General features: G+C 47.0%; 2 protein-coding genes across 2 annotated transcripts; one reads left to right on the top strand and one right to left on the bottom strand.

Moving 5' to 3' along the window:
- Window positions 1-262: 262 nt before the first annotated feature.
- Window positions 263-74,697, bottom strand: LOC103125499 (myosin-16-like). The gene is given in 41 exon segments (XM_060172311.1): window positions 263-416; window positions 2,527-2,688; window positions 2,690-2,757; window positions 4,019-4,046; window positions 4,048-4,217; window positions 4,955-5,122; window positions 5,668-5,811; window positions 7,645-7,848; window positions 14,924-15,116; window positions 20,587-20,824; window positions 24,902-24,934; window positions 24,937-25,114; window positions 26,809-26,941; window positions 28,884-29,067; window positions 32,749-32,866; window positions 34,875-34,924; window positions 34,927-35,119; window positions 36,618-36,704; window positions 37,601-37,657; window positions 38,061-38,198; window positions 46,053-46,106; window positions 46,198-46,302; window positions 47,704-47,896; window positions 47,898-47,920; window positions 50,899-51,072; window positions 57,771-57,852; window positions 59,193-59,220; window positions 59,223-59,322; window positions 63,811-63,931; window positions 65,014-65,131; window positions 65,526-65,567; window positions 65,570-65,612; window positions 67,006-67,064; window positions 67,745-67,871; window positions 69,081-69,105; window positions 69,254-69,304; window positions 69,306-69,445; window positions 72,658-72,926; window positions 73,284-73,375; window positions 73,377-73,420; window positions 74,638-74,697. Coding segments are annotated over 40 exon segments (4,455 nt in total). The 5' UTR covers window positions 74,683-74,697; the 3' UTR covers window positions 263-416; window positions 2,527-2,552.
- Window positions 74,698-80,686: 5,989 nt separating this feature from the next.
- On the top strand, window positions 80,687-81,013 carry LOC103125488 (reactive oxygen species modulator 1-like). The gene has a single exon (XM_060172295.1). It carries the CDS (start codon window positions 80,709-80,711, stop codon window positions 80,946-80,948), a length of 240 nt encoding a protein of 79 aa, XP_060028278.1. The 5' UTR covers window positions 80,687-80,708; the 3' UTR covers window positions 80,949-81,013.
- Window positions 81,014-101,284: the final 20,271 nt, after the last annotated feature.

Genomic DNA, 101,284 nt, shown 5'->3' with positions numbered 1-101,284 from the left:
AATTTCCCATCAGTAAGTCCTCAAGTTCTTTTTATTTAAGCTGCATTTTGGGACAAGGCTTAAAATTGTCCACACGAGGCCTCATCTTAGAGAAAGTATTCAGGCCACACAGACATTACATGTTCTGTCTTTGACATGAACATGTAGGACCCCAACTAAAGCAGACTGTCATCGTCATTTAGTGCTTATACAGCTTGATGCAGTCTTAGAGAACCCACACTAATTTTAACTCCTCTAGTGGCTGAGTGTTTACATCCCCAAAGCCGCTCTTCCCCCACAGTCATGCTTATTCTTCAGCACCTGTCTCTTTCTAACTTGCACATTGCTTTGCATAGTAAACATTGTCAGGATAGGCTCAGAGTTCCATTCCTACATATTTTCCTTCTCAATGGTCTGCTGTTGAGATCTGTATCAGCCTGAAAGAAATGAGAGAAAAATCCATGTGGCCCAGGATTGCAAGTTCTGACATCTTTGTCCTTGCTAGGAAGACAGTGCTCCAAGATGTCCGAGTTGTTTCTGCACAAACTTTCTTCACTAAGAGATACCACTGAGCCATCCGCAACTCATTCTGTGTGACTTTCTAAGAGAACCTGAGTGTGATCCCTTAGCATGTGAGTATGTCTGCCTGTGGTTTCTCCTGAGGCTACGAAGTGTGTTCTGTTTTTGTCTTCAGGGAATAAAATCACTTAAGACATCTTGTGTCCACTGATGATATGTCAACTCAACCATAGACTGATCAACAAGGGGAAATGGAATAAAAGAGCAAGGATGGGTCAAAATGAGGCCAGTCGACGCTGAGGTCTCAGCTTCACCAACTCCTGGTGCCACTGACAGTGAGGCAGGATCCATTGACAAAGCAATGGACTTGGGCCAGTAGACACCAGGAATAAATAGCCAGCAGGCAGGGGATCTGCTTTACGAGGAGTTTAACTCCCAGAGGCTAAGCCTGGGTGGGTGCTCAGGGAAGCCTTCGGAATAACGCTGCCAACAGAAGAGACCCCTATCTGGTTTTTACCTGAAAGGAGATGATTCCACTTTAATCACAGGACTCACCCAGATAGAGGTATGCCTCTGACTTATTTAGCTTTCTGAATTAATCTTTTTTTTTTTTAAAGGAAAGAGTCTGTGTCACCTTTTTTTGTTTCCTCCCTAAACAAATGGTAAAGTCTCAACTTGAATCCAAAGGTCAATGGCGTTGTCATTTTTGGCTAAAAACCAAGTGGACCCTGAGATGAGTCCTGAGATGAGCTACAAGTGATCAGCCCACCTACTCCCACCAAGGGCTGATTCAGCCAGATGTTTGAACACCTTACCAGGGTCTCCAGAATCTGTGGGTGTCAGACACTGACTTAGAGGCTGCAGCTCCCTGACCCTTGAAGTCTCACTAAGTCTTCGATCTTGAGTTGTCTCAGTCCTAGAGAATAGCCTTCCTCATCTCTACAGTAATCAGGACAAACACCTGCCTTTCCATAGCAGGAGCCTTGAATGACAAGTTGCAAACTCTGAGCTCATTCTTTTCACCTGACAAACAGATACACTTACCCCCATAGGATGAATATAGGAGTAAAAAATATTTCCCATGTGAATGGCTCTCAAGCAAAACCTCTGTTCTCTGGTTCTGTGTTTAAGAGGCAGTTTCTGTTACAGTGTTGGTTATCAAATTTGATCATACACCTGAATCATCTGAGGGCTGTTTAATTACAGATACTGGTGCCACCTACCTCCTTCTGATTCAACAGACCTGGAGCCAGGCCTATTTGCACTTCAAACAGCCTCCCAGATGGCACCAGTAATTCTGCTGGCACAGGGAACAACATTTTGGAAACTGCTCTAGAAAAATGTCCCCTGTCCCCTCTTCGTCTTTCTCTGGTTGCCCAGCATGGGAAGAGGAGTGGTTTATCCTGTGTTGGCATGAAGGCCCTGATGAACCCATGTGTCTTTTGGGTCTCCCTGCAGGGTCAGTGAATTCTGGGCCTTCCTATCCAGGCCTGTAGCCACTTTTACTTCTGGGGTAAAGTTGAGGGTTCCCATTACAGACCCCCCCATAAGTCTGCCATCTAGAAGCATAGCCTAATAAAAAGAGCATTTTGACTTTTGTGAATTTGTCTTCTTGTTATTACCCCCAGTTGGTTCTGAACCTACCGTCGACTGGTATTGATGAATTCCAGGAGGAAAGATATTGTGGGGGTGTGAGAGGCGAGGCCACCCTTCCTATAAACTTGCATATGTACCTGTGGTTTTCCAATGAGCACAAGCATGTCCTTAGCACTTAACTGTGGATCTAGTGTCAGTGGCACCAGGCATGGAGCATGCTTTCAGATGGCAGGGCATCAGAACCACCAGCATCTGTGATACAGGTGTGCGGTACCTTGCCCAAGGTCTTTGAGAATCTAGAAGGGACTGTTGCTACTAGTGGGACGGGGAGTTTGGGACTTCCTGCTGCACGAGATCAGGTGGCAGCCAGAAAGGAGCAGGGAAGGGGAGTGTGGAGCTGTCACAGGCACGGAGAGTGACAGTCACACTTACCAGGTGTGGCCAGGAGCCCAGAGGCCTCACTCCTCAGACAGGGTTTTGGCAGAGCCTGTCTTGGACACCTGGATGATCTCCAGGTGATGCCTGGCGGAGGTGATGCCTTTGCCAGCCACGCAGTGCCTAGTGCGCAGCTTGTTGAGCGCAGTCTCTGCCATGCTCCTCAGCATCATCCAGCTCATGCACCGTCTTCCTGTAGCGAGCCAGCATCTGATTGGCCTGCTCTTCCTGTAACAGAGGCATAGCAGGGACAGGCAGCAAGCCCGGCTTGTCCTGGTTAAATGTGCCCTATTAGTGGTTGTACACGAACATCTAAGAGAGTCTGATTTTTTCTGTGAGGCAGAACAGTATCCAGGTAGGGAAGGCCCTCCAGCTCACTGGGGATAGCTGCTCTCAACACATTGAGCTGAATCTTTTGGCCTTTCATGCCCCTATTACTTTTTTTTTTTTTTTTACATTTTATTTGTTTTTATTTATTATTGAATAGAGACAGAGAGAAGTTGAGAGGGGAGGGGGAGATAGAAAGGGAGAGAGACAGATACTTGCAGCCCTGCTTTACCACTCATGAAGCTTTCCCCCTGCAGATGGGGACCAGAAGCTTGAACCCAGGTCCTTGAACACTGCTTAACCAGGTATGCCACTGTCTGGCTGCCAGGCCCTTATTTCTAAATGCACTTCTTGTAATTTGTGGCTTTAGTGTGTGTGTGTGTGTGTGTCCCTGTTCTGCACTGGAAGATGTGGATTCAGCATTTTCTCAACCCTGACACACATTTTCCAGTCCCTCATTTTCCCAGTTGGAATCACACTGTCATTTTGGTTAGAACCATGTTTACTGTAAGCTTGGCCTTTAGGGGAAGACACTGGGTTCATGGGTAGATGGATTCAATCTTAGGAGAGAGTTATGAAAAGACTATCCCCCCCCCCCTTTTGGGTTTGTTTCCTCCAGAAACAAATGAATAAACAGAAAATGAGCAGGAGAGTCTCAGTATCAGAACTGGCAACAGGAACTGACCTGTAGTGTTAAATATCTTGAGTCTTTGGGGTGGAGGGGTGAGGTTGTGGGGCACCAGACTTGAAGCCACTAATGCAACATGAACACCCCTCTCTGTCCTGCTTCCTCACCTGTGAACTGAACCAGCAATATCATTGAGAGACTCAAAGAAGGGAAGGTCCCAGTGACAGGATGGATGGGTCATCCCGCCATAGCCCCTCAAGGGCTGAGGGAGCAGGCAAGGCGGCCAAGTCCTGCCCTGGTATTACCCCACACAGCCTTGAGCTCTCTAGGTGATCCCAGGGGATATCTTCATTTATTCTTATTTCTGGTGTATAGCATCCACTCAACTCCCCCCTCCACAGCAGCAAGGGCAGAATGCCCTGGACACGAGGCCCATGGGAGTGGTCTTTTGGACAACACTCAATTCCTCCCCTGAAGTTGGTTCTGGTCAAGGTACTGGGGAGGGAGGATTGGGCCTACAGCAGGAGCATTCACCGCCTCCTTGATCTGCCGCTTGTACACTGAGCTTTTTCTGCAGCTTTTCCACCAGCTCCTGCATGCGCTGGTTGGTCTTGTGGTCCTCCTCCGTCTGGAAGACTAGCTCTTTGAGGTGGTGCTCGTTCTTACGCAGCATCTTCACCGTCTCCATGTGCTGTTTCTGCTCACCGTCTAGCTCTGTCTCAAGCTCCTTGATCTGGGAGTGGAGGAGAGGGTGGGGGTTGTGTTTGAACCTCAGAGCTCAGTGGCCTCGTGGCTACAATGTCTGCTTCCTGCCCACCAGGGAACAGGGGAGCCCAGGACAGGAGGACAGGTGGGCTCTGCTTCCCACAGGTCATGCTGTCCTTGCTAGGGGGTGACTTTCCCTGAACCTCAAGTTATCTCCTCTGGGAAGTGGGGGAAGCAGAGGTGGGACAAGGTGACTGAACTCCCTTCCAGCCATAACATTCCATGAGAAAAAGACTATCTTATTTTCTCTAGAACCCTTGTATTTCTGTCTTAGATGTAACTATGTGTCCTCCCCCCCCCCCCCCCAGTGCTGCTCAGCTCTGACTGATGGTGGTGCTGGGGATTGAACCTGGGACTTTGGAGCCTCAGGCATGAGAGTGTTTGTGTCACCATTGTGCTGTCTACCCCAACCTGTTGTTTTTAGTACACAAGAAGAAGGGAATAATGTTGGGAAGAGGAATACAGAAGGAATATTAAGGATTGAGAACATTCTGGTGGGAAAGGGGACAGGAGAAATGAGGAAGCAAAGAGGAGACCTTTGTATAAATTGGTCAGACTTGCTGTCTCCAGCGCCTCTCTCCTAGCACCTACCTGCATAACCTGGTTCCTCATCACACTCTAGGCATGTTCTTGGCGCCAGGCACACAGCCCCTCCCGCCCACACCTCCCAGTCTGCCTCCTGGCTCAGCTCCGCTTCGCCTTCACCCTGGCTTCCAGCTTCATGATCATGCGTTTCCCTCCTTTGAGAACCAGCTGTTTGGCCTCTTCCATCTTGGCCTGCAAGTCTTTGATGGTGATCTCATAGTTCTTGATCTTCTCCAGGTGCATGCAGTGGTCCTGCTCCTGCCTGAGCTCTTCTGCCATGCAGGCGGCCTATGGGAGAGGGGAAGGGCATGAGCTGGGCAGGGACCATCCAGCCTTGTAGCAGTTTTGACCATGGAGGGCCCTTCTGAGGTAACTGGGGAGCCAGCAGCCAACAGGAAGCTTCTGTTGCTGCCAGGCCTCGGTGGATGGAGGACCCCGCACTCCTGTGTCCCCCACGTGGAAAGTTGGGAGAGGCTCACACACTCATGGTCAGGTCTCCTGGCCCCAGGGCTCTGCTGTTTGTTGCCCCCCTGTGAGGGGAGAGCATAGGACCTGGGGCTTGGAGACATAGATCTGCATCCAGTCCCGATGCCATATCATCTGACAACCCTGCCCCCCCACATCTACCTTCATCTACCGACACTCATGTGCACCAGGCACAGAGCCACACTCCGCGGGCACGGCACCAAGTAAGACCTGGAGGTTCCCAAGCTCCTTACCTTTCAGTAAGCACTTGCTTCCCACTTGAGTTTCCCACCTAGGGTAGCCTTGAGGTGTGACTTGGGGAGCACAGACACCCCAACTTCCCCGCAGCAGGCAGTCCGTGCATTTACATCTGTCATGGCCTTCTTGGCCCACTTGTCAGCAGAGCAGAACTCACTAATGAGCTCTTCATGCTCATTGGAGATATGCTGAACATCGGACTTCAGCTTCCACTTGACCACGAGGAAGCTTTGGTTCAAGGAGGGATCAAGGACCTTGCCATGAGCCAGAGGTCTGCACAGTCTGGGGAAGAAGATGGCCCTCTCCTGGACACACTTGTCAGAACCCTCAACTGGAAATTGTGCTGAGCCCCAGCTTGGGGTGAGGGCCTCCCACAGCATTCTCCCTCTGGTCTTAGAGCAGAATCTGCATCACGAGGACCCGGGAATGACACCATTTAGAGCTGGACACAGTGGCAGCTCTGGAGCAATCTTGGTCACAGAGCTGGAGAAACCCAGGTTCATGTCCTGGTACTACATGAATAAATTCCTTATCTCCAGGCTTTAGTTTTCCTATCTTTGACAAGGGGTTGTAGTGTTTATATGTCTCAGGAAATCGTTTTCTTTGGGTGAGTTCTCATGAGACATGAGTAAGGACTAGCCAGTACTGGACAGCACTGAACAAGAAGTGCTAGTGTTACCACTGGCAGTGGGGCGGGGGAAGGCACCTGTTGATGTGAATAAGCCACCCATCTCTCTGGATGGCAGTTTTTTCTGTTATAAAATTAATGTATGTCAGATGGTGGGATATTCTAGGTCCCTTCCAGTTGTGAAGTTCTATCCTCAGCCATACTTTTGGGTGACAGAGGTCCTTAGAAAGGTCTAAACTAGAATCTCCCAGGGAGTTTTTGAAAGTTCACATTTCTGAGATTCCAGCATCAGCCGGATCAGAATCTGCAGAGCAGAGTCTACGAGTTTATCTTTGAAACCCCTGCACAGCAATGTGGATGTAGTGAGCACAACTGTGCTGTCCCTGAGAAGGGGCTGAGATAGAGCAGTTTGTGTTACAGGTTTTTACACAGTGATAATGGTGGCACTGTGGGCAAAGTGTTGGACTCTCAAACATGAGGTCCCAGGTTCAATCCCTAGCATCACATGTGTGAGTGATGTTCTAGTTCTCTCTTTCTCTCTCTCTCTCTCTCTTTTTTTTTTTTTTTTTTTGGCCTCCAGGCTTATTGCTGGGGCTTGGTGCCTGCACCATGAAGCCACTGCTTCTGGAGGCCATTTTTCCCATTTTGTTGCCCTTGTTGCTGTTATTGTTGCCATTGCTGTTGTTGTTGTTGGATAGGACAGAGAGAAATAGAGGAGGGGAAGACAGAGAGAGGAGAGAAAAATAGACATCTGCAGACCTGCTTCACTGCTTATAAAGTGACCCTCCTACAGGTAGGGAACCAGGGGCTCGAACCAGGATACTTACTCTGGTCCTTGCGCTATGCACCATGTGTACTTAACCCACTGCACTACCAACCAGCTCTCCCCCTCTCTCATAAGTAAATACATCTTATTATTTTTTAATTCACTTATTTGGTTGATAGGACAGAGAAATTGAGAGGGAAGGGGGATAGACAGGGAGAGACAGGGCTAGGTAGTGGCACACCTGGCTGAGTGTGTATGAACAATGTGCAAGAATCCGGGTTCAAGCCCCCAGTATCCACCTGCAGAGGGGAAGCGTCACTAGTGGTGAAGCAGGTCTGTAGGTGTTTCTTTCTTTCTCCCTATCTCCCTCTCCTCTTTCAATTTCCCTCTGTCCTACCAAATAAACAAGTATTAAAAGAGAGAAAAAGAGACACCTGCTGCCCTGCTTTACCATTCATAAAACTTTCACTCTGCAAGTGGGGACCAGGGGCTTGAACTTGGGCCCTCATATGCATTGTAACATGCATGTAACCAGGTGCACCACACCATGGTCCCAGTAACTACATCTTTAATAATAATAATAAGGCTTGTAGACGAGCTCCGAGGATACCCTAGCAGGGCCACTGCCCACGCGAGTGTTGAGGCACCACACTGGTGAATGTCTGGTTCCACATGAGCACGCACGGTGCCCACCTGGATGTTGATCTCATTGTGCTGCTCCGTGATCTCCACCACCTCTTGCTCCAGCAGGTTGTGGGAGCGCTCGATGCCCTCACGGGCAGAGTACACCTCCTCCAGCTCCGTCTGCAGCAGGCTCAGGCGCCGCTGCTGCAGTTTGTACTGCTCCCGCAGCTCTTCATGCTGCTGGGCATCCTCATCCATCTGGACTTGCAGGTCCTGGGGGGCAGAAGAGAGGCAAGAGGATCTGGCCTGAGCCTGTCTCCTGAACCCTGGCAGGCCTGAGAGCACTGTGACCTTCATGGGCAAGGCTTAGGAAGGAGCTGTGGAGGATGAGAACAAGGCATAGATCTGCCCTCTGGGAATTGTTCATAATCTACTGAAGGCCATGGGACCAGGGGCCCGGTAGAGACTTGTCTCTGGGCAGTCAGCATGAGGTCAGGCAGGCATTTCCTGATGATGGGGCAGCTGGTGTCTTCTGCAGGGCCTCCTGAAGGAGGTTTTCTCCAATGATCTTTAACAGTTTCAAGCCCTGCTCCTGTCTAATCCCCATCTCCCTTCTCCTCTCTCCTTATTTATCCATAGCATCTCTAATACTGCAATATAAAAAAAAATATTTATTTATTTATTTCCTTTTGTTGCCCTTGTTTTTTATTGTTGTCGTCGTTGTTGGATAGGACAGAGAGAAATGGAGAGAGGAGGGGAAGACGGAAAGGAGGAGAGAAAGATAGACACCTACAGACCTGCTTCACCGCTTGTGAAGTGACTCCCCTGAAGGTAGGGAGCCGGGGCTCAAACCAGGATCCTTACAATGGTCCTTGCGCTTTGCACCACCTATGCTTAACCCACTGCGCTGCTGCGCTACTGCCCGACTCCCCCAATAATGCAGTTTTATTTGTGTGTTGCTTGTTATCTATTTGCTGGGATGTTTGCCCATTGTCACATTTCGAGGAATTCATCTGGAGCCCAGATAGAGCAGGCATCCATAAACAAGTTGAAAATATACTTCAGGACCAGCTTTTTGATAGAGGACAATAGCAGGCGTGTTAGCTCTATTTGTGATTACTCCTTATTATGACTGGTGGTGATGGATGTTTGCTATGCTATTTTCTTTTTCTTTTTCTTTTTCTTTTTTTTTTAATAATTTATTTCTTTATTGGGGAATTAATGCTTTACATTCAACAGTAAATACAATAGTTTGTACATGCATAACATTCCCCAGATTCCCATTTAACAATACAACCCCCACTATGTCATTCATCATCTTTCATGGGCCTGTATTCTCCCCACCCACCCCAGAGTCTTTTACTTTGGTGTAATACTCCAATTCCATTTCAGGTTCGACTTGTGTTTTCTTTTCTAATCTTGTTTTTCAACTTCAGCCTGAGAGTGAGATCATCCCATATTCATCCTTCTGTTTCTGACTTATTTCACTCAACATGATTTTTTCAAGGTCCATCCAAGATCGGCTGAAAATGGTGAAGTCACCATTTTTTACAGCTGAGTAGTATTCCATTGTGTATATATACCACAACTTGCTTAGCCACTCATCTGTTGTTGGACACCTGGGTTGCTTCCAGGTTTTGGCTATTACAAATTGTGCTGCCAAGAACATATGTGTACACAGATCTTTTTGGATGGATGTGTTGTGTTCCTTAGGATATATCCCCAGGAGGGGAATTGCAGGGTCATAGGGTAGATCCATTTCTAGCCTTTTGAGAGTTCTCCAGACTGTTCTCCACAGAGGTTGGACCAATTTACAATCCCACCAGCAGTGCCAGAGGGTTCCTTTGACCCCACACCCTCTCCAGCATTTGCTGCTGTTACCTTTTCTGATGTATGACATTCTCACAGGAGTGAAGTGATATCTAACTGTTGTCTTGATTTGCATTTCTCTGACAATCAGAGACTTGGAGCATTTTTTCATGTGTTTCTCTGCCTTTTGGATCTCTTCTGTGGTGAATATTCTGTCCAAGTCCTCCCCCCATTTTTGGATGGGGTTATTTGTTGTCTTGTTGTTGAGTCTGGCAAGCTCTTTATATATGTTGGTTATTAAACTCTTATCTGATGTATGGCATGTAAAGATCTTCTCCCATTCTGTGAGGGGTCTCTTGGTTTGGGTAGTGGTTTCTTTTGCTGTGCAGAAGCTTTTTAATTTGATGTAGTCCCACAGGTTTATACTTGCCTTAGTCTTCCTTGTAATTGGATTCGTTTCATTGAAAATGTCTTTAAAATTTATGTGGAAAAAAGTTCTTCCAATATTTTCCTCTAAGTATCTGATAGTTTCTGGTCTAACATCCAAGTCCTTGATCCACTTGGAATTTACTTTTGTATTTGGTGAAATACAGTGATTCAGTTTCATTCTTCTGCATGTTTCAACCCATTGTTTCCAACACCATTTGTTGAAGAGACTCTGCTTTCCCCATGTAATAGTCTGGGCCCCTTTGTCAAAGATTCAATTGTGGGGCCTCATTTCTGGGCTCTCAATTCTATTCCACTGGTCAGTGTGTCTGTTCATGTTCCAGTACCAAGCAGTTTTGATGACAATGGCCCTATAATACAGTTTGAGATCTGGGAGTGTGATGCCTCTGGTTCTGTTCTTTTTTTCTCAAGATTGTTTTGGCAATTCTAGGTCTTTTCTGGTTCCAGATAAAGATTTGTAGCATTTTTTCTATTCTCCTAAAAAATGTGCTTGGGATCTTGATGGGGATAGCATTAAATTTGTAGATGGCTCTGGGTAATGTATTCATTTTGATGATGTTAATTCTTCCAACCCATGAACATGGAATATCTTTCCACTTCTTTGTGTCTTTTTCAATTTCTTTGAGTAGTGACTCATAATTTTCAGTATACAAGTCTTTCACTTCTTTGGTTAGGTTTACTCCTAGATATTTTATTGTTTTTGTTGCTATAGAAAAAGGAACTGATTTCTGGATTTCAATTTCTTCTAACTTAGTGTTTGCATAGAGGAATGCCACTGACTTTTGGATGTTAATTTTATAGCCTGACACCTTACTGTATTGCCTGATGATTTCCAAAAGCTTCTTGCTGGATTCCTTAGGTTTTTCCATGTATACTATCATGTCATCTGCAAATAAGGAGAGTTTGACTTCTTCTCTTCCAATCTGTATCCCTTTAATTCCTTGCTCCTGCCTGATTGCTATGGCAAGAACTTCCAACACTATGTTGAATAGTAATGGTGATAGTGGGCAGCCCTGTCTAGTACCTGATCTGAGTGGAAATGCTTCCAGTTTTTCACCATTGAGTATGATGTTGGCTGTAGGTTTGCTATATATAGACTCCACTATCTTCAGGAATTTTCCATCTATTCCCATGTTTTGTAGTGTTTTGATCATAAAGGGATGTTGTAGTTTGTCAAAGGCTTTCTCTGCATCTATTGATATGGCCATGTGGTTTTTGGTCTTGCTTTTGTTGATGTGGTGGATCACATTGATTGATTTACGTATATTAAACCAATCTTGCATGCCTGGGATAAACCCCACTTGGTCATGATGAACAATCTTCTTAATATACTGCTGTATCCGGTTGGCTAGAATTTTGTTCAATATTTTTGCATCTATGTTCATCAGAGATATGGGTCTGTAGTTTTCTTTTTTGGTTGTGTCCCTGTCTGCTTTTTGGTATCAGGGTGATGTTGGCTTCATAGAAGCTGGCAGGGAGTATTCCAGTGTCTTCAATCTTCTGGAAGACTTTTAAAAGTAGAGGTATTAGTTCTTCTTTGAAAGTTTTGTAGAATTCATTTGTAAAACCATCTGGTCCATGACTTTTATTTTTGGGAAGATTTTTTTATAACTGTTTCAATTTCATTAGCTGTGATGGGCCTGTTCATGTTATCCACTTCCTGTTTACTTAGTTTTGGAAGTTGGTAGGTATCTAGGAAATCATTCATTTCTTCCAGGTTCTCTAGCTTGGTGGCATATAGTTGTTCATAGAAGCCTTGCATGATATGTTGAATTTCTGCAGTGTCTGTTGTGATATCTCCTCTTTTATTTACTATCCGATTTATTTGGGTCTTCTTCCTTTTTTGTTTTATGAGTCTGGCTAAAGGTTTGTCGATTTTGTTTACTCTTTCGAAGAACCAACATTTACTTTCATTGATTTTTTGTATGGTTTTCCTATTCTCAATGTTATTTATTTCTGCCCTAACTTTAGTGATTTCTGTCCTTCTGGTTGCTTTAGGATTCCTTTGTTGTTCTTCTTCTAGGTCTTTAAGATGTGCAATCAGGCTGTTTATTTGTGCTTTTTCTTGTTTCCTAATGTGTGCTTGTATAGCTATGAACTTCCCTCTTAGGACTGCTTTAGCTGTGTCCCAAATATTTTGATAGCTTGTGTCTTTATTTTCATTGAACTCTTGAAACATTTTGATTTCTTCCTTGATTTCCTCTTTGACCCAGAAGTTGTTAAGAAGTGTACTGTTGAGCTTCCACATTTTGGCACTGTTACTAATCTTCTGTTGATTGTTAAGTGTTAGTTTAATTCCACTGTGGTCTGAGAAGATGCTTGGGATGATTTCAGTGCTCTTGAATTGGCTGATGCTGTCTTTGTGGCCTAACATATGGTCTATCCTTGAGAATGATCCCTGTGGATTTGAGTAAAATGTGTATTCCAGTTTCTTGGGATGAATGACTCTGAAAATGTCCAATAGTTGTAGTTTATCTATCTCTTCATTTAGCTCCCTTATGTCTTTACTGATTTTCTTCCTGGATGATCTGTCAAGTTGAGATAGTGGGGTGTTGAAGTCCCCTACTATGATTGTGTTACTGTTAATATATTGCTATAGCTCTTTCAGTAGAAGTTTGATGTATTTAGATGGCTTCTCATTGGGTGCATAGATGTTAATAATTGTTAAGTCCTCTTGATTGACTGATCCTCTGAGCATTAAGTAGTGTCCATTCCTATCTTTTTTAATCTTATCTATTTTCAAGTCTATCATGTCAGATATGAGAATAGCTGTTCCTGCCCTTTTTTGTGGGCCATTGGCTTGTATGATAGTTTTCCATCCTTTCACTTTAAGTCTGTGTTTGTCTTGTTGAGTTAGGTGAGTTTCCTGTAGACAACATATTGTTGGGTTGTGTTTTCTGATCCATCTTCCTACTCTGTGTCTTTTAATAGGTGAATTCAGGCCATTGACATTTATTGATATCAAAGAGTGAAGATATTTTAACGCCATTCTTGTAGAGTTTTAGAGTGTTTCGATGTATGTCCTATTTGTGGTGGTCTGGTTGTTTATAGGAGACCTTTCAGAACTTCTTTCAGGGCAGGCTTGGTGATGGTTGCTTCCTTCAACTGTTGCTTGTCTGAGAAGGTTTTGATGCTTCCATCTAGTCTGAATGACAGTCTAGCAGGATATAGTATTCTTGGCTGAAAGCCTTTCTCATTGAGCACTCGATAGATATCTTGCCATTCTCTTCTGGCCTGTAGTGTTTGTATGGAGAAGTCTGCTGCTAATCTTACGGGTTTTCCTTTGTAGGTGACTCTTTGTTTTTCTCTTGCAGCCTTGAGGATCCTTTCTTTATCCTTATTCCTTTCCATTCTAAGTATGACATGTCTTGGTGTCTTTAGGTCTTGGTTAATTCTGTTTGGGACCCTCTGGGCTTCTTGAATCTTTATGTCTTTGGTGTTGTCTAGACTAGAGAAATTTTCAGCTATTATGGCCTGGAGAATGCTTTCTTCCTCTCCTTCTCTTTCTTCCTCTGGCAAGCCAATAATGCGTATATTGTTTCTTTTGAAGTCATCCCATAGGACTCTGTTGTTGTTTTCAGCATCTCTTAATCTCTTTTTGAGATCTCTTACTTCTTTTTTAGTTGTCTCTAATTCATCCTCAATCTTGCTAATTCTGTCTTCAGCCTCATAGATTCTATTCTCTCTGCCCTCTACTGCTTTCTGGAGTTCATCTATTTTGTTGCCCTGCTCTGATACTGTTTTAGCTTGTTCAGCTAGTTGCCTTCTTAGCTCAGCGATTTCAGCTTTCAGCTCTCTAATAACCATGAGGTAATTAGTATTTTCTTCCATATTCTCATTTGTTGTTCCTGCATTTCTGATTACAATTTTTTCAAATTCTTTACTCCTGTTATTATTTCCTTAGCTAATGTTTGGATGTTGAACTCGTTGTTTTGTGCTTCACCCTCTGGAGGACTTTTAGCTGGACTCTTGTCCTGGTTCGAGTCTCCAATATTTTTTCTTGTTGTTTTAACCATTTTATATATTATGTTATGAGTTCCCTTTATCAGTACTTTTCAAATTATTGATCACTATTGCCTGGATTGACTTGTGTCTAAGTAATTTAATTAAAGGGTTTACCGTGGTGGAAGTTAACAGTTTTTTCAATCCCTGAGTTGGAGCTCAGTGGTGTAAAAGCCTCTTTTTTTTTCTTCCCTGTAGGCTAGGGAGCCTGAGGGATTTTAAACTATCAATAGGCTTCTTAGCTTAATCACTGACTCCTGACCAAGAGATAAAGCAGGGTGTGGCAGAGATAATCCAGTGGTTATGCAAAGAGACTTTCACAGCCCCTCAGCTATGCCACCGAGGTATAGGTCTTCTCCTGAGTTTCCTGGTTAGATCTCTGTCCCCTGGTGTCCCTCCCTGTTGCTGCTCCAGATTCTGAGGGTAGTAGCAATGGAGACTCAGAGTTGCACTTGGTGAGTCTCTGGGGAGTCCTCTCCTCCCTTCAGCTGTCCCCTTGTTGGTGGAGCAGACTGGAGGTGGTGTCTCAACTGATAAACTGTTTAACTGTTAGCAGTCACTTAATCTCTCCTTAGGCCCCTCTCTCCTGTCACCAGCCACACGTGTTTGTACTCATGGGTGATTTACTGGGTTCCTGTGGTCATTCTAGTCCTATCTTGTTTTGGTCCGGGTGGTCTCCTTTGGTATTCCTAGTTGATCCGGGAGAGGAGAGGAGAGGAGAGGAGAGGAGAGGAGAGGAGAGGAGAGAAAGCGATCTGCTGCTCGTAGCTCCGCCTCCAGAAGTCTCCTTTCGCTATGCTATTTTCTATGCCTGAGATTATTTAAAAGTAAAAAAATGAGTTTTGGAAAAAAAAAATCAAGACAGGCTCTACTTCCTGTTTCATCCTTTCTTCTCTCTTTCCAGTGGTTCAGGATTTGAACTTAGTTCATTAGGGCCTCTCATCTGTACAGTTCCCAGGTCTCCTGCTCCTCGGGCTGCAGCCACCCATGTTTTTGCTCTCATGCATTTATCCTGGCTACATGAAGTTAGCTCTCTGTAATGTAATCCTGCTTGCTTTGTAATTAGTTCTTCCTCTTCCCAAGTGATTACCTTGATTTGCTGCTGCAGACTTTTCAGTGTCTTCACAAGCTCTCTGTTGTTCTTGTTGGCGTGATCCAGCTGGATTTCCATCTCATTCAGGTCTGTCTCCATTTCCTTCTTGAGCCGAAGTGCCTCTGCCCGGCCCTTGGCCTCTGCCTTCAGGCTGGCCTGCAAGGACTCGATAGCCTGCTGGTGGTTCTTCCTGCAAGACCAAGCAGAAAAGGCCTTGGTCCACTGAGCTCACTGTTCAGTCTATGCTGACCCTCCCTAGATAAGGTGTCTCTGAGCATCAGGGTGAGTATGCCGTCTTGTGACGTTAAATAAAATGCCTCCATTTAAAGCATTTGTCTGAGAGCATGATGGTTTGGGAAAAGGAATGGAGGACCAGTGTTTCACATGTGCTTTAGTGACCTTGTTTCATTTAATATGCAAAAGAAAATTTGTAAGAAAACTGAGACTCCATGATGATCCAAAATCCATGTGCATAGCCCACCATGGAGTCAGGCTTCAAACCCAGATGCTAAGGTTCCTGGTGTTTACAACATAACACATAACCTTTTGCTGTACAGGTAGGCTTTATATCTCTCTTCAAGATTAATTTCAAGAGTCATTAATTTACTACATTTAATAGATATTAATTACCCTGTAGTCAGCACAGTAAACATTCCATACAGCCCTTTTATAAGCTGTACTAATCTCCTTTTAAAGTATTAACTTATTTATTGGACAGAGACAAAAATCATAGCTCCACTGGTGCAGTGCTTATCAGAGACAGAAGAATCAAGAGGGAAGGGGAAGACAGAGAGAGAAAGAGAGAGAGAGAGAGCCCCATAACCTGCAACACTGCTTCACCATTTTTGATTTTTTAAATATTTATTTATTTATTCCCTTTTGTTGTCCTTGTTTTTTATTGTTGTAGTTATTATTGATGTTGTTGTTGTTGGATAGGACAGAGAGAAATGGAGAGAGTAGGGGAAGACAGAGAGGGGGAGAGAAAGATAGACACCTGCAGACCTGCTTCACCGCCTGTGAAGGGATTTCCCCTACAGGTGGGGAGCCGGGGCCTCGAACTGGGATCCTTACGCACTTTGCACCACCTGCACTTAACCCGCTGCGCTACTGCCCGACTCCCTGCTTCACCATTTTTGAAGCCTCCCCCTACAGGTAGGGACCGGGGGCTTGAACCTGGGTCCTTGTGCATTGTAACATGCACTCAATCTGTGCCTCACTGCTCAGCCCTGTATTAATCTTTTATAGGAAGATAAGATAAGATATCATCAAGACACATACATGCGACCCCAAATGTGTTTGTTCACCCCTGCTCCACCTCTGAGAACATACTGTGTGCAGGCACATAGCTAGATTTGCAGAATGTTGAACTGTATTCAGAGTGATGGTGCAGTGACATACTAGAAGCAAATAAAATCATGATTCATTTTGATTTAAGAGAAAAATAAAAGAAGATCTAAAAACTGGCAATACATTCCTGTTTGTGGATCAGAGCCCTTAGTATTGTTGAGGGGAAGTTGAGTGCAGTTCCCAAATCCTGGCTGACCTCTGCAGAAATTGACAGCCTAATCCTACAATGTGTATGGAGCTTCAAGACCCAGCATTTGACTTCTCCTGTGGTTCTGCTTACAAGCCTCTCAGGAGGGGCTGTGCAGGTAGTATAAACTTTCCACTTGGCAGCGTGTGAGGATTTCAGGCAGCCTGATGAGGGAGAGAGCCAGCGTGGACAGTCCCAAATATGTTGATCTTTTCAGAATCACAACAAACCATTACTCTGTAAACTAGAACCTAGTAACAAGTCCAGACATTTCTCACAACACTGGACACTGAATAAATAAATTCCGGGAGTCGGGTGGTAGCACGGCAGGTTAAGCGCACGTGGTGCATAGCGCAAGGACTGGCATGAGGATCCCAGTTCAAGCCCCTGGCTCCCCACCTGCAAGGGAATCACTTCACAGACGGTGAAGCAGGTCTTTAGGTGTCTATGTTTCTCTCCCCCTCTCTGTCTCCCCCTTTTCTCTCTGTCCTATCCAACAACGACGACATAAATAACAACAACAATAAAACAACAAGGGCAACAAAAGGAAATAAATAAATAATAAAAAACTCTAAAATAAATAAATAAATTCCTACATCCATCGCTCCTTGGAACTCTCAACAAATCAGTTCTCTCCTGTAACAATTGTTTACATGAATGTAAACAGGAATGAATCAGTGTGACTTTGAAGGTTATACCATGCCCCCGTATATATAATTGCACTCAACCATCACCACATTCTAGGGAAGTGATGAACATGCTCTTGTCATCCTCATCTATTAGATGAAATAATTGTTCTTACTGCATTTTTCATGAGAGGAGATACACATAACATAAAAACCACCATTTTATTTTATTTTATTTTTTTCCTCCAGGGTTATTGCTTGGGCTCAGTGCCTGCACCATGAATCCACTGCTCCTGGAGGCCATTTTTTCCCCCTTTTGTTGCCCTTGTTGTTGTAGCCTTGTTGTGGTTATTATTGTTGTTGTTGAATAGGACAGAGAGAACTCGAGAGAGGAGGGGAAGACAGAGAGGGGGAGAGAAAGACAGACCTGCTTCACCACCTGTGAAGCGACTCCCCTGCAGGTGGGGAGCTGGGGGCTTGAACCGGGATCCTTACGCTGGTCCTTGTGCTTTGTGCCATGTGGGCTTAACCCACTGCACTACCGCCCAACCCCCTAGGCCCCACCATTTTAGCCATCTTTAAGTAGATGGTTCAATGATGCCAAAATATTTTTATAATGCTGTGCTACCAATACCACTGACCTGGTATCTTCAAGGACTCCAGTTAACTGAAACCATATATCCATTAAGTAGTGACTCCCCATTTTTTCCTTTCCTTGACCCCTATTTACTACCATTCTACTTTTTGCTTTATTTATTTATTTACTTATTTTTGCCTCCAGGGTTATCCCTGGGGCTCAGTACCTGCAGTATAAATCCACTGCTCCCAGTGGCCATTATTTTTTGTCATTTTTTTTCTTTCAATTTTATGTGACAGGATAGAGAAAAGTTGAGAGGAGAGGGGAGATAGGGAGGAGTGGAGAAAGATGAATACCTACAGACATGCTTCACTGCTCATGAAACATTCCACCTGCAGGTGGGGTGCGGGGGCTTGAACTGGGTCCTTGCATGTGGTAATACGTGTGGTTAACCAGGCACACCCCCCACCCAGGTTATCACTTGGGCTCGGTGCCTGCACTACGAATCCACTGCTCCTGGCGACAATTTTTTTATTCTGTTTTTATTGGATAGGATGGAAAGAAATTGAGAGGGAAGGGGAGATAGAGAGGTAGAGAGAAACAGACACTGTAGACCTGCTTCACTGCCGGGATAGCCTGAGGGTACTTCTTCCCGAGCTAGTGCTCTCTGGGTTGGAGAGAACTCAACTGGAGCCGATCTAGGCTGCTGCGTGGGAGAGGGATCAGGAACTCTTGCCGTACCAACTTTGCAGGAGATACACTCTGGAACTCTCGGAGCTGGAAAGCAATTTCCAAGTGTCTTTAATCAGAAGAGCAGCTGTTTTTATACTCTCCAAGTAGGGTGGAAACATTATGTGATATAGAGAGGGTGGAGAGAAAAGTGACTGGTGAAAATCAGAGTGTGACAAGGAGGGGGCGGAACAGGCGAGAATCCTATCACTGAACCACCAATGCCCTGGAGGGAGTGCTTTATGTAAATGTAAAAGTGATTTATGTAAATAGACCAAAGCTTTGAATGGGTTCAGTAAATCCCTATATAGGCATATGGTTAAGCAGAAGCCAGGGGGAGGTGGCATACTACCCAACACTTCACTGCTTGTGAAGTGACCCCCCTGCAGGTGGAGAGCTGGGGGCTGGAACAGGGATCCTTGCACAGGTCCTTCCTTGCACATTGTACTATGTGTACTTAACCCAGTGTACCACTGTGCACCTTCCCTTCTACTTTTTGTATTGACAATTCTTACTATTATAAACACTTCATATGTGGTTTGGTCTATATGTATCTCTGTGGAATCATTAGTACAATAAAAGCTAAAAGAACAACTGCTTCATGTACATACTGAATTATATAATATTTGTCTTTTTACTAATATACTTATTTGTTTAGTATAGAGTTAAAAAAACTGAGAGGGAAGTGAGGGAGAGACACCTGTAGCACTATTTCACTGTTTGTGAAACTTCCCCCCAGCAGGTGGGCACCAGGGGCTTGTACCCTTGTGTATTATAATGCGTGCACTCTACCAGGTGTGCATCACCTCCTGGACCCAGTACTTGTCTTTTTTTTTTTTTTTGTGACCAACTTACTTTACTTAGCATAATGTTATACCATGTGTCAGGATGTCCTTCCTTTAAAAAGACCAAATGTATTCCATTGTATATGTACCATACTTTGTTTGCTCACTCATGTATCATTGGACTTCAGGTGGTTTCCACATCTTAGCTGTAAACATTGAGCTGTTGTGAATGTGGCTGTACAAATACCTCTTTGAGACCCTTCTTTCAGTTCTCTTGGGAGTATGTGCAGAATTGGAGTTGCTAGATCATATGATAGTTCTCCTCTGCAGCTTTAGAGGAACCTCTACACTGGTCTACATAACAACTGTACCATTTTATCTTCCCATCAACAGTGTACAAGGGCCCCTGATTTCTTTTTTTTACTAGAATTTAAATTTATTACATAAAATGTAAATTACATACATGACATGCCATGGTACAAAATACAGATAAGTGTATGAACAGGAAAGTCACATAATGCAAATCCTGGACAATGATTTGACTTCAAACAGTTTAATACAAAACAGAATTTAGTGATATCTAATAAACTATTAAAGTCTGAGAGATTTAGATAAATACACCAAACACTAAGCATTTTATAGATTTCACTATAAAAATAGTGTAAGGTCAATGAAAATACTACAAGTGACATAATTTATTCAGCAGACAATTTAAAGGAAGGAAATGCAGAGCTCTAGTCCCTTGGCTGTGGAACGCTCTAGATTTCCATCAGAGGTGTGGAGTGGAGAGAAGGTAAACCTTCAGCCTCCATTTCTAAGAGGGAGTAAAAATGCTTGCAGTCACAAGTGTGAGGAATTCATGGGCATGGATGTCCAACAACCTGCTTTTGTTTGATCTCCTGATATGCTGTACCTGCTTGCTGCCACTTTCAAAGTCACCACACAAAAGCATCAACTTGGTGCCCTGGTAGCCGAACTCCTCATCATGAGTCCAAATTTATTTTCTTCCTGAGACCACCCTCAAGTCTCTTATTGTGTCACAGGCCTGTGGGTCTTCTGAGTGAGGAACAGCAGGCTGGCTTGTGCTCCCAGAGTTGAATGCCATAGTGCTGTAGAGGGGGATCTATTGTGTGCCATCTTCTGCAAGCCCTGGCACCTCAGCTTCAAGGTTCTGGGGTGGGGGGCAGTTCTCTTCTAGACCAGGAGAGCTTGCTTGGAGGTCCTAGCAGGCAAGCACAGGTACTCATAGACAGTCAAAGGAAGGCAGATCTGCTTCCAGTTGGAAAAGTTTATCCTCTTTGAATGAACAAGCTGCTTCACATGGAGTAGTGAGGGGGATGGGGACCTGCCTAGCCAGCCAGAGCAGCCAAATGAACACTGGTCAGCAACAGTGTTTGAGATGTCATGACCTGGTTGCCCTCACATCCTTGGAACTCTTCTCAGAGAGCTGCTGCTCTCCTCTGCCATCCAGGATGGGCTCTGCTGAACAGGCCACAGGCAGGAGCCAGCCCTCTGCAGGGATGGCATAGGCTGCCTGGGAGGCCATGGCATAGCAGCTGTGCACTGGGGTCCACAGGGGAGCCTGCAGCTGGGCCAGCATGCCCTGACCCTCCCAAGGCAACTGTGTCAGTATCTCATAGGTGGCTTCTGACATGAATCACAGTGAAGACACCAGGCTTTTTCTCAGGGGAGGTGGCTGGGAGGCTTCAGGCCTGAGGGTTTGGGACTTCTGCCTGTGTCCAGTCAACCTTCTCTTGGGTTTGCAGAGGTCTCATCTGGTATATTTGTGGCTCTCATGGTCACCATCTGGAGTCTTTCTTTTCCTGGTATTTGAGGTGTGTTCATTGTGTCCTTCTGCTGGAGAGGTCCCTGTTGTTTTGGGGGTGCAATTCCAGGAGCGGTTTCTCCACTTTTTGGGACTCTGTTCATCACAGCTGCTTTCTGAATCTGACAGCCAAGTCAAACTGTCTGTGCCTTTCTGCTCCTTTTCTGGAGAATTCTCCTTCTCTGTCTTGGTTTCAGACCATTTTTCATCCTTTGCTTTCTCCTCCACATCTGAGCATTTTTCCTCACAGGAGGCACAGATACTTCTCAGAGGGGGTTTGGTTGTTTGGACTCTTGGAGTGCCGGTCTTGAGTTCTGGATTCCATCCTGAAGGCCTGAAAAGACTCTCTGTGGCTGAATTAGGTGAATAGTCGGGCCCCTGATTTCTCAACATTCTTGGTACTACTTTTTAAAAATGGTAGCCTAATGGGAAATCTCATTGCCAGTTGTATTTGATTTCCCTGGATGTCTGGTGATACTGAGAATCTTTGCTTGTGCTTATTGGCCATTCGTACATTTTTTTTTTTGTCATCATTGGGGCTTCATTGCTGCAGGTCAACTTTTTAAGAAAGGAGATAGACAGACAGACAGACTGACAGATACCATAATGCCAAAGCTTTCTCCAACATAGTGGGGCTTGAACCTGGGTTTTATGTATGGCAAAGCAGTTGCACTATCTAGGTTTTGCTGGCTCTTATCCATTTTTAAAAGAAATATCTATTCAGGTTGTTGGTCCATTTAAAAAAAATTAAAATTTTTATTTTTTTAATATTTATTTTTCCCTTTTGTTGCCCTTGTTGTTTTTTATTGTTGTTATTATTAATGTCATCGTTGTTAGATAGGACAGAGAGAAATGGAGAGAGGAGGGGAAGACAGAGGGGGAGAGAAAGATAGACACCTGCAGACCTGCTTCACTGCTTGTGAAGTGACTCCCCTATAGGTGGGGAGTCGGGGCTTGAACTGGGATCCTTATGCTGGTCCTTGCACTTTGTGCCACCTGTGCTTAACCTGCTGTGCAAAGTGCAAGGACCGGAATAAAGAAATAGTAAAAAATTAAATAAATAAATATAAAAATTAAATAAATACTTAAAAAATTTTTAAAAACCTTATATATTTATTTATTGTCCCTTTTGTTGCCCTTGTTTTTTATTGTTGTTGTAGTTATTGCTGTTGTTATTGATGTCATCGTTGTTGGATAGGACAGAGAGAAGTGGAGAGAGGAGGGGAAGACAGAGAAGAGGAGAGAAAGAGAGACACCTGTAGACCTGCTTCACCGCCTGTGAAGCGACCCCCCTGCAGGTGGGGGAGCCGGGGAATTGAACTGGGATCCTTATGCTGGTCCTTGCACTTTGTGCCACCTGTGCTTAACCTGCTGCGCTACCGCCCAGCTCCCAAGCTCCTCTTTTTAAAGATGACAGGCTGAGGCCCAGAGAAGAATGAACAAGCACAGAGAGGCTTTGGAGCCTTTGGGCTGTCAGTCCCATGGCAACGGACCCCTCACTACATCTCAAAGTCAAGTGCATGTGGACACCAGTGGGACAATTAGAGCCCTTCTGGTCTTCCTCAGGCAGCAGTCATCTCTGTTGCCCACCCCGAGGGACTCCTGAGGACCCACCGTAAGTCTCAGCTTGCAGTCGTGTTGATTTTCCCCTTTCCATCTCCATTTTTCTTGAGTTTAGAGGAGTCTCTAAAGGTCCCCCCTGCCTGGGTCTGTAAGTATAAAGGGTATTCGGAGAGTACTGCGACACCATCTGAGTCCCAGCTGTTGGTGTCTGTTGTGCTGCCATCATACCTGTGGCCCTTGTGGCTTCTCTTCATCTGTCCCTGCACACAGTGACTATTTTGGGGACATTCTGTCTTTTTGTTTGTTTGGTTTTTAATTTTTTAAAATTATCTTTATTTATTTGATAGAGACAGCCTGAAATCAAGAGGAAGGGGGATATAGAGAGGGAGAGAGACAGAGAGACACCTGCAGCACTACTTTACCACTTGTGAAGCTTTCCTCCTGCAGATGGGGACTAGGGGCTTGAACCCAGGTCCTTATATATTACAACATGTGCAATCAATCAGGTGTGCCACCACCCAGCCCCCTTCTGGGACGTTCTGCACTGATGTTGCCTCACGGCTACTTCATAAGATTTCTTCCCACCTGGGCCTCCCCTGCCAGAGGAGGTGCATATTCCTCCACTCTGACTCCAAGTTACCTGGGAGTTGCCCCTGTACTAGAACCTGGGTGGGAAGAGCAGGAGCCTTCAGCAGCGCCTCATCATCATCCCACCCTCCCTGCCTCCTCACCCCAACTTCCCTTCCTCTCAGAAACTCCAGAAACTCAGAAACTTCAGCTGCTTCAGCTTTATGACCACATCCATCAATATTTATTATTTTAGATTAGCAAAGCAGAACCCTCACACCTCTAATGCTTAGCTCTAAAGATGATCTCTTCTAAGCCGACAGCTCCCTTGGGGGATTTTAGGACTTGGGTGGGTCTGGAACAACCAGGACCACCTGCTCTAGTCTCGTGACCCTACATGAGCCACTAGGACAATGCTAGAGGGAGAGCAGAGTGGGGTGACCCAGATTATTGAGGAAGCACTGTGTGGAGTGAGATTTACTTTCTGCCACTCAGCAGAACAGAGAGCCTAAAACAATTCTTCAAAATTAAAAAAAAAATCTCTTGCACAACAGAGCTTGTGGTTAGAACTGTGTGCCTACCACAAAAACAATATAGCCGGACTTCTCTATGTCAAAGTTATCTTCAACAGACTGCCAACATTCTTCTTCTTTTTTAAATATAGAGTGAGGGAGGAGGGGAGAGAGATCACCACTGAAGCTTCCTTCAATGTTGTGTGAGGGCCAGGCAGGAACCTGAGTTGAGTACATGGCAAAGCAGTACACTACTCAAGTTAGCTATTTTGCCATCTCCAGATGGCCAACCTTTTTCAAGTAATGCCCAGCAGAATAAAATTTGAGCCTATAGTTAAGAAACACATACAGAGCCAGGAAGATGGTACAGTGAATATAGCACTGAACTTGGAAGCATGAAGTCCCAGGTTTTATCCCTGATATTCCATGTGCCAGAATGACACTGTGGTTTTCTCTCTCCCTTTTTCTCCTCTTAACAAATTATATAAGGCGCCGGGTGGTGGTGCACCCGGTTGAGTGCACATGTTACAGTGTGCAAGGACTCAGGTTTGAGCCCCAGTCTCCACCTGTGGGGGAAAGCTTCATGAGTGGTGAAGCAGTGCTGCAGGTGTCTCTCTGTCTCTCTCCCTCTCTAACACCCCCTTCCCTCTCAATTTCTAGTTGCGGCTATCCAATAAGTAAATAAAGATAATAAAAATAAATTAAAAAGGTAAAATACATTTTTTTTGGTGTGAGAGGTGGTGCAGTGGATAAAGCATTGGTATCTCAAGCTTAATGTCCAGAGTTCAGTCCCCAGCACCATGTGTACCAGTGTGATGTCTGTTTCTTTCTCTTTCTCCTCCTATCTTTCTCATGAATACATAAATAAAAAACCTTGAAAAAAATAAATTATATTTAATAAAGAAACCTATATTTAAAACATATGTTTATTGGTTTATATTTGATAGCTGCAAGGACTTAATTCATAAAATCTAATGGTGTTCATTTGTGCCAGAAACTCTCCTGAGTGACTTGATATATTTTGTTATTTATTGTCCTTAGACCATGACAAAGACCAGGAATCAGCTCACAGAAAGGTGAAGTAGCCCACCTGTCTGAATTACATAGCCGAGTGCCCAAGTGCTCACCAGCTAGGCAGCAAAGATTTACTGAGCGCCTACTGTCTGTTTACTGTGTGCTCAATGCCATAGTTTGTCCAGGAGGGAGAAAGGGAAGAGCCTTCTAGTTGTGCCTCCCCCAGACTGGCCGCAGACTCACCCTGCAGGGTCTTGTTCTCCTTCACGGATTCCGGTGCTCCAGGGACTCCTCGCAGGCGGTCTTTATCTTGAAGCTCTTGGTCATGTACATGCAACACTCCTTCAGCGAGCTGTCCACCTCCACCTGCAGCTCCTTGCACTTCTGCTGCCATTTGGCCAGCATCTTGTCAAAGACCTGCTGCTTTTTGTCCAGGGCGGCTGCTGCAGCATTGGCCTAGGACAAGGGGCATGGCCTCTGGGGGGGGGGGGGCTTCTGTCTTTCCTGCCCCCTCCTGCTGTCCCCTCCCCAGTAGCTGGTGATCACAGGTGTCTTGAGAATTGGGATTCGATTCAACACTTATAGTACACACACGGAACAGGGCATCAGGAAAGTCCCATATTCCAGTTCTAAACCTTCTCCCACTAAAGTGTGACTTTGGACTGTCCCCCTTATCTTTCCAGGCTAGGATTTTATTCAGGTGTAAAATGAGTGGTCTGGGCACCCCATTCTGTTCCTTGATACTTAATCAGTACTGTTGGTTAAAATAGCATTGTCCGGTTCAGAGGTGACTCAACACTGATTATTTTTAGATATTTCTCATAGAACTTTCTTTCTTTTACACTCTTTTTCTTTTTTTCTTTTTTTTTTTTGCCTCCAGGATTATCACTGGGGTTTGGTGCCTGCACTACAAATCCACTGCTCCTGGAGGCTATTTTTTCCCCTTTTGTTGCCCTTGTTGTTTATCATTGCTGTTGTTATTTGTTGTTTTCGACAGGTTATGTTGTTTTCAATGGGCTGGCTTCATGGGCGGGTAACAGACGACCAGGGACTCATGGTTGAGCTGTAGGCAGTATCTCTTTATTCATGCAGGACGCAGCGCAATCTAAGCCGAGCTGAGCTAAACTAAAGGTACTGTAAAACTCACAATGCTGTCTTTATATATACTTGCGAAGTAGGGTGGAAACAGGATGTGACATAGAGAGGGTGGAGAGAAAAGTGACTGGTGAAAATCAGAGTGTGACAAAGAGGGGGCAGAGCAGGCGAGAATCCTATCACTGAACCACAAATGCCCTGGAGGGAGGGTGGAACTTGTTAACAGTGGTTATGTAAATAGAATGAAGTGGTTATGTAAATAGAATAGTGTTAAGCAGGGGGGATTTAAACCAAATGAAACAGAAGGGGTCTCATGCATACCAACAGTTATTATTATTGTTGTCATTGTTTGATAGGACGGAGAGAAATTAAGAGAGGAGGAGGAGAGAAAGATAGACACCTGCAAGACCTGCTTCACTGCCTGTGGTAGCTACCTCACTGCAGGTGGGGAGCTGGGGACTTGAACTGGGATTCTTACACCAGCCCTTGTGCTTCATGCTGTGTGCGCTTAACCCATTGTGCCACTGCCTGGTGCCCACCTTTCATCTTTTGTACAGCTCCCCAGTCACTGTGTCTTTGCTGTTATGTTTTGTTAGATTTGTTAGATTCAAGTTCCTGAATTTGGGGAAAGCAAAACCTTCTATTTTGAAGCCTCTCACATCACTGTGACCTTCTGCCTTAGGAGGTATATGCCAGAGGGACTCTTACCTGCATGAGGTATGCAAATGAGGACGTTTAGCCACACACAAAAAATGAAGGGGTGTGGTGTCACATGGTACAGTTTCTTGGAACTAAATTTTATCCTCATCCTCAACTTAAGCATCTTGTTAAATAGGCTTATCACCCACTTAAATAGTGCAACAATAGCTTGTTGAGTATTCATTTTCAAGCTGGAGGCTTGCGTCCTGCAGACCTAAATATGTTCTCTGTCTTCTAACCTCTCACACCACCTGTTTCTTCTTGCTTACCCCACACAAGTGCTCTCTCACACTCAGCTCCTTGGAGCCAGCCCTTTGAGCCCTACCAGGCGGCCTTTGAGCATTTGCCCCTCTGACCTTCTCCAAGTCAATGGCGAGATCCTTCACTTCTGCCTGGAGTCTCTGTTTATTTTTCTCAAGAGTGGTGGCCCGGGTCTGGGCAGCTTCAGCTGCCTCTTCTGCTTCCTGAAGCCTGGTGGCCAATTTCTTCCTAGGGACAAGGGAGGAAGTAGCATCAGGAACATTTCAGGGCCGTGGCAGGAGAGGGCATGTACTCTGAGCTCTGCTGCCGTATGGGAAAGAGGCAGAAAAATGGAGAGCAGCCACTGTCCACACACTCATCCAGCAACTGTTTAGAGTTTCTCCTTTCTGCTGAGTGTTCCAGGTGCTAGGCAGACAGCAGACTAAGACCCCTGCTGTTAGGACACTTCTGTTTTACTGAGGGTAGACACAGCACTGGGGGAAGGCCTGAGTGTGTGGTTTCAGCTAGAGAGCTGAGGGATTGACATTTAGGTTTAGCCTCGAAGTGGGGCAGGGCAGCTCCCAGAAGCCCCTCCATAGAACAGGAAAGAGCTGGGGCAGGGGGTAGTCAGAGGTGGATGCTTCTGAAATGTGAGTTTAGACTTAACCTATGAAGAATTTTAATATTAAAGTTGTGTCAGAGCTGGGAAGAGAGCTGAGCCTGCTCTTATAGCACAAGACTTGCATGTCTGAGGCACAGAGATCCCAGGTTCAATCCCTGGCATCACTGTATGACAGAGCTGAGCAGTGCTCTGGTCTCTAGCACATTCTCCCATTAAAAAAAAAAACAACAAAAAACAGGGAGCTGGGCAGTAGTGCAGCAGGTTAAGTGCACATGGTGCAAAGTACAAGGATGGGTTTAAGGATCCCAGTTCAAGCCCCCAGCTCCCCACCTGCAGGAGGTTGCTTCACAAGCGGTGAAGCAGGTCTGCATCTATCTTTCTCTTCCCCCTCTGTCTTTCTCTCCTCTCTTGATTTCTCTCTGTCCTATTCAACAACAACAACAGCTATGACAATAATAACAACTACAACAAGGGCAAAAAAATGGGGAAAATGGCCTCCAGGAGCAGTGCATTGGTAGTGCAGGCATGGAGCCCCAGTGATAACCCTGGAGGCAAAAAAAAAAAAGAAAGAAAAAAATCCCAAATATTTTTAATATTTATTTATTTATTCCCTTTTGTTGCCCCTTGTTATTTTATTGTTGTAGGTATTACTATTGCTGTTGATGTCGTCATTGTTGGATAAGACAGAGAGAAATGGAGAGAGGAGGGGAAGACAGAGGGGGAGAGAAAGACACCTGCAGACCTGCTTCACTGCCTGTGAAGCAACTCCCTTGCAGGTGGGGAGCCGGGGGCTTGAACCAGGATCCTTATTCCAGTCCTTTGCTTTGCGCTGCCTCCAAAACCACCCGACTCCATATATATATATTTAAAATCCAAAATCTTAAAGGAAGAGTGTGTCAGCTGAAAAGCACTGTGCATATTGCTCTCTTGTCACCACAAATGCCAGTGGGTAGAAGTCACCAGAGAGCTGGCTGTGGTCCCTTCTTCCCTGCCTTGCATAGGGTAGCTCCTACACAGGGTGTCCCTGGGTACAAGGACCCACTGAAATGCACATCAGCCTTTTGTTATGTGACAAGGTGACTCAGAGTCACAGTCATGTGTTCACTCTTATTTCCCCAGGCCTGTCAAGCAGACCATCCACTTTTCTGGTTTGTGAAAAAGGGTGAAAGCTCTGAGACATCGAGGGCATCTACACCACAGCTGGGGAACAGTCAGTGAGACCTTTGCCACTGAGAGTGGTCTGTGCCCTCCCAGCTTTGCCAAGGCTCGCCAGTCCAGGCCCACAGACCCCTGGAAGCCACCTAAAGGTGAGCCAGCTCCTGACTTTCTACAGGGAGTCCCCAGCACTTGAGGGCAAAGGAGGTGGGCCAGAGGGTCCTTGAAGATGGAGGCTGATGAATCTCCTGCTCGGCTCAGGTAGCAGATACCCCTGCCTGGATGCCTGTCCTCTAAGAGTCACAGCGTGCCTTCTCCTGGCTATGGCCCTAACCTTGGCAGTGGCTGACCCTGGCAGACTCCACCCCCTGCCCCACTGTATCCCCAGCTCTCCCTGCACAGAGCAGCTGTCACTTGGTCTCCTCCAGCTCCTTGGTCCTCTGGATGGTACCTGTCTGGTACTTGGCCCTCCAGGTGGTCACTTCTGTGTTGAGTTTGGACACAAGGTGCTGCAGCTCTGACTTGCCTCCCTGCTCCTCCTCCAGCTGCTCCTTCAGCAGGTCCAGGTCATGCTTAGTGTTGGCAAGACCCACCACTGCTGTGCTGTGAGACTGGGGAGACTGAACAGGCCTATCAGAGGCCTCCAGATCTCTCCAGCACCCCAGACCACCTCTTTGATTGGCAGAAGATTGGACCGACACATCAGATCAAACAAGCAGCAAGTAAAGTGTGTGTGTGTGTGTGTGTGTGTGTGTGTGTGTATGGGGTGGCATGCACAGGTTGACTATCTTGTTTCTCTCTAATTATTGTCCATGAGAATATGTAATATTCATTTCTTTCTTTCTCTCTCTCTCTCTCTGTCTCCTTGCTTCCAGGTTTTATTGCTGTGACACAGTGCCGGCACTACAAATGCACTGCTCCTGGCGCCATTTTTTACATTTTATTTTATTTTATTGGGTAGGGCAGAGAGAAATTGAGAGAGGATGGGGAGACAGAGAGGGAGAGAGAAATAGAAACACCTACAGGCCTGCTTCACCACTTGTGAAGTTTCCCCCCTGCAGGTGGGGAGCAGGGGCTCAAACCTGGATCTTGTGTTCTTGCAATTAGTATTATGTGCATTTAGCTGGGTGCGCTACCTCATAATACTCACTTCACTTAACTACACATATAGTATACTATATCTCTTGGTTAACTTTTTTTTAGTTTATTTTCCTTTTTGTTACCCTTGTTTTTATCGTTGTTATGGTTATTGTTGTTGTTGTTATTGATGTAATTGTTGCCAGATAGGACAGAGAGAAATGGAGAGAGGAGGGGAAGACAGAGATGGGGAGAGAAAGATAGACATTTGCAGACCTGCTTGTGAAGCGACCCCCCCCCCCCCCTGCAGGTGGGGAGCCAGGAGTTTAAACCGGGATCCTTTTGCTTTGCACCATGTGCGCTTAACCTGCTGCACTATCGCCCTACCCAACCCCCTTGGTTAACTTTTTTTTTTTTTATACTTGTTATTATTAAATCAAAATAAAATGTTCCTTTACATCTTCATAACTCATAATTGTCTCAGGGAGGTGTTTCTGTCATGCACTCCATTTCACCCTGAAGCAAACCTTGGACTGTTCTTCATCCAGCTGCCTCTTGTAGTCATCCACCTGCCATGTCAGAGATGTCTTTATCTGCAGGATTTGGTTGAGCTGGCTCTGGGACTCTTCATGTTCCCAACTCAGTTCACTATTTTCTTTCTTTCTTTCTTTCTTTTTTTTTTTTGAAAAGCGAGTAGGCCTGTTTTAGGTATATTCATTTTATTTTATTTTATTTTATTTTATTTTTTTACCAGAGCACTGCTCAGCTCTGGTTTATGGTGGTGCAGGGGATTGAACCTGGGACTTTAGAGCCTCAGGCATGGGAGTCTGTTTGCATAACCATTATGCTATCTACCCCTGCCCTTCAGTTCACTATTTTCAGCTGGGTGAGAAGGGGGTGGAAGAAATTAGAGATGAGAAGCTGGCTCTCAAGACAGATGCTAGGCTTCCTCAGGGCATAACTTGCAAAGTTCCTGACAAATACAGCAGTTGGACCACCTGAGCCAAAAGGAGAGCACAGAACCACCACACCAGCCAACCACAAAGTCAGCATGGTTTGTTAGCCTTTACTAAGAACAAGGCTGAACCCTAGACGAACACAGAAAAAAAAAAAAAAGAGAGAGAGTCGGGTGGTAGCACAGCAGGTTAAGCGCACGTGGCGCAAAGCACAAGGACCGGTGTAAGGATCCCAGTACGAGCCCCCGGCTCCCCACCTGCAGGGGAGTCCCTTCACAAGTGGTGAAGCAGGTCTGCAGGTGTCTGTCTTTCTCTGCCCGCTCTGTCTTCCCCTCCTCTCTCCATTTCTCGCTGTCCTATCCAACAACGATGTCATCAATAACAATAATAATTACAACAATAAAACAAGGGCAACAAAAAGGTATAAATGAATAAATAAATGAATGAATATTAAAAAATTAATTCCAGTTGAGAGGCATTCCAAAACGCAGGACCGGAAATAATTTCAAGATAGCACAAGAATGGTGAACTTGATTTCTTTGACTGCAGTGAGTTTAAGAAAAAAAATCAGGGAGTCCAGCAGTAGCGCAGCAGGTTAAGCACATGTGGCGCAAAGCGCAAGGACCAGCATAAGGATCCTGGTTTGAGCCCCTGGCTCCCCATCTATAGGGAAGTCGATTCACAGGCAGTAAAGCAGGTCTACAGGAGTCTATCTTTCTCTCCCCTCTCTGTCTTCCCCTCCTCTCTCCATTTTTCTCTGTCCTATCCAAAAACAATGACATCAATAAGAACTACAACAATAAAATAAAAAGGGCAACAAAAGGGAATAAATAAATAAATATTAAAAAAAGAAAAAATCAAAAAGTCTACATTTTGCTCTAGGGGAGCTAGATGTCCTTCTGAGCCACCAGCTACCTGTGAGGTTAGTAACAGTTTTGTTTTTAAATGTAAGTGTAGCATCAAAGTACCTGGGGGTCACCAAGATCCAGGTGACTCGCAGGGATGAGGGGCTTCAGATAAGGAAGCCTCAGCTGCTGGTAGGAAATACAGCAAAGGAGTTCAGAGTCTTTGCTATGGTTACTGCATTTGTCATGGTTGCAGAACCTACACACCTGTCCTGCATGGTGACTGCAGGGGCCAGAGGCCAGGAAGAGGCTCAGGAGTTAGAGGGAGGACCTACAAAGGCTCTGGGTCTGCTCTGTAGTCATTTGTCACCCCAGTGGGGTGGTGACTTTACACTCATGGGGAGTATGGCCAGAGGATGCCTGCAGGTTCTCTGTGTCACACTGGAGCATTGTCTGACTGCCTTCTTCTCTGAGGAAGTGCACCTTTGTTTGACTCACTATCTGCCCTGCTAAGCTAGATGCTCACTTTTTTTTTGTCTCCAGGGTTATTGCTGGGGCTTGGTGCCTGCACCACGAATCCACTGCTTCTTGAGGCTATTTCCCCCCCCCCCTTTTTTGCTGTCCTTGTTTAATGTTGTTGTGGTTATTATTGTTGTTGTTATTGATGTCATTGTTGTTTGATAGGACAGAGACATGGAGAGAGGAGGACTGAGAGGGGGAGAGAAAGATAGACACCTGCAGACCTGCTTCACCACTTGTGAAACACCCCCCCTGCAGGTGGGGGGCCAGGGGCTTGAACCAGGATCCTTATGCTGTTCCTTGCACTTCACACCATGTGCACTTAACCCATTGTGCTGCTGTCCGACCCCCTACATGCTCAATTCTATACTGATAAGTTGCAAGTTCTTTTATCTTAGAAATGTAAAGGAGTGCATTTGGTAGAAACAAAACAAAGTAAGCTCAGGATCTGTGTCCTCCCATATTATTGTCCCACAGGACACTGACCAGTCTGGCACCTAATGTGGCAGAGTCCCGGAAGCCATCCTGTCCTGACTGACTTGTGTGGCGCCCTGCCCCTCACATGCTTTTCCAAAGTAGCTTGGCCTTTTTTCTGGTTCCCTCATCAGTGGCACATATTTGCTTTATGCAGGTCACATACCTAACTGTTTGGAAATTGTATTTTGTGGGTAATACTATTCCTCCCACTGATAGCACAGGGTGGGCAAGAGAGCATAGTGCTCCCTGTTATGTACTGTGAAAAAATAAAATGCTCAGCTGGTAAAATAAAATCTCCTCTTCTGATCATGGGGGCAGAGGGGGGGGATTTTCCAAAGCTAGCTGAGACAGTTACGAGAAGAGGACCCCACTGGCTCTCCTCAAGCACAGGAGGACTGAACTCACCCTGGAGGCAGGTCCTGATGGCATTGATCTCTGCCTTGTTCCGCTCCAGCTCAGCCACTTTGGCGTTGGCTTCTGCTAAACTGTCTTCCAACTTCCGCACCTGGGCCTCGGCATTCAGCTGTTGCAGAAGAATGAAGCCAGTGTGGAAATGGAGGCCTGGACCAGACCCTCCTTGCCCCCCACCTGGATTGCCCTATTGCAGCTTCCAACCTACTTGCTTAGTTCTTTTAGAAGGTCTCAATCTCCTAACCCCTGTGTGGCTCCTCCACCTAACAGCATAAGCCCAGAGCCTCGGGGATGGTACACAGCCCCTTGCTCTCCTTTCACTTCTCTTTTGTAATCTCTCAAACACCTGCAGACCTTACCCAACAAGAAGATGCAGTGTGCCGAGCTAAGGAAAATACTAGCATTCCCCAGGGGTCTGCCTGTATAGCAGGAAACAGGAAGATGCATCCTGGGTATCTGAAGCTTGCAGACACCAGCCGATTGGGACAGGGCCCCTGAAGTGCCATTACTGCTTAGTTTTGACCTCCAGCCCTCTCTAGTGCCATGATTTAGCTCTTCCCATGCCAGGCATCTGGTAAATGCATATTTAATGACCTTTTCTTTAATGATTTAAATAAAATATTTTCTTTCATTTTTGAAAGACAGCTCCTTAAAAAAATTATTTTACTATTTTATTATAATGAAAGAGATATAGAGAAGCCAGAACACTGCTCAGCTCTGGCTTATAGTGGTGCAGAGGATTGAACCTGGGACTTTGGAGCCTCAGTCATGAAAGTTATTTTTTTTTTCCAAATGAAAGTCTTTTATTTTTATTTATTTATTTTCCCTTTTTATTATTGTTGTAGTTATTATTATTGTTGTTATTGATGTTGTTATTGTTGGATAGGACAGAGAGGAATGAAGAGAGGACGGGAAGACAGAGAGGGGGAGAGAAAGACACTTCGCGCCACATGCACTTAACCCACTGCACTACTGCCTGACTCCCCAAATGAAAGTCTTTTTAATGAATGAGTGAATGAATGATTTTGTTTATTGCCACCAAGGTTATCGCTGGGGCTCCACTGCTCCTGGTGGTCATTCCTTTCCTTCTTTCTTCCTTTCCTTCTTTCTTTCTTTCCTTCCTCCTTCCTTCCTTCCTTCCTTCCTTCCTTCCTTTCTTTCTTCCTTTCTTTTTTTAAATTTTATTTGACAGGACAGAAATTGAGAAGGGAGGGAGAGATAGTGAGAGAGAAAGACAGACACTTACAGACTTGCTTCACCATTTGTGAAATGTCCCCCCACCCTGCAGGTAGGGAGTGGGGGCTTGAACTTGGGTCCTTGCACTTGGTGATATGCACACTTGACCAGATGCACCACTGCCGGGACCCCAGAAAGTCTTTTTATATAACCATGATGTTATCTCTCCTGCCCAGAAAGGATTTACTTATTTTATGAGATAGAATGAGAGAAACCAGAACACGGCTCCGGCGTATGCAGGCTCTCATGCATGCCACTCCTGCAGTTTATTGCAGTTTCCTCACCTGAACCACCTTCCTGACCACCTACTCAGTTCTCTCTCATCATATATCATTTCCCCCTCGTGGCAGTGTGTACCATTATCTTGTGCTTCTCTTAGTCTCCACCCTCCTGAGGCTAAACCAAAGGAATAGTCATTGTCGTATTGTGTGCCAGCAACTTCTGTGCCCAGGATTGTAGTAGCCCTAACAGCAGTGCTGTGGAGTGGGGATTATTGTTACCTTGTTTTATTTTTATTAGATATGTATTTAATAAATTTATTTACTTATCCTCTGGACAGAAACAGAGAAATTGAGAGGTGAGAGGGAGAAAGAGACCTGCAGCACTATTTCACTATTTCACCTCTCATGAAGCTTCCCCCCTGCAGGTGGGGGCTGGAGGTTTGAACCCAGGTCCTTGCACATGGTAACATCTGCACTTAGGCAGGTGCACCACTGCCTGGGCCCTTTTTACCTCATTTTACAAGCAGGGAAATTGGGGCACAGTTGGATTGTATAGCCTGGCCAAGGTATATACCTCCAGTGGGGTTTGTGATGGACAGAGCAAGCTCCAGATTGCTGGGGGCTGGGGCTGACTGCCTGGGAAGTGGCTGGCTCCCTCTCTGCAGACCCCCTCATCTTGGACTTCTGCACGGTCTCCATGCTGGCATTGAGGCCTTCATAACCTGCTTGTCCTTCTCCAGCTTGGACTTGACCCTCTGCAGGCTCTCTATGTGCTCCATCAGCTCAGCCATGGAGTCTGTGTGCTTCTTGCACAACATGGAGGCTGTGGCCTCACTCTGCAGGGCCGACTCCTCCAGCTCCCGCTGCAGCTTCAGCAGCTTGGCCTCCCGCTTGCGGGTCTGCTCAATCTGGGACAGAGGAGAGGCAAGGCTCTGGCTGAGCTGGCTGGTTCAGCCTCCTCGAGTGGACCCTGCCCACTTTCCCAGTAGTTCCCTGATATTCCTGCACCTTGCTAACAGGCTGTCAGATGGAAATACCAGTACACAGCTGTGGGGAGGGGTGCACACGTCATCTGTGTAGATAGCATGTTGAATGATCCCTATCCATCCCCCAATATGTGCATGTTTTAACCAGACACTTGTGAGTGTGACTTTACTTGGAGCCAGGTCTCTGCGGAGGTGAACAAGCTAAAACACCATCTTGGACTGGGGTAGGGCTCTGTCTGTGACTAGTATCCTTATATGAAGAGGGTACATCCAGAGAGATGTATAAGAAGGTACTACGGAGGCAGGGATTGGAACAGTGATGAAATGACAAGCCAGGAACACAGAGATGCTGGCAGACCACCAGAAGTTGTGAGAGAAACAGTGTTAGCAGACTGTCGCTCAGAGCCTCCAGAAGGAACGGATTCTGTCCACACCTTGGCTTCAGACTTCTGGCCTCCCAACTGTGAGAGGCTAAACCTAGATTGTTCATGTTTCTGTTTTAATGTGTTGCGATCTGGGACTCTGCTGTTCCTGGAAGGACAGCCCCTCCTAGGAACAGCTGAGGACTCAGTTTCAAATGTAAACTTGTCAGTCTAAAGCCCACCCTGCACCGCTGTGGGGTTGCTACCCTCTGGACTGCTGCTCACCAGTCCTCATCACTCCAGGGCCCTGATGTCCAAAACTGGCAGAGGTGACCCAAACCACCCAACCCTAAGCCTGTTGATTCTGCCTCTTACAGAAACCATGCTACAAGCTTTTGCTGACGGCTCCCTGTCCTCTGCATCATGACCAACCCAGTGCTTCTGATGTGGCCCGGCTTGCTGTATCCTTTTGGAAATTGTAGCAAATTATCCTTTCCTTGATTCTTTCTTTTCTTTCCTTTTCCTCTTTTCTTTATTCTTGTGGTTACTGGGGCTTCAGTGCTCCAGTGCTCCAGATGGACTTTTTCAGGTAGAAATAGAGACAGAGAGACAAAGGGAGTGAGAGAAAGACACAGCACTGAAGCTTCCTCCAGTGTTCTGGGGGCCAGTCTCGAACATGAGCCACACACAGCAAGGCAAGTACACTTTCTAGGGGAGCTACACGCTGGCCCCAAACTACCCTTTCAAGGGCATCTCTCTCCTCATAGACTAACCTTACCCCACCTTTTGGTTTCATTAATACACTGTCTTAGAATGTCAACTGTGCGTGCAATCCTAATGCTACTTCTACCACCGCCCGTGAGCTAAGGAGCCCCAGGAAGGGGTGCAAGCCAGGCCCTCTCACGCCTGCTCCTGATAAGCAGTCATTTTCTCCTCATGTGAATCCCAGGGATTCAGCAAGACCTAACTGGTCTTTGCCCCATTCCTGACAGTCCAGCTTTGTCTGCTCTCCACAGATAAGGAGGAACTGGGGTTCCTGGGTCCTCTGAAGTGGGTACCTGAGCAGACGTTTCTCCCCCAGCTTCCTCCAGTCGGTCACTGAGGTCTTCAAGGTTCCGGGACAGGTCACTATGATGCTTCTCCACCTGCGGTGAGGCTGACTTGGAGATGTCTGTGGGTCTTTTTTTTAAAATATTTATTTATTTATTTATTTTCCCTTTTGTTGCCCTTGTGGTTTTTTATTATTGTTGTAGTTATTATTGTTGTTCTTATTGATGTTGTCATTGTTAGATAGAACAGAGATAGATGGAGACAGGAGGGGAAGACCGAGAGGGGGAGAGAAAGACACCTGCAGACCTTCTTCACTGCCAGTGAAGAGACTCCCTTGCAGATGGGGAGCCAGGGGCTCGAACTGGGATCCTTACGCCGGTCCTTGTGCTTTGCACCATGTGCGCTTAACCCGCTGTGCTACTGCCGGACTCCCGGTCTTTCTTTCTTTATAAAGACTGCTGACTACTTCCTGTCTGGGAGCCTTATGATCAGGGGAGATGCTGTCCATCCTTCTATATTGGGTGGCCTTAGTGCCATCCTACCCTTGCCCATTTTGGCTGACTTAGGAATTGGGAAAACAAGAATTCATTTCCCAGTAGCCTTCTAGTCTGAGTCCACCTTAGGACCACATTCAAGACTCTCTCCACTCGGAATCCATGCACTCTACCTTTATGCCTTTGCACCTGTGCAGGTGGGGGTGATTTTATTCCCTTTACCAGCCTATTGACTTCTTCAAGTCCTCATGTTAAGGTTGCCCACTCTGCCAACTTCCTCCCCATGGCCTCACACCACCTAGTACCCTTGCACCTTGCTTATAGTGGATGTGCACATGGAGTAGGGTGCCTGGCACACAGTAGGTGCTCAGGAATCAAACAAGTCATTTCAGCTGGAGGCCAAACCTCCTCTCTGCAGGTGGGGATTTCTGCTCATGGCTGGGCTGTGGCTGGCAGTGGGTGCCCTGCCTCAGGAAAGGTGGCAGCAGTCCATTTACCTTGGCTCTCATCGCCCTTTCTGCTTCCAGTTCTTCCTCCAGCTCCTCTATCTGGGTCTGGCAGAGAGAGAAGCAGAGAAGTCATGTAAAAAACTCACCTTCTTGAGTTACCATCTTTTTTTTTTTTTTCTTCTCTAGGGTTATTGCTGGGGCTTGGTGCCTGCACTACGAATCCACTGCTCCTGGAGTTTTTTAAATTTATCCCATTTTGTTGCCCTTGTTGTTGCTATTGTTATTGTTGCCATTGATGTTGTTGTTGTTAGACAGGACAGAGAGAGATCAAGAGAGGAGGGGAAGGTGGGGGGTGGGGGAGAGAAAGACACTTGTGTACCTGCTTCACTGCTTGTGAAGCAACTCTCCTGAAGGTTGGGCCAGTCCCCAAGGAATCTGTGAGTGGCTGCCAGCCACGTGAATGAGGCTAGGGTGTGGAGAGAGCCCTGTCTTCTCCAACCTCACATACCTGGTGTTCCTTCAGTTTCCGCTGCAGCGTGAAATTCAGAGACTTCTCATCCTTGATTTCCATATCCCTTCTGAAGAGAAGGTTTGATCTGATGAATAGCGCTGAGAGGAGATGAGTGTTCTGGCCAGGGAGTGGCATCTGGGTTGCAGAGGGGCCCTGGGTCTAGCCAGTGTTCACTCCCTGCTGCCTAGGGTGACAGCCTGGGGTGACAGCCTGGGTAGAAGGTTTCACATACACACCCCTCCCCCCAGAGAGGTCAGGGCCTGGAATCCGCTCCACAGGGTCCTCTTTCACTTTTTCATTCACCTATGCATGTATCAACTCAATACGTGTTTAACTGAGTGCCTACTGAGTGCCAAAGTTCTGGGATTCACATCAGTGAACAAACTAGACAGAAATCACCACTTTGTTTATTTTTATTTTTATTTTTTTTACCCATTGTACTACCTCCCAGACCCACTACTTCTTTTTCTTAAGTGGAAGAATGAAAACAACTACCTTACAAGTATTTTTAACTGCTCCTGGAGGCCATTTCCCCCCCCTTTTTTTTTTTTGGTTGCCCTTGTTGTTGTAGCCTTGTTGTGGTTATTATTATTGCCATTGTTGATGTTGTTCATTGTTGGATAGGACAGAGAGAAATGGAGAGAGGAGGGGAAGACAGAGAGGGGAGAGAAAGACACCTGCAGACCTGCTTCACCGCCTGTGAAACGACTCCCCTGCAGGTGGGGAGCTGGGGGCTCGAACCGGGATCCTTACGCTGGTCCCTGCGCTTTGCACCACATGCGCTTAACCCACTGCTCCACTGCCAGACTCCCCTATTTTTAATCTTCTTAGAAGAAACAAGTGTTCTATATTATTGTTATTGTTGTTGTTGATTTTTTAAAAAATAATTTATTTCTTTAATGGGGAATTAATGTTTTACATTCAATAGTAAATACAATAGTTTGTACATGCATAACATTCCTCAGTTTCCCATTTAACAATACAACCCCCACTATGTCATTTATCATCCTTCATGGACCTGTATTCTCCCCACCCAACCACCCCAGAGTCCTTTACTTTGGTGTAATACTCCAATTCCATTTCAGGTTCTACTTGTGTTTTCTTTTCTGATCTTGTTTTTCAACTTCTGCCTGAGAGTGAGATCATCCCATATTCATCCTTCTGTTTCTGACTTATTTCACTCAACATGATTTTTTCAAGGTCCATCCAAGATCGGCTGAAAACAGTGAAGTCACCATTTTTTACAGCTGAGTAGTATTCCACTGTGTATATATACCACAACTTGCTCAGCCACTCATCTGTTGTTGGACACCTGGGTTGATTCCAGGTTTTGGCTATTACAAATTGTGCTGCCAAGAACATATGTGCACACAGATCTTTTTGGATGGATGTGTTGTGTTCCTTAGGATATATCCCCAGGAGGGGAATTGCAGGGTCATAGGGTAGGTCCATTTCTAGCCTTCTGAGAGTTCTCCAGACTGTTCTCCACAGAGGTTGGACCAATTGACATTCCCACCAGCAGTGCCAGAGGGTTCCTTTGACCTCACACCCTCTCCAGCATTTGCTGCTGTTACCTTTTCTGATGTATGACATTCTCACAGGAGTGAAGTGATATTTCATTGTTGTCTTGATTTGCATTTCTCTGACAATCAGAGACTTGGAGCATTTTTTCATGTGTTTCTCTGCCTTTTGGATCTCTTCTGTGGTGAATATTCTGTCCAAGTCCTCCCCCCATTTTTGGATGGGGTTATTTGTTGTCTTGTTGTTGAGTCTGGCAAGCTCTTTATATATGTTGGTTATTAAACTCTTATCTGATGTATGACATATAAAGATCTTCTCCCATTCTGTGAGGGGTCTCTTGGTTTAGGTAATGGTTTCTTTTGCTGTGAAGAAGCTTTTTAATTTGATGGATTCCCATAGGTTTATATTTGCCTTAGTCTTCTTTGTAATTGGATTTGTTTCAAATTTATGCGGAAAATTTATGCGGAAAAGAGTTCTGCCAATATTTTCCTCTAAGTATTTGATAGTTTGTGGTCTAACATCCAAGTCCTTGATCCACTTGAAATTTACTTTTGTATTCGGTGAAGTACAGTGATTCAGTTTCATTCTTCTGCATGTTTCAACCCATTGTTTCCAACACCATTTGTTGAAGAGACTCTGCTTCCCCCATATAATAGTCTGGGACCCTTTGTCAAAGATTAGATGTCCATAGGTGTGGGGCCTCATTTCTGGGCTCTCAATTCTATTCCACTGGTCAGTGTGTCTGTTCATGTTCCAGTACCAAGCAGTTTTGATGACAATGGCCCTATAATACAGTTTGAAATCTGGCAGTGTGATGCCTCCGGTTCTGTTCTTTTTTCTCAAGATTGTTTTGGCAATTCTAGGTCTTTTCTGGTTCCAGATAAAGATTTGTAGCATTTGTTCTATTCTCCTAAAAAATGTGCTTGGGATCTTGATGGGGATAGCATTAAATTTGTAGATGGCTCTGGGTAATATATTCATTTTGATGATGTTAATTCTTCCAACCCATGAACATGGAATATCTTTCCACTTCTTTGTGTCTTTTTCAATTTCTTTGAGTAGTGACTCATAATTTTCAGTATACAAGTCTTTCACTTCTTTGGTTAGGTTTATTCCTAGATATTTTATTGTTTTTGTTGCTATAGAAAAAGGAACTGATTTCTGGATTTCAATTTCTTCTTAGTGTTTGCATAGAGGAATGCCACTGACTTTTAGATGTTAATTTTATAGCCTGACACCTTACTGTATTGCCTGATGATTTCCAAAAGCTTCTTGCTGGATTCCTTAGGTTTTTCCATGTATACTATGATGTCATCTGTAAATAAGGAGAGTTTGACTTCTTCTCTTCCAATCTGTATGCCTTTAATTCCTTGCTCCTGCCTGATTGCTATGGCAAGAACTTCCAACACTATGTTGAATAGTAATGGTGATAGTGGGCAGCCCTGTCTAGTACCTGATCTGAGGGGAAATGCTTCCAGTTTTTCACCATTGAGTATGATGTTGGCTGTAGGTTTGCTATATATAGACTCCACTATCTTCAGGAATTTTCCATCTATTCCTATTTTTTGTAGTGTTTTGATCATAAAAGGATGTTGTATTTTGTCAAAGGCTTTCTCTGCATCTATTGATATGATCATGTGGTTTTTGGTCTTGCTTTTGTTGATGTGGTGGATCACATTGATTGATTTACGTATATTAAACCAACCTTGCATGCCTGGGATAAACCCCACTTGGTCATGATGAACAATTTTTTTGATATACTGCTGTATCCGGTTGGCTAGAATTTTGTTCAATATTTTTGCATCTATGTTCATCAGAGATATTGGTCTGTAGTTTTCTTTTTTGGTTGTGTCCCTGTCTGCTTTTGGTATCAGGGTGATGTTGGCTCCATAGAAGCTGGCAGGGAGTATTCCAGTGTCTTCAATCTTCTGGAAGACTTTTAAAAGTAGAGGTATTAGTTCTTCTTTGAAAGTTTTGTAGAATTCATTTGTAAAACCATCTGGTCCAGGACTTTTATTTTTGGGAAGATTTTTGATAACTGTTTCAATTTCATTAGCTGTGATGGGCCTGTTCATGTTATCCACTTCCTCTTTACTTAGTTTTGGAAGTTGGTAGGTATCTAGGAAATCATTCATTTCTTCCAGGTTCTCTAGCTTGGTGGCATATAGTTGTTCATAGAAGCCTCGCATGATATGTTGAATTTCTGCAGTGTCTGTTGTGATTTCTCCTCTTTCATTTACTATCCGATTTATTTGGGTCTTCTCCCTTTTTTGTTTTGTGAGTCTGGCTAAAGGTTTGTCGATTTTGTTTACTCTTTCGAAGAACCAACATTTACTTTCATTGATCTTTTGTGTGGTTTTCCTATTCTCAATGTTATTTATTTCTGCCCTAACTTTAGTGATTTCTGTCCTTCTGGTTGCTTTAGGATTCCTTTGTTGTTCTTCTTCTAGGTCTTTAAGATGTGCAATCAGGCTGTTTATTTGTGCTTTTTCTTGTTTCCTAATGTGTGCTTGTATAGCTATGAACTTCCCTCTTAGGACTGCTTTAGCTGTGTCCCAAATATTTTGATAGCTTGTGTCTTCATTTTCATTGAACTCTCGAAACATTTTGATTTCTTCCTTGATTTCCTCTTTGACCCAGAAGTTGTTAAGAAGTGTACTGTTGAGCTTCCACATTTTGGCACTGTTACTAATCTTTTGTTGATTGTTAAGTGTTAGTTTAATTCCACTGTGGTCTGAGAAGATGCTTGGGATGATTTCAGTGCTCTTGAATAGGCTGATGCTGTCTTTGTGGCCTAACATATGGTCTATCCTTGAGAATGATCCCTGTGGAGTTGAGTAAAATGTGTATTCCAGTTTCTTGGGATGAATGACTCTGAAAATGTCCAATAGTTGTAGTTTATCTATCTCTTCATTTAGCTCCCTTATGTCTTTACTGATTTTCTTCCTGGATGATCTGTCAAGTTGAGATAGTGGGGTGTTGAAGTCCCCTACTATGATTGTGTTACTGTTAATATATTGCTGTAGCTCTTTCACTAGAAGTTTGATGTATTTAGATGGCTTCTCATTGGGTGCATAGATGTTAATAATTGTTAAGTCCTCTTGATTGACTGATCCTCTGAGCATTAAGTAGTGTCTATTCCTATCTTTTTTAATCTTATCTATTTTAAAGTCTATCATGTCAGATATGAGAATAGCTGTTCCTGCCCTTTTTTGTGGGCCATTGGCTTGAATGATAGTTTTCCATCCTTTCACTTTAAGTCTGTGTTTGTCTTGTTGCGTTAGGTGAGTTTCCTGTAGACAACATATTGTTGGGTTGTGTTTTCTGATCCATCTTCCTACTCTGTGTCTTTTAATAGGTGAATTCAGGCCATTCACATTTATTGATATCAAAGAGTGAAGATATTTTAACGCCATTCTTGTAGAGTTTTAGAGTGTTTTGATATATGTCCTATTTGTGGTGGTCTGGTTGTTTATAGGAGACCTTTCAGAACTTCTTTCAGGGCAGGCTTGGTGATGGTTGCTTCCTTCAACTGTTGCTTGTCTGAGAAGGTTTTGATGCTTCCATCTAGTCTGAATGACAATCTAGCAGGATATAGTATTCTTGGCTGAAAGCCTTTCTCATTGAGCACTCGATAGATATCTTGCCATTCTCTTCTGGCCTGTAGTGTTTGTATGGAGAAGTCTGCTGCTAATCTTATGGGTTTTCCTTTGTAGGTGACTCTTTGTTTTTCTCTTGCAGCCTTGAGGATCCTTTCTTTATCCTTATTCCTTTCCAATCTAAGTATGACGTGTCTTGGTGTCTTTAGGTCTGGGTTAATTCTGTTTGGGACCCTCTGGGCTTCTTGAATCTTTATGTCTTTGGTGTTGTCTAGACTACAGAAATTTTCAGCAATTATGGCCTGGAGAATGCTTTCTTCCTCTCCTTCTCTTTCTTCCTCTGGCAAGCCAATAATGCGTATATTGTTTCTTTTGAAGTCATCCCATAGGACTCTGTTGTTGTTTTCAGCATCTCTTAATCTCTTTTTGAGATCTCTTACTTCTTTTTTAGTTGTCTCTAATTCATCCTCAATCTTGCTAATTCTGTCTTCAGCCTCATAGATTCTATTCTCTCTGCCCTCTACTGCTTTCTGGAGTTCATCTATTTTGTTGCCCTGCTCTGATACTGTTTTAGCTTGTTCAGCTAGTTGCCTTCTTAGCTCAGCGATTTCAGCTTTCAGCTCTCTAATAACCATGAGGTAATTAGTATTTTCTTCCATATTCTCATTTGTTGTTCCTGCATTTCTGATTACAATTTTTTCAAATTCTTTACTCACTCCTGTTATTATTTCCTTAGCTAATGTTTGGATGTTGAACTCGTTGTTTTGTGCTTCACCCTCTGGAGGACTTTTAGCTGGACTCTTGTCCTGGTTCGAGTCTCCAATATTTTTTCTTGTTGTTTTAACCATTTTATATAAGTTAACAGTTTTTTTAATCCCTGAGTTGGAGTTCAGTGGTGTAAAAGCCTTTTTTTTTTTTTTTCCCCTGTAGGCTATGGGAGCCTGAGGGTTTTTAAACTATCAATAGGCTTCTTAGCTTAATCACTGACTCTTGACCAAGAGATAAAGCAGGGTGTGGCAGAGATAATCCAGTGGTTATGCAAAGAGACTTTCACAGCCCCTCAGCTATGCCACCGAGGTATAGGTCTTCTCCTGAGTTTCCCGGTTAGATCTCTGTACCCTGGTGTCCCTCCCTGTTGCTGCTCCAGATTCTGAGGGTAGTAGCAATGGAGACTCAGAGTTGCACTTGGTGAGTCTCTGGGGAGTCCTTTCCTCCCTTCAGCTGTCCCCTTGTTGGTGGAGCAGACTGGAGGTGGTTTCTCCACTGACAGACTGTCGAACTGTTAGCAGTCACTTAATCTCTCCCTAGGCCCCTCTCTCCTCTCTGTCACCAGCCACGCGTGTTTGTACTCACGGGTGATTTACTGGGTTTCTGTGGTCATTCTAGTCCTGTCTTGTTTCGGTCCGGGTGGTCTCCTTTGGTATTCCTAGTTGATCTGGGAGAGGAGAGGAGAGGAGAGAAAGCGATCTGCTGCTCGTAGCTCCGCCTCCGGAAGTCGAATCCTAAACTTTATTTTTTTGCCTCCAGGGTTATTGCTTGGACTTGGTGCCTACACTACAAATCCACTGCTCCTGGAGGCTGTTTTTTTCCTTTTGTTGCCCTTTTGTTTATCATTGTTGTTGTTGTTATTAATGTTGTTACTGCTGTCATTGTTGGATAGGACAGAGAGAAATGGAGAGAGGAGGGGAAGACAGAAAGGGGGAGAGAAAGATAGACACCTGCAGACTTGCTTCACTATCTGTGAAGCAACCCCCCAATGGAGGTGGGGAGCTGGGGGCTCGAACCAGGGTCCTTAAGCCAGTCCCTACACTTCGTGTCTTATGCAGTTAACCTGCTGTGCCACTGCCCAGCCCTTGCTAAACTTTATTTGTAACCCCCAGCTCAGTGTGCAAGCTGTTTTGTACTAAGCCGTAGGCAGGCAGAGTGTAGAGAAAGGTCAGTCTCTGCCTTCTTTTTTAAATTTATTTATTTTTTTTAGAGTTTCTGCCTTCTTATTTCAACTCTGTTGCAAATAAGTGTCCTTTTTACAGCCTATTTCATGCCATATTTTCTGCACTTTTGTGCTTTTCATTGGTAAGTTTTCTGTTTTACCACCCTCCTCCACCACCACTCCCCCCCCCCCCCCCAGGCAAAGTGCTGGAGTGCTGTCATAGTGTTTTTAGGTGCAAGGCAGTTATGCTGAGCCTCACGGGAAAACTTGAGTATTAGCTATGCTTTGTCTACACTTGAGAGGCAGCACTGTTGCCTGAGAGTCTAATGTGAACAAATCTTGTGTATGTACAGAATAAGGGGTCTTTAAACAGAAACATTCATAAGCAAAGTACCATGTTGCTTGTGATCCTGTGTATTAAAATGTGTCAACAGAGAAATCAGAGGATGGCAGGAATAGAACTATTTCCCCTAGGAGCAGAGGTTTAGTATTTGCCCTTTGAAGTGTTTGTGATTTTACAGAACATGACGCATATGAATACCAAGCATCTATGGTGTTTGCAGAAGGGGCTCCAGGCTCCATATGGCTGAAAGTCACAGTGTAAGGGGTCCACTGCCAGGGACAGCTGGGGAGGCTGCAGATTCATGGGGTCAGCAAGAAGGACCAAAGGATCATTGTTCTGTTCAGGGATTCAGCCCTCTCTCTCTCTCTCTCTCTCTGCACCTGTGTGTTACAGCCAGCCCAGGTGGGTCTCCCCCTGATCCCAAGAGGCTGTGTCTGTGTTATCCTGATGTGTTAAGGCTCAGTGGTGCTTTCAGGCTGACAGAGCACTTCAGTACTTCTCATTCATCCTTATGACTCTGGGGCCATACTTCCCATCATGCCTGGGACTTTCCTGGTTCATGCCCAGGCGCTGAGATGTGGCCATGTCCACCTCACCAGGGCAGGATGTGGGGTTTGGGGAGACTTCATGTCCTCCCTGAAGGCTCTCGGCTGTGGGCCACAGGTCTGGGGTTTGGAGCTGGGTCCTCAGCCCCTGAGCAGCACTCCTGTCCCGTGGAGAGAAGAAACCAGTGTTTCCTACCTTGTGCAGTTCCTCCAAGGCCCTTTTCTCCTTCTGGAGTTTGGCGATGGAGTCTTCACGCAGTGAGAGGTCCCCAGACAGGGTACAGACCTTGTGATCTAGGGCCTGGAAATGGGAATGGGAGAAAAAGAGAACCATAGGCGAGGGATGGAGAGGAGGGGTGCACATGCTTTGGGAGAGGGTCCTTAGCTTGGCAGCTCTCTCAGTCACCTGGGGAACTGCAGCACCCAGGACACACCCACTCAGCCAGGTCAGAATCCTGCAGATGCCAAGGAGCAGTGAGACACACCTGTCCAGGCCTTTGCTGGCACCAGCAGTGGTTTGTGGGCGTGAGTGCTGGGAAGGCAGGGGCTTAGCCAGTGCCCACCTCCCCTTGCTCATGGCCCCCACCTGTCTGCAGAGACAGGAAGGGATCAGGGCCCAGGGGCAGTCAGATACCAGCTCCCTGGGAGCCACCTGAATGGGTGCTAGTATGGGCAGACATCCCCCATCTGCTGGAGCTGCCTCTTCTGGGAGGGGGGTGATGATGAACTGTGTGAGGGGCCCCAGGGACTCTGAGTCTGAGTGAACAGCAAGTGGCTGGATGTCTGGGAACCCTAGGCACGCTGAGGTCCACACCTGGGTGTCACCGTGGTGGAGACAGTCCCTTTCATTAGCTGCCCACTTCAGTCTGGCTATTCATTCATTCATTTTTTTTATAAGGTAAATTAAATTAAAAATCCACTATCACATAGAGTGACGTTTTAAGAAAGAAAAATCAAAGTTTTATGGAGTGACAAAACAAAAATGCAAAAATAGGAGCACAGTGCAGCTAGGAATTAAATGGAGTACAATTTTTTAGTGTTCTCAGCAAACCATTTGCAGTTAAGTACATTGGAAATGAAAAAGAAAACTTACTATCTTAAGTACAGACTTTGAAAAAAAAAATATATCCAAGAAAAGTCAAGATGTTTTGACTCTATAATTTGACTATAATTCAAAAGGCTCCAACTAATGATAAAGAAATATTTTTATAGCTTGGTCCAGGAAACCCTTCCTTCCTTCCTTCCTTAACTTTCTTTCTTTTTTCTTTCTTCCTTTCCTCCTTTCTCCTGCCCTCCCTCCTTCCTTCCTTTTCTTTCTTTTTTAAAGAGCCGTGACTTCACACGTGTGATTTCACTGCTACTGGGCCAACTTTTTTATTCTTATTTCAGGTAGAGAGACATACAGAGGGAGAGAGACCACAGCACCAGAGCTTCCTGGGTGCCACCCCACTCCCCTGTGGTGCAGAGATGTCTCATCAAACCTGGACTGTGCACATGGCAAGGTTTGTGCCCTGGTGGGTGAGCTATGTCTGGCACCAGCACAGCTTTCTGCAGCTATAGACGTGCTCTCTGCCTTACATGCACATGTGGACACTGAGCCCTGAAATGTACCCACCCCTTCACATACACACATATTTTAAATGGAGTGAAATTCACTTCAGTAGTTTCCATGTCAGTGTCTAGGGGCCTGGGGCCTCCCCACCTGCTTCTCTTTCTCTGTCTTGGTCAGCGTGGTCTCCAGGCCCTCCAGGTCACACTTTAAGTCACTCATCTCCCCCTGTAGCCGGCGCTTGGTGGCGCTCATTGAGGCAGATGTGCCCTCCCCCTCCAGCCGCTCCCGCATGTCCGAGATCTGGCTCTCCAGCTCTTTCTTGGTCTTCATCATCTGGGTCATCTGCATCGCTCAGGTTCCCTTGTTCCTGGTGAAAGAAAAGGCACCTGCAGGGCACCGAGTTCACCCATAAGACTGTGGGGAGCCTGGAACTCAGGTATGTCAGGGCTTTTGGGCCATCTCTGCACAACTTGGGAAGTCCAGATTTTTAACTGCCTTTGGATGTTCCTGGATGCCCAGTTCTTTTTGCTGCTGTTGTAAATGGGACTGACTTCTGGATTTTGTTTTTTTAGTTTGTGTAAAGGAATGGCACTAATATATATATATATTATTACATACATAATATACTCATACATATATTAATACACACACACACACACACACACACACACACACACACACACACACACACACACACACACACACATATATATATATTGCCTCCAAAGTTGTTGCTGAGGCTCACAGCTAGCACTACAAATCCACCACTCCCAGTACCACTCCCAGTGGGATTCTTTCTCTCCTTTTCTTTCTTTCTTTTTATATTTTATTTGCCAGGACAGAGAGAAATAGAGAGGGGAGGGAAAAATAGAGAGGGAGAGAGGAAGATAGACACCTGTAGCCCTGCTTCACTCCTCGTGAAGTATCCCCCCTGCAGGTGGGGAGCAGGGGCTCAAACCCAGGTCCTTGAGCATAGTACTATGTGCACCACTGCCCAGCCTGATTTATTTATTTATTGCTTCCAGGGTTATTGCTGGGGTTCGGTGCCTGCACCAGGAATCTACTGCTCCTGGAGACTATTTTTCCCCCTTTTGTTGCCCTTGTTTTATTGTTGTTGTGGTTATTATTATTGTTGTTATTGATGTCATTGTTGTTGGATAGGGCAGAGAGAAATCGAGAGAGGAGAGACAGAGGGGGAGAGAAAGACACCTGCAGACCTGTTTCATTGCTTGTGAGGTGATCCCCTTGCAGGTGGGGAGCCCCGGGGCTCGAACTGGGATCCTTAAGCTGGTCTTTGCACTTAGCACCATGTGTGCTTAGCCTGCTGCACTACCGCCCGACCCCCAGCCCTGATTTTTGTATATTAATGTTGTAACCTGCCACCTTCCTATATGAGCTAATAATTTCCAGGAGTTTTCTACTGGATTCTTTTTGGGCTTTCTACATGTGTGTTGGTATGCATGAGACCCTTTCTGTTTCATTTGGTTTAAATCCCCCCCTGCTTAACACTATTCTATTTACATAACCACTTCATTCTATTTACATAACCACTGTTAACAAGTTCCACCCTCCCTCCAGGGCATTTGTGGTTCAGTGATAGGATTCTTGCCTGCTCTGCCCCCTCTTTGTCACACTCTGATTTTCACCAGTCACTTTTCTCTCCACCCTCTCTATGTCACATCCTGTTTCCACCCTACTTCGCAAGTATATATAAAGACAGCATTGTGAGTTTTACAGTACCTTTAGTTTAGCTTAGCTTGGCTTAGATTGCGCTGTGTCCTGCATGAATAAAGAGATACTGCCTACAGCTCAACCATGAATCCCTGGTCATCTGTTACCCGCCCGTGAAGCCAGCCCATTGAAAACAACATAACCTGTCGAAAACAACACATGTGCTGTCATATTCTCTGCAAATAGCAGTAGTTTTACTTCTCTTCCAATGTGGAGTATGATCCCTGGGCCAGTGCTGCTGTATCACCTTTGAGCTGGTCAGGATGTCACTCTCAGGCCCCAGCCCAACCTGCCTTGTGTGAATCTGCACGTTCAGGGGAGCCGGGGTGGTCAGGCACACCCTAAGGCTTTAGCAGCAGCGGTCTGAAAGAAGTCAAGGGCACTCAGGCAGGGCACCCCTGTCAACCCCGACTCTGTCATCTCCTCTGACCTTGGGCATGTGTTCATCTGTCAGTGGCAAGTGGGTTCCCACCCCATAATTCTTGGCACAGACTCAATACTGTTGTGTCAGCAAACCACTTCCCTGCCCATGTTCATTCTTAGAATAACCCCAGAAATAAGCAGCTGTGACTGGCCACAGAGTCAGGAGATGAGGCAAGCCACGTGACTTTTGCTACAGGACATGACCTGACTAGAATTTTGTTCTTGGTCAGCAAAATAAGGGCAGTCATCTCTGACATGTAGGGAGATGGTGCACATAAAGGGGCTTTTCTAAGATTTTCTTACTTATGTTCATGAGAGATATCAGGTGAGAGAGACCAGAGTGATGTTTAGCACGGCAGTGCTAGGGATTGAACTGGGTGCTTGGGGGCCTCAGGCATCCGAACCTGGTGACATAGTGCTGTGCCGTCTCCCTGGCCCAACAGCACTTTTGTAAATGAAAAATTCCACCAGTGTAGTCTCACTTAGCCTTGGCCTCTCCGAACATGGAGGGGAGGTATGGGGAATGATGTGAGAGGCCTACTGAGGACAGAGGGACAGTGCTGACACTGTGATGGTCTCAGAGACACTCAACCCCTGCCCCTCCCAGTGGTGGACTTTTTGTTGTTGTTGTTGCTAGTGGACTGGGGACCTTCAGTGGACCTCTTCACATCTGTCAGACTGAGTTTACGACACACATGGAAACTGGGTGTCTTATTTATGGGTGACTGTGGGGGTCCTATCAGAGAAGGAAACCAGAAAGGTCACAGCAGCTACTGTAGTGCTGAGAGTAGAGTGCAGGGGCTCCTGGGAGAATGAGGCCAGCCCTAACCCTCCCCTGGTACGTTAGCACCCGAGAGGCTAGCAAAAGGAAAAGAGGGCCAGTTGGGGGTGTATGGACAGCTGGGTTCACCCCAGAGGCTCCTCCACCATTAATTGTGGCATCAAGTCTGGAATGTCCCTACAGGCCTGGCAACTGTCTGTGTCTGCTGTGGGCCAGTAAGGATGGGAACTGGGTCAAGGGCAAGCGGCATGACACTGACAAAAACCAAGGGCCAGGAATCCCCGGGATCAGGAAGGACACAGCCCCTCAGGAATCCCCTCTCCTTTCTCTGGGGCTGAGTGTTCATGACCCTGGGGATCAGGCAGTTGCCAGAGCCTCCAGCACCCCTCTGTCCCTGGGACCCCATGTACGGCCCGCAGTTGGATGGTAAGGTCGTTCTTCTCCTGGCTAAGTGTGGCTGTCTTCTCCTCCAGCTCCTTGACCTTGTCAATCAGCTCCAGAGCCTTAGACATGGCATTCCACAGCTCTTCCTCCTTTGCCTTCATTTCCTCCTCTTGCCGAGCAACATTCAAGAGCGGCTTGACCTGGGTGGTGTGCAGCACCAGAGAGTGTTAAGAGGGTGGACTTTGCCAGGGGGCCAGTGGTAGGCCCGTGGGGGGGGGCTGCCTCAGCGGGATCTCCCGCCCAGTGGGCATGGGAAGCAGCTATGTGGGGAAGCCTCTCTCCACAGACCACAGGCACCTCTAGTCTTCATCGGGCACGGCTTGGTCCACACCCAGATGTGCCCAGTGCACTTGTCTGTGAGTTGTGTGCACTGGGCGCTTTGGTTAAAATGCACTGCTCCACTTCCCTGAGCCCTCCTCTCTTTCTCTTGTCTGTCTGCTTCTCTCTTTCTCTTTTTTTAATGCAGTGTCAGAGTCTCATACACATGTGAACATTCCGCTCCTGGATTATACAGATATTTTTTCCTGAGGGGATATATATAGAAAGATCACAGCACCAGTTCATTATGGAGTTGGGGAACCAGTGCTTTGGGTTTCCCATGTGGGGCCTGGGAATGAATCCAGGGCCTCTACTTTGGGAAGACATGTGCTTAGCTGGGTGAATCATCTCTCTCTCTTTTCTCACTGCCTATCTGTTCCTCTGTCTCTTTTTCTTTTAAATTTCTTTATTGGGGAATTAATGTTTTACCTTCCACAGTAGATACAATCATTTGTACATGCCTAACATTTCCCACTTTCCCATTTAACAATACAACCCCCACTAGGTCCTCTGCCATCCTTCTTGGACCTGTACTCTCCCCACCCCCCCTCCCCAGAGTCTTTTACTTTGTGTCTGTCTCTTTTTCTCTCCTGCTCTCATCTCTGTATTTCTCTCAGTTCCCCTATCTTCTCTCCTTGTGACCCCCTAGCCTCTGGAGGCCAGACCTGTTTTGCCTTCCAGGCCTGCACCCATAGCACTTTTTAAGCTCTCCTTCTGTCAGGCCCCACTGCTGCTTCTCTGTCCAGTTGGGCCAGAGCCTCTCAAAGTCTTCCCTCTGGCCTCTGTGTCCTTACAGCACTGCAGGGCAGCAGGGCAAGCCCTCAGGTACATCTCCTGAGTTGGTGGGTTCACTTCCCTGGAGGGCAAAAACCTGGAAGTAGATTTGGGAGAAGTTATTGCCTCTTCTTAGAAAGGACAAGTAAGGGAGTCCGGCGGTAGCACAGCGAGTTAAGTGCACATGGCATAAAGCATACAGACTGGCTTAAAGATCCCAGTTTGAGCCCCTGGCTCCCCACCAGCAGGGGGGGGTCATTTCACAGGTGGTGAAGCAGGTCTGTAGGTGTCTATCTTTTTCTCCCCTCTCTGTCTTCCCCTCCTCTCTCCATTTCTTTCTGTCCTATCCAACAACAACAACATCAATAACAACAACAATAATAAGTACAACAATAAAAAAATAAAGGCAACAAAAGAGAATAAATAAATTAAAAAAAAAAAAGAACAAGTAAACCTTCTGACTGTACTCTGCCCTGTGGGGACCTGGATCACATGGTGAGCACCACAGCTGGTGTTGATACAACACCTTTCTCCTCTGAAAGCTGCTGTAGTGTTTGTCTCTAAAAGAAAAGTCATTTAGGGGGACTGGGCGGTAGTGCAGTGGATTAAGCGCACGTAGTGCAAAGTGTACAGACTGGCTTAAGGATCCCAGTTTGAACCCCCAGCTCCCCACCTGCAGGGTGGTCGCCTCACAGGCAGTAAAACAGGTCTGCAGGTGTTTATTTTTCTCTCCCCTTCCCCTTCCTTTTTCGATTTCTCTCTGTCTTATCCAACAGCAATAACAACAACAAGGGCAACAAAATGGAAAAAATAATGGCCTCCAGGAGCAGTAGATTTGTAGTGAACACACCAAGCCCCAGTGATAACACTGGAAGCAAAAAAAAAAATCATTTAGGGGATGGGTGGTAGGCACACCTGCTTGAACACACACATTACAGTTCACAAGGACCCAGGTTCAAGCCCCCTGGTCCCACCTGCATGGGAAAGCTTTGCGAGTGGTGAAGTAGGGCTATAGGTGTCTGTCTCTCCCTCTCTATCTCCCCTCCCTCTCAATTTCTGGCTGTCTCTATCCAATAAATAGATAGAGATAATAATGATTTTAAAAAATATTTTCCCCTCAGTATATTTATTTATTTACTTTTGCCTCCAAGGTTATTGCTGGGGTTTGATGCCTACACAACAGATCTACTGCTCTTGGAGGCCTTTTTTCCCCGCTTTGTTGCCCTTGTTGTAGTTGTTATAGGTGTTGTTGTTGTTGGATAGGACAGAGAGAAAGTGAAAGAGGAGGGTAAGACACAGAGGGGGGAGAAAGACAGACACCTACAGACCTGCTTCACTGCTTGTGAAGCGACCCCCCTGCAGGTGATCCTTACACTGGTCCTTATGCTTTGTGCCATGTGTGCTTAACCCACTGTGCTACTGCTCAGACCCCCAAAACGTTTTTTATAAAATCATTTAGATCATATAAGAGTGGCCCTGGAAGTGGCACAGTAGGGAAAGTGTTGGAGTCACAAGCACGAGGTCCTGAGCACTGCACATACCGGAGTGATGCTCTGATTCTCCCTGGCACTGCACATACCGGAGTGATGCTCTGATTCTCTCCCCTTCTCCTCCTCCCCCCCTCTTCTTTCTTTCTCATAACTAAATACATCATCATCATCATCATCATCATCATCATCATCATCATCATCATCATAATTTTTAAACAAAGGTTTTTTTTTTCCTCCAGTGTTATTGCTGGAGTTTGGTGCCTACACTACGAATCCTCGGCTTCTGGAGGCCATTTTTTCCCATTTTGTTGCCCTTGTTGTTGCCACTGATGTTGTTGTTGTTGGATAGGACAGAGAGAAATGGAGAGAGGAGGGGAAGACAGAGAGGGGGAGAGAAAGATAGACACCTGCAGACCTGCTTCACCGCCTGGGAAGTGACTCCCCTGCAGGTGGGGAGCCGGAGGCTCAAACCAAGATCCTTACACTGGTTCTTGCGCTTCGTGCCATGTGTGCTTAACCCGCTGTGCTACCGCCCGACCCCCAATAAATAAATTTTTTTAAGTTTTTTTCTTTTTCATCTTTGTTTTATTTGATAGAACAGAGAGAAATTGAGAGGGGAGGGAAAGAGAAACAGGGAGAGAGACAGAAACACCTGCAGTCCTGCTTCACCACTTGTGGCACTTCCTCCCTGCAGGTGGGGAGTAGGAGCTTGAACCTGGGTCCTTGCACATGGTAATATGTGCACTTAAACAGGTGTGGCACCACCTGGCCACTGTAAATAATTATTCTTCAAAAAATAAAAAATAAATCTTATGAGAGAGAGAAGCCAGAGCTCTGAGCCTGGAGCATCAGATATGCAAGCCCTGTGCTCTCTACCAGCTGAGTTACTTCCCCAGCTACAAGTAAATATATACTTTAAAGACTTAACGGGGGTGGGGGTGGGGCAGTGGCAGACACAGGTTTGAGCTTAGTGAAGCAGGTTTGCAGATATTCCTCTCTCTTTCCCCATCTCTAGCTCCTTTTCTATCTCCCTTTCCTCTGAATACCAGAGATCAAACCCAAAATCTTATGCTTGAGGGCCAGACATTTTATCCAGCACACCACCTCCCAGACCACACACAAATACTTTTTAAAATACTTATTTGTTTGTGTTTATGAGGGAGATCAGAACACTGCTCAGCTCTGGCATGTGGCAGTGTCAGGGGTCAAAGCTGGGCCCTCAGGTGTGCAGCTCTGTGCCCTAATGCAGAGTCCTCTCTCTGGTCCTCTCTCTGTTCCTATTGTCTCATCCCATCTGCTTTAATTAAATAGGCTTAGTGCTTAGCAGACTGAGAGTAAAGGCTTTTTATCTTAGTTGTTCACTGGAACAGGACCTTACTTTGCCATGTTTAATTAGTAAGGTTTGCTTATTTTGTGTGTGCCTCATAGGGCTTTGTGTGCCTGTTTGATTCTACTGCTCCCAGTGTGCCCTCCCCCCAATGGATGAGAGCCAGAGCCAGAAGGGGAGACATAACAGCACTGCTCCATCACTCCTGGGGTTTCCCCTTGGCATGGTGCACCCCAGTAGTGGGTAGGGGCTCTCGCCAGCATCCTTGCTCGTGGTAAAGTATGTGCTGTACTGACTGAGCCCTTTCCTGGCCCCAGTTTTACTTTCAGTGGAGGGTGGGGAGGCTTCCAGGTTCTGCCTCATCAATTTCTATGTCCTGTTTGGAAGGGATCTTAGAGGCTTCCCAAAGGGTCATATGCAGACCAGCCGGGCAAGTGAAGTGGAAGCAAACATCAAAGAGCAACCTCTAATTGTTTCAAAAACAACTGTAGAAGAAACAGCGGCTTGGGAGGTAACGCAGTAGATAAAGTGCTGGACTCAAGCATCGAGTCCCGAGTTTAATCCCTAGTAGCACATGGGCCAGGGTTATGCTCTGGTTTTCTCTCTTCCATAAATAAATATTTTAAAATAGTTTAAAGAAATAATAAAACTATAAATAATTTTGAAAATAATAATTAAAAAGAACTGGTCCAATCAACAACTCTGTGGACGTTTGCTTAGGATGAGGTTAAAATAGGCAAGGATAGGTAGTTTCCTTTTAAAATAAAAATCAGAGGGCATGAGAGATGGCTCAATGGGTAGAAACACATGACTTCTTGTGACAGACCTGGGTACAATCTCTGGTGCTACACTGAAAAAATATATATATAATATATATATAAACAATTTAAAAAGAAGACAAAATAGATGAAACTGGAGGTGATTATGCTAAGTGAAATAAGTAAAGAGATGAAAGCTCTCAGATGGTTTTGCTTATATGTGGAATGTAAAGAACTGAGGTAACTGTACTTGAAAAATCAATCAATCAATCACCCTCAAACTTAGCGAGAACTATGGTGGCTTTCAGAGGGAGGGAAGCATGGGGCTTTGCGGAGGATTCAGTGATTTAAACACACTGCACCCCTGAAATCTTTTAATTTTGCAAACTACTATTAAATTACTAATAGTAAGAAATATAAAAAAGAAGTGAGCTGTTGTAAAGAGAGCCATTTTGAGTACTTCAGTAGAGGCTGGGCAGAGCCAGATGGCTTCTCTAGCTTCCTCTGTGATCTCAGACCCAGGGCATTGGCCTGTGTTGGGGTCCTTTGGGAAAGCAGAACTGATGACCCCTTTCTTTCAGTTTGCTGTTAGAATTATTATTAGAGGGAGTTGGGTGTTAGGTAGTGCAGTGGTTAAGCACACCCGCAAGGACTGGCGTAAGGATCCTGGTTCAAGCCCCCGGCTCCCCACCTGCAGAGGAGTCGCTTTACAAGTGGTGAAGCAGATTTGCAGGTGTCTTTCTCTCTTCCTCTCCGCCTTCCCCTCCTCTCTCCATTTCTCTATGTCCTATCCAACAGCAATAATAACAACAATGACAACAATAAACAAGAGCAACAAAAGGGAATGAATAAATAAATATTAAAATAAGAATTATTATTAGGAAAGTATTTCCTCCAGGAGGGGAAAGACACCTTTGTATGAGTAGTGATAGGCTCAGGGCTGCCTCTGACAACCCAGAACCTGTCCCCACCTTTCTCCTAATCACCTGACAGCCCATCCCACAGCATCTATGGTACCACTCTCATCTCCTGAGTACCTGTGTCCTAGCCACCTCCACTGGTAGCCATTCCACATCCCCTCCTGCAAGGCCCCTGGTGGGTATAGAATGGCTCCTGGTCTCCTGTGCTGGTTGAGGGGGGCTGGCCACCCATCATGGGCTGACTTGCTGTTGTTTTAGAAGAACCCAGGATTGAGAGCTCTGCTCTCAGAATTTTCTGAGGTTCCTCAGCTCCTGGACAGAGGGCTGGCTCACCGAAGGAGCTGAAGGTGTCTTAGAAGCAAGGCACCAGTAGCAGGCCCTCTTTCTGGAAGAAAGGAGGCCCTCTCTTTCTTCTTCTCCTCCTCCTCCTCCTTCTTTCTTCTTCTTCTTCTTCTTCTTCTTCTTCTTCTTCTTCTTCTTCTTCTTCTTCTTCTTCTTCTTCTTCTTCTTCTTCTCCTTCTCCTTCTCCTTCTCCTTCTCCTTCCTCTTCCTCTCCCTCTCCCTCTCCCTCTCCCTCTCCCTCTCCCTCTCCTTCTCCTTCTCCTTCTCCTTCTCTTCCTCCTCCTTCTCCTTCTCCTCCTCCTTCTCCTTTTTTTCTTTTTTCTTTTTTTTTTTTTTTTAAGCCTCCAGGGTTATCACTGGGGCTTGGTGCCTGCACTATGAATCCACTATTCTTGGAGGCCATTTTACCCCTATTTTGGTGCCCTTGCTGTTGTTGTTATTGCTGTTGTATAGGACAGAGAGAAATCGAGAGAGGAGGGGAAGTCAGAGAGGGGGAGAGAAAGATAGACACCTGCAGACCTGTTTCACCGCTTACGAAGCGACCTGCCTGCAGGTGGGGAGCTGGGGGCTCGAACCAGGATCTCTGCGCTGGTCCTTGAGTTTTTCACCATGTGTGCTTAACTGCTGCTCTACTGCATGGCCCCCATGAGGCCTTTTCTAAATAAAACCCCAAGTGGATTTTAATACAAAGGATGAGATGAAGGTGGACAGACATTGGTTTTCTCAGGGAGGAGTGAGCATCTATGGGGGAGGAAGCTGGACTCCCATGGCCTCTACTTTGCTCTCGATGTTAGACATCCCTGTAGCACCCCATGGTCTGTCACCCCAAGAGACACCCCCACCACAACCAAGGTCCCCACCACAGCCCCCAGCAGCAGCAGCTGAGGCTGGCCTGGCCCCTGTCCTCACCTTGTTGTAGAGCTTCCACCAGCCCCAGAAACGCAGCTCTAGGAACTTACAAACGTTCTGTTGGATAATTTGTATGCCAGTTCTGCAAACAGAGTGCAGTGTGGCATGGTGACCATCAAGCCATCAGGGTCAGGCCTCCCTGTGAACCTCCCAGGTTCCTTCCAGAGGACAGGGGGCTGAGACCCACCACTCACTGCTCTCCCTTCCTTCTTGCCCCCTCCCAGGAAGTCACCACTTGGCTCTGAATTCTGTCATTGCAAAGTATCTGGGATCTACCCCCAAAGCCTCATCTGACTACCATTTGCTGAGAACCTTCTCTGCTCCAAGACCCCACAGCCATGTGCCTGTCTTCAACAGAGGCACTATGACAACAAAGAACCAGCTTCAACTACAGGTCAGCTGGGGGCAGCCTGAACTACTTTCTCATTACCACGTTAGGAGTATGGCTAGATAACATGATTGTGAGGGTAGGCAGTTGGAATGAGGACTCCTGCATTCCAGTTCTGACTCTTTGTGCATGAACCTGGCCCAGGTCCTGAACCCCGTAACCTCTGATTTGATGTCTGTGCATGTGAGGGGAAGACTGGGTGTGACCTCCAGACCACCTAGAAGAGGAGTTCCATGTGGCCTTATTTTTTGCCAGTGGGGGTTTTGCACTTACACAATTCCACTACTCCTGGCTGGCTTTTCCTCCCTTTTGATATCAGAGGCAGAGAGAGACAAAGAGATAAAGAGGAAGAGAGTGGAGGAGACACCAGAGTACCGATCCACTCCCATGAAGCTTCCCCAGTGGTGGTGCTCCTGTGTTGTTCTGGGGGCTTGAACCCAGGTCCTCAGGAAAGGTAAAGTGTGTGCTCTACTGCCTAGTATCTCTCAGTCCCATTGTAATCTTTTTTTTTTTGCCTCCAGGGTTATTGCTGGGGCTCAGTGCCTGCACCATGAATCCACTGTTCCTGGAGACCATTCCCCCCCCCCCCGCCTTTTGTTGCCCTTGTTGTTGTAGCCTTGTTGTGGTTATTATTGTTGTTGATGTTGTTTGTTGTTGGATAGGACAGAGAGAAATCGAGAGAGGATGGGGAAGACAGAGAGGGGGAGAGAAAGACACCTGCAGACCTGCTTCACTGCCTGTGAAACGACTTCCCTGCAGGTGGGGAGCCGGAGGCTTGAACCAGAATTCTTATGCCTGTTCTTGTACTTTGCACCACGTGCGCTTAACCTGCTGTGCTACCACCCAACCCCCCCCCCCATTGTAATCTTATTAGCAGCCCTAGTCTTAAGGGCTAGCCAGGACATGGCATCTTCTCCGTGCTGCCAATGGAGCTGCCTACTGTGTGTGTGTATGTGGGGGAGGGGTTTTTCTGGTCCCTCTGTATGGCCCTGTGTGGTTTCAGGGGGCCTGCATGCTGGTGTCTAGGGTGCTACCTTCGATCCAGCATCTTCTTGAATTCATGAGGAAACACCGGAGCTCACACTGCAACATGGTCATGATCTTGGCCAGATGCTCGTCCCGCATATCCTCAAGCTTAGCCAGGATGCCAGCCCGGAAGAACACCTGGGGGGGGAGAAGACAGCCCACCACCAAGTTCTGAGTTCATAAGAGCCCTTATGAAGCCACAGGAGAGACCCCATTGAGAGCTCATGTTTGAGCCCCTCAGAAATGGTTGGCTCCAGACTGGGTACCTCCACCACCTAGTCCTCTGCCAGCCTTAGTGTCAGTCTCCTCATGTTCACTTCCCCTTGAATCTTCAGACCTTGGTTCCTCATGTTTGAAGTGGGTATGATCCCTCCACTAGAAGAGTATAAGAAAGAAATGAGCTGGGAGTCGGGCGGTAGCGCAGCAGGTTAAGCACACGTGGCGCAAAGCTCAAGGACAGGCATGAAGATCCCAGTTTGAGCCCCCAGCTCCCCACCTGCAGGGGAGTCGCTTCACAAGCAGTGAAGCAGGTCTGCAGGTGTCTATCTTTCTCTCTCCCTCTCAATCTTCCCCTCCTCTCTCCATTTCTCTCTGTCCTATCCAACAACACGACATCAATAATAGCAACAACAACATATAAACAACATGGCAACAAAAAGGAAATAAATAAATATTACAAAAAATCTTTTAAAAAAAGAAAGAAAGAAATGAACTAACAGGTGGAAAGGGCAGGACAGGAATTCTTTAAACTGGGAAACTTTCAGTAAACTGTGGCAGGTCATTCTCCTCGTCTTTGCTCTGTGACTGCCTGGCAGTCGGGTGCCATGAGGCTTTCCTTCCAAGCTGTTTTTGGGTGGCAAAGAGACTGCACAGTGCACAATCCATGTATGTGAGAGGTCCCAGGAATGATCCCTGGCATCAAATAGCCAAAGCTGAGCAGTGCTCTGGTCAGAAACAAAGCAGCAGTTGGACAGTCATTAATTGTGGTCCCATAGGATTCAGAAGTAGAAGAGGGAATCAATGGGAGTGATTGACTTTCTAGAAAGGAGACAGAATTTTAGCAGGCCAACACAATTTCAGGGACCCCTCCTCCCCTGTGGTATGTGAGTGGGTCTCAGGAAAAATGTGAGCTTTAGGTTACGAGAGGGCATTTTCCCCTCCCCTACATGCTACATTTCAGACTTCTGCTAAAGCAGGTGGTGGCGTGGATATGGATGAGAGGGGAGGTAAGCTGTTTCCACAGTCTTGCAGGGTGGATTGACATTCTCTGGTCTCCCTTTGCAGATCCTGCAAGAGGCCATTAACTCCTCACTGTGCCTCACTCTAGGCTGCACATGGTCGCCACCAGGAGGTGCTGGAGAGGTGCACACACCTGGCATGGGGGGGCGGGTTTACAAATATTTCTGGGGTGGGGTTCAGCTAGGGGTATTTTAAACATTCTCCCTAGGTGATTCTAACAGCCACGGTTGAGAGTGTAGCTCTAGAAAAATTCCTACACAGGACCACATGCACAAATGTTTACAGAAGCATATATATGAGCTGCAAAAATGGAAAGAAAGGAGAGAAAGAGACAGAGAGAGAGAGAGAGAGAGAGAGAGAGAAAGAGAGAGAGAGAGAGAGAGAGAGAGAGAGAGAGAGAGAGGAAATATGAAGAAAAGAAGAGGAGCAATATGATGTCCAAAGCCAGGAGAAAGGATTACTGGTGTGATTCTCTGGGGCTGTCAGAAATGGCTGTGACAATGAAGGGACACTGCCTCCCCGCAAGAATGAGCCTTAGAAAACTGATGAAGTGGGAGTCAGGCAGTAGCACAATGGGTTAAGTGCAGGTGGTGCAAAGTGCAAGGACCGGCAGGCATAAGGATCCCTGTTTGAGCCCCCGGCTCCCCACCTGCAGGGGAGTAGCTTCACTGGCAGTGAAGCAGAGACAGAACATAACAGGGTGGTTCTGTCCTAAGCTCTGTCACCACTACTGGTCTTGGCTGGCATGGGGCCCCTCCTCACTAGATGCTTGTCTCCCTGCTTCTCAAAAACCAAATCCCAAACCCTTGATTTTGAAATGTTAGGGAACATTTCATGAAATCAAGGCTAATTCTCTACCCTGCGGTGGCTAGATCCTTGGGTTTTTCCAGATGCATCAAAGGGTTCAGGGAGAGCATTTTCCATGACTTTCCCTGTGTGTCCACAGCCTCCTCCATGTCAAGGATTTATTAAGGGGTGAACTCTCTGCCCTCATAAATATGTCAAACCCCAGGATAGAAGGACCCAGGAACCCCATTCTCACACTGAACAAAAAGGGAAACCAAGATACACACACACCCCAATCCCAGGGGGAGTCACCTGACCAAGACAGGTGATGTCAGATGCAGGTCTCTTGGCTTCTTCTATCCTTGTGAAATCTTCAGTCATTTCCCACTGGAAGCATACAAAGAAGTGTTACATTCGGAAGCACCCCAATGAGGTGAGTGCCCACGGACCCATTTAAAAGTCCCAAGATCTAATGCCATTCCTTTCTCTTATCTCCAAGAGTAGTCCTACAACTTTAATTTTTATGTTTACCATGTCCTTGTCTTTAAAAACAAAACAGAACAAAAAAGCCAGCTCATCATTTATGTGTACTGTCCTGCATTCTGCCTATTCTTGGGATTTATCAAGGTTTCATACTCAACTTACTCTTCCGTGACACGCTTTGTCACTTCATTCTTTTTAAAAAAAAAATGCCTGGGTCCTTCCTGGCCCTGGCATGTACCACACTACCCTTGAACAACTGAAAAACACTGTCCATTTATCCAGGTAGTATCTACACCAGATACTTCCCAGACCATGCCACCAGCAGCCCAGTTCTGTGACATTGGGCAGGTCGCCTCCACTTCCTCCAGCCTCAGGCTCTCTTATGCTCCCATCTGTCAAAGATCAAAGAAAGGACATGCCAGCTGGTCTGTGAGGTTCTCAAGAATTCAGTGATTCCCTGATGAAATTCGAAATGTTCCCATAAATCAGTTTCACCTCACAGCACGTCTTTGTTGTCAAGGAGGCCAAAGCTAACCCTCCTGGCTAGGTCTAGAACTGTCTCACCGCTCTGCTAGCTCCTCTGTTACAAAGAGCAAACTCCAGAGGCCTGGAACTCCATTTGCTCTGTTTGCTTGTGTGTTTCCAGAACTCAGTACTATGCCTGGCCCATGGATCTGCTCTGTGAGCTTGTGCATAGAGGGCAGACGTAAGGCACGCGCGCGCGCGCGCGCGCGCGCGCGCGCGCGCACACACACACACACACACACACACACACAGGCTCATGATGGCCTGGGCATCATGGAACCCCAGGCTTGAAGAGAAGCAAACCCTGCCTATGCTGGTCACAAGAGGTGAGTGACCAGCAGCTCTGGGCCACAGAAACAGGCTCTGAGCCAGACCCTCCTGACTGTAGAGCCAGGTTCACCCCATGGAATGCTGTGGTCTGGCTGGGTAGCTGTCAATGGACACCTGTCGGTGGACACCTGGAAATTCTAGCCTGGCCAGTCCTTAGAGTCCCATTAGGACTCTTCGGGACCAGGAAGTGGCACAGACGCGGGTGGCCCAGGCCCCGTGAGTCAGGACCAGTTGGCCACTGTGAGTCACCCCAACTCATCTGCCAGCTCAGGTCTCTGGGTGAGGGTAGGCTGGGATTATGGGGCTTTACCTCTAGGCCCCACCCACATGTACACTGCCCTGGTCAAATATAGGAACTGGGGACTCTGATTAGCTCCTCTGTTTCTTAGAAACCTGGCACTCATGCATCACTGAGAATATTCTCTCATTGATTGAGCACCTGTCTGCCTGAGCTGGGTTCACACACAGATTACTGATAACTACTTTTTAAAAAATATTTATTTATTTTCCCTTTTGTTGCCCTTGATTTTTAAAAATATTTACTTATTTATTCCTTTTTGTTGCCCTTGTTGTTTTATTGTTGTAGTTATTATTGTTGTTATTGATGTTGTCATTGTTGGATAGGACAGAGAGAAATGGAAAGAGAAGGGGAAGACAGAGAGGGAGAGAGAAAGATAGACACTTGCAGACCTGCTTCACTGACTGTGAAGCTTCTCCCCTGCAGGTGGGGAGCCGGGGACTTGAACTAGGATCCTTATGCCGGTCCTTGTGCTTTGCGCCACATGCGCTTAACCCGCTGTGCTACCACCCGACTTCTGCCCTTGATGCTTTTTATTGTTGCTGTAGTTATTGTTGTTATTGATATTGTTGTCGTTGTTGGATAGGACAGAGAGAAATGGATAGAGGAGAGGAAGACAGAGAGGGAGAGAGAAAGATAGACACCTGCAGACCTGCTTCAATGCCTATGAAGCGACTTCCCTGCAGGTGGGGAACCAGGGGCTCAAACCAGAATTCCTACGCTGGTCCTTGTGCTTTGTGCCACATGCAGTTACCCTGCTGTACTACCGCCTGACCCCCTTGATAACTACTTCTAAATCCTATGTGACTGGCTTTATCAGCCCCAAACTGGGGCTCTCAGAAGCTGAGAGGTTTGCCCAAGACAGGGAAATGATCCAAGTATAAGCTGGAACTCACATCATGAAGCCCACCTTCTTGAGCACAGCCAAGAAAGCGCAGGGAGGATGCACTCCTGGCAGACTTTACCTTGGTGTGCTCAATCCTGTATTCATTTGCATTCAGGTCGATGGACCCAAGCAACAGCTCTGAGGCCTTTTTGTTGTCTACAAAGCCCTGAGGAATCACATTGGGGTTCAGTACCTGGTACCTGGTGGGAGGAAGAGGATCATAGTCATCCTGGTGCCCTGGCTGGCAGCCCGAGACCTGTGAGAGTTTTGGGGCCAGGTACCCATGGCAGGCAGAGGCATGGGATGGCCTGTTGAGAGTGGATGTTGGTATGGGTCAGAGCTCAGGGAGAAGGCTTCCAAAGCTTTCCTTTCGTTAAAATTGTGAGCAGGAGAAAGAGCATGTCCCAGGCAGAGGGAGAAGCACTGCTTTTCCTGACCTGTCCTGTGGGTCAAGTTCTTTACAGTTAGAGCCTCTAGAGGGTAGTTCACAATGATCTCTATTACCCCTCACTGCCAGTTCTAGCAAGAAGGGAGGGGAGAGAAGTGAAATAATGCTTGAGACAGGGGTCTAAGTCCGAATGCCCTGAGACAAAGCTTCAAGAACAAGTGGTTTCTTTGGTGTTGAAGTTGAAAAGTGGGGCAGGGAACCCAGTAAAAGGCATGTTACTGAACCAGCTATCACACTGGGCAACCAGGATTCATTCTTCCAGGGACACTGGGAATAGTAGTAGCACACAGGAACAGCTCCCACAGGCTCACAGGCACCAATTGTGAGGTCCTTCTCCGGCCCACATTCTTATCCCATGGGGGGGCTTGAACTCAGTCAGAGTGGGAACATTTTAAACCATAGAAATCAGCAGGCACTGCAAACTAAGGCTGCTGCTTTTCCTTCTCCCCTGCTTTTTAAGTTCATAGGGCCTGTTGTAAACCATGTACCAGCACAGGGCCAGCTGTCTGAGAGACTGTTAAGAGCCAGAATAGTGAGACGGAGGCATTTGCATGCCAACTGTTGTTAGTCATATAGTCTGAGGGCTGAGGGAGTATGGATTCCTGATACTTTGGGATGGCCAGGTAGCAAAGCAGGCTCCAGCAGCAGGGACAGCCCTCCCATCAAGAAATGTAGGTGTTGCTATTGGTGGGCTGCTCAATGTGTCTGCAATGGCCCTGGTGAGGCAGTCTCCATACTGCACCCACAGCGCCTGCCACCACAGGACCACACTCATCAGCAGTCAGCTCTGGAAATGGAGACTTCTCACCTCAGTGTCAGTAAGTCATCACTCACCTCTGTTTGAACTCTCGGTACTGCAGCCTATTTGGGAAGCCCCTCCTACAAATATGGATGCCTTCTAGGACTCCATTACAAGCCAGCTGGTGCATGATCAGGTGGGCATCCACCATACCTGCCAAGAGGGAGGGCACAGGAAGGCAGTGCCACTACCCTGCACTGTGACAAGTCTCCTTGACACTAAAGGAGGCTGTACCGGGCATCCATGTCATCAATCCTGGGATCATCAATCTCTTCCCATCACTGCCCAGCAGGTCCCAAGTCCTCCACCAGACAATCAAGTCCCGAAGGCTCTCCTGAGTGTGACTTCTAGCTGGGTAGCACCTGCTCTGCTTTACAAAGCATCTAGAAAGCGCTTTAGGGGCAGTTTATTACCATGGAATCTTCCAGTGCCCTGTCTTGCCCCCCAGTCATTCCTGGTGATCAAATGTGGATTTAATTTGGAGCAAACACTTAAACCTTCCCAATCCTATACACTTTCATCTGGGAGGCACGTTCCTATGATGTACCTGACTGCTTGAACTCATTGGGGACAATACAGTGGACAAATAGGGGGCAGTGCTGTGCAGGGTGGTCATCAGCTTGTTCAGCTGCTCCTGTGGATGGAAGAAAAAGAGTGAGTTAGGCTTGGTACAGGTGCTATCAGGTAACCAGGCTCAGGAAAGAGATCTATTTAGGATCTACTAGACTGAATTCAAGCATAGTCTCTCCTGCACACCAGCCTCTTTGCAGATGTTCACTAGCCTCAGCTGGCAAGCGGCTGCCATGCTAAATAGAAGTGAACATTTGCATTATTGTAGCACGTCCTCTGGGTAGCACTGTTCCTGCTGCTCCAGACACATGCCAGAGTGACATGGTTCACAGAAAGGGAGCCCCCTCTTGACTGAGTGCTGGTTCACTGTAGAGTCTCAAGCATTAGAAGAAACTATAGTGCCTGTGTAGACTAAGCCCTTCCTGGGCTTAGTCTGACTTCCTACTGGGAGGGCCCCTCTTCTTCTTGGACACTGCTAGTGAAGAGGCTGCTCTGATTAGGACAGTGGCACCTTGGGAAGTGTGGAAATCTTGCTTCAAGCAACTTCTGTCCATTGGCTATCCTTCTCCACTTTGGAATGTTTCTAATTGACCTAATTTGGTGGAAATTGTCACCAAACCAGAAGATTTGCCAAGAAAATCTCCAGCACAAGCCTTTAGGTAATGAGGTGCCTGAATACTGTTCACTTGCTAGGTCGCACACCTTTCTTCTTCATGATTGAAGTCCAAGATTCAAGCCCTGACACCACATCAGAGCACCACTGCACAGGGGAAGCTCCATGGATGGTGGAGCAGTGCTGTGGCTTCTCTCCTACTCTCCCTCTCCCTCCCCCTTCTTCCCTCCCCCCCTCTGTTTTTCTACCTGGTAAAAAAGGAATGAAAAGTCAGCCTTGTTGAAAAACAAAATCAGAAGAGAAAATACAAGTAGAACCTGAACTGGAATTGGTGTATTGCACCAAAGTAAAAGACTCTGGGGTAGGTGGGGGGAAGGGAGAATACAGGTCCAAAAAGGATGACAGAGGACCTAGTGGGGGTTGTATTGTTATATGGAAAACTGGGAGATGTTATGCATGTAGAAACTACTGTATTTACTGTTGAATGTAAAACATTAATTCCCCAATAAAGAAATTAAAAAAAAAAAAAAAAGAAAAGTCAGCCTGAGAGGGGGGGAATTGCATATGTGGAGAGATGAGAAAAAAAAAAAAACTTGCACACTGATAGTCTGATTTGTTCTGTTGGGTAAGTCCCAACACCCTCTGGGATTCAGCCTGTGGATGTGATTGGACTGGTCCATCTCAGGCTCTTGTCTGTCCCCTGGGCATGTGGTTCTTTGACCCTTCAGAAGTATATAAGCTCCTCAGAGGATGAACTCACCCTCATGCTGGCTGTGAGGGGGCAGCCAGACAACCCTGTCACTGAGAGAGTGTCACTGGTGGCCTCGGGGGCAGCCCAACTTACCCTGTAGAAGTTGGAGACTGTCATGAAGGAGGAACTTCTTTTCTGCTTCTTGCCGCCAGCTGGGGAGGATAGACAAACACAGGCAGGCAGCCCCCATAAGTGCACTGTGTCAAGGGACATGCCTTCTCTGGCTTAACAAGGGCTTCAGGAGGACTAGATAGAAAGAGATGGGGCCTCCCATCGGGAAACAACCAGCTGCCAAAGGGTGGGCAAAGAACAGACAGGGCCTGATTATTGAGAGGCGTGTCTTGCTCCCCGCTTAGCCCTTTGTGATCTCGGGCTGGCTCAGGGGACACACAGTGCCCATTGCCTGGGGTCAGGGAGAGCCCACAAGCCACCTAAGGAGAGCATGTTGGTGATGACAAAGTCTTTGAGCCCAGGGACATCTTCAGGTCTTGCCAGATGGGTGGCAGTCGTGATAGGTAATGTTCACCCATGTATGTTTCCCTGTGGGTCTCATGAGCTCCGTGGAGTAAGAGGCAGGGCTGGGCTTGGTATTCAGACAGAGGGGAGCAGGATATTAGCACAGTTTCCTCCACCTAAATGTGAAGTGGGCCCAGGGATAGAACCTTCCAGAATCCATCTCCAACCCTCTTTTGCATGGATATCCCACATGGCCTACCTCAAGCAACTTGTCATTAGTTAAGTACTTGATTGAACAACAGCTAAACAGGACAGTTTTGTTTCCACTTTAGGACATTATCACAGTGAGACTGATGTAACTAGGGGTCACTTGTACCTGGAGCCTCCTCTTCTTTGAAGAGAAGGGCGAGGATTGCCAGGCTTGATTTCTGGAACAAGCCCACCACTGTTTCATTTAGAGGGTCTTTGTTCTTCTCCAGCCAACCTGTGATATTGTAACCCACCTGGAGGCGAACAAAGAGCAGTGGTCAGCCTGGCAGTCATGGGCTGGCCTTCAAAAATCATGGCCATCTGGACTGTTTAATTAATTAATTAATTAATTAATATATTAATGATAGCAGGGTTATTAGTGGGGGCTTGGTGCCTCCACAATGAATCTACCACTTTTCATGGCCTTTTTTTTTTTCTTTTCTTAAGATACAGATAGAAATTGAGAGAGAACGGGGAGACAGAGAAGCAGAGAGAAACCTGCAGCCCTGCTTCACTGTTCATGAAGCTTTCCCTCTGCAGGGGGGGAACTGGGGCTTGAACCCAGGTCATTACCCATGGTAACCTGTCCCATTAACTGGGTGCTCCATTGCCCAGTCCTCTCTTCTTCTTCTTCTTCTTCTTCTTCTTCTTCTTCTTCTTCTTCTTCTCCTTCTCCTTCTCCTTCTCCTTCTCCTTCTCCTTCTCCTTCTCCTTCTCCTTCTCCTTCTCCTTCTCCTTCTCCTTCTTCTTCTTCTTCTTTTGCCTCCAGGGTTATTGCTGGAATCCACTCCTGGAGACCATTTTTCCCATTTTGTTGCCCTTATTATTGTTATTATTGTTGTTGTCATTGCTGCTGTTGTTGTTGGATAGGACAGAGAGAAATCAAAAGAGGAGGGGAAGACAGAGAGGAGAGAAAGACAGACACCTGCAGACCAGCTTCACCGCCCATGAAGTGACCCCCCGCTGCAAGTGGGGAGCTGGTGCTCGAACTGGGATCCTTACACCGGTCTTTGTGCTTCACGCCATGTGTGCTTAACCCCACTGTGCTACCACCTGGCCCCCCCTCCTCTCCCTTCTCTGTACTTAATCACATAGTATATATATATATATATATATATATATATATATATATATTTTTTTTAACCAGAGCACTCTTCAGCTATGGCTTATGGTGGTGCAGGGGGATTGAACCTTGGACTTTGGAGCCTCAGGCATGAGAGCCTGTTTGCATAACCAGTATGCTATCTACCCTCTTCCCAACACAGTACATATTGTTGATCAGGCATGAGAGCCTGTTTGCATAACCATTATGCTATCTACCCTCCGCCCAACACAGTACATATTGTTGATCAGGGCTGTTTGCCAAAACACTCCCTCTGGGGTGTCTACTCGCAGATTACTAGATTTTGGGAGAGCCTTATCCTGCCCCACACAGGCACCATGACCTGGGACCAGTGACTTGCCTTCTCTCTGCCTTCATGTTCCCATCTGTGAAATGGTCATATTAGATCACCTCACAGCAGCCACAGTGGGTGCTGCTGACCCCGTTTTGCAGAGAGGATGTTAGAGGTCAGACCAACTGAGGTTGGCAGGGCCTCCCTGCAGGCCCCAGTGAGCGCCCCGCCCCCTCCCTCACCCCTCCTTGGAGAAGCGGGTCACCTTTTCCATAAGGTCCATGCAGACCTCGGTCGAGCCCAAAGTCTATGAAGACCCACTTGATGCCCTCTTGCTTGTACTCCTCCTGCTCTAGCACAAACATGTGGTGGTTGTAGAACTGCTGCAGCTTCTCATTGGTGAAGTTGATGCACAACTGCTCGAAGCTGTTGAACTGTGATGGGGTGGATAGGCAGACAGACAGAGGCATTTTAGCCAGACGCAGTGGGACCATCTGGCTGTCTTGGGACCCTGCCTCACCATCGACGGTGAGGGCCACTTCTCTTCCTCTGGGCTGCCTGGGCACAGGGCTTCTGGAGCACTGACCCCAGACTGGAAGGAAGCCCAGGAAATCAGACTCCTATCCTTGTGGGAGGACCCACTTTCCTCCCAGGTGTGGAAACCACATGGGACACCTGATGGGTCTGGCCCACTGTGTGCCCATTCTCCTCAGCCTTTTCTGTAGGATGGGGGGGTTTGTTTTGTTGCCACTAGGATTTTGTCAGAGCTCTGCTTCTGCAGGATTCTACTGTTCCTGGTGGACTTTTTTTCTTCCAGAGAGAGGTTTAGAGACAGGGAGAGAGAGGAGAGACTCCACACCATTGCCCCACTGCTCAAGAAGCTTTCCTGTTACATGGGACTCCTTTGGTCTCGAACCTGGGTCCTCACACACGGCAAAGTGTACACTCTATAGGGTGAGCTGTCTCCTTTTTTTTTTTTTATTTTTAAACCAGAGACTTTCTTTGAATAAAACCTCACACTGGGGGTGGGCAGTGGTGCACTGGGTTAAACACATATAGTACAAAGTTCAAGGACCCACCCAAGGATCCAGGTTTGAACCTCCAGCTCCCCACCTGCAAAGGGGAAGCTTCATAAGCAGTGAAGTAGGTCTGCAGGTGTCTCTCTGCGTCCCTCTTTATCTCCCCCCTCTCAATTTCTCTCTGTCCTATTAATAAAATGAAATGAAAAATGTCCAGGATTAGTGAATTTGTAGTGCCAGCACCAAGCCCCAGTGATAACCCTGGAGAAAAAGGAAGAAAGAAAGAAAGAAAGAAAGAAAGAAAGAGAGAAAGAAAACAACCAAAAAACCAAAAACATGACAACCCCAGAGCATCTGCTCAGAATCTTACAAGGCCAGAATGATCAGTGTCCCCAGTATGGAACAAGGAGGGGGTACATGACTTGAAGGTGCAAGAACTCAAACCCCATTTGTCTGCTGTTGCTCAGTCTTCCCTGGGGATAATCACTCCCACCCCTGCTAATCATGAAGGGCTGCCCTGACCCCAGAGAGCAGTTTGAAAGCCCTAAGGCTTCTTTTACCTGTAAAATGAAATGATTCCAATGCAATCAGTAGCCAAATTAGTCTGAAAGGAATTGAGCTAAGTTGTCTTAAAAAAAAAAATCCAGGGGTCAGGTGGTAGCACAGCAGGTTACGCGCACATGGCATGAAGTTCAAGGACCAGCGTAAGGATCCCGGTTTGAGCCCCTGGCTCCCCACCTGCAGGAGGATTGCTTCATAAGCAGTGAAGCAGGTCTGCAGGTGTCTGTCTTCCCTTCCTCTTTCAATTTCTCTCTGTCCTACCCAACAACAACAGCAATAACAACAACAATAATAACAACAACAAAACAATAAAACAACAAGAGCAACAAAAGGGAAAAATAGCCTCCAGGAGCAGTGGATTTGTGGTGCAGGCACTGAGCCCCAGCAATAACCCTGGAAACAAAACAAAGAAACAAAAAAACTCTATCAAGCAGGGGTAGATAGCATAATGGTTATACAAACAGACTCTCATGCCTGAGGCTGCAAAGTCCCTTGTTCAATCCTCCCACCCTCACTGTAAACCAGAGCTGAGCAGTGCTCTGGGAGAAAAAAAAATCCATCTGTGGCTAATAAAAATCTTAGAATAATAGGAGAGTGGAGGCAAAACAGATCTTGGAGATTGCCTCTTCCTTGTTCTGTTCAGAGAGGAGAAAAGCAGTCTCAGAGAAGGCCAATCACTTTCCTAATGCCACATAGTATACTGGTGATCAAGCTAAGTCCAGAACTAGGCCTCCGGACTCTCCATCACTGCTGCTTCCAGTCAAAGGCAAACTCCTTCTGGATCACAATTGTTATGTAAAGAAATCCAAGGCTTGTTTTTGAGGGTAAGAAGTAGAAGGCCACCAGTGTCATAAGTCAGCGTCTTCTTTTTTTTTAAAATCTGATTTGTAATGTTGGCCAATTTCCGTGATGTAAATGCAGCTCATCCATATATCAAGCTGGTGACAACTGATATCTATAAATCTATATCCATCTCCTTGACTGATTCTGTCAGTCATCTTTATTGTTCTCTCTGTTTCCTTTGCATTCAATTAATTAATTAATTATTATTATTATTTAATTTTTTAAATTTGTTATTGGATAGAGACAGAGAGAAATTGAGAGAGAAGGGGGAGATAGAGAGGAAGAGAGACAGAGAGATGCCTGAAGACCTGCTTCACCTGAAGCCTGTGAAGTGACACCCTGCAAGTGGGGAGCCGGGGGCTCGAACCGGGATCCTAACCAGTCCTTGTGCTTTGTGCCACGTGCACTAACCTGCTGTGCTACCACCTGACTCCCCATTTTACTTATTTATTAATGAGAGAGAAAGAAAACACCAGAGCACTACTCTGATACATGTGATGCCAGATCAAGACTGGGAACCCTGTGCTCTTATGTCCAGCACTAACCATTGTGCCACTTTCTGGGCCTCTTTCATTGCCACTAGGACTATTGTTAGGGCTTGGTGCCTGCATGCAGATCTACCACTCCTGGCAGCCATTCCCCCCCCCCCTTTCCTTTTCCCTTTTACTTCATAAGACAGAGTGAAGTTAAGGGAGAGAGAGAGAGAGAGAGAGACCTGCAGCACTGCTTCAACGTTCATGAAGCTTCTCCCATGCAGGTAGGGACTGGGGACTTGAACCCAGGTCTTTGTGTATGGTAACATGTGTGCTCAACCTGGTGCTCTACTGCCTGCCCCCCCCCTTAATACTTAAAAATTTATTTTTGAGGGGAAGGTTCTAGGTGAACCCAGGGCCTAGTGTATGTGTATACTACCTCTGCATGGCCTCCCTGGGCCAGCTTTCTCATTCTTTACTTCAGAAAAAGAGAGGGGGGAGAGCAGGAGAGATACACCACAGACCATGCCATCATCCATGGAGCTCCCCCAGTGCCACCCTTGCTGTTGCCATGTGACAATGAAGTTGGAAACCAGGACTTCAAACACAGCAAGGCATAAGCTGTCTCCCAGACCTCAGTCATCTCTCAGGACATGGAAATGGGACTTTTTGGGGTCCAGAAATCAGAGTCCCAGGTGCCAGTGGAGACTGGCCTGCCCTGGGTCGAAGACAAGAAACAAGCAGCCACACCTCAAAGATCTCGAAGCCTGCGATGCCTAGCACGCTGATGAAGAACTGCCTCTGCATCTTGGTGTCCAGGGTCTTATTGATGTGGACCACCAGCCACTTGAACATCTTGTTGTAGACGGCCTTGCCCAGGGCCCTGATAGTGTTGTTGCACTGCTCCACGTTCTGATCCTTTTGCACAAACTCTTTGCTCACTTTGACCCGGGGCCTGGTGATGCCCTTCTGGAGCTCCCCGGAATTGAAACCCATGAGATGGGTGACTTTGTCGGCCACTGTTCAAGGTGGAAGACAAACCAAAAAGCAGATGAGTGAGCGGAAGGCTGCACCAGGCCCCAGAGAAACCCAGAACCTGTCACTGTGCTCAGGGGAGGGGACCTCATTTCACAAAAGAGAGAAGAGGGACCAGAGATGACTTCCACACCTGCTCACAGCTTAGAGCAGCATAGAGAAGCCAGAGCCCTGCCTCTGACTCTCCATCTTTCTGGAAATAGCCACAATTGGATACCCAGGGAGCATCCTTGGTCTGCAGTCCCTGCTTAAGATGGCTCTGTCTCTGGAATGCGCATGAAAGCCTGGGCCGCCTCCCTGGAGTGAACCCAGTCGGGCTTCACCAGTCGGGCTTCACCTACCCTCTGTGGTGTCCTCCTCAGCTTGCTCCTCTTGGGGCTTCTGCTTGAACTTCATGTTGCCAAAGTGCACGATGCCCCCAGTCAGCTTGTACGCCAATCTTCTCCTCGGTGCTAAAACCCAGTATGTCAAAGGTGACCTGCAGGGCCCAGGGAGGAGAGAGACAAGGGACGTCTGGCTTCATGCCCTGCACAACAGAAGCCACCCCTGCCACCGCAGGGTGGTGCCGTGGGGACACTAGACGTCACACACCCTGAGCAGGAAGTGGGCCACTTTCTGAACCCAGGTCAGGTATTCCACAAAGAGTCATGCTGAATAATAATAATAATAATAATAATAATAATGATGATGATGATGATGATGACAGTTATTATTACACTAGGGCCTCATGCACTCTACTGCTCCGAGGATGATTTTTTTTCTCATTCTTTTTATTTCAGAGACAGAGAAAAAGAGAAGGAGTTTTCCCTGGTGCTATGGTGCTTTCCTATGACCCCAAGGTTTTGCACATGGTAAGGTTTCTGTCCTTCTGGGTAAGCTCTCTCCCTGTCCTATTTATTTTAACTTTAGAAAATATTTTATGAGCTAGTGAGAGCAGAGCAGAACATCAGTCTAACATACCAGTGGCTGAGCCCAGGGCCTCATTCATGTAAAGTCTGCTTTCTGCCCTCTATTTTTCTGAAAGAAGCAGCCTAGTGCATATCTTTGTTCTGGCGATGAGGTGTCAGGTCACATATGAAGCTTCATGCATGCCACCTTCCTGTAGTAGTCACTTTTCTTTATGAAACTAACCTTCTGCAGAATGGGATTGTGGGTGATCACAAAGATACACCAGAACATTGTGGCAATGTTTGGCCCAGTAAGTGATGAGAATGAGAAGTATTATCATTAGCACCACTATTATTATCTGCTTTATTATTACCACTACTATTAGTCTCATTAAGGCTTCATTCTAAGTATTGGTAGGGAGGAGCAGGAAAGGCAAAAGTGGTTCAAGAATCAAATCTCTTATCAAAGAATAGAGAGAGAGGGCCTGGGACTTAAGCACATAAGTCACATATGTGCTCAACATCATAGAGAAAGAGGACAATGAGTGGGTCAGTGCAGCAGAGCTACACTGTAAATAGATATGAATAGATGGCCCCTGAGTTCCTGTGGAATCCTAGTCCCATGCTGCAGAGAGACTCTGCTTGCTTGGATAGACCACGATAAATACCAACTACAAACCCGCTTCACAGGCCCAGAAATGCCCAGGGAAGATAAGGTTTGCCCCCCGCTCCCCACTGCCCCCACAGCTCTGCCTGGCATCAGCCCCCCAGCGTTCCACCTGGATGCTCCCTGTTTCCCAGCACTCACATCGGTGATCTGCAGCTCCTCCCCGTCGTCCATGTTCTCCACCATGGTGATGCCCTGGCTCACCCAGAAGTAGTCCTTGGGGTTGGGGACCAGCAGCAGACTCTCTGCTGAGAGCAGGAAAACTGGTCAGTAGCTTGAGGACATTGTTCTCTTCTCTCTTTTATTTATTTAATTTTTTAATTGTTGTAGACGACCCGAACTGTCCCTGCGGCTCCGGACAGACTATGACCCACATAGTCAACGACTGCCACCTTTCCAGATTCAAAGGAGGTCTCGAAACTTTACATCAGGCTCAACCTGACGCTGTTGACTGGCTACGGAAGAAGGGCAAACGCTAGAAGAATTGTTGTAGTTATTATTGTTGTCCTTGTTGTTGGATAGGACAGAGAGAAATGGAGAGAGGAGAGGAAGACAGAGGGAAGGAGAGAAAGATAAGCACTTGCAGGCCTGCTTCACCGCCTGTGAAGTGATTTCCCTGCAGGTGGGGAGCTGGGGGCTCGAACCGGAATCCTTACACTGGTCTTGCATTTTGTGCTACCTGCGCTTAACCTGCTGCGTTACCTCCTGACTCCCCCTTTTATTTTTATTGTTTGTTATTTTATTTTATTTTACTGGGGGTTAATGAATAACAGCTCATTTGTCTATACATGTGTATGGTTTCTCAATTCTGCATAATAGACACCTGCTAAGCTCTTGACCCCCATCAAGGACCCCAAGCCCCCTCTCCCTCCAGCCCTCAGAGTCCCTTGCTTTGTGTGGTACACCACGTCCAGTCTGAGTTTCACTCTGTATTCTCCCTTTCTGACTCTGTCTCCCAAGTTCCACCCACACATGCAGTCATTCAGTACTCATCCCTCTCTTCCTGACTCATCCCACTCAGCATTTCCCCTTCAGGTTTCAGTGGCTGTCCTGGGCCAGGAATGATGGTGGGCATCATGGGGCGGGGGGGGGGGTGCAGAGCTGAAGGGGACATTCCCTGCCCCTGGGGACCACTGTTGTGTGGATGGGATGAGCAACTTTGGGCCAGTCCCCTGTTAGTGACCAGTCTACATGATTCTCCACAAGGGGGCTCCTGCAGAGCCACAGGGATGCACTCTGTCCTCCTGCCCCCCACAGGAAACCCTCCAGTGCCCAAAAGAGAAGAAGAGCCTGTCAAGGGGCAGACAGATAGACAAAGAAATCTTTACTGATAAGTTCAGGCTTCTTGTTGGAGAGAATCTGGTAGAAAATGTGGTAGCCCCCCTCTGCCGTCTGCTGTGAGATGACCCGGGATTTCTCTAAGAAATCTGGGGAGGAGGGAGGAAGGGGGCAGTCAGCAGAAACACTGTGAGGACAGGCCTCTTTTGCCTAGGAAGCAGGGTCCATGAAGGCAGGGCCCCCTCTCCATAGAGCCCTGCACAGCCAGTGAGGGAGTCATGTAGCTGCTGGGGTGGTCCCCCAGAGCCCCTGGCCTCCTGGGGTGGGACAGGCTGTGTACAGAAGGTGGAAGGGCCCCCACCTCTGCTGCTGTTTGGAATGGTGAACACTTTTGGAAGCAAGACCCTCATTTTCACTTTTCACAGGCCCCTCACTTTGCAGCTGGTCCTGCCCAGAGAAACTCTCCCAAAGGGACGTGACTCACAGCTCTCGATGTCAGCTCCAGCCAGCTTGCCTGTGGTTCCAAAGTGGATTCAGATGAACTTGCCCTGAGCAGGGAGGGGACAGGAGGAGTGTGGCAGGGAGTGACATGTGGCCCAGACTTGGCTGAGATCACTTATCAACAGCACCCCAGGACTCTAAGGGGGCTGCTGGAAGGACGAGGGTCATACAGAAGATGCTGTACATAGAGCCCTGGAGTCCCATGCAGATGGACAGTGAAGGAGGTAAACAGGACTGAGAGCGAAAGCTCTGGTCTGTGGAGGTAGCCTTAGTTTGAGGTGTTGGGGGAGCTGTCAGCAGGAGGGGCTGGAGCCCTCTGGAATTCTGCTCAGGACCAAATATGGTGGGTCTTTGGCCAGCAGATGTGGGAAGCCCTCTCCTGCCTGACACAGCCCTGCTCCCTAACCTCTGGCAGCATTGGGGCCAAACGCTCCTGGTCATCAGTCTGGTCCTCACTGGGCCCTCCCACCTTCGTGCCCTCACCCAGACTCTGCCCCACCCTCTTTCTCTTGTGAGAGTCCTTGAGCTCAGGCACTGGGAGACCCCAGCAGGAGACTGGAGAGTCCTTCCTGGGTGGCACCCAGGTCACACTGAGCTTCTTCCATGGCTCTGAAATCCACAAGGTCCTAGGAACAGCACCTCATGAAATGGCATACAGCCTTGGCAAATCAATAACTCAACCCATCACCAGCTCCCCAGTCTCTGCCTTCAAGCTGCAACTGTCTCTGCTGGCCAGCGAGACCCTGATTGACATGGCCTTAACGGCCATGCGTCACCTTGTCCCATTGGTGTCATGGAATCAACCCTGCCCCCTTCACCTGGAGTGGGTGACCCCATCTGACCCAGACCCCAGAGGGCACCAGGCCACACTCACAAAGCGAGAGGAGCTGTTTTCCCGAAAGCCTCCAGCACAGGGTTGGCCTGGATGATTTGATCCTCCAGAGACCCCTGACCCAGAGAGGAGAAGGGTGAATGGTCTGGGGCCAGTTGCCCTAACCCCCAGTGCTTGCAAACCACAGTGGCTTCTGTGCCTGGGAACTAGAAAGTGACAGTGTTGGGGAACAGGGACACCATGGCTAGATGGGGTTCTGGGGGGAGGGTCACAGCCTGACTCACCCCTGTAGCTCCCCATCAGGAGGGGCATGTGCAGAGCTGCTGCACTCCCCCAGTCTCTCCTGATCCTCTTGTAAAAGTCTCTTTTCTCCTTGTGATGTTTACAGTTGCTGCTGACCAGCCAATGCCCTTCGACCCCAACGTCAGTGGAGGAAGAGTCCCCTGCCAAGCACCACTGGCCCTGCCACCTGCAAATCTGAGATGGTCTCAGGCTGGGGCAGCAGAGTTCACCCTGAGGTAAGAGACCCAGCTCAGTGACCCTGTGGGAACCACCCAAATCACTTTTTTTCTGGACCCGATCCCTCAAGTAGCTGTGAGGGTCATGGTCCCATGAGCCCTGTCTGCCTGCCCGAAGATGGTGGGTGGGAGTGGCTGGCCCTGAAACTGCCCACCTCCCTAACTTCTTGTCCGTCGTGGACTGTTTGCCAGTGCCTCCAATGTTGGCAAAGTACTGGATGACCTTCTTGGTGTTCTCAGTCTTGCCAGCACCAGATTCTCCACTAGGGGGTGGAAACAAGAGGGCAAGTGAGGCAGGCAGAGGGGGCTGGCCCCAGAGAACACAGCCAGGGAAGATGTGGGTGGAGGCCCACATCTGGACAGAGTGGTGAGATGGGGTTGGGAACTAGGGTCTCAGTTTAGCAGGTGCAGCCTGGCTTGTTCTGCAGAGCCCTCTCCCCCACCCGCTGATGTCCATTGAGTCCCAACAGTGAGTTCTTTTTTTCAGAGCTGGGCCCTGGCACATGTGTGACTCTACCACTCCTAGTCTTTTCGTTCTATTTATTTCTGACAGAGACCGAGGGGGAGAGGGAAGAGATACCACAGCACCAGAGCTTCCTACAGAGGCAAGGCGCTCTCAGGTAGTGCCGGGGCTCAAAGACACCTCCCCTCAAGGCTCTGTTGGGTGAGTTATCCCCTCCACCCCTAGTGGATTCTAAGAAGGCTTAGTCACTCCTGAAAGACACTGGGCTAATTAATTAGATGGGTATCGACTGAGAGACAGAAGGGACACTTACGTGATTAGCATGGACTGATTCTCACGATCTATGTGAAGAACACAGCAGCAGGAAGAGGTGATTAGGAAACACTTAGACCCAAGCTCTCTGGCATCCCCCTGGCCCGACGGTCTGCATGTCCCCACACTCTACCCAGCTCGCAGGGCATGTGCGGCAGCCAGCCAGCCCAGGCTGAGGACACAGGGCCTGTGGCCAGCACCCACCTGCTCAGAAAGGGTGTTGGCTGAGACAGCCCTACCCCAACCACGAAGCCACCCAGCTGTAAGCAACAGAGTGAGACTTTGGGTAAACAGAATTCACTCCTGGAGGCCCCGTGTGGGACAGCGCAGGTCACACATGGGACAATTAAGTGTTGGCCAGCATCTGGGCAAATCACTTGGTGTCCCATACCTTGTGGAGCTTGAATGAGAGGGCGCAAGGCAGGCAGGGGCTGAGCAAGTGGGAGGCAGCAGCACTGCAACCCAGCATACCCCAAAAGGCTCTTGCAGCTGCTCAGCATGTAGCAAAGACCTCAGCCTTGACGTGGGGGGCAAGACAGGGGCTGGGGAGTGAGGTGTGGATGCCCTCATGTACCCATGAGCACATCGTGGTAGGCATTGTCAGAGATGGAGAAGAGGTGGGGCGGCATCTTTGTGCACTTGCCTTTGTACATGTTGGCCACACGCCACATAGATGGGCAACCATCTGTAGGGGTTGATGGTCACGCAGAATAGGCTGGAGTAGGTCTGCAGGGAGGGAACAGAGAGGGCTAGCCAGACTTGCCTCCAGGGGTCCCCTGCCCTCAGCCCCTGCCTGTCACAGGGTGGACTGACTTGAGGTCACTGCTACTAAGCTGTTCCTTGGGGGGCCTGATCAGGGAGCAAGACCACCCCCTTCTCTCGGCTGCTCCTTTTGGCTGCATTGCTTGACTGCTAGTGCCATATGAGCAATGGGCAGCTAACAGAGATTCCAAGGGACTGGGAGATAGCTCACCAGGTAGAGCACATGCTTTGCTGAGCTTGAGACCCTGGCACCACAGAGGAGCACCATGAACATCCCAGGGGGAGCTCAATGCATGGTGGAGCAATGCTGTGGTGTTTATCCTCATACTGTCTCTCTCTCTCTCTCTTTCTCTCTCTCTCTCTCTTTCTCTCTCTCTCTCTTCCTCCTCCTCCTCCTTCTCCTCCTCCTCCTCAACTTTCAGGCCAGGCGGTGGTGCATCGGGTTAAAGTGCCCATATTACCTTCTCAACTTTCTCTCAAAAATAAGAGAATGAAAAGCTGGGCCAAGAGGCTTCTTGACAGTATGTGCATATGAAGACCCCAGGTTCAGTCCCCAGCACCTGTATAAGAATAATATCCCCTGCAACTTGGGAGCTGGTAGGTAAAGCACTGGACGCTCAAGCATGAGGTCCTGAGTCCAATCCTTGGCATCAGATGTGCCAGAGTGAAGCTCTGGTTCTCTCTCTCTCTCTCCCTACCTTTCTCCCATTTATAAATAAATAAATACCCCATAAGCACAGTGTGAGTTTCCTGGCCTTCCTTTCTTTCCTCCCTTTTTTCCATGTATTTTGATAGAGACAGAGAAATTAAGGGGGGAGACAAAATAGAGATAGATAGATAGATACCTGCAGCACTGCTTCACCACTCATGAAGCTTCCCCCTACAGGTGGGGACTGGTGGCTTGAACCTGGGTCCTTGTGCACTGTAGCATGTGCGCTGTACCAGATGCACCACCGCCAGCCTGCCACCCCTCCTACCACCCCTAGATTTCTGCCATGGGCTTTTGATAAAATACAAATCCAGAGATCAGTTATTATGTCTGCACACACCCTGCCTTGTCTTCTAAGATAAGAGTCTCTTGTAACACTGTCTCACAGCTTGCTTTTCTCAGTAATCTACCCAGGAGGTTTCCCACAGGGGATTTTCCACAGGGGGGGTTTCCACAGGGGTTCACAGAGAGATTTCTGGGGTGTTCTCGCAGCCACTTGGACCTCCCTGTGTGGCCACTGTTCTCCCTGCTGTCGAGGCAGCTGGGTTGGAGTTACTCTTGGGAAGGAACTCCAGCTTCTCTTTTCACCCCAAAGCAATTTTGTTAGGAAATCAACCCATTTTAAGAATCAGTGAAGTGAGAAGTACCGAAGCTGCTAGTGAGGTGAGGTGAGGGTGCTGCAATGCAAGGACCCACTGTGAACAAGGTGATAGAGTCGGAAGCTTTTCTTTCTTTGACTTCCCTGAACCCTTGGGCTAGTCCTGCACCCTGCCTCCTCCCAGGGGCTGGCGGCTAGGCCTGCACTTCCCACACTTCCCTAACCCTTACACCCTGCAGATGCCTGTGGCTGTGGGTCCCTACAGACAGTCCCAGCTAAGCTGCTTCGACCTTGTGAAGATGGGCTTTGTGATGGGCTGTGCTGTGGGCATGGCGGCCGGCGCACTCTTTGGCACCTTTTCTTGTCTAAGGATCGGAATGCAGGGTTGGGAGCTGATGGGCGGCATCCGGAAAACCATGATGCAGAGTGGAGGCACCTTTGGCACATTCGTGGCCATCGGGGTGGGCATCAGATGTTAATCAGGGCAATTGTTGCCTGCTATATCTACCCCCCCATAAGTCTCCAACCATGTACTATAATAAAACAAATCTTTGAGTACAAAAAAAAAAAAAAAAGAATCAGTGAAGTAGCAAAATAAATGGCCTGAAGGAGAATGGATGGGGACAAGAAATCAATGGTTCCCACCCACCGTTCCAGATGTTCCTTGCCTGCCCCCAGCATCCCTTCTATGAGCTTATTTTCTCCTATTTCCTTTCTTTCCTCCTTTTCTCTTTTCTTTCTTTCTTTCTTTCTTTTTTTTTTTTAGAGAAGAGAGGTGAGACAGAGAGAGGAGAGGCAACACAGCACCACCCTACCACTCATGAATCTCCCTCAGTGCCATGCACGTTGCTCCCAAATGGTGCCAAGGCTCAAACCCAGAGCGTCAGGCTTGGTACGGTGCTCACTCTACTGGACGAGACTTCTCCAGGTCATAGACCTGTTACAAACTCAGTGATTTATGTTTAGAGGAGAGAGGGAGAGAAAGGACCAGATTACTGCTCAGCTCTGACATGTGCTGATGCTAGGGATAGAACTTGGGGTCTCTGTGGCTCCAGGAATGCAAGCTAGCTTCTCGGTCCCCCACATGGGCCTTTTTACAATCTCAACTTCTCTTTCTTTCTTTCTCTCTCTTTTAAAAAATATATTTTCTTTTAATGAAAGAGATACTGAAACAAATGCAGAGAGTGCAGAGCACTGCTCAGCTCTGGCTTATGTTGGGGATTGAACCTGGAACTTTGGAGCCTCAGGCATGAGAGTCTTTGTGCATCACCATCATGTTGTCTTCCTCACTCTACAGTTTCAACTTTCACACCTTCTGCTTTGGTCCAAGTGGGAATCAATATCCCTTTCCAGGGAGTCGGGCGGTAGCGCAGCAGGTTAAGCGCAGGTGGCGCAAAGCACAAGGACTGGTGTAAGGATCCCGGTTCGAGCCCCCAGCTCCCCACCTGCAGGGGAGTTACTTCACAGGCAGTGAAACAAGTCTGCAGGTGTCTATCTTTCTGTCCCCCTCTCTGTCTTCCCTCCTCTCTCCATTTCTCTCTGTCCTCTCCAACAACAACATCAATAATAACTACAACAATAAAACAAGTGTGACAAAAGGGAATAAATACATAAATATTAAAAGGAGAAAAACTGAAAAAAATAAATTGCATTTAAAAAAGATATATATCCCTTTCCAAAACTCAGCTGCTCCTCGGCAGAAGTGCAACTTGCTGACTTTGTAAAAGGTAACTGATTAAAAATAAAGCAGTGCAAAGAAAGAGAACAAAGACAGAGAGGGACACCCCACAGAAAGAGACCAGAGTATGACGCAGTGTCTCATGCTGGGAAGCCAGCTGCTGAGTCACCCTCTCTCTCCTGTCCCACAGACAACAGCCCAGAGGCCAGCCGTGTTCCTAGTCAGAGTGGAAGGGAGATGCCCCTAGCAGATGGTGAAGGTGGGGGCAGAAGGAAGCAGTTTGGACATGGGGAACCCTTCAACCAGCATTTCAACAGAGGGACTTTAATTTCAAGGAGCCTCCCTGTCCCAGCCCCTCATGAGTACCCACAGGAGTGGGTGGGGAGCAGCTTAGCTGCAGCATAGCCCCAAGTGCCCCCAGAGGGTGGAAGGAAAGAAGGATGGATGAATGGCAATTGGATGGACAGGGAGGGACTTGTAATAAGTCCCTCTAACGTCACCATGAGAAAATGAGGTTCTGATTTGGAGAGTTGGCAGGGGTAGGGTCGAGAGGAAGACTTCCTGCCCATAGACTCAGTAAAAGGATTTCAGCTCAGTGCAGTGGTTCTGTCACCAAGATGCCCAAGGCTTGGGGGCAGAACTTCCACCAAAGTGCCAAAACCCATGGTCTCTGCGCCTGAGCCTGCCCACTGCCCTCAGGACCTAGCCCGGACACCCACATAGATCTGAATGTCTGTGTGTGTGGTGGGGGGTAATAGCACACTGGTGAGGAAACAGTATCCTCACAGAGCTAAGGCCATGTGACACTGGGGGCCATGTGACACGGGGAGCTACACTCTGTGACCTGAAAGCAGATGGAGTCTAATGGACCCAACTCCAGGCACAGTTGTGTCCTGTCATAAAACCAGTAATGGGGAGAGAGGGACTTCTATCTCTGCCCCAAGAACCTTCCTTCTGAAGTAGGGGTGACAGTGGCCTCCCAGGCTAGTTTCTGGGAGAGTTGCCTGGATTTGTAAAAATACCTTGGTAGTTGTCAAGTTTCCTCTCTGTGGTCCCGAGTATCTCTGGCCTGTGAATCCTCTCTCCTGCCCCCAGATTTGTTCTGGTAGCTGAGCAGAACTTGCTCTTTGATCCTGGGGACACTCTGCAGAGATGCAGCCCACTCTTCTTTTCCTGGAGAATTAAGATGGCTTCTAAATAGTCATGGACTTAAAAATAAAACAAATGCCTGCAGCCAGGGAAACAGATCAGCTGTAGAAATAGGACTTGCATTCTTGAGGCTCCTGGTTTGATCCCCAGAGTCACAAGTACAGGAGTGGTGCAATAGCTTCTCTTTCTTTCTTTCTTTCTTTCTTTCTTTCTTTCTTTCTTTCTTTCGCCACCAGGGTTATCACTGGGGCTCGGTGCCTGCACTACAAATCCACTGGTCCTGGAAGCCATTTTTCCATTTTGTTGCCTTTGTTGTTGTTGTCATTTTATTGTTGTTATTGCTGTTGTTGTTGCCGGATAGGGCAGAGAAAAATCCAGAGGGGAGGGGAAGATGGGGGGGGGAGACAGAGAGGGGGAGAGAAAGAGAGATACCTGCAGACCTGCTTCACCGCTTGTGAAGTGACCCCCCCCACAGGTGGGGAGCCAGAGGCTTGAACCGGGATCCTTACGCTGGTCCTTGCGCTTTGCACCATGTGCACTTAACCAACTGTGCTACCACCTGACCCCTTGGCTTCTCTTTCTTACAGATGACTTAAATGATAAAAATAAACCTTGAAATAAAGGGATAATAAAGACCTTGCTCTCATCAAACCACTGTGAAGGGTCAAATTGAAAGCAAACAAGAAGGGAGGAGGCTCAGTGAGAGAGCACAGGATTTGCCACTTAAGGGGCTGAGTTTGATCCCTGGCACTGCATGTGCCAGAGTGATACTCTGACTCTCTCTCTCTCTCTTTCTCTCGTTAATCAGTAAGTTTTTAAAGATGACAACAAAAGAAGATGTGTTAGGGTATGAATCATGTAGCAGTTAGAATCCAGAGCTCCCCCTTTGCACCCCAATTTCTTCATTTTCTCATGAAAACCGATCCAGCATCTGGGACCAAAGCTTATGATCCAGAAAGCAAGTTTCTTTGAGCTGTCCAGGATGCAAGGCTTAAGCACACACTGAGATTTCTGGGATTCTAAATAATTGATGGGCCCAATAAGCAGACCATTTGAAATCCTGAGAGTTCTGGAGACTCCACCCGGTAATGGTGACCACATCCTGGGCAAATCGAGCTGGCCTTTACCCGGAGTCCATTTCCGGCAGTCTCTAGACCCCTGAGCCACGCCCATGAGCAAACACTTCTTTTAGGAAAGGGGCCATTGCCTTTTCTTGCAGGAGCTGAGTGGGGCCAACTATTCTGTCCTGAACCTGCCTGGCAGACTGACCAGCACAGATGCTCACAGAAGTTCAGTGCTGCCCTTCAAATAGTGTTGAGCGGAGACCTACACCCAGCCCAGCCCTGGCTCCACTTTCAGCCCACCTGACACCGCAGTGCCCCACCCTCTGCCTGTGAGCTCCTCCCGAGAATTCAGGGGTGCAGGAGACCAGCCGGCGCTCAGGCTTATGTAGAAGAGTTCACATAGCTTGTCCAGCCTGTCCCAGGCCTGCCTCATCCCTCAGTTCTGGCGTTATGTGTACACAGGGCAACTGCTGATGAGGAGGGGGCCATTGGTAGAAGACAGATTTCTGCGTAGGAGCGCAGGAATTGTATGTCTGTGGTCCCAGGCTTGACGTCTGGCATATGCTAGAGCTGAGCAGTGCATTGGTCTCTCATAAAAATAAATTTAAGGGGGCCAAATGGTAGCATAGTGGGTTAAGCGCACACGGGGCAAAGTGCAAGGACTGGCATAAGGATCCCGGTTTGAGCCCCCGGTTTCCCACCTGCCAGGGAGTTACTTCACAAGTGGTGAAGCAGGTCTGCAGATGTCTGTCTTTCTCTCCCCCTCTCTGTCCTATCCAACAACAATGACAATAACAACAACAACAATGATAAACAAATGCAACAGGAGGGGAAAAATAGCCTCCAGGAACAGTGGATTCATAGTGCAGGCACAGAGCCCCAGCAATAACCCTGGAGACAAATAAATAAATAAATAAATAACTTTAAAATGTTTTTTGAAAAGTACATTTCTATCTAAAAACCAAACAAACAAAAAAAACAAGAACTCAGTAGCTTTTGTGGCCAGAGGTGGCAGAGTGGTAGTGGTAGAGCACAGGACTTGTTAAGTAGAAGTTTCTGGGGGGGCTGGGTAGTGGTGCACCCCATTAAGCAGATAGATACACTGAGATCACAGCTTAGCGCTGGCATGTGATGGTGCCAGGGATTGAAGTTGGGAAGTTGGGACCACTGGGACCTCAGGCCTGGTGTACTACTATTGTTTACCCCACCCTTGTAAATAAATAGATCTTTGAAAAAAGGAGAGAAGGTGGATCTTGCTAGACAGGATGCTTCATGACTCACAGATCCTTTAATAAAAGGAAATTAGAGGGAGTCAGGTGGTAGTGTAGTGGGTTAAGCACATGTGGCACGAAGTGCAAGGGCCGGCTTAAGGATCCTAGTTTGAGCCCCCAGCTCCCCACATGCAGGGGAGTCACTTCAGAGGCGGTGAAGCAGGTCTGCAGGTGTCTATCTTTCTCTCCCCTTCTCTATCTTCCCCTCCTATCTCCATTTCTCTCTGTCCTAACAACGATGATGTCAGTAGCAACAATGATAATAACTACAACAACAATAAAAAACAAGGGCAACAAAAGGGAAAATAAATAAACAAATATAAAAAATAAAGGAAATTAGATTATATTTTATGATTTTCTTTTTTTTTTCTTTTATGATTTTCAAAGCAATGATGAATCACGTCCAATAATGCAACAACTCACTGGACTATCCAGTGCAGAATCAAAGCTCAGAGAGGGAAGGTGACTTGCCCAGGGCCACATAGCTTGTGTGTCGTGGAGTCTGAACTTGAACCCAGCAGTTGTAACTCAGGCCCCCTTGAACCCAGCAGTTGTAACCCGCCCTGCCTCCTGGGCAGAGTGGCCACCTGCTCCCCCCCCACCCCAGCTCTGTCTGGCTCCTGAGGTACATCTTCACCTGGTTGGTGACAATCTTCACGGTGACCTGGTCACCCTGTTCAGACTGGATCTCACCGGCGACGAAGCCCTCCTTCTTGTCTTTGACCCAGCAGGATTTCTTGAGGGCTTGTTCATGGCTTCAATTCTCTCCTTTTCTGGAGGACCCAGGAAGGGAATGGGGTCCACATTGTTCCCACATTCTCCTTTGTACCCACCAGTCGTCTCGACTTGGCTGAGGAAAGAGCAGGAAGAGACTGAGGGCGGAAACCAGGTCTTCTCTGAATGCTGTGGGGAAAGTGAGGACAGGTGAGAAGTGTGTGTGTGTGTGGGGGGGGCTGGAGCCAACGGCCCAGGAGCCGGGACTGCAGCTTGGGTGACTCCATAGGACACCTGCAGCATTGCCTTACCTCTTGTGAAGCCTCCCCCTGCAGGTGGTCATAGGGATAGGGAACTTGAACCTGGGTTGTCAAACATGGTTAGTTTTTTTTTTTGGATAGGACAGAAAAGGGAGGGAATGACAGAGAGAGAGAGACACCTGTAGACCTGCTTCACCACTGGTGAAGTGACCCCCCCTGCAAGTGGAGAGCCAGGGGGCCTGAACCAGGATCCTTGCACTTCATACTATGTGAGCTTAATTCGGTGCGCCACTACCCAGCCCCCCTTCTTTTTGTTAACTTTATTTATTTACTGGATAGAGACAGCCAGAAATCAAGTGGGAAGGGGGAGATAGAGAGGGAGAGAGACACCTGCAGCCCTGCTTCACCACTTGCAAAGCGTGAGGACTGGGGGCTCGAACTCAGGTCCTTGTGCACTGTAATATGTGTGCTTAACCAGGTGTGCCACCACCTGAGCCTGCCCCCTTTTTTTTTTAACCACAGCACTGTTCAGCTCTGGCTTATGGTGGTGCAGGGGATTGAACCTAGAGCTTTGGAGCCTTAGGCATGAGAGTCCCTTTGTGTAACCATTAAGTAATCTACCCTCTGTCCCCCATTTTTTATTAGAGGCTTTGCTATGAACCAGGTGTATCACCCATCATCCGGCCTTAAATCTTATAAACTATATCAGGTCCTCTGTTAGATATTGTTGTTCAAATATATGATTACTACTGACCTGTGATTACTAATCAATCACAAACTGGCATTTTAATATTTTGATAGCTGTGTTTCAAAACATTGGTTTCCTTTGCAACCCTATATGGTTTACTTTGGGGGTTTAGAAATATCACTCTCAGCCAGGAGCCTCAGGCCTCACATGGGTGGCCAGTAGGAAGCCACTGCCTGAGCTCAATAGTTCTCTTTCCTAGAATGAGGCCGGCCTCAAAGGGGGAGAAACATGGAACTTGTGTGAGCAAAGACAGAAACCATGAGCTCTTCCAGCCATTCTGTTCCAGAGGCCAAGGGGAGAGAGCCTTTATTCTTATTGGAGCCCAGCTTCTCACCCTCAAAACAGGTGTGTTGCACCCAAAGTAAAAAATGACAGGTGAAAGGTGGGGATCTTGTGTTTCATGGGTCTTAGATCTCTTTGGCTGGCTGGGGATATTTGTGGTCTCACTGGACAAAAATGTTTTAAATTTAAGCACTAAAATGCATAGGATTACCAGGAACATCCTTGACATTAAAATACAATTAGGACCATGTGGTGAGGCATCCGTTTGAGTTCACACTTTATTATGCACAAGGATTTGGGTTTGAGCCCCTGCTCCCCACTTGCAGGGGCAAAGCTTCACAAGGTCTGCAGATCTCTCTCTCTCTTTTTCTCTCCCTCTATCTCTCTACCCCTCAATTTCTCTCTGTCCTATCCAGTAAAATAGAAGGAAAAAAAAAAGGAAAAAGTGGCCTCTGGTTTTACAGTGCTGGAACCAAGCCCCAGCAATAACCCTGGTGGGAAAAAAAATAGTGGTATTGGAGAGATATCTCACTGGGTAGGGCTTATGGCTCACCATGCATGCTGCTCAGATTCAAGCCCCAGTACCATGTAGGAGAAGCCATAGCACTGGGGGAAGCTCCAGTGCTGTGATTTCTTTCCCACTCTTCCTATGTCTCTGTTTTAGTCTCTCAGTCTCTCTCTCTCTCTGTCTAAATGAAACAGTGGCCAGGGATCAGTGAAAGCATAATGCATGAGATCTTGGCTCCACAAATTAACTAAATAAAAATAGTTACATATAATCAGCACCCTACTTAACATGCATGAGATGGTAGCACATGTGCTTCTTCGCCAAAGTATTAAATAATCCCATCGTAATAATCATGGTGGTTTTGAATCACTACAAGAATGAATCTCTGGGGCTATTTACAACAGTTGTAAAATGAGTTGAAAATGAGTCACAGAGTCACAGCTAACAGAGTGGAGAGGAAAGGGCCCATTTCAGTGAAAGGCAGCAAGAATCAAGGTGGAACTGCCCTTTCACAGAAGGACCTCCACTCAGGTGCAGAACTGCCTGACCCCGGTTCCTGGGGGTGGGCTAGGGAGGGGCGGCCCTAGACTGGGAGTCCTCCTTGGCGTTTGCTGAGCACTTGGGGCAGCCTTTATCCAGAGGGACTGGTTCTCACACAGTTCTGCCCCCAGTCATCTTGGGCAGCTCTGTAGCTGCCCCTCTCCCCTTCCCCCTTTCTGGGAGGTACACTAACTCCTTGGTCATCTGCCACCCCTGACGGTTCAACTGCACTGTCACTTTGCAACCTCATGGTCCCGGCTGTATGTGAGGCCAAGAGTCACATGAAGGGGAAGCATAGGCCTCAACAGAGCCCAATGAAAGTGCACTAGCTATGTCCTCGAAAAAAAAGCTGCTCACCTCTGAGCCTGGGCTCCTCTTTCCTAATCGGAAGAGAGGGTGAGAAGCCTTGCTCTGTTTATCCCAGTCAGGCTGTTAGTATTTTCTTCTGTCCCCAGTGGGGGCTTTGCTGTGAAGCATAAACTGAGTGGTCATGGCTGCTGTCTGTCCTTGGCCTGGTGGCCTGGGCACAGAGGCTCAGGACCAGAACAGTAGGTCCCAGCCCTCTCAGTGGCTTCTGGGCTTCCCTGTGTTCAATTCACTCCTGTTTCCCCAGACAATGGTTCTACCAGGCATCTCAGAGAACCAAGACCCACACAAACCCCCAAATAGAAAAAAAAAAAGTCAGGGGATCCTCAGAGAGAAGTGCTACCAGAAAGCCTTGTGGGAGGTTGGTGGTGTTGTGAAGCAGGACTGACTGGCTTGGGTTCAACCCTGACTGCTCTCGCCTCACTGTGGGAAGTTGTACAGACCCCATAGATCTGGGTCCCTTTGAGCAGTGGACAGGATGCTCACTCTGTGGCCTCTGGGGCTGGGGCGGACAGGTGCCCAGGTGATGCTCAGATGCTCGGGCTCCACTTCTCCTTGCTAATCTCTCGTCATCACACCCACTTTCCTTGGTGGGTGGAGGGGGTCCTGCCAGTTTTCCACAGCATTCCTCACCCCCACCTCCCCCATTTTCCATCTTCCCTGATGCCCCCAATGATATCCACCTGACACCACACTGGAAGAGCCTGGGTGCCCAGCAGAGGCTGACCAACCCCTTTTATACCTGTCCAACAGGTCTGAGCCAGCAGAACCTTAAAAAAGAAGAGAATCCCCAGGGCTCCAGAGGCTCTGCTGGCATGGCCTTCCAGGGCCTGCCTGGCCACTCCTGGCTCCCTCAGGGGGGAATCAGTGAATGCCCTCCTCCTGCCCATTACCCCAGTGGGCAGAGGTATGACCTCAGTCTAGGGTGCAGGCCTGGGGAATAAATAGAACAGCTGGCTAATGAGTTTCCCTCCTAAAGCCAAAGAAGCCAGAGCTGCTCTCCTGGAGGGGCCTGACTCTCAAGGAGGAAGGCCTGGTAGGTGGACTTATCCGAAGCCTTTGACCTGTGTGAGCTGAAGGTTGACTTGGTCACTTCCATACATGCAGGCTGGAAAGTCAACACAAACCTGGACTTCAGGTGTCTGAACACAGCACTGGGCCCCTTTCATCTCCCACCATGACAGGCAGAGGTCATGAGGCATCACGATACAGCACCAAGTTCAAGTTCCAAAACCCTGCCTCCGCTTTCCCTGCTTCTGTGGCCTTGACTTGCTCTCTCTGAGCTTGTGTTGCTTCCCTGTAAAGTGGGGGTTCTTCCTGCTTTTCTCAAGCCCAGAGATGGCCTGGGGGATGTTCTTTTCAGCACCTGTCATCACCCCTATTTCTATCCCCTCCACCCTACCTCTAATCCAGCCTTAAAATATGGAGATGAAATGAACAGAGAATTATTGATTTTGGGTGAATAACACAACAGCATGTAGTAGATTCACCATGTTGTATAACTCTAACCTCTGTCTAATTTCAAAACATTTTTATCAGCCCCAAAGAACAGCTGGCTGATAAGTATTCTTGAGAGGGAAGGGAAGATAGAGAGGGGGAGAGAAAGACACCTGCAGCACTGCTTCTTCACTTGTGAAGCTTTCTTCCTGCAGGTGGGGACCAGGGGCTTAAACCCAGGTCTTTGGGAGTTGGGCGGTAGCACAGTGGGTTAAGCGCCGGTGGCACAAAGCGCAAGGACCCACTTAAGGAAGGATCCCGGTTTGAGCCCCCAGCTCCCCACCTGCTGGGGAGTCACTTCACAAGTGGTGAAGCAGGTCTGCAGGTGTCTATCTTTCTCTCCTCCTCTCTGTCTTCCCCTCCTCTCTCCATTTATCTCTGTCCTTTCTAACAACAATGACATCAATTACAACAACAGTAATAACTACAACAACTATAAAACAACAAGGACAACAAAAGGGAATAAATAAGTAAATAAATAAATACTTAAAAACAAAAAACCCCTGTTTTTGCACATGGTAATATGTGCACTCAGCCAGGTGTGCTACACTCCCACCCCCGCTATCTTAAAGCTAGGATTTTGTGCCTTCACTAGTTCACCATTTCCAGCAGAGTGCTTTTCTATTTTTTCCAGATGGGGTGAGAGACACAGAGAGAAGGAGAGAGACCACAGCACCATTCCACTGTTTGTAAAGCTTCCCCTCTGCTTGGTGCTTCCATGTGGTAACTGGCTACTCAAACCCAGGTCCTCGGGCATGGTAAAAGTGTGTGCTCTACCAGGTGAGCTATCTCTCGCCCCCCACCATATCACTTCTTTAAAAACAAAAGATTATTTATTATGAAGGAGGAAGTATGTGTATGAGAGACTAAAGCACTCCTCAGCTTTGGCATATAGTAGCAGCAGGGATTGAACCTGGGGGCTCTGGCTTCTCAGACTTGCAAGTCTTGTGTTCTAACAAGCTGAGCTATCTCCTGGCACCTTCTATTAAACATTTTTCCCTCTAGCCCCTGGCTACCTGTCTCTATTTTTTGCCTATTTTTGGCTTTTCGTGTGATCATAGGATCATGTGATACATGACTGTCCATGCTTGGCTTCTTTCATTTAACATGTTTTCAATTTTTCAGGCCTGTCCATGTTGTAACAAGGGTCAGTACTTCATTTCAAGACACAATGATATTTGATTGTAAGATTATATTGCAATTTCTTTGTGGAACTGGGGCCTTGAGCATGCATGACTTCACCTCTCTGGGTCACTTTCATTCAGAGAGAGACCAAAGGAGATATACCACAACGCTAAAGCTTCCTCTGTTTCTGCAGAACTCCCATGTGATGCTGGGGCTCAGACCTGGGCTGCACATGTAGTGATATCTCTCTCTTTCTCTCCTGCTTCTCCACAATTTCTTTATCCATGAATCCACCGATTCAAACATTTGAGATTTTTCCACTTTTTTTTTTTTTTACCAGCACACTGCTCAGCTCTGGTTTATGGTGGTACAGAGGATTGAACCTGGTACTTTGGAGCCTCAGGCCTGAGAGTCTCTTTGCATAACCATTATGCTATCTACCCCTGCCCGGTCCACCTTTTGACTATTGTGAAAAGGACTGCATGAACACATGTGAACATATGCTTTCAGCCTTTTGGATACTTACCTAGAATATGTATAAGTCTGTTGTTTTGTTGTTGTTGTTGTTGTTAAGGAATCAACAAACTTTTCCACAGTAGTCGAATCATCTTACACTTCCACCAGCAACTCACAAGGATTCTGATTTCCCTCCGTCTTCTCTGGGGTTTTGTGTATGCTCATAAGAGTGGGCATGGAATGGTATCTCATCTGTGGCTTTAATTACATTTCTCTAATGACTTGTAATGCTGAGCATCTTTTCATGAGCTGGCTGGTCATTTGTTTATTTTATTTCCCCCCTAGACATATTGATTTAATAGTGATTTATAAGATTATAAGATAATAGGGGTATAGTTTCACACTGCTTTACTACCAAAGTTCTGTGTCCCCCACCCTTAACCCCCTACGATAACCCCCGTAGTTTTCCCACAGCCTTATGTATGGGTTGACTACTATTTTCAAGTTCATGTGTTCACTTCTCTATATCCCACCTGAACAAAAGCATTCTGTAGTCGTTGTTTACCTCCTTACTTACTTCACTAAGCTTAATCTCCTCCAACTCCATCAATTTTATCCCAAAGGACACAGCACCATCTTTTTATTGCTGAATAAAAATATGTTATAGGACATATTCTCCATTGAGAATATGTCCTATAACTTTTTATTTATTTATTTATTTTTCTTATTTTTGTGGCCCTTGTTGTTTGTATCATTGTTGTGGTTATTATTATTGTTGTTATTGATGTTGTTATTGCTGGGTAGGACAGAGAGAAATGGAGAAAGGAGGGGAAGACAGAGATGGGGAGAGAAAGATAGACACCTGCAGATCTGCTTCACCACTTGTGAACTGACCCCCCTGCAGGTGGGGAGCCGGGGGCTTGAACTGGGATCCTTAAGCTAGTCCTTTAGTTTTGAGCCATGTGCGCTTAACCTGCTGTGCTACCACCCGACCCCTGTCCCATAACTGTTTTACCCAGCCATCTATTGATGAGCATTTAGGCTGCTTCCACTAGTATAAATAATGAAGGTCTATGGTGCGAAGCGCAAGGACCAGCATAAGGATCCTGGTTTGATTCCCTGGCTTCCCACCTGCAGGGGAGTTGCTTCACGAGCGGTGAAGCAGGTCTGCAGGTGTCTATCTTTTTCTCCCCCTTCTCTGTCTTCCCTCCTCTCTCAATTACTCTCTTTCCTATCCAACAACAACAACAACAGCAATTACAACAATTAACAATAACTACAATAAGGGCAACAAAAATGGGGAAAATGGACTCCAGGAGCAGTGGATTCATAGTACAGGCACCAAGCGAGCCCCAGTGATAACCCTGGAGGCAAAAAAAATAAATAATGAAGGTCTAGGGAGTCAGGTGGCAGTGCAGTGGGTTAAGTGCAGGGGGACTGGCATAAGGATCCCAGTTCGAGCCCCCAGCTCCCCACCTGCAGGGGAGTTGCTTCACAGGCAGTGAAGCAGGTCTGCAGGTGTCTGTCTTTCTTTCCCCTTTCTCTGTCTTTCTCTGTCTTCCCTTCCTCTCTCCATTTCTCTGTCCTATCCAACAACGACGACACCAATAACAACAACAATAAAGCAACAAGGGCAACAAAAAATAAATATTAAAAAATAATGAAGGTCTGAACATGGAGGGGCATCTATCCCTTTGAACTAATGTGTCCATATCTTTTGGATAAATGCCTAGGAGTGGAATTTCTGGATCATAAGGCATTTCCACTTGTACTTGTTTAAGGATTCTCCATCCTGTTCTCCATAAGGGCTGCACCAGTTTGCACTCCCACCAGCAGTGCAGTAGAGCTTCTCTCCCTCCACATCCTCTGCAACACTTCTCTTCTACTGTTTTGTTGACGAAGGCCATTCTCACAGGTGTGAGGTGGAACCTCAGTGTGGTTTTGATTTGCACTTGTCCAGTGACGAGTGAAGTGGAGCAGCTGGTCACTTGTTTATATTTGAAGAAATGCCTATTCAATACTCAGTCCATTATTTAACTGGGTTGCTTGTCTTTCTGTGGCTGAGTCCTAAGAGTTTTTATAGATTTTGGATACTAGACCCCTACATGATTTACAAATAATCTCTCCCATCCAAAGAGAAGGCTCTTTGACTTTCTTGATAATATCCTTAGGTGCACAGGCATTAATTTCAGTGAAATTCAATTTATCATTTGTGCTTCTGGCTTCACGCCTCCTGTCAAATTCAATGCTGTGAAGTTTTGCCACTTTAGTTTCCTTTAAGGGTCATATGGCTTTGACTTTTGTATTTTGTTCATTGATGCCTCAGTTCACTCTTCTTTTTTTTTTTTTCCCCCAAGTGGCAGAACTTTAGACTTACAAGCATGAGGTCTTGACTTTGACCCCTAGCACCTTATATGTTAGGGTGCTACTTTGGCCTCTCTCTCCCTTTACCCTCTAACTCTAGCTTATGAGATAAAAGCAAAACGTTAAAGACAGTAAGTAAAATAAAATTTATTTTCATGAGAGACTAGAGCACTGCTCATCTCCAGCCTATGGAGCTGCCTAGGATTGAACTTGGAGTTCTGAAGTTTCATACATACCAGTCCTGTGTCCTGACACTAAGATACCCCCAGCCCTCGTGTCATTCCTTAGGCACAGATGTCTTTTGCATAACCATTATGCTATCTCCCCACCCCTTCTCTTATTCCTAAAAGAAAAAAAACTTTCCTGAGCACAGAGCTGACTTTTAAAAACATCTCAGTGTTTGGGCCTGGGAAACAGCCACTTGGAAACCAAAGAGCCTCACACGTAGCACTTTCACATGTTTTTCAGTTCCATCTGACCCCCGTGCTCAGCAGTGTGTCCTGACACGAGGAATCTCTTAAGCAAATTCTTGCTCTGCCTGAGTACCCCACTCCCAAGGATGAGCTTCGATTCTCCTGTGTTGGTCAAAAGTAAGAAAGATGGAGCTGGGGTGGCTTCCAAGTATGGCTGTTACCAGTTCCTGGGCTTGAGGAGCTATTGAGGCAACGTTCCCACCAACAAACTGCTCCCTAAGTTCTGATGTTTACCTGCCAGGATCATTTTTAATTTCTTTAACAACAGAGCTTCGACAGGGCAGATCCTCCTGCAGAAATCTGGCCTGTAGACAGATAAGAGTGGAACTTCTCTGGATAGAGCAGGGGAAGGAAGGGATCTTCCATGCCCCACTCTCCTTAGCACCTTTGAGGAAAGTACCTGGATGCCCAGGAGAGGCTGTGGGGTGACTTGGGCCTGCACTACATCCTTGGGGTGCCACATGAAAAGCCTGGGCCCACAGCTGCTTCTGGCCTATGCCCACACGGGCATCACCATGTACCTAAGAAGAGCAGGGGCCAGTGAGTGGACAGAAACCAGCAGTGACTACTACTTCCTAAGAGCCAGTGGGTGCACGCAATGCTCTCTGCTTTTAAAAGTGTGGCAACCACGTTGGATTTGACATCATCTGACTCATAAAGAGATCTGGGGGAAAGTTGAGTGGAGTCTCTTTAGAGCAGGCAATCCAACTTCAATCCCTTTGGGGGGAAAATTCCCCAGAGTCGTGGGTGGTCAGTGTTGGCATCACGGAACAAAGAGCTCCTGTGTCTATTTACTCATTTCCATCTTCCTGAGAATCCTGGCAAGTGGGTGGGCAGGTGAGTAACTGCCCATGTTAAGCAGATGAGAAGACAAGTTCAGAAGGGTGAAGCTGTCTGCCCAGAGACACACAGTGAGTCAGCCTCAAGGAGGTGACTCGGGTTTATTCTCTAATACTTCTCACTGTGCAACAGTGCATCAGGGGGCTATGAGGTGGTGTCTAGGCTTTTCCCCTCACAGAATGGGTATAACAAGGGCAAGGACTTCTTTACTGGGAGTCAGTGCAGTGTGTTAGTCAAGATATGGGGCCAGGAGATAGTTCATCCAGTAGGCCATGGGCTTTACCAGGGTTTGAGTCCCATGGGAGTACCTTGGGCAGCACTGGGAGAAAGCTCCATGGATGGTGGAGCAACACTGTGGTCTCTCTCTCTCTCTCTCTCTCTCTCTCTTTCTCAAATAGAACAGAGAGACTGGCTGCTGGGAGTGGTGGTATCTTGCATACTGAAGGCCCCAGAATCCCAAGGTTTGCTCCTGACAGCCCTCCCCAGGACCTCTGTGTGCCTCAACAGCTTGGTCTGTGAAATGGAGCTAATAGTGTTACTTCTTAAATACGCTTGCTATGAGGCTTCAGTGGGCTCACATCTGTAAAGTGTCTGGTCCTCACTAGAAAGAAGACCAATAAACATTGAATGAATTCCAGTCAGAGCTGACTGATGGGAAGGATAGGAAGGATCACACAGTGCTGTGCTCCGGGGTCCTCATTCTGGGAATCACTCTTGGCGCCCACATCCAGAGACCCTGGGCGTCAGAGTTCCTGGCTCAGCATTGTGCTAAGCTCTTTGCTAAAGACAGGAAAGGAAGGGGCCAGGCTGTAGTGCACACCTGGTTGAGTGCACATGTTACCATGCACAAGGACCTGGATTTGAGCCCCTGTTCCTCATCTGCAGGGGAGAACCTTCACAAGTGGTGGAGCAGGTCTGCAAGTCTCTCTACATATACATTACATATACATATATATATGTGTGTGTGTGCATATATGCATCCAACAATTTTAAAAAAGGTTTTGTTTATTTATTAATGAGAAAGACAGGAGGAGAGAGAAAGAACCGGACATCACTCTGGCACATGTGCTGCCGGAGATCGAACTCTGGACCTCATGCTTGAGAGTCCAAAGCTTTATCACTGTGCCACCTCCCGGACCACCCAAAAATTTTAAAACTTTATTTTACGGGAGTCGGGCCGTAGCGCAGCGGGTTAAGCGCAGGTGGCGCAAAGCACAAGGACCGGCATAAGGATCCCGGTTCGAACCCCGGCTCCCCACCTGCAGGGGAATCGCTTCACAGGCGGTGAAGCAGGTCTGCAGGTGTCTATCTTTCTCTCCTCCTCTGTCTTCCCCTCCTCTCTCCATTTCTCTCTGTCCTATCCAACAACGGCGACTACAACAATAAAACAACAAGGGCAACAAAAGGGAATAAATAAATAAAATAATTATTTAAAAAAAAAAAAAACTTTATTTTACTTGATAGAACAGAGAGAAAGAGAGAGACAGAGACACTCACAGCACTGCTTCACTGCTTATGAAACTTTCCCCCTGCTAATGGGGATGAGGCTCGAACCTGAATCCTTGTCCATGGTAATACATGTGCTTAACCAAGTGTGCCACCACCTGGACCCTATGAAAAAATTTTAAAGGGGGAGTCGGGTGGTAGTGTAATGGGTTAAGTGCACGCAGTGCGAAGTGCAACGACCAGCTTAAGGATCCTGGTTCAAGCCCCTGGCTCCCCACCTGCAGGGGGGTCACTTCACAGGCAGTGAAACAGGTCTGCAGGTGTCTATTTTTCTCTCCCCCTTTCTGTCTTCCCCTCCTCTCTCCATATCTCTCTGTCCTATCTAAGAACGACGACATCAGTAACAACAACAATAATAACTACAACAACAATAAAAAGCAACAAAAAGGGCAATAAAGGGCAACAAAAAGGAAAATTAATTAATTAAATAAATAAATAAATATAAAAAATTAAAGAAAAAATGGCCACAGGAGCAGTGAATACACAGTCCAGGCATTCATTACCTGGTGGGAAAAAAAAAAACATAGAAAAGGAACTAGACATGATCTCTCCCTTCCAGGAGTTTGCACTGCTGTCTTTTGACCTTTGCTAGGGAAACATGCGGTAGGGGTGACCTGGGGGCAGAGGAGACATGGCAGTCAGCCCCATGCCATCTGCTGCCAGCCTGAGAACCCAACACTCATCACTATTGGAGCCCCACTCCACATACACACATATTCCAGAGCCAGGAGCAGAACCCAGAACCTCAGGTGGAACCAAACTTAAGGCATGAGGGAATGAACAGGCCAGTTCAGATCAGAACCAGGAAACAGAGCTAAGGACCCTGGACTGGGAGGCATGGCCACCTCTCTTTGCTCAGGAAGAAAAGCAACTTAGAATCCAGTTGGATAGTAAATATGAGCTCTCAAACATTCTTTTTTCTACCAAGGGTTATTGCTAGGGCTCAGTGCCTCACAATTCCATCACTGGCAGCCAGGGTCCCCACCCACTTTTTGATATATGGTGACAGAGGTAGAGAGAGAGAGAGAGAGAGAGAGAGAGAGAAGAGACACCGGCAGCCTCTCACCACCAGGTCATTGCATATGGTAGTGTGTGCACTCCACCCAGTGCACCACCACTTCCAACATTCTTTTTTTTTTAATCTTTATTTATTTTATAGAGACAGCCAGAAATTTAGAAGAAGGGGGAGACAGAAAAGGAGACAGAGAGACACCTGCAGCCCTGCTTCACCACTTGTGAAGCTTTCCCCCTGCAGGTGGGGACCAGGGGCTTGAACCCAGGTCCTTGAGCACTGGAACATGTGCGCCAGGTGCACCACCACCCAGCCCCCCCCCCCCACTTCCAACATTCTTAAAAGATTTTTTATTTTATACTTGAGAACATCACTAAAGCATATAAACTGCTGGGGATCAAATTCAGGACCCCATGCACACAGGTCCTATGTGCCACAACCATGAGCCTTCTTACAGGCTGGTTTCTCAGATATTTTTACAGAACTCTTATCTAGCAAGTGGAAAGAGTCCAATGGTTTTTAGGCTGAGTTCAGACATGTTTCCTCTGTAACGTGGAAATCAGAATATCCACAGAAATAAGTGCTGACCTCATAGCTGTGATCCCATGACCAGGTAGTGTTATAGACTTGAAATTGCTTTTATAATTTTTTCACCAGTCACTGTTGAGATAATGATGTTCCTTTGCTTAGTTGCCACACACATATCTTCTTTGGAGAAATATCTGTTCAGATATTTTGGCCACTTTTTAAAAAAATCACCAGATAATTTGTCTTATTACTAAATTACAAGAGTTGCCACCAGGGTTATCACTAGGGTTTGGTGCCAGCATTACAAATCCACTGCTCCCAGTGACCATTTTTTCCAATTTTTCTTGATGGGACAGAGAGAAATTGAGAGGGGAGGGCGGGATGGAGGGGAGGGGGGGAGGGAGAGAGAGGGAGAGAGAGATAGAGAGAGGGAGAGAGAGAGAGAGAGAGAGAGAGAGAACTGCAGCCCTGCTTCACTGCTTGTGAAGCTTCCCCTTTGCAAGTGGGGGCTGGTGGGACTTGAAGCTGGGTTCTTTCACATAATGTGTGTTCACCTGGGTGTGACTGCCTGGCCCCAGGAGAGTTTTTATTTTTTTAAGTTTTTATTTATTACATGAAAGAGGGGGGGGAGAGAGAGATCAGCATCAATCTGGCACATGCAATGCTGGGTATCAAGCCATGAATCTTGGGCATCAAAGTCCAATGCTTTACTAGTTCAGCTATTTGCCCAGCCATATGTGGGAGAGTTGGGGGAGGGGGACACTATGTCCTCACACAGGTGTGATTCCACTCCTCCCAGACTGACTCATTCTTTTCATTTTTTAAGATGAAGAAGTGAGTTGAGGGGGGCCAGGCAGTAGTGCAGTGGGTTAAGCACACACAGTACAAAGTGCAAGGACTCGCATAAGAATCCTGATTGGAGCCCCTGGCTCCCCATCTGTAGGGGCATTGATTCACACGTGGTGAAGCAGGTCTGCAGATGTCAATCTTTCTCTCTTCCTCTTTATCTTCCCATCTCACTCTCAATTTCTCTCTGTCTTACCCAATAAAATGCAAAAAAAAAAAAAAAAAAAGGCTGCCAGGACCAGTGGATTTGTAGTTCAGGCACCGAACCCCAGCAATAATCCTGGAGGCAAAACAAACAAACAAACAAACAGTGAGTTAAGCACACATGGTGCAAAGCGCAAGGACTGGCATAAGGATCCTGGTTGGAGCCCCAGCTCTTCCCACCTGTAGGGGGTCACTTCACAAGTGGTAAAGCAAGTCTGCAGGTGTCTTTCTCTCCCCCTTTCTGTCTTCCCCTTCTCTCTACATTTCTTTCTGTGCTATCCAAAAATGACGACATCATCAACAACAACAATAATAACCACAACAACAATAAAACAACAAGGGCAATAAAAGGGGGAAAAGTGTAGGGGGTGGCATAGCGAGTTAAGTGCATATGACACAAAGCGCAAGGACCAGCATAAGGATCCTGGTTCGAGGCCCTGGCTCCCCACCTGTAGGGGGATCACTTCACAGGCAGGGAAGCAGGTCTGCAGGTGTCTGTCTTTCCCTGTCTCTGTCTCACTTCCTCTCTTTGTTTCTCTATGTCCTATCCAACAACTACAACAGCAATGACAACAATAATAATGACAATAGCAAGGGTAACAAAATGGGAAAAATAGCCTCCAGGAGCAGTGGATTTGTAGTAGATTCGCAGTGCAGGCACCAAACCCCAGGAATATCTCTAGAGGCCAAAAAAAGATGTGGGTTGAGGGGTTATCAGAGCTCTGCTCCACAACCCTTGGAACTTCCCCTGGTGCTGTGCTTCTTCTCATGTGGTGCAGGGCCTCTAACCCAGGGCTTTGCACATAGCAAGGCATTCACTCTACTGGGTGAGCTGTGTGCTAGTCCTCTTATGTAATCTAGACATTCTGGATATGTGCCTTGAGATAATTTATTTCTGGCCTGTGACTTCTCTTGAAAATGCCCTTATGCTGTAAGGTGCTGCCTGCATGCTAAGGATCTCCCCAAAGTGCCTTAGAATGAGGCACCAGGAAACCCCCCCTCTGTCTGTTTCTCCTTGCCTCACTGGTTGAGGCTCTGTGACCTGAGAAGTTGGCTAGGTGCGGTGGGGAGGGTGCAAGGAAGGAACAGATTCCCAATAGATTTGGCATTTATATTCATCGCTCCTCCACCGCTGGCTGGCTCCTGAGGCATCTGCAGGGTCATGTCCTCAGCCACCTGACTCCCTGCTGCCCCGTGGGAGGCCTCGCTATGCCTCTAACCCACTCAGCCCACATTCTGCAGGTTTGAGTATGCAGGTTATTGTTAGGCTGCTGGGCCCTGGGGTGTGCATGCACTGAGCCCCAGTGATAACCCTGGTGGCAAAACAAACAAATCTACCAGTCTTCTTCCCCTACCCCTTCCCCTCTCCCTTTCTTCTTCCCTC

This window comes from Erinaceus europaeus, chromosome 15 (assembly GCF_950295315.1).
Source record: "Erinaceus europaeus chromosome 15, mEriEur2.1, whole genome shotgun sequence".
Classification (NCBI taxonomy): Eukaryota; Metazoa; Chordata; class Mammalia; order Eulipotyphla; family Erinaceidae; genus Erinaceus; species Erinaceus europaeus.
This window is presented reverse-complemented; position numbering and strand designations above follow the sequence as displayed.

Coding starts and splice junctions, on each gene's coding strand:
- LOC103125488 (XM_060172295.1), top strand. CDS start 80,709: ATGCCTGTGGCTGTGGGTCCCTACAGACAGTCCCAGCTAAGCTGCTTC.